The 144,179-nt window shown below is 44.5% G+C and overlaps 1 protein-coding gene and 1 pseudogene across 6 annotated transcripts; both read left to right on the forward strand.

Moving 5' to 3' along the window:
- Window positions 1-1,921: 1,921 nt before the first annotated feature.
- Mfhas1 (multifunctional ROCO family signaling regulator 1) lies at window positions 1,922-89,628 on the forward strand. 6 transcript variants are annotated; one of them, XR_007974101.1, is made up of 4 exons: window positions 1,922-4,993; window positions 74,373-74,499; window positions 81,852-81,961; window positions 86,969-89,628. XR_007974101.1 is itself a non-coding variant. In XM_052162026.1 (3 exons), exons 1-3 carry the CDS (start codon window positions 2,008-2,010, stop codon window positions 87,000-87,002), a joined length of 3,147 nt encoding a protein of 1,048 aa, XP_052017986.1. In that variant the 5' UTR covers window positions 1,922-2,007; the 3' UTR covers window positions 87,003-89,628. The 6 variants fall into 6 exon arrangements, 3 of the variants coding, with proteins under 3 accessions (XP_052017986.1, XP_052017987.1, XP_052017988.1); XR_007974100.1 differs by lacking the exon at window positions 81,852-81,961 and having other exon boundaries at window positions 86,969-87,429; window positions 88,611-89,628; XR_007974102.1 differs by lacking the exons at window positions 81,852-81,961; window positions 86,969-89,628 and adding exons at window positions 67,167-67,377; window positions 67,549-67,772 and having other exon boundaries at window positions 74,373-74,448.
- A 6,610-nt stretch (window positions 89,629-96,238) lies between these two features.
- Window positions 96,239-97,547, forward strand: LOC127668623 (glutathione reductase, mitochondrial-like; annotated as a pseudogene).
- The last annotated feature ends 46,632 nt before the right edge of the window (window positions 97,548-144,179 follow it).

Raw genomic sequence — 144,179 nt, forward strand, 5'->3', positions numbered from 1 at the left:
GAATCCTTGGGTATTTAATTTCTCAGGAGATCCACAGACAAATGTGACAGTTAAATTACAGGTTTTATCTGAGGTGTGCAAGACTAACCCTGGGTACATTTTTTACCACAGGATGCATGCCCAGAGCTTGGTATCCATCACTGGGGTGGATTTTTCTGTTGGTTTCTCTCTTTGAAGAGACAAATAGACTAAACATGGATACATATTTGAAATTTAAAAAAATTAAATAGGAGGGATCTACAAAAGGTAATCAATTAGTTTTCTGCCTTGGGATTTGAATTGAATCAGTTAATTGCTTATCACACCTAGCTTTACTCTGAGTATGGCTATGTTTGAAGACCATGTTCACCCTTAACTCCCTCTATCTCGCCCCCACCCATTTCCCTCCTAACTCTGCTTCTCTCATCTCTCATTCCTTCTCTGCTTGCTTGCCTGCAAATTGAGTCTAATTTGTGTTGCCCTTATCATCATGGTATGGGGCCAACTACTGGGGCATTGGCAAGCGATCAGTGGCCACACCCTCAATGAAAGTGACTGTCCTTGTCAACCAGTCATTGCCTGTCAGTGTTCCCCAGATAAGCTGATTAAGCAACTGCAGCACTGTGGTGGTGGTAGAGGCGATCTCTATGGTCTTGACAGGCTTCAAGGCTTTGATGAATTTGGAGGTTACTTAAGTATAGATATGATCTCAAACCAGCTTCCTCTCAATGGAAACAAACCCACACTGAACTCTGCACAGTGAAAATGTGTCTGATACTACCGTCATGTCTTTGAATCTACTGAGTACCAGGAATATCGGATTCAAGGTGAAGCATGTTGCATGCGGCTGTGACGCTAAATGGGATAGCCCTGATAAGACATCTTGCATGGCCTCCAATCCTCAAACGAGGGGAGCTGAAAACTAGGCTTCCGTTGACCTAGTACAAATAGTCCCCAGTAACTACTTATCATATGATTTAAAAGGTTGTCTACTCCCGTCCCCACCCCCCACCCCTCAGCATCTGCTTTATATTTAACCACTCTCTTGTTTTAAGCATCTTTGACACCCGGGTCCCTACATTCTGCCCGTTCCACAGAGGTGTGGATGTAGGGCTCATGGAAAGGATGAACAAGGAAGCCAGCTAAATCCTATGCTTAGGGATGAATAAGAAATCCTTAGAGACCAGGGTCAACAAAGAGCCTGAAGCGGGAGAACCCAATCCAGAGACGCCGGAGTCCCACAGCAGCCTTGAGGATCGCTTCTGATGTGCCTAGCGCGGGGCGAGGTCCATGTCGCCGGCCCCACCGCGGCTGGAGCCCCCAAACCCCGAAGCCTGCGCTCGCTTGCAACTCCCGCCCCCGGGGCGGTGCCGGGGACAAGCGGCGCCTCCGCCGGTCACGTGGGGCCGCTCCACCGGGCGGCGCTGTAGCTTGCGGATCGCGCTCTCCCAGAGCCGGGGACGCGGCGCTCGCGCTCCCGCCCGAGCCGCGGGGAAACGGAGACAAGGAGACGCCGCCACCTCCGGCGCCCCGGCCCTGCGCCCGCAGCATGCCCGCCGCGGAGCCGAGAGCCGCCCTCCTCCTGCAGCTCGCGGAGGCGACGCCGCCGGCCTCCGGGCCACCGCTGCGAGGGTAGCGGGGCCGGAGTCGGCTCTCGAGGCTCGGCGAGGCGGGCGGAGCTGGAGGAGGAGCAGGCATCCTCCGCGGCGCGGCGGGCGGCGGCCCTGCTGCCCGGCGCGCCCATGGCCCGGGAGCACGGAGAATGCGAGCCGCGTTGCGCGGCCGCAGCCCAGCTCCGAGCCGCTTGCCCGGAGCCCCCCAAAGCTGCCTGCGTCGCTGCCGGCCCCCAGTTGCGAGCTCCCGGCCACTGGCTGCGCTAGGACCCACGGCCGCCGGCCGCGAAGGGGTGGTGGCCCGGGAGCAGCGGGAGCTAGAGGGCCCGGGAGCTGGGCGCCGGCCGGAGTCCAGCGCGGCATGCAGCTGCGGGCTCCGGTCCCGGCGTGAGGGTTGTCCGCGCGGGGCCCCACCATGGCTGGCAAGGACAGTGGCAACCTGAAGACGGTGAGGCTGTGGCGGGACGCCGCCCTGCGCGCCAGGAAGCTGCGGAGCAACCTGCGCCAGCTCACGCTCAGCTGCCCGGGGGCCGGAGGCGACCCACTGGAGTCCCCCGACGCCCCCCAGCTGGTGCTGCCCGCCAACATCGGGGACATCGAGGTGCTGAACCTGGGGAACAACGGCCTCGAGGATGTGCCTGAAGGTCTGGGGTCAGCTCTGGGCAGCCTTCGCGTCTTGGTCCTGCGCAGGAACCGCTTTGCCCGGCTGCCCCCTGCGGTGGCGGAGCTAGGCCACCACCTTACCGAACTGGACGTAAGCCACAACCGGCTGACCATCCTGGGAGCTGAGGTGGTGAGCGCCCTAAGGGAGCTGCGTAAGCTCAACCTGAGCCACAACCAGCTGCCGGCCCTGCCTGCCCAGCTGGGTGCCCTCGCCCACCTGGAGGAACTGGATGTCAGCTTCAACCGGCTAGCGCATCTGCCAGATTCCTTCTCCTGCCTCAACCGCCTGCGTACCCTTGATGTGGACCACAACCAACTCACCGCCTTTCCCCAGCAGCTGCTGCAGCTGGCTGCCCTGGAGGAGCTGGACGTATCCAGCAACCGGCTGCGAGGCCTACCTGAGGATATCAGTGCCCTGCGTGCCCTCAAGATTCTCTGGCTTAGCGGGGCCGAGCTTGGCACGCTGCCCAGCGGCTTCTGTGAGCTGGCCAGTTTGGAGAGCCTCATGTTAGACAACAACGGGCTACAGGCTCTGCCCGACGAGTTCAGCCGTCTGCAAAGGCTCAAAATGCTCAACCTCTCTTCCAACCTCTTCGAGGAGTTCCCTGCCGCGCTGCTGCCCCTGGCTGGTCTGGAGGAGCTCTATCTCAGTCGCAATCAGCTCACCTCAGTGCCCTCTCTTATCGCTGGGCTGGGCCGGCTTCTCACCTTGTGGCTGGATAATAACCGCATCCGGTACCTGCCAGACTCCATTGTGGAACTGACTGGCCTTGAGGAGCTGGTGCTTCAGGGCAACCAGATCGCTGTTCTGCCTGACAACTTCGGCCAGCTCTCCCGGGTAGGTTTGTGGAAAATCAAGGACAACCCACTGATTCAGCCCCCTTATGAAGTCTGCATGAAAGGCATCCCTTACATCGCTGCCTATCAGAAGGAATTGGCTCATTCTCAGCCAGCGGTGCAGCCCCGTCTCAAGCTGCTCCTGATGGGCCACAAGGCTGCAGGCAAGACCCTGCTTCGACACTGCCTCACTGAGGACAAAGTGGAAGGAGGGCAAGGAGCAGGGGACAAGGAGAAGAGCTACCTGCCTTTCCCTCCCCTTGGGAGTAAGGGCATCGAGGTGACCAGCTGGACCGCGGATGCGTCCCGGGGCCTTCGGTTCATCGTGTATGACTTAGCCGGTGATGAAAGCTACGAGGTGATACAGCCCTTCTTCCTCTCCCCAGGGGCCCTGTATGTGCTCGTGGTCAACTTGGCCACCTATGAACCTCGCTGCTTTCCTACGACCGTGGGCTCTTTCTTGCATCGCGTGGGGGCCCGCGTGCCTCACGCGGTGGTGTGTATTGTGGGTACACATGCGGACCTGTGTGGGGAGCGGGAGCTCGAGGAGAAGTGTCTGGACATTCACAGACAGATTGCCCTGCAGGAGAAGCATGATGCAGAGGGTCTAAGCCATCTAGCTAAGGTGGTTGATGAGGCCCTGGCTCGGGACTTCGAGCTGCGCTCTGCCAGCCCCCATGCGGCCTACTATGGTGTTTCAGACAAGAACCTTCGGAGGCGCAAGGCCCATTTTCAATACCTGCTTAACCACCGGCTGCAGATCCTCTCGCCCGTGTTGCCTGTTAGCTGCAGGGACCCCCTCCAACTGCAGCGCCTTCGAGACAAGCTGTTCTCTGTCGCCGAGCACCGAGAAATCTTTCCCAACTTACACAGAGTCCTGCCTCGATCCTGGCAGGTCCTGGAGGAACTGCACTTCCAGCCACCTCAGGCACAACGACTGTGGCTAAGCTGGTGGGACTCTGCCCGCCTGGGCCTGCAGGCAGGTCTGACTGAGGACCGGCTCCAGAGTGCCCTTTCCTACCTGCATGAGAGCGGCAAACTGCTCTACTTTGAGGACAGCCCGGCCCTCAAGGAGCATGTCTTCCACAACCTCACCCGCCTCATTGACATCCTCAATGTCTTTTTCCAGAGAGATGCGTCTCTGCTGCTGCATAAACTGCTCCTAGGGACCAATGGGGAGGGGGAGGGGGAGGGGGAAAGTTTCCCCACTATAGCGGTGCCCGTGCCGGGTCAGGACCCACTCCGGGCCACCCAGCTGCATCATTATGTGGAAGGCTTTCTGCTGCACGGGCTTCTGCCAGCCCACATTATTCGATTGCTGCTCAAGCCTCATATCCAGGCCCAGCAGGACTTGCAGCTCCTGCTGGAGCTCTTGGAGAAGATGGGACTCTGTTACTGCCTGAATAAACCCAAAGGCAAGCCTTTGAACGGCTCCACAGCCTGGTACAAGTTCCCGTGCTACGTGCAGAATGAGGTACCCCACGCGGAGGCCTGGATTAATGGCACCAACCTAGCCGGGCAGTCTTTTGTCGCTGAACAGTTGCAGATCGAATACAGTTTTCCCTTTACGTTTCCGCCGGGATTGTTTGCCCGTTACAGTGTCCAGATCAACAGCCACGTGGTGCACAGGTCGGATGGGAAGTTTCAGATCTTTGCCTACAGAGGGAAAGTTCCTGTGGTGGTGAGTTACAGACCTGCCAAGGGGGTCCTGCAGCCGGACACCCTGTCCATCGCCAGCCATGCGTCCTTACCAAATATATGGACCGCATGGCAAGCCATCACCCCTTTGGTAGAGGAACTGAATGTCCTACTTCAGGAATGGCCCGGACTGCACTACACTGTGCACATCCTCTGTTCTAAGTGCCTTAAGAGAGGGTCACCAAATCCACACGCTTTCCCAGGTAGGCGGACAGGGGGTTTGTGATTCTCTGATGGGCTTGTCTTATGTTGTGTTTTGGAGACTTTTGCTTCTCAGTTGGCACGAATATTTCTGTAGCCTCATAGACTTTCCAGGAAAGCCTTTCAAGGTAAGTCAAGGGCGAATGGCCAGGTAAAACACTGTGGCGAGCGTCACTCTCTTCTAATAGGGAGTCTCCAACTGCCAGACTTACACATTCCCAACTCGCCGTTGTTATTCTATGCAATCAGCCGCATTTGCAGAAGGCAATCTCAGGTGATTGCACAGAGGCCGGGATGAGTGTTACGTTAGACCTGTCTGAGCCTCCGTTCTCATAGGCCTTAGACACACGTCCATCAGAGGGAGGAGGAGCCGGAGTCTGTGTTGGTGGTCATATTCTTTTGTTTAAAGTCCTTGTGCAACGGGCAAGTCAGAGTTAGGACTGGCTTTTCCTGAGAAATCCGAGGAATGTTCTGTAATCGGGGTGAGTGATGGTCGCGTAGTCTGTAATTGTATGCCTGCCTCTTGAGAGTGCAGACTTGACCAGCTCCAGAGAGAGAGAGGGGGGGGAGGGGGGGGGGAGGGAGAGAGGGGGAAGACTCACTTCTCTAAAGGGAGTTTCCTCTGACATTTCCTGGCAATTCTGAGCTCTGTGGACATTGTAAGATAGATTCTCAGTACATGGGGCTTTCTGAAGGCAGTTTTTAAGTGAACGAAGGGAAAGCAAGAAAAGAAAACCAAGAGCTTCCTAGGATGTGTCTTCCCGATAGTTTTTTTTTTTTTCTTTTTTCCTTTTGTAAAACAGTTACAGGTGAATGAGAGAATTCGAGAACTAATTTGTTTAAGCTTTAAAGCAAGCAAGCAAGCCTCATTTTAAAAGCAATTTTAGAGGTTCAGCATCACCGAGAACAGAAAGTCTGGGCTTCCCACCCGACCCCCGACCCCCCACAAGCGTAAGTCTTCCATCGTCAATCTTCATTCTCTGTACAGGACCAGACAATTCGCTCCATCCCACCGCCCTCTGGAGCAAATCCTCACCTGGAATCCCTAGCTTGCATTAGTGATCCCTCTGGGTGTTCATTCTTGTGGGTTTGGACAATTGTGTAATGAATGACTCCTGTCCATCCTTGTAATGTTATCTAGGGTAGTTTCACTACCCTAATTAAAAAAAAAAAAGTCCTTTGTGCTCCTTTATCTCTTCCTACCTGTCCTGGAAACTCCAGGCCTTTCTACTGCTCTGTCTGGGAGATTTCCCACCTGCCCCCAGTCCTGGTTAATTAGTCTCAAGCCTTTAGCTAGGAACTGTTTCCTTGTCATTTGAGGCTCTTTAACAGCTGATTTGTGTGCTGTCCCCTGGTCAATAGCATTACAAGCATCCTTAGCACAAATCCTGTAATAGGGCCACCGAGAGCCCTTCTCACTTAGGTCCCCCATCGCCCAGGGTAGGTTGAGGGGTGACAAATGGGAAGAGTGAATGCCACTCTGATTTCTGTCTTGGCCTGACGAGCACCTAGAATGCATCTTGTAACAGTCCCGGAAGAAAAAGGACACCAGCATTTCCGAAGGCAATGTCTTTCCGGTGCCCTAGATCTAGGCTTAATTCTTCAGTTTGAAAAAAGCCACCATATTGGCTTACCAGAGAGTGGAGCCAACCATTCTGTGCGATTATCCGGTGTCTTGTGGCTGGCGTGTTTGCCACTGGGTTTTATTCACGGAAGGTAAACACCTTCCCTACTGAGTTACCAAGTTGTACAAAGGGATGGGGAGCCCTGTCCTCGCAGGGTGGGTACTCAGCTGAAAGAGTTCTCTGAAACCAGTTCTCGCTTAATGCAGAGATAGAGTGGGAATTAAATTGGTACCACACACACCAAAGGGAAGGGCATAGGTTATTGAACAAGGACCAGCCGAGCCTGAGGGATTCTGCTAAGAAGACACTGAGGCTGGTATGACCTCTGCCCCCACCTCCACTCTTTACGTTTTCACTTCTGTTGCCTGTGGAGCTTGCAGGGAGATGGCTAGACAAAGGACAGGAGCCGGCTTGTTCCTTCATCCGCCTTTTTCCGTTGCCACCATCGGCTGGCAATCCAGGTTACAAAGGAAGACATTACCTCTCAACGTTGAGACAGGGAAAGAGAACAGTTGTAAGAACACACATCTCTATGGAGAAATATGCCAGCAGTTGTTTTTTTTATAACATACATGGAATGTTTCTATCTGTAACAAAAAGATTTCTTTCCCCTCTCCTATTTTTTCTGGGATTCCCATCCAATTTAGTAACTGTCACAATTCTGAAAGATCTGCTAAGAACTACAAGTAATAAAATCTAGACTATCACGTGGGAGAAATGATGACATTGGATGTTCAGTTATGAGAGGACATACCCTTAGGTGATTAAAACATGTTTCAGTTTGGCAGAAGCTTTAGTCTATCTGTAGCTCTCTGTCTTTCTATGGAGTAATTTGCTTTTTAGGGACAGAAAATTGGAGACTTCCTTTTACACTTGATTAAAGTATCAGGTTCTCTTTTAAACTCTTTGGGTTTGTTTTTGGTTTTTTGGTTTTCTTTTTGTTTTTTGTTTTTTGTTTTTGTCTCCCTGGGGATGTTAAGTGCGTTTCCCATGTTGCCTGGTACCATTCAGCAGAAACCTTCTCCCATTAAAACCTTTTAAAATGTTCTTATATGGAAAAGCCATTCTAGCCTTGCCCAACTGCCTTCTCTGGCAAGAGCTGCTTAGCTGGCTGAATGATGCGGAGCTGGCGTTCTCTTGCTTTGATTTTGGAGATCTGTAGCCAGCCACCATGGATTTAAAATTTCTCGTGGGCGAGGTCCAATCACACTGTCAATGAGATTACAGATTTTACTTAAGATTTATTTCCTATAGATTTTATACAAGACAATTGGACTGACCTATAAGAGTGAGTTAAGATTTATTTATTTATTTAGTCTGTGTGGATGTTTTATCTGCATGTCTGTCTGTCTGTCTGTCCAGTAGAGAATGTGGGATGCCTGGAAATGGAGTTACAGATAGTTGTGAGCAGCCTTGTGGGTGTTGGGAATTGAACCCTGGTACTTCAGAAGAGGAATCAGTGGCCTTAACTGCTTGGCCATGTCGCCAGCCCTCCGGAGTCCTTCCAGAAACCGAGACAGGTCTGTAGGATGCTTATGTGTTGCTGTAGCTCGGCAGGTAAAGACACTTGTCTTGCAGTCCTAGCACCTGAGTCACCTGAGTTCCACCCCCAGAACCCATGAAAAGGTAGAAGGTTGAATGGGGCCTCCACACATGTGCACAAAACAATCATTTTCCAGACTATCACTGAATATCTAATGCTTTCTCTAGGTGCAGATTCCGCCTATACCCACCACCCTCTTCCATTCCTACCCTGTAATTGGTCCTGGGCTCTCATTCCCACAGTGCACTGTTCTTCCTACGGAATGTTTATTCATGTTTTTATCTTCTCTTCTGTCAGTATCACTTAAACCAGAATGGTCAGCCTCCTGAGGTCGGCTGACCTGATGGACTAAGTGGCTACCACATTGGACCACAGCAAGATTGCCATACATTGATAACATTCCTGCAGTCGAATGATAGCTTTGTGGTTTTGAGTTGAAAGAATCTCTCTTAGTCTAGGTGACTTTGAATATAAGTTTTCATTCATATTCAAATATTTACCCTCCAAATTATGAGTGATAATTTTAAATAAGCAGGAAGCAATCCAGTAAGCTTAATTATCTGGTTTTCCTTAATCTTGGCCACGCCCATTCACACAGAGCCTTTCCATATCTCAAAAGTACCCTTTGCTTCTTCATTTTTTTTTTTTTTTGCACCTAGTGTGTGCCTGTCAGACTGTATGTAACCTGTCTTACCTTGTATGCCTGTCAGACAGTGTGTACCTGTCTAACTGTATGTACTAGTCTGAATGTGTGAACTTGTCCCATAGTGTGTGCCCATAGGACAATGTATGTCTACCTGATAGTGAGGGCCCATATGATGGTGTATGCTTGTCTGATAGTGTGTACCCATCTGACTGTGTGTCTGGCTACGTGTACCTGTCTGACAGTGTGTGCCTGTCTGTTGTACATATACAACTGTGTGCGCCAGTCTGACTGTGCGCCAGTCTGACTGTGTGCTAGTCAGACTATATGTCCTGGTCTGAGTGTGTTTGAGTATCTGATGGTGCATATCTGTCTGTCTGGTGCTTAGCATATTTCTCTGTTTCCAGGAGTGGTTGCCTATGTCTTACTGTTTTCTTGATTAGACTGTTCCCTTGCTTCCTCTAAGCAGAGACCTGCCTGAGGCTCTGTGGTCCCTGGAAGCCTCTCAGGTGCTCCCTGAGTGACTGGTGCTTTGTGTGAAGAATCTCTTTGTTGTACTGTCAAGTTCCCAGGTAGTACCGGATGGTGATCCTGCCCTGGCATGCTCCCTCCTCTCAGATGTCCTAGCTCTCCTGCTGGGCCCGGACCACAGCTCTTGAATGGGTCCTTCACTTTGACTGCTGAAGCGAAGCAAAGTTCTTGCCTTATTATATCTACATTTTACAATTACTGGAATCCGAGCATGACCTAGTTGCTTGGACTGAATTAGTCATTGTTTCTGAACTCCATAAAGCTTATTCAATATCTTTTTTAGCTTCACTGTATTAATATTGATACCCCTGGGTTTTTATTTTTATAAACAGGCCTCATTAAACGCTGTAGGACTTTTGCTCTGCTAAAAAAAAAGAAAAACCCGAATGTCGTAGGAAAAAGAAATGTTGTGCAGAATACAGTTTAAAGACTGGGAGGTCTACAGAGTGCTCACATTATGTTAAGGTATAGGAGTTTATGCTGCAGTTCTAGGCTGTTCTCTAAAAGGCAGTCCCTGCTCAGGTACTTGAGAACTTCCCAGAGTAAGACCTTTTGTTTGGTACTCACAGTTTATGTGGTGGCCTGCCTTCTGCTCCTCTCCCTGCCTGGTTAGCCTGCTTCTTTCTCATTCACTTCATCTTATATCTAACACGAGGATGGGTGCCCTCAGGGATCTAGATCCGGGCATGGATCTAGAATAATAAAGCTTTTCCCATGGCTGGGAGGAAGAGCCCGTTGCCCACTGCACAGGAAAGGGTGTGTGGGAAGGGCCAGTTCTGGAGTGGGTGTTTTTGGTAGTCCTCCCTGATTTGGTTCTTAATTCTTGCCTCCCCATTGGGAGCGCCGTGATGAAAGACTCGGCAGCCATCATTGATGGGCTTCTGTTTGAGTTGTTGAAAATCATGGCACGTGCTGGCCAAGTCTTGACCCCCTCTTGTCACCTGCAGCTCCGTGCCAGTCTCTGTGGTGGAAGTACACAGGAAAGTCTATTTGGGGCAGGCTCAGCCAGCCAGGCCTTAGGTCTCTCAGGCTCAGACTTTCTGACATGAAACCAATTGCTGGGAGTTAGGTGCGCCATTTTGTCTTTCTCTGGGGGTTGGTGGTCTTTCCCTCAGAGGAAGTAAAAGCACACTGGTATTTTCCAGTGCTGCTCTGGCCTTAGTGAAACTGACCTTCTTCTCCTCAGAAGGACTGACAGGAGTCTCATATACACCCACAGAATGCATGTGACCAACCCATGAAACTTAAAAGACTCCCCCCTTCCCCAGTCCTTCTCTGAGGAATGGTACTGTGTCTCAGGGACTCTTCTTCCGCCTTCTGTTGTTTCCTGGCAGCCGGCTGGGTAGCACCGGAAATGACTGAGCATATGGGAGGGACTCCACGGCCATTGTTTCTGTGGGGTGAAGACATTGTGTTATCTCTGATTTCTTGCAAGTGGATTTTGGGTTGTTTCTGGTGTGCTCTGTCTCCAAGTGTATATGTTGAAGTTTACCATGGGGTTTTGGGTTTTGTTTGTCTTCTTCCCTTTTGAATATAATCTCTAGCTCTCACAAAAATAAATGGAGAAGGGACAGATGAACAGGATACCTCACTGAGTATGTCAGAGTTGGCTGCCCAAAGCCTTCTGCTATCTGACCTTATGTTTAGCCCCTAGGGTACCGGTGGCTCTTCCTCCCAAAGCTGGGTTGTCTTAATTCATCCTCCCCTGATTGGCTCAGACCTTCCCCTTAACTTTGACTTCTATGGTGGGGGAGCAGGTTCAGTGATAGAGGAACACGAACCCATGATTAGTGGGAGTGGAATGGGTACAGGAAGGAAGATTTTGTTTTTCCATTGGCGTTACCTTCTTGCAGGTAATGTTGCTTCCCAGAATTCCACCCTGGATTCAGCCTATTGACTGGAGATCAAGGGAAGGCCCTGGTGGAGTGGCTGCCTGTGGTAGAGACAAGCCCATGTGCACTGCATACTTGGCAGCTGCCTCGGTAACAATTCCCAGATATCCTTGCCAGCAGGCTGACTTATTTGTAGAGAATGAGAAGGAAAATTTTGGAGTTATTTTTATTTTTGGCAGTAAGTGCTCAAAAAAACATTTATTTCTTCAGTGTAATGTCCTAGCTGGAAACACCAAGGCTTGCTTGTTTGTTTTGTTTGTTTGTTTTTAAAGAATAAATAAGGGAGGGGTGTCTGACACCAGCTTTCTCTAGAACAAGACACCCATGAAAGATAGAGAATGCAAACGTTGTGGGCCACAGTGGGGTGATGGGCAGGATGGTCATCCTGGGCTGCAGTGGGGTGTGGTGGGCAGGATAGTCATCCCGGGCCGCAGTGGGGTGTGGTGGGCAGGGTAGTCATCGCGGGCTGCAGTGGGGTCTGATGGATAGGGTGGTCATCGCGGGCCGCAGTGGGCTGTGGTGGGCAAGATGGTCATCCTGGGCCGCAGTGGAGTCTGATGGGCAGGATGGTCATCACGGGCCGCAGTGGGGTGTGGTGGGCAGGATAGTCATCCCGGGCCGCAGTGGGGTGTGATGGGCAGGGTGGTCATCGCGGGCCGCAGTGGGGTGTGGTGGGCAGGATGGTCATCGCGGGCCGCAGTGGGGTCTGATGGGCAGGGTGGTCATCGCGGGCTGCAGTGGGATGTGGTGGGCAGGATGGTCATCCCGGGCCGCAGTGGGGTGTGATGGGCAGGGTGGTCATCCGGGGCCGCAGTGGGGTGTGATGGGCAGGGTGGTCATCCGGGGCCGCAGTGGGATGTGGTGGGCAGGGTGGTCATCCCGGGCCGCAGTGGGGTGTGATGGGCAGGGTGGTCATCCGGGGCCGCAGTGGGGTGTGATGGGCAGGGTGGTCATCCGGGGCCGCAGTGGGATGTGGTGGGCAGGGTGGTCATCGCGGCCGCAGTGGGGTGTGGTGGGCAGGGTGGTCATCCGGGGCTGCAGTGGGGTGTGATGGGCAGGGTGGTCAGAGGATCCAAGCGGCTTTGTTGGATGCCAGATGCCTGGAGGCTCTCCCTGCTTGCTTCTGGAAAGTTCCAGCTGGTCCACACCTTAGCCTCGGGCATCCAGGCCATCCACACTTCTCACAGTCTGTGCAGAGGCACTTGCTAACAGAGCGTGTTTTGGGGTGGGGTGGCTTCATGAGTTAAGAACGTCGTTGCGTGGCAAGGCTTGCTGCTCTTTGTTTCTTGTGCCCCTCCTCCCTTCCCTTCTCCTCTCACCCTTCTCCTCCTCCCCTTCCCCCACCCCTTTTCTTCCCTCCCCCCTCCCCGTTCCCTTCTTTCCCTCTCCCTCTTCCCTCCCTTTCTCTTCCTCTCATCACCTTTTCCCTCTTCTTTCCTCTTCCTCTCCCTCCTCTAAAGGTGAAATTTATCAAATATAAGATCAACCGTTTTTAAGTGAACAATTCCCTGGTATTTCCGACCTTCACAGAACTGTGGAAGCATGACCTTCAAGCCAAGAGCTTGTGTGGGCAAGGAGCACCGAGGAGGAGGCAGGGCTGGGCCCCCTCCCTGGGCCATGGAATTCTTCCTGGGAATTCTTCCACCTTGCTCTGGGTGATGACTTTCTTTGCAGGGCATGGCTTAAGGGTTTGTTTGGGTGCTTTTCCATTAACTGGACATCTCTCTCACGGCCATATTGGGATCCTCTTGTCAGGGTTAGTGAGTTTGGCAGGTAGTTTACTCTGGTGTGTGTGTGTGTGTGTGTGTGTGTGTGTGTGTGTGCTCACCCACACTGACCCACATAAGATGACAAAGATCACTTGGGAGAGAGGCTGTGGAATTACTATTTTCAGCATAGAGTTTATGATCTTTTTTTTTGTACATTTTGAGTGATATGCCCAGAGTGCTTGGTCCTTAGGCCACAGATAAGGTAAGCTGGTAAGGGTTGGGAATATTTCATTATTGGGATATTACCACACAAGACAAGTTACCAGCTTGAGTCTGTCACCAGTCACTTTTGAATACGTCCTGTACACAGACATCTGAGCTGGACTGGGAATTTTAGGAGAATAAAATAAAATGCACTCCGTTGGCCATGAGATCTTAACATGATGATTGGCCCTTCATTTATGGAATCTGACTCTCTAGAGAGAATATTGTTTGTGTTTGTGAGATGTCTGGCTTCTCATTTTTCTAGGGGGGAAAATCCGCCCATTTAAAAAGAAACCGACTCCCCGTCTGAATTTACTTGATGAGGAAGGATAGGTAGAAAGGATGGATTCTCAGTTGACTCAGAGTCTGGATCCTTTGCTGCAGGAAATCCCAGGCAGAGCCTGAGAGACTGATGGAACCACCACCACCATCAGCAGCAGCATCCACACCAGCATCATCACCAAATCTTCCTGAACCCTTTCAAAGCTGATCATCTCTTTTGAGGGAAAGTTCCCTTTGTTCTAAGGATCACTGCATTCTTGGTTATTTATTTGCTCCTCCTTTGGAAGGATCAAGGCCATCAGTCATTTCCAGACTCCGAAGACAGCACCAATTAATGTGGGTGTTGTCAAGCATATGTGACTGCTACTTACAGGTTTCTTTGTTGAGGGAGGCTCTGTTGAGATGCTTTCCTATTATTAGCCTATTAAGTGTTGAGAGATGCAAAGAGTTAAACATCTCAGATCCTCCCCACTCCCAGGATGCATCATCTCAGATACCCACTGTTCCCAGGATGAGTCATGCGCCCTTGACATGGTGTTAGAACTATATGCTAGCAGTGGTGAATTAGGGGTGGTAAGTAGCACAGCCTTTCCTTCATTGAAAGGAGAGAGCTTAAGAATGGTTGTGGAAGTGATGGAGAGGTGGCTCAGTGGGTAGCGTGAGGACCTGGCTTAGGATCCCAGTAACCATGTAAAAAGCTACTTGTCTTAGCCATGCAGCTGCAATCCCAGCTGTGAGGCGGTACAGAAAGGAAGATCCCTGGGATTTGTTGGCCAGCTAGTCTTGCACACACACCCACACATACTCACATACCCCACACACTCACACACACATACACACACATTCACACGTGTACTCGCCACCCCACACCCACACCCACTCACACACACACATACACACACATTCACACGTGCATCCCCCACACCCACACCCACTCACATATACATTCACATGCACATACACTCACACACCTCCATACACACTGACACCCTGCCCACTCACATGCACACACACTCACACGCACTCACACACATACACACACGCACTCACACACACATACCCCCCACATACACTCACACACACTCACACACACACACTCATACACACATTCACATGTACACGAACTCACACACATTCACACCCCCACACCCTCACACACTCACATACACACACACACACACACATCATTGTGTCTGTCATTGAAAGGAATGTGGTTGGAGGACACCAGGAGACGGAGCTTGTGCTGAATTTTCAGCACACTCAAGAGTCCTCAAGTGGGGGATCTCATTTAGATCCCTGGTAACCCTATGAGGTAAAGATCACTGGGCCCTCGATTTTCCAGTGGAGATTAGCTTTGGCTGGTAAGTGACCTCTTTAGGAGCACTCTGGGTGTGGGCTAGCCTTTCATCTCTCAGGTTAGCTCCTTAGCAGGCAGCTTGCAGAGAATGTCTTCCATATCACTAATAGCTGGGCCTGCAGTATGGAGTCGCAGAGGTCATGGCCAGGGGTGTGAACCACAAGGAAGATATGCTGTGGTAGTGGCCGCAAGGTCACTCTGCAGCTGAGTGTTAGAGATAGTTTCCAGGTGACCGCAGGAAGAAGGAAGTGGGAAGTAGCTCTCAGTAGGTGAAGGGGGCTGAAGGCCTAGGTGGTTCTGATGTAGATTGTGTGCTCAAAATATTTAGCATTTAGGAGTTATGATAAGGAAGAGGGTTCTTTATTTAAGTGTCATTTGGGGACCAGACATCTTTGGGCCCCAAAGACTCTTGATGGCCCTTGAATTAGACCACCTAAGCACTGCTTCCAGCATAGCCTCGGCAACTGGGCAGCGCTCTGCTGAGCCCTGGAAGATATCTGCAGCTGTGTCAGTGGAAAGGTAGCCTCAGATGATCTGTAGGGGACTCGGTGTCCAAGTGTGACCACTCCCTCCAGGTCAGAGTACAGGGAAGAAAGGGCCATTGGTTATCCCCACAGCACGAAGGCCGGATGCCTCAGCAATCCACAGGGACTGTGTGTGAGCACATTGATTTTCCTCACTGTAAATCTTACCGTGACAGACCCTGAGAAAAGCAATTTGAATTTAACACAAGTATTTAGCTGTGAGCCCTTACGTCTCTGCTCTCTTTATGTATTGCTTGTAACTCTAGAGTAAATGAAAGTGCAACTGACTTTAATTAAGTTTGCTTCTCAGTACCCTGTTCTATGCATAGCATTCATTTGGGCGTAACTGACTTCAGGAAGTCAGGGTTTCTTGCACTGATCACTCGGTTACTGCTTGAATCTTCCCGGTTATTGCTTGACTCTTCCCGTCTTTCTTTGCCTGTCATTTTACTAAATATACTGTTGCCCTTCGACTGAAACACTTAGATGTTCAGGATATTATATATATATATGGTTTGTATTCTTTCTGCTTTGATTTGAAACATAGGATTTATGTTGCTTTTTAAAGTTGAAACATTCTGGGCTGATAAGATGGCTCAGTGGTAGAGGTGATTGGCGTGCAAGCCTGAAGACCTGAGTTCAATCCCTGGAACCGAAGTAAAAGTGGAAGGAGAAAATGAAGTCCACAAGGACATCCTCTGATGTCTATATGTTGGAGCATGTGCTCATTCTACTACTGCTACTACTACTATAACACACACACACACACACACACACACACACACACACACACACACACCCCATAATAATAAAATTAAATTAAAAACGAAAAGCAAGGAGGTTTTTTTTTTTTTTAATAACTGTAAAATCGAAGCATTCTAATACACTGGTCAGTTGGCTGTGGATAGCTAGGCTCTGCTGTTTTAGCACCTGTCAGCTGTGTGCCTTTGGGAGTCACAATAGTGTTTGTCCTGTGGGGTGGTCCCAAGGGCTGAGTTAATGCACATGGATTGCCTCGAAGGATGCTTCATACATGATTAGAACTCCGAAGAGTTCAACTGCTGCTGGACCTACCATTTTCCAGAAGATACAAACTTTCACATGTGTATTTGGAAATCTGATAAGCCTGTAGGTAAAATCCTCTTCTTCCTCCTCCTCTTCCTCCTCTTCTTCCTCCTCTTCTTCCTCTTCCTCCTTTTTCTCCTCCTCTTCCTTCTTCTGCTCTTCCTCCTCCTTTTTATATATAGTGGGGGCATGACAGAATCCAATCTTGTAGAAATGAATTTCGTCCATATTATAACAGAAATTTGGAGGGGAGAGGGGAAGAGGACCACTCACAGCTGGCATGGTCCATAACCATCCCACTGTTTCTCTCAGCTCCTCCTTTAAGCTTAGTTTCTTAAAATATGGATTTAGTTCAATGTATAAATAATTTAAATATTGATTTTTTCTAAAAAACTAAGCTATTTTCCACTACATTTCAGGTTTTTTTTTTTTTTTTTTAACTGCACAACAAGGGTGAGTGCTTGCATAATAGTTAGAAAGGCCATTTTCTCTGTTTGTTAACCGTGCTCCCTTGGCTTAGCCATGGGAACACTCACCTTTTATTGTAATTCTGGGATGAACTTTTCTCTATTTCACTGGTATTCCCCCATCCCCCTGTAGTTTTGAAACTTTTACCAGGAGGTCCTCAAGTTTGCAGCAAATCTCCTGTTTTGGCCTTCTGAGTTTAGGATTATAGGCCTGAGGTACCACACCTGGCTTGGTTGTATTTCTTTGTGAAAGGTTTTTGCTTGTTTTCTTTTCTGTTTGGGGGGGGGGGTGTCATGAACTTTTATCATCCTTCACAGACTTTATAGACAAAAGAACATATTAGAGTTGTGTGAAAACTCAATTCAGGGTTGTACGCGTCATTGTATGTACACACATGGGAGCTGGGAGCCGCTCTGTCCTCACAGCAGGGGCAGCGGGAGCTCCTCAGATGTTTGTCTGCAGACAGCCCTGGGCACATTGGAGCAAACCACCGGGCAAGGCTATAGCATTCCTTCAGGAGGATACCTGACCTTTGTAGCTGCAGCAGCTGGGCAGGTGTAGGAGCTGCAGTATGTGTGTGTGTGTGTGTGTGTGTGTGTGGTCTGTGTCCAACATCTGTGAGTCCATGTCCAAAGGAACCAGCAAAACTCCACCCTGCTCTTTTGGAAGGCATGTTACAAGAGTTTGTCATTTGGGCAGTTGTTCCCAAGGTGGGGTTGGGGAGTGACAGGCAAGAATGTCGTGGTCTCAGAGCGTGTTTGCAGTTTTCTGCTACCTGTCGGATCTCTTCCCCAGGCTTCCTGTCTACAGGCTGTCATCCTAACAGTGTGCTGATATTTAATGGGAAACAGCACCTTGCCGGTGATTCAGAGGTCTAATTAGTGAGGATGTTCATTCGCATGCATGCTGCCTAATGATGTTGCCATTTTTCTGAGTTTTCAGATAATATCTTTTTGGCATCATCTTACTGGCTCTCAGCTTAAAAAAATATCGCAGTGCTTTATCAGTTTGGATTAACTCTTCATATGTCTTCGTTGCATTTACAACCCTTTTCCAGCTTGTTTGACTTTTTGATTCTCTAAAAATTCTTGATTTGGGTTTTAAAAATTTCACTATAATTGACTTCTTAGAGGACTGAAAATCTGTAGCGTCATTGCAGAGAAATCACACAATGATTCTTTGCTCCCGGGACTTTAGCAATTAGAAATCTGCATAGTAAATTCGATAGCAGAAGCCACGCCCACCATCATCCACCTCACTTCTTTTGATTTGTACAGTGTTTCTTGTGGTATCTTTCAGGTATGATAAAACACGTGTCTGCATGTATTTAACCTGAAAGGGGGTCAGATATGCTTGTTTTGCACCTTGCATTTGAGTACTTAACAAATATTTGGGGGGGGGGGGGCTGGGGAATTTGAAGGACAGCTCAAAGGGGAAGAACATGTATGACTCTGCCAGAGTTCAATTCCTAGCACCCACATGAGACAGCTTTCAACCACCTGTAACTCCAACTCTGGGTAAATCCAGCATCTCTGGCCTCCCCAGACACATGAACTCAAGTGCACATACCTGTGCCTACGTGCTATGAAAAAAATCTGTGCTTTGGTAATGTTGTCATAATTGCAGTTTGAAAATAAGCACACGCATATGCAAACTGCCTCTATGTCTGTGGTCTATCTCATACTATTCTGGCCCTTTCTCTACTGTTTAGTTCAGCCCCTGCTGACAGACTTTGGCCTCTTCCATGCTCTTCTCAAGATTTTAAGCTAAGGAAGTTTTCTCCCTTTCAGAGGTTTCTCAGTGAGTGTCTTTTAAAAACGCTTGGAGTTTGTCAGGCTTTCTTTGTGTTCAGAACACTCTGGAGGTGCAATTAGTCAGAATGGTGGGACCAGAGAGAGGCTTGGGAATTCGGAAAGCTCGGCTTTGTGATTTAAAAGGAGGTAATGTTTCTAACTGGCTTCCGTGATGCGTGTTGGAACGCTGTTGCTTTGAGTGTAATTATTCTTTTCACAGCTTAATTCATCTCTTATTGTGCGATGTGGTATTTAGACATAGCCATAATTACAAATCTTGCATGTTTATAAATACGAAGATTACTGATCAAAATAAGACTGTGGCAGCGAGAATAACGCTTGGTCCATGTAAGAAATCAATGGAAAGTAATTGGTGGCAAGCCGTGCCCCACAGACTCAGAACACTGCCTCCGCCTCTCCACTGGGGGCAGGGTGGTGAGTCTGTCCCTCACGTTGCCTTTGGAGTTCCACTCCATCACATTTTTAGACCCAAACTTGGTACGGTATGTACAGAGCCAGTACCAGATGTCTGGCTTGGAATGGGTCTAACCTAGTGCACTCAAGTGTGTTTGCCATGGAATTAAATTCTGTTTTGGTTGCTCCCGGGTTTCAGAGATCACGGGAAGCCAACAACGTCAGACTTGGTTTCTTCAAAAATGTTTTTCACCATATGTTCTTCTTGCCCTGAACAGTACAAAAATCACTGCAGGCCAGGGTGGCTCACATATTCTCTGAACATGCCACAAATAAATATATATATATATATATATATATATATATATATATATATATATATATATAATTATATATGTGTGTGTGTGTGTGTGTGTTCAGTGAGACACTCTGCATGCATGGCATGGCAGAGGTGACTTTGATTCAAGTATGGCTCATGAATTGCATGGGAAGTACTAAAAAAAGAAATGTGAATTTTCCAAAATATGTCGCTGCCAAAACTGCCTCCCCTGTCTGCTGAGAGCTTGGCTGTTTTGTGCCCTGGGATACAGGGGATTAAAAAAAAAAAGGAGGGGGGAACTTTAGAGCCCTTAGTAGCATACATGCATACATCTGTCCCCTTCCCTGATGTGACCGGTACCCAGATGGTTCCTGAGTGGCACAGCTCTGGCCGCCTCTCTCACTATCCCTTTCTTGGGTGAGGCAGGTGTTCTTTTCAGTTTATTTCATGTCTTAAAGCCTCTGCATCTCCTCAAATACAAGCAGGCAGGGCTCAGTTTCACCCTAGCTACTATGTTGCTTCTGTCCTCTGTTCTTGCTGTAAGGGAAGGCAGGCAGGGGTACTGTTTTTTTCTGTTTGGTCCTTTCAGGAATGTGGCTTCTGGCTGTGGCTCTGTTTCAGTTGTAGCCAGCCAGCTTTTGTAGCGACAGTCTGTTCACCTCTGCCGCCTCTTCTCGCGAGTGCTCTGTGGATACTGCTGAGCTTCTCTGGAACGTGCTGCAGTCATGCTTAGCCAAACAGGAGGGCTGGTAAAAATTCCCTTGCCTAGCCAAAACAAACAAACCAAACCAAAAAACCTATATCAACAACAACAGCAACAACAACAATAACAACAAGCCAAAACGGAACAGGTGACTGTTTCTAGGACTAGAGAAATTGCTGTGTCTCCAGCCTCAGGTGTTCTGCAGGGAGCCGCAGGGTCCGGACACTCAAACCACCCATCTTTTACAGTCCATAAACCTTCTGATTTACAGTGCCATTTGTGATGCCAGACACGCTTATTCATGGGGGAATCTCCGTTGAGATCATAGCTCACTAAGAACCAGAGAGGAAGAATGAGGAGGTAGAATGGTGTCCATTGTCCTTTGTTAGAAAAAGAACCCCATTCTTTGGCGGTGGACAAATATTTGCTTTTGAAGAATCTGGTGGTGTGCTGGTGGCTTTGTTCATAGCTGTGCGCAAAACACATGCTCTCTCGATTCTGAGGACTCGGAAGCTCGTGCTCCATGGATCATTTTATGCTTGGAGCCTGGCTGTGTGTGATCCGTGCTTTGAATAGCTTTCTGCTTCATCCCCGCCCCCCACCCTCTGGCCATCACCCGTCCTCTGACCCAGATCATTTCTGTAAAGGATCTGATCTTTGTCTCCAGTCCACATGGTTTCCTATGGAAGTTGACACAGAACAAGTGTCTCTCTCACTGCAGCCAGAGCTGAGGATTGCTCTTGCTTTGTGCTAGTGCAGCACCAGGGAACAGAGCCTTTCCTCGCTTCTTTTCCATTCACATGAAGTCCAGAGTCATGGGGCTGGGCCCTCTAGGAAACTACTTGGCATTCGAAAGTCTCAACTTCAACTGAAACATGAGAGGAAAATTCTCTCAGTTCCTAAGCCTTCATACCCGTGTCGTTATGTCCTTAGAGGTCGTGAGGATTAAATAAACGAATAGGCATCCAGGCCCTTGTATAGTTTCTATTACATGGTAAACACTCAATAAATGTAGGCTAAGAATACTGTGATCTTTGTTCACAGATAAGTAACACTGATACTTGAGAGAGCTAAACACCTTGGCCTACAGCAGTAGCAGAAGCCAGGCTAGGCTGTCCCCCAGAGCCTACAATCTCTATTATTTGTCATAGGGAAAACAGTAGCTTCCACCTGTCAAAAGTGGGGATTCATTGAACAAAGAACAAAACGACAGTGAGAAATGCATGCGGTTGTTTTCGGTGTGGAGACTGGGCTGTGGCATGAGCTAGGGCTCTGTAATGAGGCACAGGGCAGGTCAGGCAGCATCTGAGGAGAATAAAGTGGCAGTCTGGGAAGAAGAGTAGTCAGTAATCAGCCACGGTGCTCTGCAGTCAATTCCAAGGCCCTAGGAGACATGAGAGGCCAAGAAAAGCACCCCTCTGGAGTCAGGTGGGTGGGGCAGGAAAAGGCCCCCAGAAAATGCATGTCGGCAGATTTTCCCAGAGCTCCATGGAGAGGATGAGGGTTGTAGATATGCTAGGTGCTTACGGATCCTGTCACCAACACCTCTCGATGTAAATGTGGTATGGATGTGAGTATTTGATTTACTCCGTTAGAAGAGAACTCTAGGCAGCTCCATGCAATGTTAAAATAAGACCTGGTGCTTTTTTCCCCTGTGAGTGGAAGTCGGTATTGAACAGTCAGCTGGAACCGCTGGCTTTGCCTTTTGTAGACGCTCCGTGTGGAAGATGGATTAGAATGGAGTGAGAGTAAAGTCCATTGGCCACTCGTGCTCATTCAGATGGAATGAATGGAAAAGGCCCAGAGCATCCCTGGGGACCAAGGAAACGGAGGCCAGGATGCTCAGAGGACAGGCAGGAGTTCCTCTGAGTCTTCTGACCCTGGGCACAGCCAGGACCCTCTCTCCAGGCTTCTCTTTAAGTGTCCTTAACTGTCATGGCAAAAGCCAGACCCTTTGATTTGACCATACAGCTGAGGATCAATGCCAACCGCTGTGGGATGAAAACTGGGCCATTTATTAAAAAAAAAAAAAAAAAACAAAAAACAGAAAAGCAGAAGTGATCTGATAACGTTGGTCTCAACAGGACTGCTGACCTAATTGGTTTATTTAGGGTTATTAGCCTCCCCCTCTGATGGATGGCACATAAACTCCAGAAGATTTATGGTCTTAGGTTTGTAAGTGGCCCTACTTCTTAAAATTGGCAGGTTCCTATGGAAATAAGAGACTTTATAAATAGTATCTGGTAACTTTTGCCCGATTTAAAATATGGAAAGGATAAATGATGTCGATAGCTGCTCTCTGAGCATCATGAATTATGTATGTAGCGGGGCCTGTGTTCTTTACGGCTGCTCAGAGCCCGTCTTTTGTTCTAGTGTATTTTCAGCCATGGTGCTTGAAAAGAAGACATCACATCAAGAGCATTGAAGGCGTCTGTTTAGGGTCGGATCATCAGGCTGCTGTCTAACTCACCGTGTTGTTTTTGGTTTTGTTTATGATTTTTTTCATCATCAGATTTGGGGCGGCTGGGAAGAGGGGCTGTGGGCTGTTGACAGCTGTGGGTTGGGCTCATGATGGACTCCAGAGCTGGTATGCACAGTGGCTCCTGGTCCCTTAGGAACTTCTAACTCTTCCCTTGTGCCCTCCTGACTAAAGTACGCAAAACCAGGGCGGATTGTAACTATTTTCTCACCTAGGAAGTGAAACAAATGGTTAGGAATGTATCCATGGTCTTTTCTTGCAGCCATTTTCCTCTACGTGCTGGGTGAGGTCAGAAAGGATTTTAAGATAGTGAAGTACAGAGCCAGTCTGCTTCTCTCTGCTTTATTCTTGCTCTCAAAGCGATCTGAGTCACCAAAGGCTTAAAACATCTCCCACGCAAAAGTGGCTGTAAATTGAATCCACGTGTGAGGTGCTTCCTTTAGACATCCCCTCTCTCTATAGAGGAAGCTACTACCCAGCTGGCTGATGCAGGTGTCCTCTGTAATTAATCGGAAAGAGCCCCGCCCATGCATCTCATCCTGAGTGTGTCGCCCCATCTTCCATAAAATGGTCTAAATCAAAGATCCAAGTTGTTGAAAGTGACCTCCAATTGAGGGGAACCCACAACCTGAGGGCTACATCTGTTTTCGAAGTATCGGTCTGTCATCTACCAGGGACTGGTTCCGAGGCATTTGTCAAAGCAATAGTGTAATCATTCAGCATCAGTGTAAAACGTTCTGGGGCTTCTTTGAAAAGTTCATTTTGAGTGTTTGGTCCATACTAGATTTAAGAAAAAAAAAAAAAACCTCAGCAAGAATAATTAAGTTAATTTATTGATGAAGTGATGTAACATTCTGCTCCTATAATATAGGAAATGGGATCAGACAGAGTTTAAGTGGGCAGGTTGTAGCCGTCGGGATATTGATTCTCTCAGGCCTGTGCTCACTCAGCTAGAGTTTGCTGTGGCCTTCCAGCCACCGGCCATTAGCAGGTCCATCTTTGGAACCTGCCTTCAAGGACTTGGGTTCAGACTGATCAAGGCTGATCACAGTGCCAAGAGGAGGTCAGTAGACCAAGTGCCAAGAGAGTTCAGAGGAACAAGAATCCTTCCGATTGAGAGGACCTGAGAAACCAATGCTCTGTTGATTACTGGAGAGAGCATGCGGGAATAAATGCTCTTTTTTTTTTCCTTCTACAGAAACTACCCAGTTCCTGGGTTTTTAACCTGTTGTTAACACTGTACGGTCATTACTATTTGTTGAGTCATCGTTGCTCACTTAACTTTTGTATTTCATTTAAAATCCTAGGGTTGTTAATAATAAAGGAGTAGAAATATGGATGAATGAAACTGATTTCCTAAGGGAAGCCCGGTGAGTGCGTAGGTCCTTTAATTTTGACATCATATCAGTAATGCTTATTGTCACTATCCTAGAAATATTAAAAAAGCACAGTTTCAGGTGTGTGGGATTATATCCTGAACATGTGTTATTGAAATATAACAGAAGGTTGAGGTGGAAAAGAATTTACCAGGTCTCTGTGCACTAATCATGTGATTTTAATGGCCATGGGTTTTGTCCACTTGTGTTCTCTTTGAGACCAGTCGTGAATTCTCAACCCATTGCTTTGTCATCTTTGTCATCTTTGTTTTCTTCAGCCCAAAGACATAGCTTGTCTTCCCTTCTGTGGACAAACCTGAACTCTACCCTCAAACCAGACCATACCAGATCATTTCTCTGTTTTCCCATGTCACCTTTTATGTTTATATTATTTACAAGCGATGAGTTTATGCCTTACAAACCATCTTGTATATCTGTCTCTGTAGAGGTATATCTCATCCTTTGTAGAAATGGCCTGTGTGTTCTGTAATTCTGGTGTGTTCTGTGGATGTAATATCTCCATCCTCCAAAGATGGGGAAGACCTCAGTTCCTTGATTCCTGAATTCATATGATGACTATTCACAAACTGTCCCAGGTCATTGCTTGTTAGGGGAGCTTATAAGAAGAGAGAGAGATCCAAGGAGTGATAGGATTTTACACCCCTCCCCTGCAGTTCTGGGGAGTGAGGCAGTCCCTGCTGGGTGACCACTGGGTACAGCTCAGTGGTCATTTGGTACCATGGATCGTCTTGCCAGGTGTAAGACTACTTCTTGCTAGGTAGCCGTCAATCATTAGCTCCCATTTCAGTATCCATGCCTTATCTCTGAAACAGCAGTCACTATTAGAGAGGGTCAGACACAGTACTTGTGGCAGGACTGACACCCAGGTGACTGTGACCATGGGCCAGTGTTATGTAAACGGCATTGAGCCTCTTAGATTTCCTGGACTCTTTCAGTATTCATATGTCTTGGAGAAAGAAGAATAACATAGATCACTTTAGCAACAACTAAACCTTCCCCCTAACTGCCTAGCTAGACCCTGGGGAATAAGAGTTTAGCTTTCTTTATCATTACCATCTTTTTCAGGTTGATGTGGCTGGGTGATTTTTCCCAGGACTCTTCTGTCTGGAGAGCCAAGTGGCAGACAGGACAAGGTGGGTGGGGGACCTCCCTTCTGGGGTAGGAATAATCCCTGCCCTAGTTTTTCTCTCTTCCTGAGTGAAATAATAGAACTCCAATTGTTTTATATAAGCAGCCTTCTGACTTTTTGGCCTGTGAAAATTAGAATTTCCCAAGATACTAAATTAACAGATTTGGGAACATGAAGTAGGTGGACTAAGTGGCCAGGCAGTCTACCAAAAGCAGCTAGTTTTCCTAATAATTGCTGTAAATTTCAGGGACACTTCAGGCAGCTCCCTTTGAATAACTGAATTCTATTTTTTAAATATTACTTAATTTTATTTATGTGAGTAAATTTTAGCTGTCTTTAGACACACACCAGAAGAAAGCATCAGACCCATTGCAGATGGTTGTGAGCCACCATGTGATTGCTGGGAATTGAATTCAGCACCTCTGGAAGAACAGTTAGTGCTTTTAACCGCTGAGCCATCTCTCCAGCTCAACTAGTTCTATTATCAGGAAGATACTATAATAATGTACCTGGTAGTCATTCTCTAAAACTAAGAGTTTCCAGATAGAACTAAATTAACACCGTGTGTCATGTGTCATAGGTGTGACTCTGCTTAGGGCTTTTCTGGGTGGTGTTTCGAGTGGGATCCTTGTGAGTTAGGGCTAGCCTAGCCTTCATTCTCTTTGCCTCCTGCACCTGTAGATACCTGTATTTTTTGTCATATCTCATCATTTTAACCTTGGTGTCTTAAACTAAGTGAATCTATAGTTTGTCAACCTCTCTCATTTTGAGAACAAAACTCTCATTTATGGTTTTAGATTATTTTAACTGAGATGGAATGCTAATTAATTTGTTCAGAAACTGGATATCCTTTTTGAATACCTAGCATGTGATCCCTGCATAAGCTAGCAAGAGTCTCAAGTAATCTTTTAGATGAGAAAATGTCAGTGCTGTTATGTAACTACGTATGACAATACCTCTTCTCAGTCTGTCCATCTGTCCGTATGTCTACCTTTTTGTCCCTCTTTTTTTCCTCTAGATTCTCCTATTAGTTAATTTTCTAGTTGCTGAGACAAACTATGTGACAGGCAACAACTTAAGGGGAGAAATGCATGGACCTGCCAGGCAAGTTGCATTAGCTCATAGAGTGACGGAGAAAGAAGGTGTACTCCTAGTGACCTACTTCTTCTAGCTGGGTACCCACTTCCTTTCCCCCAACCCGCAGTCAAGGATCATGTATTTAAGCACAGAGCCTATGGGAGACAGTTTATATTCAAACTGTAGCCAGCCTATAGGTGAGTTTACACTAGCGACTGTCAAGTGACCCAAGCCCAAGGACCTCAGTCTTGAGATGCAGCTGATACGTATGCTTCAAAACTATCCTTTAGCTTTCTAGAAGCTGACATAAACACATTTGAGTATTTCAGGACAAAGAAATTTTAAAAATGACTGGTAGTTTGAATGAGAATTGCTCCCATAGGCTCATATATTTGAATACTTGGTGGCCAGGGAGTGGAACTATTTGAAAGGATTAGAAGGATTTGGAGGTAAGGCCTTGTTGGAGAAAGTATGTTACTGGGGTTTGGGCTTTGTGGTTTTAAAAGACCACATTGGAGTCTCTCCTCTCCTCTCCTCTCCTCTCCTCTCCTCTCCTCTCCTCTCCTCTCCTCTCCTCTTCTCTTCTCTTTTCTTCTCCTCCCCTCCCTCCCTCTCTCTCTGCCTATGGATCAGTATGTAGAACTCTTAGTACTTCCCTACCACCATGTCTGCCTAAGTGCTGCCATGCTCCACACCATGATAACTGACTACGCCTCTGAGATTGTAAGCCAGCTCCCAGTTAAATGCTTTCTTTTATGATGTTGTCTGGGTCACGACAATAGGACAGTGACTAAGACAGGGAAGCGTCAGAGTCAGGGACAAGGCAATCTTACTACTTCACGAGCTGGGAAGTAGGCTGCTGTCTAGGCCACAGGCTGTTTTAGTTGGGTTTGAGTTGGAAAGGTCTTTGATCATTCATTTCTTTGCCTGTGGGCAGAGTGGCTTGGGTGAGGCCTAGCTCCAAGTTACAAGCAAGCTTAAGGACCAGCATGCTGGGATGGTAGGTTAGAAATATAAGCTTCTTATGGTCAAAACACAGGGTAGAACCCTTTCAGTGATATCATATAATAAAAATCCAAAGACCAGAGATCACGTATTGGTGGGGTATGGCTGGAGCAAGGAGAGAAAAGTTATAGTAAGAATGTAGATCATAGCTAGTGGGATAAGAAAAAGAACTTGCTAAAAATATATGTGATGTCAACTAGACTGTAATTTTTTATGCCACTGGTAAGCAAGAGATAGGTGGAGGCCCTTGAATGCCCACCGGTGTGTGCAACATAAAAGGAATAATTGCCAATGGAGCCATCACATCAGTTGGAAGCCATATTGAAACACCCCCACTGAGAGAGAATGAACCCCCTGGAAATCAGTTGTAGTCAGTAAGTGCTTTAAAAACAAGAGGTCCAAGTTGAAGACCTCACTCCTGGCTTTTACTACTTAGTTTGAAGCTATAGTAGCCAAGACAGTATGCTACTGCATCAACAGATAGGCCTGAAATATGTAGCCCATTGGATTTGGACAATGGCCTAAGTATTCTGTGAGATGGGGCATTTTCAGCCAAACAGATAGAGCTAAAACAGATAAGTGTAAATAGAGCTAAAACAGATAAGTGTACTCAGAAAATTAAACCTGCCCCATAGTGAACACTCAGATGAACTTGACATGGATTGCAAATCTAAGTAAAGCATCCAAGATAATAAGTCTTCCTAAGAATACATAGGAGGAACTTTCTATCATCTTTGTATAGGCAAAACTTATTGTTTTGATCTTTTTTTTAATAAAAAAAGACCATAGTTTTTAGAATTATTTGAGATTCATAGCAAAATGGAGTGGAAGGCATGGTAATTTCTTATGTGCTCAAATGCCCCTCAACGTGCAGCCTCTGGGGTGGAACATTACTCTTAGGAACCAGTACTCAAAGTCATTGTCACCTTGATTTCATAAGTCACGTTAGGCATCAATCCAAATGTACTTCCTATTTAACAATGGAAAAGTGCACAATAGGCACCCACTGTTTACAGAGTAGTTTTCCTGCTCCGAAAACCCATGTACTCAGCCTGTTCTTCCTGCCTAACAGCAATTATTGGTTTTTAGATGTAGAAACAAAGAAAAAATATAGTTATTCAAATTAAAAGCTTTTGGCCCTCAAAGGAACTGTTAAGAAAATGAACAGGCAGCCTCCGCTAGAGGGAACGTGCTTGAAAACACCTGATTTAAAAAAAATGGAAATAGACCAAGGCTCTCTTTGAAATAGCTGAAAAGATCTGAAGAGTCTTGTCCCCGAGTCTGAATTAGCAGTGGAAACTCAGTGAGCAAAAGACATTGTCGTTGTGAGTCACTGGAGAATTGTGGATTTAGGAGATACCGCTGCATAGCATTCTGTGACTGAGATGCAGATGAAGTGTCAGGAAGATATGCACTGCCTGGGACGGCCCCACCGTGATGCTGGAAATGGAAAACAGTGTATCCGCTTTGATGGGATTTGTCAGTGTCCCACAGAGTTAAAACTACATCCACCACATAGCCCAGGAATTCGTTCCTAGGTATTTTCCCAAGGGGAGAGGATCTGTGTTCAAAGAGGACTTATATAAGCATTCCTGATTTGTTCATTTTGCTGTTGCTGTTCTTTGATAATCATACACCAGGAATGGCTTGCTTGTTGAGTGGTAAGATACTGTGGCTATACAGCCACGAAAAGACAGGCAGAGTTGATGAACAGCCCGGACGTGTCTCAGAATCATGCTCCTCCCAGGCTGAAGCACACCCAGAAAAAGCACATTCTGTGGAATTCTAGCAGACGAAAGCCTATAGCACCTCAGGGGCTGATGATGGAGGGAGAGAATTGTCAGCTAGAGGTACAGGAAACTTTGGGGGTCCATGGACATACCATATGTCACGATTATGTTAGAAATGGCAAGACTAGATAGTTTGTCCAAGCTCTTCAGATTTTACACTTAAAAACTTTTAATTTTCATCACACATAAGTTATAGTCTGATTACAATACTTTCCTTAGGTATCCTGACGTGTGTCCCTTATTTTTCCCACATCCACTTGGTTTTCTGTCTCTGGCTAAATAACCTTCCTATGTAAGGATTTTGCCAATGGAACACTGTTATTAGAGACAAAGCCAGGCTACCCATCTGAGATTGTGTGACTGTTCTCTTAGGTTTAAGCAAATGGAACCATTGATGTCCAGTTGCTCCTCAAAAAAAAAAGTTATACTTTTGTTTGTTATTATTGTGTGCTATTGATATGCACTTTGGAGTGTGTGGGAAGGTCAGACAGCGGCTTCATGGAGTCATTTCTCTCCTTCACTTCATATGAGGACTCTCAGATGGGCAGTCACCAGGGCCAACCCTCACTACCTGCTGAGCCACCTTGCTCTCCCAAACTTGCTGACCCAATATTGCATCCAGTTTGACCCACAAAAGCAGTACGTTCAGGACTTTAACCAATAGCAGGGCCTTTGTTTGCTTTTTAATGCATTGCCATGACTTGGCAAATCATTACACCTTGTGACTGTAGTAATTGTTACATGTTAGAATTATATATATATATATATATATATATATATATATATATATATATATATATATGCATACATATACATATATACACACATATATACATATACATATATATATTCATATATATATGCATATGTATGTATGTATGTATGTAGTATATGTATGTATGTTTATATACACATAACTGTGTACAGGTGCTGAAGAGGGTGTTAAATTCCCTGGAGCTAGAGCTAGCCATATCCTTCCCAATGTAGGTCCTGGGAACCAAACTCAGGTTCTTTGCAAGAAGCTAGAAAGAACCCAGATGTCCCTCAATGGAGGAATGGATAAAGAAAATGTGGTATATTTACACAATGGAATACTACTCAGCAATTAAAAATAATGAATTCATGAAATTTTTAGGCAAATGGTTGGAACTGGAAAATATCATCCTAAGTGAGGTAACCCAATCACAAAAGAATACACATGGAATGCAACCTCTTATAAGTGGATATTAATTAGCTCAGATGCTCTGAATACCCAAGGCACAATTAGCATAACAAAGGACTCCCATGTAGCAGTAAGGAGAGGGCCCTGATCCTGGAAAGGCTTGATCCAGCATTGTATGGGAGTACCAGGACAGAGAAAAAGGAGGGAGGTGATTGGAGAATGGGTGGAGAGAAGAGGGCTTATGGGACATATGGGGAGGGGGGAACTGGCAAAGGGAAAATCATTTGGAATGTAAACAAAGAATATAGAAAATAAACTTTAAAACAAAGAACTCTTAGCTGTTGAGCCATCTCTTTAGCCCAATTTTGGGGGATTTCAAAAACATTTTTAAAGGCATCAGTGTTGTGTTTGTTTTGTTCCAATTTATATATTTTATTTTATTATATCTAATAGACTTTAATCCATTTTAAACATGCACACACATTTAACTTCAAAGATAAGTCTACGTGTCCAGTAGATGAATTTGATGTTGCTTCACCCCTAAATTTAGATGATTAAAAGACTTGTATAGATTTTGTCATTATTAATAAGCCATGGTGAAATATAGCTTTCAGTCATTGTGTGTTTGCTATGCTTGGGAGGATTGTTTGGCCTTCAGACTGAAGCAATTACCAGGTCTGGATCTGCACACATGCATCTGCATAAACACATGTGCACATGAGCCCGAAGAAATGGAAAGAAGATTGATGATTCAGTTTGCATGAAAATTAAAACAGTCTGCCGAGTGTGAGCCTTGCTCTAAGCTTTCCAGAAAAGTCTGTGTGGTCTGTCATCGTTGGAGGGTGACCTCACCCCACTCCTCCTCTAGTTACTGGTTGAACACACTGAGTATGATTCCTGAGAAATGATTGAGATGACGTCATGCTATCTCATTTGGAGGGAAAGCGATCCTGGGAAATTGGCTGTCACTTCATTCTAAACCTTGTTTGCCCTGGTGATGGCAGAGGCTGGGCTTAACCGGAAACGACTGGGAGCATACTCTGGAGAGTTTGGTGTGTCCACACTGGTCAGCTTGGTGTGATGTTTGCTTAGATCTCTAATAGAGCTAGCTCCATCTAGCCGAATGGAAATGGGCTGCATGCTCTCACCTCCCCGACTGTGGCATATGGTCTTCTCTTTGTTCTAGTAACTACATATAGGGCTGAGGACACACACAGGGAGCACTTATGATCTGTATGTGTCACAGTCTAGCTGAGGAATCAGGTAACACTGTCCACACATAGCATACCTGTTGTGTTTGGACACAAGCCACAGAAGAGTATCCAAGAGACAATGTTACATCGACGAGAGTGGTTTCCATGCTTTCTTCGGGATGCTTTAGACTGTCTGCCCTCTCCCTCTGATAAGACCTTGTTCTTGATTGTGCTTTGCTCTCTGCATGGGAGTGGCTGTACCTTGGTTAGTTATTTCCAGAGGCATTTTATTTTAGGATGGGGCACTCCAAGGCAGACTAGTTAAACGTGTCTTCAAATCCTATATCTGCTACCTAAGGCATATAATCCTTGGCAAATTATTTAATCTCTGGGTTGTGCCTTTTTTATTTGAAGCTAAGAATAGGCTTATTAGAATGTACAAAGCTGTGGTTTTCACCCTTGGCACCACAAAATGAAGCAAAATTCACCATGGTCTAGTGGCACAGCTGAGAGGCTATGTAAGTCCCTGGGTGTGATTCTAACACTGCCCAAACCAAACCAAACCAAATGTCACCTATAACTAGACTACTATTTAAATATTATCATGCTGTCAGTTGACCTTTTTTGATATATACTTCTGAATTTCAACTCATGGTTAGATTCGTGTAACTCTTACCACATTTGGAGTACAGAATGATCTTTTATCTCAGAGAAATTCTGGCCTGCTGTCCTTCTGAAGTCATATGAGCCCTCTCTGTCTTCTATCTACTCAACACTAGTCTTGGGGTACAAATTATTCTTAATTTATAGTTCATATCACCCAAAGTCTTTCTTAGTAAAATAAACATATATATGTGAAATATATATATATATATATATGTATATATATATATCATTTCTGTGTGTGACAGGAGGATGGAGGCAGAATATACTCTTTGTCTTTCCCCTTCCATGTCTTTTTTATTTTTATTTTATTTATTTATTTATTTATTTTTTGATTTTCAATACAGGGTTTCTCTGTGTAGCCCTGGCTGTCGTGGAACTCACTCTGTAGACCAGGCTGGCCTCAAACTCAGAAATTCCCTTCCTTGTCTCTTGCTCAGGAAAACTCCCTCCCTCCTGTACCTCCTTGGAGAAGTTGAAACTGCAGAAAGTTCGATTTAAATGTCCCTCCTTCACACAGTTCTTTCTAATGATATCACACACAGTCATGAAATTCAGCAAAACTCTTTTGGGGTGCCTCTCTGTCACAGAATGCTTATCTGTCACTGATAAGAAGGGTTCCAGGGTTCAGTGTCCAGAACTATAGGAAACACAATGACCATAACAATAAGAACACTAAAGGTCTTCAGGGCCACAGCTAACTTCAGCTCCAAGCAGTGTGGTAAAACACACAAAAGATTATAAAATAGATAATTTGTGAAGTAAATTTTTTTATCTTTTGAGGCAAAAATATTTTGAGTGTAGTTTTATTCTTTTCAGTTGGGTAGGACCCAGTTTATGACCATAGATTCCAGGAAAATGAATCTGTCACTGTTGTCCCTTATAGCTGGGATGTGCTCTGAAATTAATTACATTTTCTTAGTATTTAATAGAGTTTTAAACATTAGTTTTAAATGTTCTTTTCATTTAATAGAATTATCTAGTAGAAGTACAAAAATAATAATTTTATATATTTAGATTTTAATAATACAAGGAGAGCCAAGTCTACTTTTTTGGTTTTAAAAAGCCAAAATGTATTTCCTAGCGCTATTATGAGGAGTAAATAAAACAATTTGTGTAAATGTGCACTACACAACGTTTGCCATGTAGTGTGTATTTAATGTAGGGCCTCCCCTGGATTCTTCACCCTTCCTTTCTTAGTTTTGTTTTATGTGTTCTGGTGTTTGGCCTGCTCCTATGTCTGTCCGCCACTTCTATGTCTGGTTCCCACAGGGACAAGAGGAAGGCATCCGATTCCCTGGGATGTTATGGATGGTTGCGAGCTGCTATGTGAGTTCTGGGAATCGAACTCTGGACCTCTGGCAGAGGAGCAGCCAGTGCTCCTAACCGCTGAGCCATCTCTCCAGCCCACCTTCCTGGTTTCTTGACTGCCTGTTTCCCTTCCCATCCTACCGCACCTCCCTTGTATTCAAACACTGAATGGCTGTTGCTCTAGTTCGACCAAGGGCTTTAGACTGCAGACTCCTCACACCCATAGCTCTACCCCGGAGCATTTTGTTTTGTGTTTCTTGGGTTGCCCTGTCACCCAGGTCTTTGTCATAATGAGTTCTGGGAAATGGGTGTTGGTGAATGTGTCTGTGTGTGTGTGTGTGTGTGTGTGCCTGTGTGTCTATGTGTGTGTGTGTGTGTGCGCGCGCATGTGCGCCTGTGTGTCTATGTGTGTCTGTGTGTGTGTGTGTGTGTCAGTGAGTGGAGACAGGTCAGCAGGTAGAGCTTGTACATGCAGTAAAACTTGTTTTAAATTTTAGCTGCTTAAAACACTAAAAAAAAATTAAAAAAATAAAAAAATTAAGAACTATAAAAAAAAATCTGAGATCTCAAACAAACAAACCAAACAGCAATTTGTAAAAGCTACTTTCTGTTAAACAGGCAGTTAAAAGGCAGTTATATACTGAGTGAATTTAGACAAAACTATTTTGGGGCTTAATTAAAAAGTTCAAGTTCCTCTCAGTGAGCAGTTGTCCATACTCGTGTAACAAAAATTTATACACCTACTACTTATGTTATATATACTCTGTGTACTATGCTCTCTCTCTACATACCCACATGCATATATACATTCATACATACAGATTAAGGTGGTTGAAGGAACCATATGACTTGTGGCTAAGTAAGAGAAAGACCCTAAGTCCAGGAAATAGGCTTTGCTTCAAAGTAGAAAAAGCTGGCCTATTATTATTACCTGGAAGATGTCTCATTTTGGAGTCAGATATTTAGAATTACTTTCAAACTAACCTGTGTTGGGCAGCCAAGGCAACACTGTTTTGACTTTAATCACAGTAAGACAAGAAGGCCACAGCTGAAATTTACTTGTTGCTCCCTTATGAGATCTCTATTTAAACTTCATTCTCTGCTTTGTTTAAAACGGGCTGAATTTGTTTGGCGGCTTTTTCAGGTGCTCCTTAGGATTCGTTATTGCGTTCTAAAGATGTTTTCCTTCATATTGCTTTCAAGTAAAATTATAAAAAGGTTCTCATACTTACGCATGCATAGGGTGTTTGTGTTTTAAAAATAAAATATCTGGTTTGGAGTGAATTGTAGTGCTGGGTCTCTGAGAGAAGAGAAGTGAAGATGATAACTTCTCTTTATCCATTAAAGAACCCGACCAGCTGGAGGGACCGGGAATAAACAGAAGCACGCGGGTGCAAAGTGTCCTGTGTGTAATAATAAACTACTCTCTGCTGATGGGGGGCTCTGGCTCCCAGGGTCGGAACTTTGTGCACGCCATCCATTGGCATTAGTGGGATGTCTGTGGTGCAATTAGTGCCATTGTGAGGCCATATATGGGGAACAAATGAAGTTAGTATTCATATGCTCCCAAGCGAGATCTTGTAAGTAAAATAGTATCAAGGTAGATACACCATTCATAGTGTTCAGACTCGAAGCTATGGTGTATATTTTGTATTTCGAGTCTTGCCTGAGGATGCTCGTAGCTATCCTGCCATTTTCCATGCTCCCTGGAACCAGCAGGAGGCAGGTACACACCACCTCTCACTCCAGCGTCTATTCTTCCCTGAGGTCTGATGAGAAAAACCGGCATTTCAGAGAATGCTGTCCAAACTGCGGTGGTGTGATGCGGCTCTTCGAGAGGGGCCCAGGGCCTTCCTGGTCAGCTGTTTCTGTGTCAGGGGTCTGTCACTCCTGCCCTGACACCCTGACAGAGACTAACGTGGCCATGGTAGCATCATTTCTGCCTGACCTTGCCTGACCACTACCCTCTGGTGCCTGACTCAGCTCTGGTGGCCACTGGTGTGAAAAATAGCTAGAGAGTTCCTGTCTGTGGGGCCCAAATCTTCCATTGGAGCCGTGCACCCGAGAAATCCCTTTCTCCAGCAGAAATGGTGAAGACTGGCTTCTAGAATGTATCTGCATCACGTACCATCCAGGCCGGACATACCGGCTCTTGCGGCAGGCAAGTGGTTTACTTTGTACCATTTTTGTCTGGCTGGTTTTTAGAATTTTTGAAAACTTTTAGTTATTTGTATGTATGTGTGCCTGTGTGAACATCATGCAGTTGCCATGGAGGCCAGAAGAGGCATCAGATCTCCCCACTGACCTGCCCTGCCCAACCACGCCCAGCCATGCCCCCCCCCCCCCCAGAGCTAGCATTATAGGCAGTTGTGAGCTAGCTACTGAGCAAGGCTGGGAGGAACTGAACTCAGGTCCTCTGCAGGAGGAGTTGGAAGCACTCTAACCACTGAGCCATCTGACCAGCCCTATCCTTATCTTTTCTTGGTCCGTATAATGGCCAGTGTTCTCCGATTCCCTTCACATGATTTTTGACAGTGACTCTCTTCTGATTAGGATACTGGTGGCAAAAGGTCAGTTATTTAGGTTTGGGGACTTGTATAGGAAGTAGGCATAGCATCAGCAAATACCTGTTTTTCTGACCTAGATCACTTGTAGACCAACCACAGCAGGCAGACCACGGCTCTGTCTTGTTTTTTTTTATGTGAGTCTGTGGGAAGTTCTCTCCTGGTAGTTTTAGAAGCTTCAGCTGTGCTACGGGGCTTGGGTCTCATGCTGTGGGGTTTACCCCTGAAAGATGGCTGGGGTGCAACTGCGGAGGACCGTCTGGAACATTTAGAAATGTTACAAATTCGAATCAAGTTAAGGTCAATTCTGTGATGCTTATTTCACTGTGAGGGATTTCATCGCTGGGCGCTCCGTTTAGAACTTAATTTCTCCTTTCCTTCATTCCGTCCCTCCGTGGATTGGTGACAGCCTCGAACCCGCCACTGGCGCGCACTCACCGTACCTTCATTATTCTCAGGTCTGGTTCTCAAGCCTGTGTGGGGATTCTGGGGGCCAGGTGCAGTGTTGATTTGCCTTTGATTCCCAGCTTCTAGGGCCGTGTGAGCATTTCCAGTACAAACACGCAATGCACAGAGAAATACACAGAAATACTAATTGTAGGTGTGTCCCTAGTTTGCATGTACTGTTAAGTTTGAATTTCAAATAAAAGACAATTTTTTTAGTTATTAGTATGTTTCATGAAGTCTTCAGATTTAATTGGTCATTTGCTATACTAGGCAATGCTATATAGTGTTCATTACTTAGAAACTGTATTTTTACATCCAAAGTAGATATAAACTTACAATGTATGCCAAATAAGACGTGTCAACGTCTTCCCAGACCTGGGCTGTCCTATGGGTGGCAGAGTGGGGATTGCAGATGGCATAATAGCCATTGTTCACAGGCATTAAAGAAAGATGGCCTTTGACCCATAGCAACTACGTGACCTTGACACGGGATGGGTAGTACGGACCCGAGTTAATGGGGTTGTCTGTGCTTCTTGTCTCCTTTCAGGCACTGGCAGTACAAGGGTTTGCAGTTTACAGTGAACAGGCACGGCTAGCTGTGCTGATTAATTAACAAAACAGGTGTCTGGGATTCTGGAGCTCTGCTTAGACTCAGGACCTGCTCCTCTTTTGCCTTTGTCCCTGAGGCTGGGGTTCTCAAGTCAGTGTCCGCTATTTTATTTATTTATCTGTCTGTCTGTCTGTCTGTCTGATCTATCTATCTATCTATCTATCTATCTATCTATCTATCTATCTATCTATCATCTATCTATCTATCTATCATCTATCTACCTATCATGTATTTATCTATCTATATTCTACCTACCTATTTATTATCTATCTACTTAGCTACCCATCATATATTTATCTATCTTCTTTCTTTCTTTCTTTCTTTCTTTCTTTCTTTCTTTCTTTCTTTCTTTCTTTCTTTCTTTCTTTCTTTCTTTCTTTCTTCCTTCCTTCCTTCCTTCCTTCTTTTCTTTTCTTTTCTTTTCTTTTCTTTTCTTTCTTTCTTTCTTTCTTTCTTTCTTTCTTTCTTTCTTTCTTTCTTTCTTTCTTTCTTTCTTTCTTTCTTTCTTTCTTTCCTTCCTTCTTCCTTCCTTCCTTCCTTCCTTCCTTCCTTCCTTTCTTTCTTTCTTTCTTTCTTTCTTTCTTTCTTTCTTTCTTTCTTTCTTTCTTTCTTTCTTTCTTTCTTTCTTTCTTTGTATGGCTTTGATTTTTTTGAAAAAGGGTTTCTCTATAGCCCTGACTGTCCTGGAACTTGCTCTATAGACCAGGCCAACCTCAAATACAGAGATCCGCCTGCCTTTGCCGGGATTAGAGGCGTGTTTTTCCATGCTTGGCTGACAATATCCACTCTTACTCCTCCATTCCTGATGGGGGACAGGCCAGGTGGCGCAAGGGTATATCATCTATTGTGCTAGAGGGATAGAGCCTTGGCACTCACTGTGGCAGTACTGGGTGTTTTGAGCCTCCTGCTCTCTCTGTCTCTGTTGCACATGCACGTGACGGGGGTATGCTTGGGGGGGATGTGTGCATGTGTGTGCTGGTACACATAAACTCTGTGGCTCGGCTATCATGAGTGGCTGATGGTAACCTCGTTCTTTATACTAGGAAATGGAACAGGAGGGGACATAAGAGACAGGGCTGACTGAGGCAGTAGCTGCTGCTGAGAAGAGTCCGGACCTCGATCTCCTGTGTATTCTGCTCCCCAGCCCCCGCTCCACTAGCAGGCCATCTCTCTCTCTCACTGAGGAAGATTCTGAAATGTGCTGGATATAAATGTTTTTGTGGCACTGGAAACATTTCTGAACTTCATATGTTGGAGGGTCAGAACATTCTCCTAGCCCGTAAAATTGTTTCATTAGGGCTAAAACCAATGATAGACTTGCATTAGAAAGCATATCAGGACAGCTCTGTCCTTACCCACAGGGGAGAGCTTCAAATGGTAGGTGTGCCCTGTTGCCCATTCTCTAGTAAGGAAAATAAAAGCAAAACATTTGTTTTCTAGGTTTCAGAACTCCCCCCCCCCCAGCCCCCCAACCCCCCACCCCCACTCATGATTGTTAAAAGTTATCAGTGATGAGGATCCTTAGAAGTTGAAATCTTGGCTTTGGTGGGTGGGGTGGCGGCTAGAAAACCCATTATTTGCACAAAAATAAATATTTTAATTGGCTTTGAAGTGCTGCTGATTCCTTGGCTCCCTGGAGGATGGGCTGTCTGGCTGTCTGGCTGTCTGTCTGTGGCTGTTATTGAACTGGAAGTCATCTTGCCTAGTAGAAGCTGACCTGCCACCCCCTACACTTCCCAAACTGGGCCATGTGTTGCTGTGCAAGGAACCACTTAGTCCTTATTGATAATCTACTTAGGGATATAGAATTCATATTGAAGCCTCACTTTGCCCGGAGAAGATGCTTTATTATTAATTATGGGAAGGGAGGACACCATGGCTCTTACAAGCCAGGAACCTTTGACTTATGGAAGGCCTTGAAGCTTCTCATATTCCCATTTATTTTAGTGGAATGTCACCACGAATGTTGTGGTGTGATTAACTTCCAGTGTTTGTTTAAGTACATTCTCTGGTTAAAGCTTTGGTGAATGGAAGAAGAAAAGTAAGGCAAGAGGAACGGGGTGCTGTTAGAGAATGGAATATTGCCTTTAGCTGTTTTTCAATGGACCATGTGAACCTTTAACTTCCGGATCCTGTTTACCAACTCCTGAAAATGCAGCTTAATAGTACAATGTTGTTCGATACATTTGCTTTACAGTGCAATAGGGTTTGCTACATTTTCTTACAGTACAATAGGGTTTGATACATTTAGTATTTGATACATTTGTTTTTACAGTGAAATAGGGTTTGATACATTAGGACTTGATACGTTTGCTTTACAGTGCAATAGGGTTTGATACATTTGCTTTACAGTACAAGAGGGTTTGATACATTTGCTTTAATAGTACAATAGGGTTTGATACATTTAGGGTTTGATACATTTGCAGTACAATAGGGTTTGATACATTTGGTTAAACAGCCAAATTGGTTTTCATGTTTAGGTAGTGACTCTATCTAGGCTTTGAAGAGCTGTTTCTTTGCATCCTTATCTCATGCTTTGCTTGTTTGTTTGTTTGAGTTTTCAAGATAGGAGGCTTACTCTATAGTCCAGACTGACCTAGATCTCAACTGATAGCTCAAGCTTACCTTAACCTCCTGCAATCCTCCTGCCTCAGCCTCTTGAGTATTGGAGCTTACAGGAATAAATCACCATAGTCTCTTTTTCTTTAGTATTATTGTTATATATATGCATGTAAATATATATATATATATATATATATATATATATATATACTCAATTTATTTATATTATATATGTATTATATATATAATTATATAGTTATATTATGTATAAATACAACCTGCTGAGTCTGTTTAGTGCTCTTGAATGCATGTTTTCAAGGCTGACTACTTGATACTGGGTAACCAATTAGGAGCTGATTCTTGAGGAAGGTTAATTATTTTTGTCCCAGGTTGTTAGTTGTCCATAACTCTTTGTCCAGGGGTGGGACCCCATGAGATTTCCTTCTTCCAAGTTAATAACCATATTGGCATCCTCATTATTCAAGTCTTCTTTAGGCAGTCATATTATTGAGGTTTCATGGTTGTCCATTTCTAGCAGACATAATCCCAAAGCAGACTTTCTGGTCTTTAGCATTTTTTCCCCCTTGAGACAAGTTTCACTATATAGCCCTGGCTGTCCTGGAACCCACTATATAGATCTGGCTAGCCTAGAACCTACAGAGAACTGGGGATTAAAGACATAGACTACCATGCCTGCCTTTAAGTAGTTACTAAGTTAATCTTTACCAACTATTGTAGCTAATAGTTTAGCTAACCACTTTCCTATCCTTGTAGTTCTCACAAGAGCTAGACATTTATAATCTGACTTTTATCTTTGGTAGCTTTAAACCTAATCAAGACAAAATAGTTTAAATAAAATAAAAATGTCTTCCCTGGGAAAGATGTAGTAGCTGTCTGTGTTGTTAGTCATGAAGATTTCAGAGTGTGGGAGACTTAAGTCACTCATTTCCTTTATCTTCCTGAAAGGTTTCAATCATCCCAAGAAAAGTTCCATAGTAGTCTCTGTGAAGATCTGGTCACTCTCTGAGTATTTCAAGTAGTTTTCTCAAAATGGATTTTTTTTCCCAGGGTCCCACCAGGCAATGAAGGCTTTGAGCCATGAGGTCTCCTAAGACTTTAGTTGCCCTTGCTAGAAAGTAAAGCTATCTCCCCTTACCTGTCTGCGGTTTCACCAAAAGATATCATCATTAGACACAAAAGCACAATGAAGCCACAACCTAGGCTGCTGGTTACTGGAGTGCGGTGTCAGCATCAGACCTGGGCTGAACAGCAAAAAAATGCTACAGAGAAGTAAATGGGGTCAGAGAAAGAGCATTATGATAAACCTGCCTTCTTATGGGCATAAAACGCATGCACGTACACGCACACCTACGTGTCTGGGCTGGTGAAAGAGAGTCAGTAAACTGTGGGCTCTCAGGGTTAATTACTGTAGAGAACTGTTCTTTCAGCTCTGTCCCTTGCCATGATGCTGGGAGGAAGGGTAAATCTAGCCACTTAGTGATTAAGAGGAAATAAGTATAACAATGGTGGTTGGAGTTTAGAGTACATCTCTCTCCTACCTTCAGTGGGGGCGATGGGGACCCCAGCCATCTGATTTAGGCCCGCCTTCTTCTAAGCCAGTATTACAGGAAGCCTGTTTGGCCCTGTCTATTGAGAGCTGCCTTGTGGGCAGTTGTCCCTTTGTCCTAAGCCTCCTGCCTGCTGGTGCCTTCCTAATGGGCACACTTGGCTTTTGTTTGCTTTGAAAAGAGGAGTGCTCATGTGAAGACCGAAAGTTTTGTCCTTTCTCTGTTAAATAACCTCCTTATTGTTTAAATACAGCCTACTCTTTGACATGTCCGTAAGCTAACCTTCCCCTTGTGTAAGCATTTTAACATTCTCACTGAGGCTAATCAGTGATGCAGTGTGGATGTCCCCATGAGTCCTTTCCATACACTAATACACTTGTCTCTGTATTAATGTTTTTTTGCGTTTCTTCTTTTGCTTGGAATGGAGAAGGCAATGGATTGGGGGGGGGGCTTCTGTTTAGGGGACTCCTAATTGACTCGCTCATTGTGAAACAGAAAGGAGGCACCACTTCAAAATGGCTAGCACGGTTCAGCTGTGTGTGAATTAAGGTCATGCTCCTTTCTTTGAAGACCAGCGGGAGCGCTATTATGGTGAATGTGGTAAGCATGATTAAAGATGAGACTTCTGCAGGGCACACGCAGCAGTTCAGGTCCTTGGGTGCCAGGTGGGATACGCTGTGAATGGCAGTTTGAAGAAACCGAGACTGGGGATTAACCAGTTCATTCCAGGCCTGCAGTGTTCGACACAGTGCCTTTCACAGTGATCTAGAATAGGATGCTATTTGTATATACATACATTAAACATTATGTGTTCTGTCATATCAGGTTCACTGTGCTTACTGATGTCCTTCTTCTTTGACATAAATATGGCGGGCCATTGAGGTCACTCAGCTCTGTGGGCTTCTGCAAATATCTGCTCTTCTACACAGACTACTCCACTGATCAGTAGTGTGGTTGGGCATACTAATGGTTAAAGCAGTAGGAAGTGGAAATCTACCTTTCAGCATTGACAGTAATGTGGACTTTTAGTTAGTAGTGTTTTTTGAAGGTGTGGAATGTGCAAGGAATTCACTGCAAACCACCCCATGCGTATGTAAGGAGACTTCAAGAAAATGGTACTGGACAAGTCTCAGCACAAACACTTTATATTTCTCAGTATATACCCACCTGCTGGCTCAGGAAATGTAGCTCATATGCCTTTTCTACAGTCTGAAAGCAAATGCTTCCTACTTCAGAATCTTTGTCTCTCCAGATAATTTTAACTCCTTTATTGGAAGCAAAACCCCAAAGTCTTGAGGGAGGGGTGGTTCCCCTTCCAGGGAGGCCTTGTGTATTTATTATTTTTCTGTTGCTATGATTAAAAACTCCATGACCACGGCACTGTAGAAGAAAGAGCTGGCCGAGGTTTATGCTTCCAGAGGGTAGGAATCGTTCATGACTGAGAGGAGGCGTGGAGACAGGAGTGGGACACTAGGGGCTCACATATTGAAGAGCGAGTGCAAAGCAAAGAGTGAACTGGAAATCACGCCAAGTGTTTAACTCTCAAAGCCCGCTGCTGGTGCCACACTTCCTCCAACAAGGTCCCCCCTCCTACACCTCCTCCAACTGGGGATCAAGTATTCAAATACCCAAGACTATGGGGACCTCACGTTCAACTCACCATGCCTGGTGGCCAGCGTGCTTATGCCTGGGTCATGGTGCATTCATTCTACAGGGATTTGGGGGTGAATTGCTTCTGAGCTCATGTGGTTGTTCCAGCCACGGTTCCTAGACCTTCTTGGGATGTCTTCATAACAGAATTTAAATTATAAAAAGTATGGAAATGAAATTACTTTGGGTTTGTGTTTTATGAATATTTTGCCCACATACCATGTGGGCTCAGTACTTGCAAAGGGCCGAAGAGAGTGTTAGGGCCCGTGGAACTGGAGTCACAGATGGTTTGAGCCACCATGTGGGTGCTGGGAACTGAACCTTGGTCCTCTGAAAGAGCACTAAGTGTTTTTTACCTCAGAGCCATCTCTACCGCTCCCAAAGCAAAGTATATTTCTTTCCATTGCATAGATCTGGAAATAATACAAATCCTTTGTCTTCTCATCCACCATAGATCACTAGTTACTATGTGTTGCAGTCTGTAAACCTCATCTCTACTCTTCTTTTATAAACCCTTATTGCTGCTACCTGTTGTCACTGCTGCACTGTGCTTTAACCTGTCCCAAATTATTGGCTACTGATGTCCCTTCTTTAATTTGCTACTAACCATCACACTGAAATCTTTTTGTACACCCAAGACTATTTTTTTTTTTAGAGCAAAACTGTTAAATGGGAATTCTAAACTTAATGGGAATGATAAGATCTGGAAAAGCGTACCACTGCTTAGTGATTTAACTGTAAATAATTACTACTCGAAAGAGTTAGTGTGGGGCACACTCTTTTCACTCTTTAGAGTGAGGTTGAATATAAGTTGCTGTGTTTACGAGTTTTTTGTCAGCCTGCTGCAAGCTAGAGTCATCTGAGATAGGGAACTTTAGTTAAGAAAGTTGGGCTGTAGTCAAAACTATGTGGGGCATGTTTTTAATTAGTGGTCTATGTGGGAGGGCCCAGCCCAGTGTGGACCCTAGGATGGTTGTTCTGCTTCTTTAAGAATCCAGGGTGAGGAGCAAGCCAGTAAGCAGCACCCCTCCATGGCTCCCACGTCATTTCCTGTCATGACTTCCTTCAACGATAGACTATAATGTGGAAGTATAAGTCAAATAAGCCTTGTCCTCTCCAAGTTGCTTTTGATGGGGGCTTCATCTCAGCAATAAAAACCATATCTAATCTCAGTGTGTAAGGTGTTCACTGCAGATGCACTTAAGCATATGTAACAAGGGAGTCTTCGTTCAGACTGTGGTACTGTGCGGTTCAGCACTGTGATGAGTCTGAGGTTTAGTCTTACTTTCATCTTGATAAGTTAGTACACCTCAGTGTCATGGCTGTTTGCAGAGACTGGGTCTTCTAGACATGTGACAAGAAACTCTATACAATGGCTCCCTCACTGTATGAAGCCACTGTATGGTGTTTATACTGGTTCCTCTTGACCCCACCACACCCCAACCCCCGTGACTCCAATGGACTCTGTGTATGCCTTAAGTTGTCCTGTACTGAAGAAACCCGAATTTAAGAATGTTTTTTAATAAAAAAAATTAAAAAAGAATGTTTTTTAATAATGGGTGGGGGTGGATGGGGGATGGGAGGCAGATGGTAGGTCCAACTTGATGATCTGGAGGAAGATACATTTTTCTAAAAATACACCACATCTGGCATCCATTCCAGAGGAAGATAATTATCTCCATTGTCTAAGGTTGTTCACTATCCAAACTTTGATTAAAATATAATTCCAAATGAAAGCTGTTACTGACTTCTTTTACCAGATGACCTGGTTAGCTTCACTTGTCAACTTGACATATCTGGGAAAGGGGGATCCTTAACAGAGGGATTTCCTCTATTGAATTGGCTTTAGCACAGGTCTGTGGGGGGATTTTCTTAATTCTCTAGTTGACATGGGGCGGGTGGGGGCGGAGCTCAGTATGGGCAATGCCTTTATAGGTGTGTGACATCCCAGCTAGCCTGAGAACATTTTAAGCGGAATATTTTAAAGGTCCCTGGGTTGTGTAGGGGGAATAGGCAGGGAGAAAGCAGGGAGGTTGGGTAGGAGGCCTGCGGGACCCAGCAAGAAGCCATGGTGCTTCTGGGCTGATTGACAGCAGCAGAGTCAGTGAGAAGCCAGTCATCTTCTAGGCTGGTTTGGAAGATGGAGCTAATGAGCGTGTTGCTCTATTGGTTCTGGGTCAGGCAAGAAAACAAACAAACAAACAAACAAACAAACAAACAAGAAAAGCTAAAGATAGGTAGGTCTAGGGCCTGAGCTACAGAATGAGGCAGTTGCCTTTATTAGCTGGTGTTCTGGGGAGGAGCAGGCTGGTGTTCTGGGGAGGAGCAGGCTGGTGTTCTGGGGAGGAGCAGGCTGGTGTTCTGGGGAGGAGCAGGCTGGTGTTCTGGGGAGGAGCAGGCTGGTGTTCTGGGGAGGAGCAGGCTGGTGTTCTGGGGAGGAGCAGGCTGGTGTTCTGGGGAGGAGCAGGCTGGTGTTCTGGGGAGGAGCAGGCTGGTGTTCTGGGGAGGAGCAGGCTGGTGTTCTGGGGAGGAGCAGCAGGCTGAGAGTGGCACATCTGAAGTTTAAGTATGAGGCCTGTTTGCTTTTTGTTGTGGTATCTATGGAAAGCTAGTTTTCTCTTAGTCATCTTACTGTGTTTCCATGGAGATAAGGTGTACCCACCGTTAATGTGGTCCTAGGGTCAAGGCCAGAAAAGGGAACTTGGGGAGAGCATTCCTGCAGCCTGCCACCAGTCCACTGGAAGGCACCTTTGCACCATGGGTGTCCTCTAAGCCCATTCCTAAGCAGACTCACAGATGCCATTCGTTCTCTTTCCTTCCTGATTTGGGTGGGAACTTCACATCTACCCTAGTGTAGACAGAGCTACCTGGAGCACTGTGTACTGGTGTTGATGTTACTAAACAGGAATCTGGATTATTGTTCTGCTTTATAGAGGGATCAATTGTTATTTTATCAACATTGATTAGTCGCTGTGAAAGCTCTTTAAAAAGCTTTTCTTATTTTGTTTTGGGTACTGGGAATTAAATCCAGGGTCTCATGCATGGTTAAGTGCACAAATCTGTAATGCTAGCTCCAAAGTTTTAATTTTTTTTGTGTGTGTGACTATTTCTATGTATTTATGTGAGGGTATGTTAAGTGTGGTCTATTTATGGGAAACATGCCCCTGCGGGTGTAGGTGTGTCCATATGTGTGTGTGTGTGCAAGTTCATCTCTGTGTGTCCCAGTGTGCAAATGTTTCTGCATGTGTGTGCCTGCATGTGTGCATGCATGAGTACATGTATGTGAGTGTGCATCTGTATGTGTGATTGTGTGTGCAAGTGCATCTCTGTGTGTCTGTGCATGCGTGTGTGTCTGCATGCATGTGTGTATACGTGCACATGCGCAAGTGCATCTGTGGGTGTCCTCATTGTGATTGTGTGCGTGGGTGTACATGTATGTGTGTGTGTGCATGTGTGTGTATGTGTGTTGGGCTTACAAGTGAGAAATCAAAGGACAATGTTGGGTATCCTACTCTGTCACTACCTGTTTTATGCTCAGATGTCGCTCTCTCTCACTGAACCTGGAGCTGGGCAGCCAGCCAGCCAGCCTCAGCAGGGCTCTTATCTTTGACCCTCAGGTACTGGATGGCAGGAGGTGTGTAGCCATGCCAAGCCAGTCATGTGGCTGTTGGGAATGCAAGCTCAGAGCCTATGTCTTGTATCGCAAACACCCTTAACCACTACTCTATCTCCCCAGCCCATTTCATTGTTATTTCTTTGCTTGCTTTTGTGTTAGCGAGCTGGAAAATTCTGCTGTTGGTCTGCTCCTTCAGTCTGATAAAGAATGTCAGTTAAAAGTATTTTTAAGAACTCTATGTGGTTTTCTCTTTGCAGGTGACAGCAGACCAGTTACATCTATGTCCACCTTTAAGGGAATGAGCATCTTAGTATTCAAATACTGAGGGAAGCACACCTTAGTCTGTTTTATCTGATCTTGTAGTTTTCTTCTTGGTGTAATTAAAATGAGTACTTTTCTTCTTGGTTTTACTTTTCTTGTCCTCATTCATGTTTTCACTCCAAATTTGCTTTGTTGTGTGGATCATATTTAGACCTCCCCTTAAAGTGTACCAGTAACCCAGCCTGGCACAGTGACACACATTTTTAAACCCAGCACACAGGAGGCAGAGGCAGAGGCAGGTGAATCTCTCTGATTTGTGAATCAGCCTGGTCTACAGAGTGAGTTCAGGATAGCCAGGGCTCTGTTATACGTAAAAACCATGTCTCAAAACAACAACAACAACAACAAACAACAACAACAACAACAACAAAAAAACAGCCAGCAAACCAACAAAGCAAACCAATAACAACAACCAGTGACCTAAATGCCCAGCATTAGCACTTAAACTTGCTTCCCAGCCAGTGGCCAAGCAGCCTCAGTGCCAGGCACAGTGACAGGGTTGAGGCTGCCTCTGAGTCAAATATAGAGGGATGGTTCTGTGCTTTAGAAGCTGAGAATCCAGGGTTTCAAGGAGGGAAGGCTGGCGATCCAGTATCAGACATAGGGTGAGGATATGCAAGGGAGAGTTAGAGAATAGAGGTGGTGGGCCCTGTAGGAAAAGTCCAGGGAAGGAGGCACCCAAAACACACGGCTGTGTTTACACAGATACAGACACAGACACCCCAGGTTGCTATGTGAAGGGTGGCCGGAAGCCAGCCCTGCCTCCTCCAAGGTACACATATGTAGTTCCAGATCTCAGATAAGATGTGAAATACAAGGCTAATTTTAAACAATGATAGCAGCTATGCCAAGGCATATTTATTTTCATCTTTGTAACAAAACCTGCTTAAGTGCGAAGAGAATCGTATTTTAACGAAGACCGTGCTATGATGAACACGTGACATGCTCAAAGCCATCTGCTTTCATCAACTATGAGCTTGTGGTTTTTGGCTCCTTCAGTTTCAAACTTGCACTCCTCCTGCCTCAGCTGGATTACTGGGACTTTTCTTCTGGTTTTAAGCGAAATGGTAATAATGAAACAGTGACATTTATTTGACTTAGAGTTGGACAGATTTTAGGGCCGGTAGGGAAGATTCTGGGGGTTATCCTGGCTGATCTCCCACCTCTTTGGAAGCCAAGTCTGAGAGCCCTGGTCAGTGTCCCAGGAAGGACTGTGAAAGCACAGCTACTGTGGTACTGGGACTCTCTGTGTCCCAGTCATTCAGCACGAGTGTCACCCACGCTGTTAGAACCAGAGAGAGTACACATTTGCTTCTATGAAATAAGCCCTACCTCTGACTAGGAAATAGCTTTCTAGTCTTTGGCTTTTATCTGTTTGGGCCAGCAGTTCTGCTTCAGAGTTTGTGAGAACAGATAGTTCTTGAGTTCCTGCCCTTCTGTTTTGATTTATCCTCCCTGATATTAGTGCGATAGTTAGATTAGTAGATATTCCTATCTCATGTAAGACAAGGAATGTATGTATGAGGGAGCTGATGTTGGGGGGGCGTGGCACTAGGGGAGGGAGGTGAGTGGGTGAGCCTTGGCCACCTCCCTCCCCTGCCTCTGTCTTGTTCTCACCTTCCACCCTCGAGGCACGCACACTGTATGTAGCTCCCTCTTTGGAATAGAACCTTCCCCCTCCCCCCTGCTTTCTTCTGTTTTTCTTTGGTGCACATCAGACACCTGGGGTTGTTTGTTTGCTTGTTTGTTTTAGCTTGTTGCTTCCCTCCCCCATTATTAGTCAAACCTAGTAATTTCTCAGTGAGACGTACAAGGGGAGGACATGGAGAGATGACATCCAGCATCTGCATGCCCCAGCACCCTGGGTGAGAAAGCTTGGCAGCCACTATCCTGGGCTTGCTTAGGGACCGGTTAAGGGCTTACCAGGGTTGGTGAGTACTTACTTCTCAAGCTTCTCTGTGCTAGGAGGAAGAGGAGCTAGGGAGATGGTTCAGTGAATAGGAACACTTGCTGCACACACAGGAGGACCAGAGTTCAGGGCCTGTCAAAGCCAATGAAGAAAACCAGCCAGGTGTAGTTGCAGGTACCTGTGACCTTCAGCGTGCAGAGGATGGAGCTGGCAAGGTGTTGGCCTGCTTCATAGTCAGTGAGAGAGAGAGAGAGAGAGAGAGAGAGAGAGAGCAGGACACTGGGCCTCTCCTCTGGCCGTTCTCTGTACTCACAGACATCATGCATACCTGTACTGTGTATGTGTGCTACCCATATATGCTACAAATACACACACACACACACACACACACTGAGTGAAAGTATCATGCCGGACATGCAAACATTTAGTAGGATTTACGTCTGCCTCCTGGCCACTTTGAAGCTATGATTCACTGTTCGAAGAGGAAGTGATAGCATCTAAAATTAGATTCTTCGATTGTAGACACTCCAGAAGAGAGGGTGGGGCGCACTTCCCCTTTTGGGGCTTCCCTTGAAGACTGACACTGGGCAGTCCAGTGGCTCAGGTCAGGTCATTACAGGGGAAGAGCATCTGTGCACTCTGCCACACATTTTTGTTCTAGAGGCAAACCCTAGTTATTTTTAGCCTCATGCCTTGCTGAGACTGGGGTGAGGTTAATTTCTAGTAGCGGTGCAGAACACACATCCGTCTTTTAAAAAAAATGCATAAAACCTCATATGGAGTTGTCAAAATAGGATGGCATATTTCATAAAAATATGAAGCAGTAGAAGGAGTGGTTCATACCTGGTAAGTGTGGTGAGATTGTCTTTTGTCTTGTTCTGCACATAGGGAGTCCTGGGTACTGTGGTATAAGTGAGGTTTTACTGAAGGCTGTAAAGTGAGGCCTGCTTCCTCTGCAACTCTGGGGAGCTCTCTAATGCCCTTTGCGCCTTGGCATTAGCATTTCTGAATGAGCAGCTCCATTTGACTATCTGACAAGGTGCTGTCAGTTTGACAGGGCCCTTAATGTTCAGCAAGTACTTGCTTCAGAATTGTTTTTGACCACAGAAATAATATGATCACAGTTTGTGTTAAAGAAAGGTTACCAAAAAACCAGAACAAACTACAACAACAACAAGCAAAGTCAACAAAATTGACAACTTGTGGTTTGTCTGAGCTGAATTCTTTCCTCCATAAAAGGAAACCCACCAGAGTGCAGTGCCCACCCCCACCCCCCACCCCACCTCCCCACCCCACCCTTGAGCTGTTTTGTCCTCTTGTCTGTGTGATGTGGGGGGCTGGAAGCCCAGATACGCATGTTAAGCATGTGCTGTGCCTCTGAGCTGTACCGCTGGCCTGCTTCGGTGTTTTTAACACATACATGTTAGGAGGCTTTGCTGGTCTTTATTAGGGAGTTTTGCTTTGTAATTGTCACTCATCTAGTCGCTTTCTAGTTATCCAGGCTTAAAGAAGACATTTAAAATGGCATGTGCAATGCAGCTCCTTAATATCCGAGTTGACATATAAAATTACAGGTTCACTTGTTTGTTTTTGTTTGTTTGTTTTTCAAAGATGTGTCTGTCTACCTTGCCAGCCCAAGGCGTCATAAATCTTAGTGTTGTAGTTTGTCAATATTCTTCTCATTTCTTGATAGCAGTTTCTTGGGAAGGACTGGGGACATGACTCAGTGGCAGACCAATGGTCTGGTGTGCTCAAGACTTTAGGTTTGAAAAGGCCAGCAACGACAACTGATTCATCTGGATTTTAATTAATTAGTCGATGAATTAATGGACAGGGTCTCATTCTGTAGCCTAGGCTTGTCTGGAGCATACCATGTAGCTCAGGCTGACTTATTAACTTGTAGCCATCCTCCTGCATCAGCTTACCAAGGGCTGAGATTACAGGCTTGAGCTACCCACTACACTGTACTGGCACTTGTCTTCATAAATAGCAACTTGCTTGTTTGCCTGTTTGTTTGTTTGAGACAAGCTCTCACCACATCTTAAGTAACAATTTGTAATTGACCTAAAGTCTGCCCTAAGCATCCAGCATGGCCTGTGTGTATGTATGGGAAGTGCCCCATTCTTTAGCTCGGTTCACATTTTTATTGCACCAGAGAACAAGGAAGACGTCTAATGTACGGAAATGACTGCTACTCAGGAAGGAAAAAAGAGAAAATGGATGATGTATGGAATTTTGTGTTAGGTTTTTTTTTTCTTTTAACACAAGATGATTTCTAGTTTTGATTTCAAAGCTGAGAAGAGTAACAGAAATTGTCACTGCTATATAATTGATACTAAATGATAGCATATTAATATAATGTAAGATAAAGATCAAAATAATCTCCAACTATATAGAGAGTTTGATGCTCTCATGAGAAAGAGAGAGAGGTAATATATGTTAGGATATGTACAACAGCTCATATTTCAAATTCCAAGTAAATATTTCTATTGTGAATATGGCTGGCTTAGCTATTCTGAATAATAGCAGGAAGCTGTGGGGCGTTTCATCTCCACGCATGGTTCGTGAGCTCTGCATCTTCCAAGTGGTTCTTCTACATCATATTATTGGGCTTCAGATATTCTTAGAGGACTAAGGGACCTCTTAAGTTCTTTATGTGAAATCTTACCTGGTGGATTCTCTCCTGAGGGAGTATAGGAGAGGAGCTTCATTAATAGTTAAAAATGCTTAAAATTAAATCGCCAATGTAAAAACAGTTTCCATAAAATGGTTAGTGGATGGCGAGTTTAGAATTCAGTTTAAGTTCTCACTTCCTTCTTCATGTTCACTACGAGGAACATTAGAGAACTGACCAGCAGATGTTTCTCTGGCATGACTCACAGACTGATTGGTGTGAGCTGATCGGTGTGAGCTGATCGATCTGTGTGAGCTGATTGGTGTGAACTGATCGGTGTGAGCGCAGCTACTTGTTGGGGTGACATCACCATTCCTGCTTCTAGGATGTTCCCAGCCTGGAACAATTCCGGAGGCCTATGGAGAGGGTTTCTTGGGAGTTATTTTAGTTTACAAATAACCTCATTGGTTTTATGTGCATATTGTTAAGTCCCCCCTACTTTGAACTCTCTTTTGAAGAACAAGAGTTTAAATTTTTAAACTGCATTTATCATTTTTCCCTGCCGAATGTTCTCTTGGTTCTATTTCCAGGCTAAGCTTTTGATCTGAGTCTTCTAGAAGTTTTGTATTTAGGTTTAAGATATACTTCAAGGTTGTTTCATTTTATTTTGTGCCTATGACACGTTTTGAGGTTTGGTTTTATTCCATATATTTCAGCCATGTTTTGAAGAAAACAAAACAAACAACCCCCCCAAAAAAGGCTTTAACTTTTGAATTACCCAAATCCTATTATCAAAAATCAACCAACCAACCATTCTCATGTTTGTATATTTCTTAATTCTGTTCTTTTTGATTTGAGCATGACTAGTCACCTTCATTTCTGTAGCATTACAATAAAGTTTGAAGTCAGGCAGTATTCTAGAGAGAGCATATTTTAATTTCGATCCTTTAGTCAAATGGCCTTTTCAAAAGCACTTCTGCTTCTCAGGTCAGAATCATACTCTGTCATAGTGTGGACCATTGTGTGCCCTCTCGGAGCCCTAGCCTCCAATATGACTGTGTGTGCAGGTCCTGTCATGAGGTAAATAAAGCTAAGTAAGGTCCTAAGAGTTCACGCTGCTCTGTACCTGACGTACCCAAAGGAGCCAAGGAGCCCTCCTCAGACACTGTGGGGTAGAACCACTATGGCCTTGCTGCTGGACCCACATGGGCCTTCCTCAGGAAATTCAGGAGACAGTGTTGGCCCCCAGATTCTTCTTCATGTTTGTTCAACTCTAGTGTCTTAGCAACCAGTGATTTCTCCTGCTCTGGGTGGGGTGCAAATGGAGAAGACATGAGCTTTGTCTAGGTTTCGAGTTCAGCGGAGCACTGCGAGTCTTGGACTGACTGCTCTTCTATGATGACATTGCAATGCATTTGTGGTTTGCTTTTTTCCTTGGGGAAATCTCTTTAAATAAGCCTCCTGAATGGCAGTGTCTAGAGCAGAGTGAATGGTCCAGGCAGTGGTCTCAGACCTGTCGAGTAGGGCCCGGGCTGGTCCCTTCTTTCATTTGAGATGCTTCAGAAGGCTGGGCATAGTGGTTTCATACCTGGGATACCAGTACTCAAGAGGGTGAGGTAAGGATCTACCTCAGATCAGCCCTGTGCTAATTCTAGCCAATGAGACGTAAGAACAAGGCAGTTGGGAACTTCTCAATACTTTCTTGCTTCTTGATATAAGACATACCCATCTGACCACCACCACCACCACCACCACCCCACCCCGTACCTTTCTCCTGCTTGGAAGGACAGATGTGTGATCTGGTAGAATATAAACATCTGCTTGCCATGAGGACCGAGGCCTATACAATTTGTACTGTAGAACAGAAGCACAGCAGGTAAATCAGGGACAGCACAGAGGAGACTGTACCAACCTGCCCGGCAGTGACGGGAACTTCTTATTCACAAGGAAAATACACTCCCTTCAGGTTTGCTGTCTTTTTTGTTTTTGTTTTTTATTGCTCTGCTTCATTTTTTTCCATTGTATATAATGCTCAGTTACACAGGGACATACATTTTCATACGACTATAACTTTGACAGGTTTGTTTTCTTTTTGATAGCTATTATTTTCTACATGGATGTACCATCATCTAAAATTCTTTTTTAACACGCATGCTGTTAAGCCCGAGTCAGCCTTTTTACTCAACACTGTGAATCTTTCCTAAGTAGTATGACAGAATGAGAGAATGGGGCTATTTTTGAACACTCCAGAGCTCTGTGCTGTGTGCACACAAGTACTTCCATTCTTTGCTAAGAGTCTAACATGCATTTGGGGCTTTTGTTACTGCTATAACAACCACCGGAGCAGATACTTTGTATACCACTAGACTTGGCAAGGAGGGCTACTATGTTTCTTTACTCTTACTTCTAGAAAGCACCTCAGCCTACCTGGCTTATCACTCTTGTTGATTCCTAGCATTTATTTCAATGCAAAAGCAATTGGCTCTCTGACATACATGCGAACAGTCTTTCTGGCCCCCAAATATTATTTGTTATTTGATTTCATTTGAAGAATTTTTCTCCAAAGGAAACCCTTAAACTTTGATGTGACCTCTTTTTTTTTCTTTATAAGGTCTGTGAGTTTGTTAGACTGGGGGCAGGAAGGTATCCTCTACCTCCGTTCCAAGCTGTATCTAAGGTTTACTCCTCTTATGAGTCAGTAAGTCTAAACCTTTCAGGCAGATTAATTTTATTGCTATCTAAGGAGAGAACACTTTCTTTTTTCCCAGTAGCTGCTCAACTACCTCAGTCACCATTTACTTCAGATTTATTTCCTCACCCTCTGAGGGCAGGCAATGTGAATGGCGGACCTCTGAGAGGGCCTGACTTGGGTCCCTTCTCTGTAGACTTTCCAGGTCACGACTGATGAAAATACACACCGGAGCTTCCGTGTTGTTTGTCTGTCTGCTAACCAAGAGAATGAATCAACACAGTAAAAACAAACACTGACAACAAAGACCTCAAAAGACTAGAGAAACAGGAAAGGTCTCTCAAGCTGCTGTGTAGAAGTCACTTAAACCTCACAAACTGGAGCATCCGATCAAAGGCATTGGGCGTATCATGGGGAAAAAATCTGCCCCAGGGATTTTACCAGTACCTTTTACCAATACTTGTCTTTAAAAGATATGGGTAGGCATGAGGATGGGGTGTGGCCTGGCAAGGGATGCTCAGTGGGCTGAACCATGGAGGTCACTCACCAGGAGGTATTCTGTGTTTTACTGGCTCTCCAGGGTAGCACTAACCCTGGCTGCCACCTCTGTCCCGTCCCCTGATGTTCACAGGGAGTCTTGCCTATGGAATACTGGCTGTGGTCTAGGAGCAGTAAAGCGATCAAGCTCTGTTAGTGGGAGGTAAGCATGGCCTTTCTTCAGGGCCTGGAGGCTGAGTACCTGATTCCCTGGTTCCTCTTGCCTACCTACCTGTACTCTGACCCATCAGCTTTGTCTAGCTTCAGAATGCATGCGTATGCTCCTGAGTTCTGGGGTCCTTGCCTGGTTCTCACTGTTAAATCTGTCCTGACCAGAGATGCATTATCTTTTGGAGATGGTCCATATTTCTGCAGTGAGTGAGAGAGGAGAGCCGCATCCTCCATTGTATGAGTTACCCTGGAGTTGAACCGGGGTCTTGTGTGTGTTAGGCAGGTCCTTGGCCACTGAGCCATAGTCCCTGTCCCCCAGAGTCACCTCATAACACAGTGCCAGGAAGCATCTTCTCTCCCCTACCTGCTTTCCTTCCCTTGAACCCAAAGGTTTTACAAATGCTATATAAATGCTCTACTTGGACTCAATATGTAGCCCAGGATGGTCTCAGACTTTCAATTCTCCCACCTTAACTCCTAAGTAGATGGAATTCTACTTGTATTTAAAAGGTGCTTATGTATGAAGGATGGAGGGTACACTGTGTGTGTGTGTGTGTGTGTGTGTGTGTGTTACAAAGCACTGTAGCACTTCAAACCCTCATTCCCACAGTCTGGTTTGAGCTGGGCCCTAGCCAAGGACAGAGGACCCTGCCACAGTCAGCCACATTCTAAATTAAAGGAGACTGGTATCTTCTCTGGAGCTAATGAGGGCTTTTCAGGGCCATCTTATGCATTGAGGGGAGCCAGCCAGGATTGCATGCCCAGCAAGGATAACTAAAGATGAACAGAGCGTGGAATTGGGACAGTCAGCTTCCTCCAGGAGGTAGCCTTCCTCTTCAGCCTGCCTACTGTTCACTTCCCCAGGAAGTGGGGCTGGGGCAAGGAGGGGGCATCCTGGCTGGTCAGGAGTCAGACTCAAGCAACGGCACTGATGTAAATATAGCAGCGGCACTGATTTAAATAAATATGGCAGCAGCGCTGATGTAAATATTTAGGTCTGACTCAAAGGTATGGAGCGGTGAGCTCTGAGAGGGCCCTGCTTTGATAAATGGGGAGTGAAAGTGCTTACATAGAAAAGCTCATATCTATAATCCCAATACTAGGTCAAGGCAAGACGATTGCTGAGCTTGGTCTACAAACAGACAGACAGACGGACAAACAGTGCTTTTATTCACATGAAAACTTAAATTTCACCTTTTCCGGGAGGGGATGGGTGTGGCTTCCCACTCTTTGCTTCCCTCTGGGGATATTTGCTGTGATGGAGGAGGAGGAGGAGGCATGCCTTCCATGTGAGCACTCAGTCTCTCTGGTAAGGAGAGCAAGCACCACCTGGTTGGGCTACTGTAGTAAGGCGATAAACATCCCTGGTGTTCTGCTTTTCTTTTTCTTGCTTTCTCTTCTTTTTCTTTTTCTTTCTCACCTGGCCACAGCCACTGTGGGGTCTGCTGAAATGTCACAGGTTGGCCTTCTTGGGATGATGAACAGGCAAAGGATGCTGATGGAGACTTAGGGAAGAGGCAGATCAGCGGCTCAGGATATGTTTGTGTGCTCCAGTTTGGAGGTTGCTCTCTGTCATACTGCATGTGCACGGATTTGAACTTGAGACACCTAGACAATTAGGTAGCAAATCTCCCTGCGTGGTACTTTAAGCCGCCACTGATGATTTAAAGCTGAGTGACTCTCGAGGTAAACCAGTTAGGTCTCTTCCTTTTAGAGCTGACTGCTGAGGCCCCAGGATGCACGGTTTGCCAGAGAGGAGTTAGCAAGCCAGCTCCAGAGCCCAGCTTCTGCCCCTCCCTCCCACACTTCCACAACAGGATTCTCAAGGTAGAAAAACAAACAAACAAACAAACAAACAAGTTCAGCATAAAGCCAAGTGTTCAAGAATCTTCTTGTCATAATTTATTAGAGCCACACAGTTACTTGCAAGTAATAACAGCTATCAAGAAAGGTGCCCTTCTGTGAAAGTTGCATTTAACTACCAAGGTCTACTCAGAGAGTATGGTCTAATCTGAGATGGGAAACCAGGGTTCTGGTGAGGAGAGAGCAGCCCCCAGAATCAAAGAACAGGAAGCAAATCCCAGCTGTCCCTGAGGGCTGGCCAGTCTCCAGGCTTAGGCTTCTTCCCTGACTCCCCTCCCTTGTGTGCTTGGTCCCAGATCCAGCGTCTGTCTCCACTGCCCTTCAGTTGTGGGTACATTCTCTTGTTTTACTTGTCAGTCTCCCCTTCCCAGTCTCAGGCCCCTGACTCCATCTGCCATCCCCTCCCCATCTAACTCTCTGGCTTCATCTTGGACACTCAACTGTTCCCATCTTGGTCCTCTATCTCTGTCTTGATCCACTTCACTCCACTGTGACCATCTGAATCCAACGTGTCATTATCTCAGTCTCCCAACACCATCCCAGCACCCTGTCCACGGCTTAGCCCTCTGACTTACCTCGGCTCCCTGACTCATTTTGGTCCTTCTGTCCTTGGCTTATCCCTCTGTCCCCATTATACTGACTCTTCTCCATGTCCATCTTCCGCTCCCTGCTCACAGCTGACCCAGTCTCCATCTAAGTGGCTAAGCCTGACCTGTCCTCTGCCCTCCATTGTGTTCCCTCTGGCTCTTGCCTCAGGCGTGGCCGCCTTGCTGGTATCATCTCTGTCTCTCCCTGAGAACATACTCTCTTTCCTTCTCCCCAGGCGGCTCTCTGCAGCCATACAGGATCGGAGCACCTCCTCCTGACTCTTGACTCTAGTTGCCCTCCCTGAAACCCGTAGATGAATCCTGTCTGTCATTTCAGTTTCTTATTCCTCTGGGAGCAGTGTGACTGGCCTGCTTTTCTCCCATCCTGCTTGTTGCTGCCACAGTGGTCTGCTGTAGCTCTGCAGCAGGGTCACTGGGAACACCTGCTAATACTTGTCTGTGTTCATCCCATCCAGTTGTTGCAACAACCCCAGGAGCTTTGCAGTAGAGAAACTCAGGTGAGAGCTATCAAACCCATTGCCAGGGACCCACTGACAGGATGTAGTGGAGCACAGACTCACCTTTGGCTGGTGTTACTGCACTGTCCTGTTGATGCAAGGATTACCTGATGATCATCAGATCCTATTCCAGCACTTACCCTTATCTGTAGGGTGCTTGTCCTGTTTCAGCTGTCCTTCCAAGATCTGCAGTGCCACTAGTACTCTTCTGATGATGCAGGGCTCCCCCAGATATGATTTCCCCTTTCCTGTATGCCTTGCAGTGTGGCTGTACGAAGCTGGAGTTTATCTGCCCTGTTTGTAATTGGGTGCCTGCTTTGCATCCACATTCTTGTGCCTTGGGACCCCTGTAGGGTCAACACAGGTTCCTTGAACACAAGCACGGTGACCTGTCAATATGATAACAGGGTTTGCTGCTAACATTACTAATGGTCCGGTAACACACATCATGGGGATGCCCTGATGAGGGGTAATTTCTATCCCTGCAAGGACAGATCAGACAGTGAGGGGGTGTTTCTCACAATACTCAATACATGATATAAAACGTAGCAACTGCTTATTCAGGGAATTTCCCATTTAGCATTTTTGGATTGAAAATAAAGGAAGAGAAACTGCAACTGCCCAAAGACAAGTGGGGAAGTGCTTTGAGATATGACGGTCCTTGGCACCGAGGTGATTCTAAGAAATCTGGACTGGGGACCTCACCAATGGATTTCTCCTGTTTGGGTACAGAGGAGGGCCTTTCTACTATAGTTTAAGGTCCCAGAGACACACCTAAGGAAGTTTTAATTATTGCTACTGTCTAGTGAGATTTTTTAAAAAGCTACACCCATTATAAAAAAATAAATAAATGTGGGGCTCTGGCTTAATTGATCAGTGATGACTGATTTGTAGTCTCCCAACCTCAGGCACCCAGAGGGGCATCACACTGCCCTGAAGACCACAAGTCTGTCTGGGAGGTGACCATTTCTACACCAGTCTTCTTGTCTAGATAGTACTTGCATTCTGCAAATCTGCCCTGTTGAAATCCACGAACCAAGAAATGCAGGGTGGAAATAGGTTTCCTGTGAGTGCCCTTCCATTTCCCCCAGTCCTCCTTATTAAGATTCTCGGATCTGCTGCCAGACAGCCTCAGAGGCATCTGTAAGCTTCCACAGAAGCCACTAATCCCCCCACCCCCACCCCCACCCTGCCATCATTCTGTCTCCATCTGGCGCCTGGCCCTGCACACCCAAGGGATGGGCAGGGAGTGGCTTCTGGGCCTGCAGACCCCAGCAGGTGGAGAGTGTGTCCCTGTTACTGTGGCCAGCTACTGGCACCGCTCTGACTCACTCACTCTCTCGCTTTGAGAGGCAGGAGGGAAGGACAGTGAAACTGGAAGCATCTACATGCTTGTGAGGTTTTCTCTACTACCAGCGGAGTTTTGTCTTAATCAAATGGACTGTTTGGTTTGGTAAAGTCCTCCAGAGTCTTCCTTTGGGTCGTTTGAGTCCATGATGCAAACAGTACTGTAGATTTTGCCTGGAATCATAGACCATCCTTGGACAGTGTTTAAAGGAATGGTCAGAGGTTAGAGGTTGGCCACGGGAGCCACTGATGCAGTCCCGTCCTCAGAGAAGAGGGAGGACTGTTGTGAGTAGCCTTTCACTACCCTGCCTGAGCTCTGGGATCTGGCTGTGCTACCAGCCCCAAAACAGCTTCCCTTGAATCCACAGATAAAAGACACACACAGTTGTTCGATTTCAACTTGCCTTCTTGGCACAATTGCTGGGGTGCTACTACCTCCAGTCTGGAAAAGCATGCCTTTATCAATACTCTTAGCTCTGCCCCCCATCTGCCTTAACTTTAGTCACTCAGTTAAATCTAGTCCCTTATAAACATCCCTGACCACCCACCCGCCTATAGGAGTGGCCTGTGTGGCTGGCTGCTCCTCCCAAGATCTCACATGGCTGCTTAGTTCTTCTTTCTCCAAAGCATAGCAAACTCTCTTCACCTCCCTTGCATCTCCTTTTTCCTCCAGGGAAGTCCTGCCTGTATCTTCCACCCAACAATGGGCCCATGGCTTTCTTTACTGACAGATCAAGAACCAATTGGGGAACAGGACCTTAGCATCAGAACTGCCTTTACACAAGACCCAAGAAGAGAGAACCATAGGGGTTGTCCTGGGAATGTGAGGATTGGGCTCCATGGAGATGGAAGGCTGTTGTTTAGGACGTTGGGAGAGGGGTGGTGTAGGCGTACTGGACAGCCTCAGGTATGTACAATTGTTTGTGTGAATGGCTAGAGGAATACACTGAGATTAGGTGATAGAGGCCCGGAATAATAAATATAGTTTGTTAATAGCAGTGCATCAGATAAAGAAACAGGTTGTGGTTATGCCTACAGTAGGGGCATATGAGGACAAGAGAAAATGAAAGAAATACCTTTGTGGGAATAAAGCGAAGACAAGGAAGGACACACATCAGGCAAGTTTACAAAGAGGGTGAAAGGAGAACTGAATACATCCTTCAAAAAAACCCACCCTGGTTATATTAACTTATGTATTAAAGCTAGCACACATGAATAGACCTTTATGATAAAATATTTAGAAGCTAAGCAATGGGGCTGGAGAAAAGGCTCAGCATCTAAGAGCACTGGCAGCTATTCCAGGAGTCCTGGGTTCAATTCCCAGCATCCTCATGGTAGCTTATAACTCACTGTAACTCCGGAATCCAGTGCCCTCTTCTGGCCTTTGTGGACCAGGAATGGACTACACAGATATTCATGTACTCAAACGCCCATATACATGAAATAGAAATAAATAATAAAATGTAAGCCAAGTTGTTTATATTACCTTCACGTGTTCATAACCATAATAACTAACAGAGACAGGCTAAAGGGGGAAAGGTATATGTTCGCTCCAGTCTTAGGGGATTTCAGCCTATTATCTCAGCGAGGAATCCTATTATCTCGGGGAGGGCTTATTGGAACAGTGCAGTTTCAGATGGTGGAACACAAGAGAAAGCTAGGTGTCTCACAGTCAACCAGGAAGCACATAAGCAAGGCAGGAACCAGGGTGAGGGATAAGTTTCAAAGGCTCACCCTTGATGATCTACTTCTGTGGTCAAGCTCAGCTCCTACAAGTTCTACTTCTGTGGTCAAGCTCAGCTCCTACAAGTTCCCTAAGCTCCCTGTCAGCCACTTCCTAGACAACAAACATTCAAAATGAGAGCCAGGGGAGGGACCCATTCATTCCAACCACAGCGCCATTCTAGGGAAGATACGGAAAACAAATTCATATGGTCTTTGATCACTTTGAAGGTCAGGGTGGCCTCGAACTCACAAAAATCTGCCTGGCTGGCTCTGCCTGGAGTGCTGGGATGAAAGGTGTGTGCCACCACACCCACTGGGGTTATTTCAAGCTTTATTTTTAGTAGTACAGACTGTAAAAGGTACAGCAAGTCTGATGAGGAAATGAACACCATCATTTCTCCTTTCCATGAATCCCCCATCCTGTAGTAGTCACAGTGGCTTGTCTCTGGTCACAAGGTGCACAGGGGCACAGTGTGCATGTATGTGTGATCTCTCTCTCATACATATACACACAAACACACACACACACAGAGAGAGAGAGAGAGAGAGAGAGAGAGAGAGAGACAGACAGACAGACAGACAGACAGACACAGACACAGAGAAAATGAAGTGGTAGCATATTATAAACACTGTTTTGTTCACTGCCTTGCTGGGTAGAGGGCTTAGGAGTCCTTCCTCGCTGGCTGGCTGATGTCACCACACTGGTGAGAAGTGGTTTCATCCAACCAACATTCTGCATGGGATCCCGTCACCCACCTGTTCTCATTTGTTTGCTCAGAGCTCAGTCCTGCAGTGAATCCTCTAAACTGTGCCTGCAACCTGTGTGGCTATACCCCCACAGCATATTTGAAGCAGAATTGTCAAAGTCCTGCCTGTAGGAAACATGGAAGAGAGAGCTCTCCTTGGAACACGTGCTACTTTGGAGGCAGAACAGGATACAGATTTTAGAGAAGTACACAGGAATGTTGAAGTACTTGCAGGGGCTACTGTCTTTCCAGAAGTTACTTTTGCTAAAAGTTGGATTTTTATATTTTGGTTGTGCTAGAATCTAAGGAAGGATTTATCACGCTGCTGTACCAGATCTAGGATTAGGTCAGTGCCAACATCATCGTTTAACTTCCTTTCCCATACCTATGAGATATACATTAGGCACTTTCTGCTCACAGTTTGCAGTTGGGAAAACCAAGGTTTAGAGGAACTTCCCTGAGTTCCACAGTGGGTAGGAATATAAGCTATCTTCTTAACAGACAGACAGACAGATGACTAGACAGACACAACACATACACATATACACATACCTCGCCCTAATTAGACATTCCTGTACATTTTCCACTGTGAAAATATCTGAGGATTCATTGAATAAAGAAGTAGTATAAAAAAATCAAGTTTTACCTAAAGTTGTCATGTGACTCTGTGATGTAGTATCTTAGATTTTTAATAGGTTCGTGCATTATTCGGAAATGACTTGATGTGGGATTATATGAAATACCTTTAACCATAAAGGGGCCGCATTCTTAAAATTCTTTGTCCACTGACTCTAAAACACAAGATGCAGCCCCGAGACAACCTTGGTCCTGGGTTGAGCTCTAGACTGGTCCAAAAAGCCCACAGTGTTCTGAAAGACATTGACGGCCATAATTCCTTCAAACCCTCAGTCCCTAGCAGTAGACAGGATAGAGCTACAGCAAGGATAAACAGGACAGGTGCGCTCTTCCATGTGTGCCCAGGAGCTAAGCTTATGGCCTCTTACGCTGCCAAGACATTGGGCTGGGACATTGGGCTGTGATATCAGGCCACAGATGCCCCACTTAGGTGGCAGTGTTAGAGGCTCCAGAGACAGACTTGCTGAGAAGAACACGATTACCCAATGTTTGAAAATCAAGCATCTGATGGTGATGGCCTGTACGTTTTCACTTCAGATAGCTTCATTAGATTGACCATCTCTGAGACAGACAGGCTCTCCTTAAAGAGCTTAGGTGTAATTTGGTACAATTTCTCAGCTCAAGAAACAAAGTGCTTTTTATTTTATTATTAGTCTTGCTTCCATAAAAGCCAGGGAAGTCCCCCCCTTAGATAATAGAGATCATTATGGTAGTTTTTCATTTTTCAGTTCAATTTCTCAAAAGTGGTATAATTTTTAGAGCAGACGGAGAGAAAATAGTGCCCATTTGAACTAATTTTGTTAGTCTAATGCTAACTCCTCGTGTGCTCTGATATGAACGGACACAGTGTCCTCACCTCAAGCCACCTCTCTGCTCTCCTGGAAGGTTGGAGGAATATGGTTGCCATTTAAGTTACAGTACTCTTAAACTTGTAAAAGGCAGGATGTCAAAGAGAGAAGGGAGGAAGAAGAAGTCAGGCCTCCCAGGGCTGATTTGAGGCAGGTGAACTGTTTACCCTAAATACCACTTCTTCCACATTTGCCCTTAGCAGTAGTCATTAGACACATGTCTATATTACTGCCCTCCCTCTCCCCCAGAACTTAGAACCATCAATCATCCTTAACTCTTTGGACCCACAGCCATTGGTAAATGATGGTGTCTCTCCATTATTAGATACTATATTGTTGATATTAGAATCACTTACGTGACTACAGCTCTGACATGGTTTGGCTCGGAATTCTTTTGTCACCATCACAGTGAGTCCTAAATGCAGTAGCCATAAATAGATGCTAGCAGAAGAAGGTGGGGGAGGGGGATATGTTCTTGTGTGGCATTCCTGCCTTCCCACAAATGTGATCTAGGAGGTGCCCCAGTTCCGTAGTGTAGAACTTCTGAGAAAGCAGATACAATGTGCTCCTCCTGTAATCTGTCAAGCATTTGATGTTCTAGGGTCTGTAGGTTTGGATCTAAGACATACTGCTCTGATGCTGAAAAGACAGTTATTCAGAAATGGTTAAGCTGTAGGGCTCTACCCTCATGGTTGGAACAAGTACTCTCATTACAAAGCTTGAGCAAGCTACCCACCCGTCTTCAGCCAGGGGAGGATACAGCAATGTAGAACAGAGAGTTCTGACCTGACTGGAGTCCCTGCCATCAGGTAGCCTCTCATCCTCGATGAAGTCAGTCCCTTTGGTGACCTCTATACTGCTTTCCAGACCCGAGTGCTTTCATGATTGTTGTTTACCTTTATATGTGTCTTAGTCAGGGTTTCTATTCCTGCACAAACATCATGACCAAGAAGCAAACTGGGGAGGAAAGGGTTTATTCAGCTTACACTTCCACATTGCTGTTCATCACAAAAGGAAGTCAGGACAGGAACTCAAGCAGGACAGGAAGCAGGAGCTGATACAGAGGCCATGGAGAGATGTTCCTTACTGGATTGCTTCCCCTGGCTTGCTCAGCCTGCTTTCTTACAGAACCCAAGACTACCAGCCCAGGGATGGCACTGCCCACAATAGGCCCTCCACCCTTGATCACTAATTAAGAAAATGTCTTACAGCTGTTATCTCATGGAGGCATTTCCTCAACTGAAGCTCCTTTCTCTGTGACAACTCCAGCTGTATCAAGTTGACACCTAAAACCAGCCAGTACAATATGTATGGCTTTGGGGTTCAGTTTGGAAGCCTTCAGCCCCTATTCTGCTTGGTATATGCCCAAGAAATAAGGAGCCATGCATGGTCATACACATCTACAACCCCAGTACTGAGGAGAGAGAAGCAGGAGGATCACTAGTTCCAGGGCCAGCCTTGGCTACATAGTGAATCAAACTGAAAGAACTCACTCTTGCTCACAGTTGCAGCCATCATCTGTCAAAGCTGAGTCTCAGCAGAGTTGGGATATGTCCTTTCTCAGCCTGTTTATACATGTATTGAAGTGGATCTGATCTGGGTGAAGGTTCCTTTTGGCCTTGAAGCCCTGTGTCTATGTGGTTTTTCTATGTCTTCCAAACCCTTAAGAACCTCCCCACCCCCACCCCAGCTCCAATTTTCATTTCTCTCCCTTCCTCTCTTCTGGGGAAGGAGGGATGATGTTAAGAAGTCCCTCTGATTCCTTGTTAGGAGACAAGAAGAGAATACACATCTCTGACATCCTGAGAGGTCCCAGCCCCCTCTTCCTATTGCAAAACCAGAATGTGGCTGATAAGACCTACAGACCAGCTGCTCAGATTGCAGGACATAAAACTTCCTTTTACTTTCTACTGAATGCGAATGTGGGAGAGTGAATCGTTGAGTCCAAACTCTTGTGTGCACGCTGCATGTGTCAAAGTCTCTCTTGGAGCCTGGAGCCTTTTTCCAGGAGCCGGTGACAGGCTGTGTAAATGAAGAGTCACCTTAGAAAGTACTTTAGCCTGGCCGGCAGAGCAGGCTTTTTTATGATCTTGCTTGAGTGTGAGCCTGCAAGGCTGAGGGGTGGGTGGAAGGCTCTGCTCTCCCCCCACTCCCCTCCCCCCAGCACACTTTGATCTGAGCTGCCTGTCTAATCCTCAGCCAAGTGTACTGGAACTTTAGCCAGAGCAGGAAAAGGAGAAATAGTTTTCCTTTCTTGGGTGGATTTGTATTTATATAAACCCTTAGCCCTGAAAATGAGCCAAGTGACAGGCACACGCTTGGAAGGAAGGTGCGTGGGATTGAGCGAATGGTGGGAAGAGGCAAGGGCCTCTCCTCCTTTGCACCCAGATGGATGAACTGGGGTCAAAGGGTATCTGGGGCTTTCAAGGGCCAAGGAGATCAGGGTATGCCCTCTGCATATTTGAAGGCCACAGTTGGGCCAGGGAAGAGTGGGGCTCTTGGTTCTGGGACATTGCCCCTGTGTGTGCACACTTGCTGCTGTGGACAGTGGGCTGCCTGTATGAAGGAGCTCCCTGCATACTGTGAGAGCAATGCTGTGGAAGTCTTAGGGGTCCTCAGATGTCAGTCGCCATGTTGATTTGTTTATGTGAACTTGTTGTTGTTGTTATACCAGTCCTTCCTCTTCCTTGGACAGAGTGAATTTGTCCTTATATTTGCTATTGGTTGTTCAAGATTTCTTCTCCTGTTTTCCCTGGCTCTGCTTTCTCCAGGCTATAAGGTGACTTACTTGTAGACTCTAGAGAATTCTCTTGTGGAATCTGAAGAGGGCCTTCGTTCCTCACTAAGACATCTCATTTGTACAGAGTCTGGGCTAGTCTGGGACTGGGGAGGGGCTGGGGATAGCTAGTTGAAAGCGTTTGCACTTGCTTGGTGTTTCCTACTTTTGAACCCAAAATGAAGACCTTCCTCATGGGTGGCTCGGTGTCTAACAACCTCCCTCGAACCCTTTTTTCCTCCTGTTCGTTCATAAGCTCAGAATGAGCCCTGTCCATCTGTCCATCTGCCCTCCTGAGGTGTTTATTCTGGCCCCAGCACTGTTATTTTGTATGTGTTAGAGCCTCGCACTTCAAAGTGGAATATTCTTGAAGTCTCAACCTGGGTCTCATCCCTAGGAATTCTGGGATGCTCAGACTTGAACCTTTGTTGTGTGTGAAGGAAAGGGAAGTTCATATCACCAAGCACAGGGAAACACTGGGACTTGGAAGCAAAAGTAGGAAAGGGGGCATTATGAAAGGGGTAGGTTTGATGTGAAGGAGGGGGCTAACCTCAGCTAGAGTTTGGAAAGAAACTCTGTTAGTACCTTTGCCCCTTAGTTCTCCTGGGTGAAGTTTTTGCCACATGTTTTAGGAATGACTCTGATCCAAGGGTACAGTGTGCGCTTCTCTCTCTCTCTCTCTCTCTCTCTCTCTCTCTCTCTCTCTCTCTCTCTCTCTCTCCCCCTCTCCCTCCCCCCTCTCAGAATATTTATATAAAACATTTACATTTAAACATACTAATCTGAAATACTCATTGTTACATGTATACTATTGTAAGCTCTTCCCTAAAGGGTTATTATGTTAATGCTGTCAGAATTCACAGTGGTTTTATTTTATATTTTCAACTTCATCTATTTTTTTTATTATCCTTGAAAGTAGAAAACAGACTTTTAGGCAGGCAGGTACGATGGCTCACACTATAATCCTAGCATTTAAAGGATTAAAATGAGGTAGAAGGACCATTGTGAGTCTAAGCCAGGTTGAGCTACATCTTCATTTTCTCTCAGCCTGGGTGATGGAGTAAGGCCCTGTCTCAAAAAGAAAAAAAAAGTTTTCTCATTTATTTTTGAGAGAAAGGTTTTGTTTTTGTTTCTTTTCTTTTCTTGTTTTCTAATAGAATCATTTCTGTAGTCCAATTATCATTTGGAGAACACCTAGCACAAAACCATCAATAGTTGATCATCCTGCCCCTGAGCTAGAGAGGGACCTTGGCTTGTGATGTGCTGACACTGGATAGTGATTCAGAAAATGTCACATAGACAGTAACACAGTTACTGGCAAGCCCATCTGACCATGAAATTAGCACCACTGTTCCCATTCATTCAGAAACAGGGAATTGGGCACATGTGCCCTTGGCATGAGGCGAGATGCAGTCTCTCATACCCAGATGGAGTGTTCCTTTAGCATAGGCTAGCTCAGCCTTTAGATCCCCATCCTATCTCCCACCAGCTCCTCTCTGTGGTCTCCACATGACATTTTCCTATTTGTCACAGGTTCCTTCACATCGTTCCCACAGATGGAAGTCTGTGAAGGGAAACATTGATGCTTGGCTTGAGCCTTTCTGAGGTCACCACTTGTTAATCTAGAAGAATCCCGGGCAGTTACCTTCAGGAATGCCAGTGACCAAATGGAGTTCTTCTTTGATCAGTGCACCCAAGATGTTTAGCATCCCTTTCTCCTTTGTGAGGAAGAGAACCTTGAGTAGTAAGTGAGCGAGTGTGGGGAGAGCTGAACTCAGGGGCCCAGAAGGGGCACGTGCTACAGAAGGCCAGCAAGCGGTGGCAGCCACTTGTACCCAAGGCATTGCTCAGTGGGGTCCTGTGTGAGTCACCCAGGGGACATGACTCTGAGCTTTGCTTCCCCTTCTACCTCTAGCCGCCACCTGTCAGCACTTTGGAACGTGTTTTGATGTAGTTGAGAAGTTACTGCCTGATGGATGACCAGATCATAAGCGTTCCCTGGAGATGGAACCATTCAGAATCAAAACTGACATGTGAATTTAAAAAAGAAAAAAAAAATAGAAGTGAACAATGTCTTCACCCTTGTACGTTGACTAGTGTCCAGTTTCCTGATGAAATAAAGTCACTGGTTTAGAAGAGGTAATGATTTTGTTTTGTTGGTCCCGGGGTGGCTTTTTTTGTTTTCTTTGATTTATTTATTTGAAATTAGGATCTCACTGAGTAGACCAGGCTGGCCTCAAACTCAGAATCCTCCTGCCTCCTCCTTCTGAATGCTAGGATCACAGTGCTCCCATGCCTAGCTAGAGGCTAACCATTATTTTTGATACTGTAAAGTTTTGCAGCTGCCTTTCAAATTCATGTTGTGGAATGTGTCCAGCCATTAAGTGGCCCTGTCTTACTTGAGTAATTTCAAAAGTAGCCAACTGAGCCAAACCCTGTGACCAGGAACAAAAGAACCCCTTGCAGGTTTAGGGACTACTCTCTGAGTCCCAGAATTCTTTAAAAGAATGGGTGGCTTAGATGACTTAACTAAGAGCTAGCAGATCTCTGTTGATTCTATATATGCTCTAGCCAGTTAACCAGTGAGCCCAGAGGCAGCGCTCTCCAGAGCGTGGAGTAGCTTTCCAAGGACCCTGTTTAGCACCCCATTGAGATTCCCTATAGGTCCACAGCATGTTCATTCTTTGTATGGATTATTTTTATGTCACTGTGGCACAAGACTTGCCAGAAGCAAGCGCTGGTCTTATGGTGTAGACAGGGTTTACCCATCAAGGTGGGGATCGTGTGATGGCAAGACCACCTCCTGACCAATGCAGAGTTAGAGTAATGCCGCAAGTCACTCTGCGGTACCACATGGGACATAGATAGAGAATTTGGCTCCAAACAGGGCTAGACTGAACCCCCAGAGGCTGGCTCCTAATGGCCCAAGTCTGCCCTACTTCTCAAAAAATAGGCCACATCCCACAGCCTGTCAAAATAGTGCCACCTACTGGGGACCACATGTTCAAACCTAGGAGCCTGTGAGGCGTGTCTTACCTTTAATGGGTAACACCACTCAACCTGTTACCACACCCACAAAGACGGCTTTTAAGATTTTGTCGGCATCAGAGGACAGTTCCAGCTTAGTAGTTGATCAGCTGACCACGGGTTGTTCTGATCAGGTAAACGCAGGAGCCAAAGTCCAAGGGCCTGTAGCACACACTGTCTCATGAGGCCAGTATCCCAGCCTCCTGGAGCACCACCCCTGGTGCCATATTCCTTCCTCTGAATATTTCTCCTCAGCCTGTAATGTTCTCTTGTGTTCTCCTCAACTGTTAGATCCTGCATGTAGATAACATTTATTTCTACTAATCAGGACTCTGTGCAGTCTGTCTCATGACTATACTTTAAAAAAAAAAAAAGATTTCTTGTATGTGTCTGAATATACTGTCACTGTCTTCAGACACATTGGAAGAGGCCATCGTATCCCATCAGAGATGGTTGTGAGCCACCATGTGGTCTATGGGAATTGACCTCAGCACAATCAGGTGTTTGTACTAAACAATATTTTTACTCTCAACACAATGGCTTACATTGCTGTTATGATGAGTGTTTGGCATAATATGCCCAATGGTGGAGAGATCTGATGAGAAAGGGGAAAAAAGAGGCTCATTTCAATGATCTGCTGTTGATGTCTTAAAATGTCCTAGCAGGACTTGGTGTTCTGTTCTTCAACTGAGGGAAAAGCAGTTGTTAGGACTTGGCTGTCATTCTCCTGGAACAAGTCTTGAGCCTGAGTAATGAGGCAATCCTTCACAGGGTTGAGGCCCACAGGAGGAGGGACAGTGGCCTCAGTAGACAGCATGCTTCCTTCAGGAGGCCGCTGACATGCGTGTCCTCCCTGATGACCACCAGTGCACACTTTCTCAGAGAAAGAAGAAAGATTATTCTTGAAAGCCAAATTCGAAGTGAGTAAATGATTAAGACCAGGCAGTCCCCAGGGACCCAGTCACTCTGAATTCACATGGAAATGCCAGCCTCCTAGCCTTCAGGCTCACAAGGCATCTCTCGCCGTAGCGTGCTGGAGCGGCGGCATCTCCCCATAGTGTGGCACTTGAGGAGTGCCCTAGTCAGGGTTTCTACTCCTGCACAAACGTCATGACCAAGAAGCAAGTTGGGGAGGAAAGGGTTTATTCCGCTTACACTTCCACACAGCTGTTCGTCACCAACAGAAGTCAGGACTGGAACTCAAACAGGTCAGGAAGCAGGAGCTGATGAAGAGGCCATGGAGAGATGGTCCTTACTGGCTTTCTTCCCCTGGCTTGCTCAGCCTGCTTTCTTGTAGAACCCAAGACTACCAGCCCAGGGGTGGCACCACCCACAAGGGGCCCTCCCCCCTTGATCACTAATTGAGAAAATGCCCCACAGCTGGATCTCATGGAGGCACTTCCCCAACTGAAGCTCCTTTCTCTGTGATAACTCCAGCCTGTGTCAAGTTGACACAGAAAACAAGCCAGTACATCCTGTAAATACCTCACTGTGTATATGTGAATGTGTGTGTATATGTGTGTATGTATACATATGTATACAGACACATATATATAGAGAGAGTCTGAGTATATGTACACACGTGTGTATGTACATATGTGTATGTGTTCATCTCTCTATGTCTGGGTGTGTGTGTGGGTGTATAACTGTGTCTGTGTATGTCTGTGTGTGTGTGTGTGTGTGTGTGTGTATGTGTGTAGGGTTTGAACTCAGGTCATCAGGGTTGGTGAGCATCTTTACCCTCCGAGCCATCTTGCCAGCCCAATTCCCTCTTCTGTGTATTGGGAATAACTGTCCCTGTCTTACGTGCATAAGTATTGAGAGAGTGCATATATGTATCATCAAGTACATAGCACACGCTCATTTAATATCTATTGATACATTGGACATCAGGTGTTTTTTCTTTCTTCCCTGGGTTAATTTAAGTTTGTTTTCCATTAAGTTATTTTATTACAGCATAGGGGTAAGAAACCATACACACACACACACACACACACACACACACCATGAACTATGCAACAGTTATCTTTGTTCAAGGTCTCATAATTTGTTACTATTGGAATTTCCTTCTTTATTTTTTTCTCTCTCCTCCCTCCCTCCCTCCATCCCTGCTTCCCACCCCCTCTCTCTCTTTCTCTCTCTTCCCCCCCCCCCCACCTGAGACACAGTAGAAGCGGCCAGGAAGGAGACATGCGTCTCTTGGGCAGTATGTCCCAGGCGTTTTCTTTAGCTTCCTCCTTCTCATGGAGAAAGTGCCGCACAGCTGTGCAGTGTCCTTTTCCTTCTCCTCTGTGCACTGTTTCTCAGGAGCAGCACGTTGTTGCCGCCTGTACCTCCGAACATGTGGAGGGGAGAGGGGCTGAGTCCTGGGGACTCTGGCTTCTGCCCCCTTGTTTGAGAGCTTTCTGACACGACTGGCCAATATTTCCTTCTTTAGAGAGATTGAAAAACTTTTGGATTCTGCTAGTTCTTCTGTGCATCAACTGCCAAAGGGCAATAGTACCTGCTGGTCCAGGAAAATACACACACACACACACATACACACACACACACACACATACACACACACACACACACACACACACACACACACACACACACGGGGACCACATTCTGACCTCTGAGGGGCACCAGCTCTGAACAAAACCATCTAGCTGGCTTTATCAGGAAGACAGTAAAACTGCTCTTTTTATGGAAGTTGGTAACCAAGGCTTAAAAATATTCGAATTCTTTCCAGTTCCGTCTTGCAGAAACTGGCCTTGTGCTCACCAAAGGCTGCAGTATCACCAATAAAACAGCTGTAGGGTTGGTGCCAGGGACCCGTGCACCAGCAGAATAATAGGGCTTGGCACCCGCAGTCCTTATCTGGGTACTCAGGCAGCCCGGAGCTCATGATGCTGAGGCCTGCACAGCACGTCAGTCACCCAGAAGAGAATTTCCAGTGAGGGAAGAAGGGATTCCCAGGCTGGGCTCAGGCTTTGGGGTCGATCTTAGGATTTTAAATAAAAAAACAAATACACCCCCCACCCACCCATATACACAGCGAATGTGTACCTTGGCCTTCATGTGGGTCCTCCAACAACTGGAGTAGGGGCTGTCCTTTTTATTTGTTGCCTGCCTCTAGATCCTGTTTCCCCTAACTGGGCCACTTCAGCCTCAGCGAGAGAGAATGCACCTAGTCCTGTAGTGACTGACATGCCCGCCTGAGGGGATCATACCTGATTCTGTGCGGGGCTCTCCTTCTCAGAGGAGACCAGGAGAAGGGGATGGGAGGAGGAGCTGGGAGAGGGAGGACTGGGAAGAGAGGAGTCCTGATAATGGGATGTAAAGTGAATAAATAAATAACTTAATTTTAAAAAGAAAAAAATGCCAAAGTGGAGCCAGGACCAGCTGAAAGCACTCTGTCCTCCAGGCCCTGGCAGTGCTGTGAGTCACTGGAGGCTGCTTGGATTTCCCAGACTCGCAACTCTTAGCAATTCTGTTAAAACACAGACATCTGGCTTCACCAGTGATGCTAGACTGGATGGCTTCCAGGTGTCAGCCAGATCCCACTTGCTCTTACTTCGTTCGGTCCGTTATGTTCCTTTGACACCATTTAATGTGTCATTTCATTTCTGTTTGTGGCTGGCATCTTCCTGCTTCTGATCATTTCCTAGCTGGTGTTGGAGGACACACCGTTCCGACACACATAGGTATCCACAAGACCCGCTAATGGTGGCCAATTAACGTTTGCAATAGTTTGATATTTGCAGTAATTTGGTGAGTGGACTAAAATTAGATTCGGTTCTTATTGTGCAAAGATGGAGAAAAATGTTCTGCTCGGGCAATCAATGTGCCTCTAAAACTATAAATATGTCAGTGCCTAAATTCCTTTTAAAATAGTGATGTTAGGCAGTCCCTCCAGGAAAGATGCATCCTGGTTAGAGAGAAGCAGTCCCTACCTTGGGGAGGTACTGAGGTCTAGTAGCAGAGGGTTTCCCCTTGTCTGCCACTAGACAACCCCTGTAGCTGGGTACATCTCATAACTTCCCTGAGCCGGCTTGTTTTATGTCTGTTTGACCCAAGGCATAGTCGTTTTGGAAGAAAGAACCTCAACTGGAGTAAAAATATCCTCACCAGATTAATATCTGGGCAAGCCTGGGGTACATTTTATTGATTGATGATTGATATAGAAGACCTAGATCACCGTGGGACCCAGCACTGTGGTCAGTACTAGTTATGGCCTGGTGGTCCTGAGGGCTGTAAAAAGTAGGCTGAGCAAGTCAGTAAGCAGCACTCCTCCATGGCCTCTGCCGCAGCTCCTCCCTCCAGGTCCTTTCCCCGTTTGAATTCCTGCCCTGATGTTACTTAGCAGTGGTGTGTAACCTGAGAGTTGTGAGCTGGAATCAATCCTTTTCTCTCTGACTTGTTTATGGTCATGGTGTTTATCACAGTAATAGAAACCCTAAGTGAGGATGTTCTGCCCGCTCAGTGGGCCATGGTAAACACTGATGTGGTGCACACACCAGGAGTCTGACTCAGTGTCGGCACATGATCCGTCATTGTGAGTTCAGCTGAGGGAGAGGTGTTCAGAAATACAGAATTTTAAATGTGTGTGTGTGTGTGTGTGTGTGTGTGTGTGTTGCACATGCCATGGTAGGTATATGAAAACAGAGGACAGCCTTGTGGAGGGGGTTCTAGGGATTGAATTGAAGTCATCAGGCTTTTGCTGAATATATATAAAACACAGAGGAACCACCTTGCTGGTCCACACTCTAGGATTTTAAGCAAAAAGACTTTCTGTCATTATAGGTCCACATAGACTCTGGAGTCTCTAGAGCTTCAAATGACCATCAAAACTGGTGCATTTGGCATGCTTTCTGTATCCTTGGTTTGAGTGATTTATTTCTAGGTCTCAGCAGGGCTGTCAGGCAGAAGCAAGGACTATCAGGAGCCAGACCCTGTCGACTGAGTACTCTAAGTAGCAAAGTCTGAGAGGCTGGGCTTGAAGAGAGAAGGAGGAAGGACAGGTTCCCAGGTGAGGGGTCGACAAGGAGGAAGCTAAGCAGTGAAGTCGCTGCTCCTCCCAAGGAGGCAATGATCTCATTGCATAAAGATGACGTGCAGGTGTCCCTAGTGTCTGATTTCCTTCAGGTATTGAGTTCATTTATTAAGTTAGTCACCTGTTTCTACTGGGCCTGCCTTAGTCATGAGATAATCCTGTGTGCTTTAGAATCAGCACTTGGGAAATTCTCCTGCTCCAGGATGCTGGACTGTGGTCCTGCTGTTTACCATGCAAATACCTTCCGCCTGCCACATGTCCAGAGGATTGTTTGCACAGAGCTCTGTTTTGAGCCTGCTAGCTCTGCTGAAACCCCATATGCCTAAATTTTAATTATGAGCCTTCGTTGGCTGGTCTCAGGAATCAGTCTGAAAAGAAAGGTGAGCAGGTGAGCAGGCTCACAGTAAGTGCTTCCTTCTTCTGGAGGGTTCACCTTTCCACGACCACCATCAAGGCATAAGAACCCTCTCTGTGGCGATGCACTGGGCATCCCAGCAACTGAAGCCAGAGCCCATAGTCCAGCCATGCTGGCTACCTTTTGGTTCTCTGTATCTTCTGAAGACTTCCTCACGGCCTACCTCTCTCCTTAGAAGGTGCTGTATTTCTCTGTGTAAATTAGTTCCCTCTCTTCAGAATCTCTTTTTTAATGGGTTTTTCTCTCTTCTTTGCAGGGGAGTTGCTGAGCCAGCCCAGGCCAGAAGGGGTGGCGGAGATCATCTGCCCCAAGAATGGCAGCGAGCGAGTGAATGTGGCTTTGGTTTACCCACCTACACCAACTGTGATCAGCCCTTGTTCCAAGTGAGTTCCCATGACCCACTGACCCTTGCTCCTTGCTGCAGATGCTGCCTCTGTAGTGGTGACACCCAAAGCCCCACTTCAACAGTGTGTGCATAAACCTTGAGAAGTCAGTTATCTCAAGCAGCAAAATAGAAACTTATTTTCCCCTTTCTGTGCGTGATATTTTACTTTGCTGAAAAAAGAAATTAAAGCTTTTTATATGTATAATTCATAAACCACACAGTTTACTCATTTAAAAATATAATATATAGATTTTTGGGTTTTATTCTATTTTTAGGTATTTATAACTTAAAGGATGTGCCCCTCTCCCAATAGCATTAATGCAGAGCTTTGATGAAAAGGTATTAGGGTCCAACTGAACCCCGTTCTTGTCCCAAGAGTTCTTAACTGTCATTGTAGAATTAAGTGGGCTTTTCTTCAAAGAATAGTGAGGGGCCATTAAATCAGAAAAGCCTGCAGAAAATCTGTAATGATCTGATTTTTCAAGGAGCTCGGATTCTCTAATCCAAGCAAAGACTGTGAGCTGGCTCCAACCTACTCCCCAGGTGGACTGACAGGAGATGCATGTGTGCAAAGCTATATTCACACAGGATGTGTGCTACGTATGCTAGACAAGGCACATCCTGTTGGCTTGAGGGGTTTGGTTTATGTTTGTATCATACTAGAATGCAAAGAGGCTGCTTCTGAAATGAGATGAAGTGACTCTGGGCTGACAGACTTTATCAATGGCTTTCTGGCTTGAAGCACATTGTCTTGACGATAGCTCCAGTCACATATCCGGGTGCCATATAATGCAACAGGCTTTAGTTTTTCTTCCTGGCTTGTTGCTCATATAGTGTCTGTTCCTTCTCTACACATACTCTACACACACACACACACACACACACACACACACACACAGGCACACATACCAAGTTATTATAGGGCTTTAGATAGTTTACACTCAAAAACTGTGACCTCTCTCTCATCCATCCAGTCAATGTAGGTAGGAGGACAAAACTGCACTTTCTTCACCAGGAACTTGCTATCTGGTCACATGCCAGAGATCTGTGGTAAGAATGTCACCCAGACAGGGACAGCTCTCGTCCTTGGTGTGTGTTTCCTATACAGATGAATCTCTGTGATGTTATAACACGTCAGCAGTAGAAGGGAAAGCCCCCGTTTCCTACAAACTGGGCATTCAGCAAAGGCTATTCAACATGCCTGTGCTGGAGGCTAGCCCAGTGCCCTGAGAGAAATGCCTCTCTAACACTAGATTCTGGATACTCTTTTATCTAGCATGCACCTAGCATGATCCATCCATCACTGAGGTCACCTTAAGAAATTGAAGTTATGAAATGCTTCTCAGGTTTCACGATAGAACCATACAAGCTTTCGTTGTCCTGCTGCGTCTCTGCCGCCCTGAACCTGTCAAAACGCACACATTGTCCTGCCTTGCAATGTCAAAACCCAGGTATTATCCTGCCTTGCAGTTTCTTTGAATAGTTTCTACTGCTTCTTGCCTTTCAGATACATCAGGGCAGGGATAAAGAGGTGTTATAGAAGCAGGGTTCAGAACATAGTACATACTTTATATTGATGCAAATGTCCCTGAGCCACTAGAGACACTAATCAATTGTTTTCATACGGATCCATGCTGTTTAAAAGACAAGATAGATACAAGAGTTAAATATCTGCTTGAGCCAGATGCCCTGGTGGCACAGAGCCAGTTATTCCCAGGAGTGGCTTCTTGTTCTACCACTGTAAGACCCTGTTTACCAGCCTGGAAAAAAACATGTTATCAGCCTCTCCCTGACAGTTTATTGAATCTAAATGAACAACCAGTTTTGAATTTGGGTATCATCAGAATTGGCTTAGACCTCTCTAGTTGTGGGAGGGAGACACCACTGGACTGGGGCCTGGACCCGGTTGTCATAGCAATGATAGCATCTTGGCTGTCTAATTCTTAGCTCTAGACAAAGGACTGCTCCCTAAATATGAAAGTTTTGTATCCTTGGCAAGACTAATGTTTTAGTACAGAACAAGGAGAAATGATCTCTCTCATGACCATCAGGGTAAAGGCCAGTGTCTGTAGTCCAATTAGAAACTTATTTCCTGAAGCATCTACAACTTGTAGTCAAGAGCACTAAACAAAAGCAAACATTAAGGCTAGGCCAGGCCCATGAATGTCCAAGCCACAGATAGCAAAGTGGTTAGCCATTGAGTCACATGGTTTTGGCCCAAGGCTGAGGCTTGGTGTCCAGGCAGGACCAGCAATCCAAAACACTGCCTTTAAGCCCCAGTAACCTAACTTGAGTTTCTCTCTATGAAGTGATATCTACCTCTATTCAAGCTCGTACAATGTAGGCAGATGAGCAAAACCAGACTTTCCTCAAAGGGCACACGCATCAGAATATACGAAGAAAAAGTAGCTATGTGTGCATCTTTGAAGAGACACAGAAGCCACTTGGTTGAATCTAAAGTACGTGCATTGGACTTTAGCCCCCTGAACCCTGCCCTTCTAATAGTGGCCTCTCGGCCAGGACTTTTGCTCTTTCTCTGTTGGACCAGTATAAAGCAGTTGCAAAGCAGAACCTGGGACATGTAGCAGCATGGTCAGATGCCCCGTCTCTTTCCCACATGACCAGGATGGTATTCTGTTTACTGTTCAGATCAAAAAAGTGTGAGGAGTCCCAAGAATCCTGTTCCTCATTTTGTTGGGACAGCAGGTGCTAACCACAACAGTCCCAGGCAGAATAAACACCCTACTCTATGTCATCGACATTGATCTTTTAATGCTTTGGGGGGGAAGGGTCTTTCCAAGACTTCATTTGTCTGGTTTCCTCTGCCCTCAGGTATCAGAGACTTGACATTTAATGGGCTGCCTATAGCCATGTGCAAAATAGTGATGCAGTAGATAGAGTTTATAAACAAAAGAAGAATCAATGGTTGTTATTCGGTACTTCCTTATGAATGCCAAACTTTTCTATTTCTCATTTGAAAACATAATTTCAGGCATAAAATTTTAAAAACAAGAAAAGAGTGTGTATTGGGGGGTGGGGGGTGGCGGGGGCAGAGATAACTCTGTAGTTAAGAATGCCAACTGCTCTTGGAGAGGATCTGAGTTTGGTCCCCAGCACCTATATGGGACAGTTTACAACAGTTTGCAACTCCAGCGTAAGAGACTTCTCTGACCTTTGAACCTGAACACACACACACACACACACACACACAGTTTGCAACTCTAGCTTAAGAGACTTCTCTGACCTTTGAACCTGAACACACACACACACATACACACAGTTTGCAACTCTAGCTAAAGAGACTTCTCTGACCTTTGAACCTGAACACACACACACACACACACACACACACACACACAGTTTGCAACTCTAGCTTAAGAGACTTCTCTGGCCTTTGCACCTGAGCGTACCCACACACACACACACACACACACACACTTAAAAGGTAAAAGTAAAGTACAAAAATTTCCATTTGTTTCTTCCCTGTGAAAAGAGTTGCAAAGTAAAGAGTAGGTGGCAGGTTTTCAGGTTGAGGCTCATAATAGGTCCTCTAGGAAGGCTCCCTCTCTCTGTGACTTATAGCTGTTACTTGTCCTGGTGGTGGGTGGTAGAGCTCTCTCCCAGAATTCCATTGAGAAGAGGTTTCAGGAATGGATGAACTGCTGTTCTTCTGCCTGCCCTTCCTGCACCAAGGGAGAAGCAGTTGCCTAGAGGCCTCGTGTGCACTTTGCTAATCTAGTCGAATGAGGGTTATTTCTGCACTTTGTATTTCTGACTGCAAAGGATTTGGCATGGGATGACCATGCATTTGACAGCAGAGGTGCTTACAAAACTAAGAGACAAAAACTTCCTTGATGTGTACTATGTCACACATTGTCCTAAAGCTCTGTGGATGTCTAGTTTACACAGTTCTTGATGACTCTCGGTGTATTTTGAATAGTGTGGCTGCTCTGTTCCCTGTCTTATGTTAAGTATTTTCATCACCCCAAGAAGAAATAGGATTCCAATTGCCATTACTTGCTTTTAGTCTAATGTGGTACCTAGTTTGTGTCGCCAATGTGTTTAGTGTCTTCTTCCAGAATGGTTTTGGTGGCTGGTGTGTTGATGTTAAGAAGACTCTTAAGTTTGAAATAAGTTCTCACAAATCCTTTTGGCAGTCCAAATGGAATGACATAACTTGGTACCATGTACCACTCATATAGCCCCTTGTTTCTTGGGTGACAGAGGAGAGATAGGGTATCAGGGAGGGAGGTGAGGAGCTTCCTTTAGAACTTTCTAGTTGTAGTCTTTTGATAGCCCAATAGCCAAACATTCTAATTTCTGGATGTGAGGAATTGGTAACTACTTGGGGATCCTAACAGAACCCCATCCTCTCTTGGACACCAGAAGCAGAAAGCACTCAAGTGATGTATAAAATGGTATGAGATGGGCCTGCAGTACTTGCCTGTAATCCTGATACTCAGGAGGATGTTGAGTTCTAAGTCAGCCTGAGCTACATAGTAAGACCCTGCGGGGAGGGGGGGGGCAGGGAGAGGGGCAAATGAATGTGTTAATTAAATGAAATGACAGAACTTTACAGGTTCCTGTATGCTTTAAATCACCTGGAGATTGCTTTGACATTTAGAAGCACTCCAGTTGCTATATTGTATCATTTGGAGAATAATGACAAGAGAAAGTGAATGGTCCCACAGACACACTAGCTCCATGCAACAGTGTTTCCAGCCTGTAGTTGGTTGAATCTGAGGATACAGAATCTAAAGAAGGAGGTACAGGTAGTGGCCGACTAGAAGCTCTCTAGGAACAGTAGAGAGAAAATAGAAGGATAATTTCTTTTTCACACTTTAAGAAATATCTAGTAACATTTAATAATTTTATAGGCATATTTTGATCATCTCCCACTCCTCTCCCTAGTTATTGTTTTCTCAGAACCTTCCTTCCAACTCCTCCCAACTTCGGGCCCTCTCTTTTGTTTGTTTGTTTTAAATAGTTCTCTAAGTCCATTTTGGGTTGCTCCACAGGTGTAGAGACCATCTGCTGGGACCACCCCCTTCAGAAAAATCAACTCTCCCCCAGAAGCTATCAGCTTTCAGTAGGTCCTCAGATAGTGGGAGGGGACTGTGAATTTAATGGAAATTTCCCTTCACAAGGAATAATGTTCTTCTCAGAAGCCATAAGATGCCAAAGAAAAAGCCCAGTACCAGATGAAGGATATCTCCCCCTTGAGTTGTTGGGGGACTTCAGTGTTTTGATGATACCCCCAAAACAATACAGGCTATTTTGCCATTTGCCCTTGGTTATTTATCTGAACCTGATATTATAACCCTATTGCTGAAACCACAATATACTTTGATCATAGGATGTGGAAAGATCAAGTTTGTACCAGTTAGGAAAAGGTGCTGTGTGGGCCCCTGGAGAAGGAAAGTTGCCAACAGTCTCACCCACTGATGAACTCTGTGTGCTGCAATTAACAATCAGCCTGGGCAGAATAGGTTCATGGAAGCAATAGTGGCACAACTGTTATGGGTGTAAACAACTCCTTTCTGATTAGAGTTAAGGCCCACTTCACAGGAGGAAGCATATTCCTGGCACTATATAAACCTGGATAAGAACTCACGGTTGGGGATCATGGCTCATTGATCCTAGGGGTGAGCCAACTACTATTGTTTAGTAAGTAGACATCAGAGTAATCTACACTCTAAATTCATGTTTCTGTACCTGAAGATTGCTATAGTTCTCAGACTTCAGAAAAGTATCTCAATGCGGAAGATGACCATTAATGCAGAGTGTCACAGCTGGTTAAAATGCAGAGAATACATGCTGTTGAGTGCTCTGTGACAAATAGGATGTGTGTATCACGCTCCTGCCCACAATGCTTAGAGGCCATTGTGGTAAAGGGTCAGAATGATTTTAAGAGCCAGAGACTGGAGAGAACCAATACCTTCTGGATGAGAGAGGGCCACTGCACTCATGAACTCACAGCTGGTGTGGCTGCACTCATGAACTCACAACTGGTGTGATTACCTGCACAGTATCAAGCTAGGCAACATGATAGAATCTTTTACATGTCTGTCTGTGAATCCCTGGCTCTGTGATATCTCTCTTCAGGTTGAGACACTTAGTGTTTTAGTCCACAGAGTGTGTGAGCTTCTGATCAAATGACAGATGACCAGCTGCACTTCAATTTTAGGTGACCTGTACCTGAAAGTTGTTTTTTTGTTTTGTTTTGTTTGTTTGTTTGTTTGTTTGTTTTTATTTCCAAAGAAAATCTGACCAGTGTCCTCCTTCCCTAACTAAACTGTGTATGCTCTCTTAAAAATTGACTGCTAACCCCAACTTAGCTACTGAGTCTTCTGTAAGGACCTCAAAGAACTCAAGAGACTAGCACAAACAAACAAACAAAACAAATATCAAAAACAAACAAACAAAACACATTACCTCCCAACATACTAGCACACCACCCATGTCCATTTGTGTGGTTTTTATGGGCTGACCCAGAAACATGCAGGGCAGAGGATTGTCTAATTTTTATTTCCTAATAGTTGAACTTTCTCTTAGGTGGTCCCTGGTCTGTGTGCTCCGTCCTGTAGGATTAGGAGGGAGTTCATAGAGAATAAAGAAGTTAATTCTAATTTTGGCACATGGTGCGCTAATAGAATCAACAAAAGTATTCTAAACAAAAGCCAGCATTTTCTGGCTTGGAAATGTCGAGCTAAGCATTTTCACACTAACAATAAAGGGCAGAGCTGAGATTTGCATTCAAAACTTTTTTTTTTCAAAAGCCTTGAGGATTGCCTGTACATGGTAGAATTCACATTCAAGCAAGAACTTCACTAGATACCTCTCTTTCTATTGTAAGTATTCTTAAAAAGTATGGTAATAATTTCACATAAGTTCTACAGTGACATTGTCATGACATAAGGATATTTAAGACCCACTGGAATATCCTTTTATATATAAAAGTAGGGTGAAGATCGTGGCCTTTAGCTCACCAAATAATTAGGCCAAAATTTCAAAGCCACCCTGGATTAGCTAGTATGAGTTTGAAAACATATTTTAAGGAGAAATGGAATGACCCAAAGTTGGCTTTATCACAATGAACCATATTCATTGACTATAGAATTTTAAAACAGAAGGAGTGTGTGCACTGGGGCAGATATAGCCGGTATTTATAGCTAAGTGTGAAGTGGCCTGTTTGGAAGCTCCCATCTATTTGATTTGTTTATTTTGTCCTTGGCAAGGACAAACTCTCCCATTGCTTGGTTACCTGTCCCAGCTGGAGGAATTGTGTGTCTTGAATCTGCAGTCTCCCGTCAGCTACATTGATACTGGACTTCTCCCCTCTCTGCTCAGGTATCTCCATCCTTTCTTGGAAAATTAAGTGGAAAGGATAGTGCTTCTTCCCCTCTGCCACCATTTTTACTGTACCCACTCTGTGACTTTAGGAGCACCAAGTTTTAAGGGTAAGTCTCTGGGAATCAGAGAGTCTCTTGAATAGGTGTGGTGCTAAGACCCTGGAGAACTGAGGGATGACACGGGGTGGATTGGGAATGAAGGGGGCCCATTGGGCAGAGAGCCCAAGCACTCTCTTTTCCACTTGTCTGGAGTCACTCAGGAATGGGATAGATGCTCGGGATAGAGGGAAACAGCAAAACGTTCCATTCTTCACGTAACTTAGGGTAGTATGACAAGTCAAGCAATCTTAGATCTGTGTTGGGGAAAACATGGGTGTGTGTGAGTGTGTGTGTGTGTGTGTGTGTGTGTGCACATGCATGCCCTTACTAATTTACATTATTGTGCAGCCTGTAGCACCAGGATTAATCTCATGAAACTTCCTGAAAACAGTTTTTTTAGGTTCACTTTCTCAAGGTTGTTTGAGCTCTGGGGTATCTCTACACTAGCTTGAATCTCCATATTTCAATCTCTATCCCTCCTCCCCTCCCCTGCCCACCCCTCCGACCCCCGTGTTATTTTTTAGATGGTTTTACTATTTAGTCAAGATGAGTCTCTACTTTGCTGTCCTCCTGCCTCTGTCTCCTGAGTGCTTGGATTATCAGCATGGGCCACCCTGCTTGACTCCTGAGCAAACTTCACTGTTAGTGCTGTGGCGTTAGACATCGGTAAAGTAGAGGTTTGTGGAGGTGCTTATTTCATGAGGTTGTCTCATGGACCAGTGTGTCAGGGGCTTGTACTCTGAGGGACTCTTGTCTAGGTGTGATAGGTATTACTGACTACAACATGAAAAAGCATGGTATACCAACACCTTTTTATTAGAACAGGGGTAGGAAAAATATCTAAAAACAGCGTGCACACGCACACACACACACACACACACACACAGAGAGAGAGAGAGAGAGAGAGAGAGAGAGAGAGAGATGGGAGGAGAGAAGTAGAGGGAGGAGGGAGAGGCAGTTTCAAACATAGCATTTAACATAATTACATAGAGCAAATAAATGCTCAATAAACATACTTACTGTTGTTTCTACTAGGAATATATGCAGTGTACACTGAAGGGCCTAGAGAGTAAAAACTATGAACAAAATATTTCTACAATGTGGGTACTGTGGTAAAACCCTGCCTGCTGGTTTATCTAGATACTTATTAATTAAGAGGTCTGCCTATAGAAGGTAAATGTGTATACAGGATACGTAAGAGTAGTGGTTTCTTTTTATCTCCAAGGAAGAAGAAATAAAAATCTGTATACTTAATGCCTACCCCTGTTCTCATAAAAAAAGGAGATGTTGGCTTATCATGCTATCTTTCATGTTGTAGTCAGTAATACCTATCACACCTAGACAAGAATCCTTCCGAGTAAAGGCCCCAGACCCACTGGTCCAGGTCTGATCCTGCAAGTCATATAAAGCAGAGAATAGCGTATCTCACACTCCAGCTAATAATTGCCTCAAGGCCCAAGGCTTCAGTGCTGTTCTCGCAGTAATGGATGCTCTCATTCCTGGGTCTATTTTAAAACAAAGTAGGTTCCCACTTTAAAGGATAATAAGGCTGAAAGACCAATAGACAGCCGGCACTGACTGCAGAGAGTGGGGTAAGCTATACCCGGGAAGCATGGACCTGCTCTTGCGACCAGTCAGGAGGGGCTGCGGCAACAGCCTTGCTTGTGGGTTATAAGGCAAGGCAGGCATGCAAGTTTCAGATTGGCTGGTGGTTGTCTATTACCAGGTCCTGGAGGGATGGGGGGCAGGAACGGGGTGGATGGGATCGTCATCGTGACCTGGCATATTTGGGTGCAGAAGACAGCACTGGCAGGCAAGCCTGTTAAGCTCACCAGGAACTGGATTCTTCCAGGATGACCAGTCCCTCCGTGATCGTTACCTTCTACACACATCTCAAAATATAGAAAATGAAAAATACCATTAATATATACTTTAGTTTTCCTTTCAGCCCAGATAGCCAAATATTTTGAGCCATCATTTCTTTTCACACCCGGAGTTGGGGCAGGTGCTCTAACCTGGGAAGATTCTAGGATTAAGCATCAGATAGAACCGTGTCAACCCCTTACCTCATGTAGCAGTATCCCATCTACTGGCCCCCTTGGATGTCCTGTGGGCTTCGTGGTAGAGAACTGCGTTCACTTCTTCTTCCCCCAAAGGTCTTGAGTGCTCCATGCTTCCACCTATACAGTCTGTCACCAGAGAGTTTGCCCATTCTCTCAGTGTGCCTTGACGTGACTAAGCTGTCTCTTTAGCTCCGTGATTTCCTCTGACTCAATCCACCAAGATTCCAAGATTCCTGTAATTGAAGCTCCTTGACTGATCTAATCATCTTATCCTGCTAACAGATAAAAAGTTTTTAAGATGTATTTATTTTCTTTTATGTGTACATGTGCTTTGCCTGCATGTATCTCTGTGTACCACATGTCCCTGGTGCCATTGAAGGCCAGTAGAGGGTATTGGATTTCCTGGAAACTAAAGTACAGAGAGCTGTGAGTCATCATATAGGTGACAGGAATCAAACCGGGGTCTTCTGAAAAAGCCACGGCTGTTCTTTACCACTGAGGCATCTCTTTCTATGCTCCCCTCCAGTGTTTATGTTGTGATGTCCCTGCCTGACACATGGATCCCTTTTTTAAAGCCTTGAGTAACTTTCTGGTGATTGTAGGCTTACGTTCAAAACCCTAGGTGTGACTCAAAAGGTCCTTCACAGTCACGTTTTCTGCTAACCTGAGATAGCCCTTCAACTGAGGGGCAGTTGAGCACAGCGGCCCCTGGCTAGCTCTCAGTCCTCAGCTGACTGGCACCTGGCTCCCTTACCAATGCAAGTCCATTGCCCCGGAAGCCAAGGATGTGTGCCTTATTTTCAGGGAAGCCAAGATTGCTAACTCTAATCAATTACTCTGTCCTGCACACTTCCTCCATGTTTTTATACTGTTTAATACCATTCTATTATAGGAAGGAGCTCACAGTATCGTAGCCACTTTCTATCTGTGGCTTTTCTTCCAATCTTATGGCTTATTTGTGTAGCTGTGTTGAGCATTCACAATCTGGTTGGCATTGTGGCAGGTACTGAGGATACAGAAATAACCTGCCCACAAGAGTCATAGAGTGGGAACCAAAAGTAGCCAGACAAGAAAGGCGTGCCAGGTTGAAATAGAAGTTTGATGACAGATTATGAATAGCACTGAGAACAGTAGTAGGAAATACCAGGTAAAGGCTCAGGAAGTGGTATTTGGGGTGGACCTCGAAGGGCTGGGGTAGCTTCCTAAGATGGAAAAGCAGTAGGGTAGAGAAGGTTGGAGATGTGATGGGTAAAGAGAGGGATTGGTGTGTTCTAATATCTCTTCCTGTTGTTGTAATACAATTCCGTTATCAAAAGCAGCTTATGGGAGAAAGGGTTTATTGTGTCTCATGGTTCAAGACAGTTCCTCATGGAGGGGTTCCTCATGGATGGCGGCAGTAAGACCTGAAAGCTTCTGGCCAATCAAACCTTCAGTGTCAGCTGTTGCTCAGTTCTCTACTTACATTGGCCAGAATCTCAGCCAGTCAAACCGTCCCACCCACAGGGGGCGGGTCTTCCTCCCGCTGTTAACATAATCAAGATCATCTCCTCCAGGCCCTCCTCTCCGGTGATTCTAGAATCTGCTGAGTGGACAGGTAACAAGAGCCGTCACAAGGTGGGCAATGCTGCAAGTGGTGACGCTGGAATGTCCCCCGCAGCAGCCTCCGTTAGGCGATCTTGTGTTTCTCAGAGCCATCTGTGACTCAGGGGAGCAGACAGCAGACACAATCGAAAGTTCATTATATTCGCTGAAGAAAAGCAGTTACTGCCACCTGAACCGAGAGCTGGCTGCCACACCGCGCCGTTAACTGCCTGAATGAGATGTGTGTGTCCATATGCCAGTCTCTTAATCGTATTTCAAAACCTTTGTTACCAGGAGTTTATTATACTGCTAGGTTTTTATACATTTTCATATGACTCAGTGGCAAAGAAATGCAAAACTCTTCAAAGGCCCAAAAAAGCAGACCTCTATTCTACCCATCAAACGTACGTTGGAGTCTTGCTTGTCCTATAACAAGGCCCAGCTATGTCATAACCCGTGGGCATCTTCCTCCCAGGACCTGATGGGATTGGTAACACATTGAAAAAATAACAAGGAACACTGTACTACAAGGAAAAGTGTCATTCCTGGTACGTGAGCAGTAACCAGAAGGCTCCGGGTTTGGGTGAACTATAGTGATAGAGCACTGGGTAAGCATCTTGTATGGGCTGAAAGGTGTTATCAGGTAGATAGTGAGTTACCAGCCTCTGCAATAAAACGGCATTGAGAGAGACGGAGTGGGGGCGGGGCAAACCAGAGCCCCTTTCCTTGCCCTGCCTTTGTATGCCATTAAGTGTTATTAAAACACTCAGAAAAATCCCCCTGCTGCCTAGCATTGTAGAACGCCGAAATAAAAGCCAGAGACATCTGATCTTCTCCGCTCTGTTTCGTTTCAAGCAAATGCCATTGTTTAGTTGGTCGAGAATGCCACAGTATATTCAGACCACGCTCAGACACCCTGGATTTGGCTGACACCCTTGCTTGGAACACTAAATAAAAGCATGCTTAGTGGTGGTAGGCAGATAAGCTCAGGTTAAGGCGTGTTCTTTCTGAGCCTGGGGTGGGGGACGGTTATCCACGTGTCCATGTGTGTTTACTGAGGAAGCGAGTCTGTGTTTAGAGGCTGGGCTTGTTCATTACCAGGCTAATTCAACTGTAAGGTTCCAGTCTGGTAAGTGGTCATAGTAATTAGTGTTGGTCCCCACTTACGGCTGACCTAAGCTTAGCATCACAGACAGACATTTGACTAATCTAACTGCTAAAAAGACTGCTTACTCGGTGGGTAATCAGGACCCTGACGTCCATGTTCATAGAGAAATTTAGAAGTAGGCATGGAAATCTGTGCAGACGACTCGTTTATATCTTTGTCCTTATGATTGAGACTACTGTCATTTTGTCTTCTCATCCTATCCAGGAAGAACGTTGGTGAGAAGCACAGAAACCAGTGACATCCGTGGCTGTGGAATTTCCATGGAGTTAACAGAGCACGGGACCGCCTGGGACATCTTCTGCCCCTGGCAAGTCCGCCAGGCTCCTAAGCGCCTTCTGGGGCCCAGAGCAAAACTGCACGTGCACCAGGGTGCTTGCAGAGGACTCTTGGAGTGGTTGGAGGGAGCTGGGACGATGGGAGCAAACATGGGGCAAATGTTTTACAACCTGAACCTCAGAACTGTGATCCTCCAAGGAGAAAGCTACTTGAAGAAAAGAAAGAAGAAGAAGAGAAATAAAGTTAACAGGCTTCTCAGGGATTGTGTTTTCTGTGTCTACATGAGCCATAGCTCCAGGCCAGGCGGCAGTATTTAGAGCACCCGGATTTCAGTTCTGTCCAATGTGAAGGAGGGATCAACTGACGTTCATTGCCGTTCCGTAACTAGTGTAAGATATGTATATGTTAATCTTTATTTTTATAATATGCAAATACATTTAAATTTATACAGTCGGACACTTCTAGCATTAGTTAACACTGGGTGCAATATTCTGCGTGAGAGCTGTGCCAAGATGGGGCTGATGTCTTTTAGTGTCAGACCTTGGATTCTTTCCATTGTCCTTTAGCCCACCTGCTCAACTGCGAAGGACAGGGAAAGCTAGCCTCTCTCCCTGTTAGCCCGTGGCTAGACTTAAGGTTGGTTCCTAGAACTCTAATAACCACCAGGAGCATTCAGCCCATTGAGACAGAGCCCCCTCCTACCTTTCCATCGCACCTTCCTGCTTGTTAGTCACTGGCCATGGTGGTAGAATGATAAATATTCTGTCCCCACACATCAGCACTGCTGAGGCAGGGGCATATTCCCAGAGGCTAAGTGAGGCGAAGGAAGAATCTCTGAAAATGTGGATCTTCGAACAACTTGAGATACTCTGAATTCAGTTCTAAATCTTGCAGCCATTCCTCGCTATGCACCCCCTCTCCCTCGCCCCCACAACGGTGTGCATGACTTAGCAGAGCGGTCTGAGAACCTCTCCATCTGACTGTCCGCCTTCCTGTAGGAACAGCCTTTAAGGAGGAGCTCCACCCCTCATTGGCTGTTTATTCATGCAGAGCCACTTGGAGGAAGTCTGCTGCCAGGAGTCCTAGCAGAACCCTTGTTTTGAAATCTCTAGGTGGTAAACACTTAAAATTAAACTCCACAAATTGCTCTCTAGGTAGGGCCAGACAGCTTACACTGTAGTAGAAACACACTCTCCAAAGAACGTTAAGGACTCTGTTTACATCTGCCATCTCCGTGTGTTGACAGGGAGCATGTAAAACTGACTGTTTCCCAACAAGAAGCGGAGTGTCAGCTGGTCTTCCTCTGTCGCCTGTATTGACTCTTAGAATGCCACAGCACACGCAGCCCCCACAAATCTTTAAGAGAAATGCAAGCAGGTGGCTGCACTGTTGAGAAATTACAAATTGATTCGTATTCAGTCTGTTCAGTTGACTTCACCGCACCCCCCTCCCCCAGGAGCCCGTTCTGTGGAGGCAATTTCTCAGAAATCAGAATCGAGTAGGGATTGTCTCTATGTTTTGAATACTCAAACATGACAAGTCCAGTTTAAAATTTCTTTTTTCCTTTTAGAACACAGTTGCAGGATGGGCGAGGCTCGAGTTGATCTCTTCTGTCGAATGTCTCATGTGTATGTGTGCAAGTGTAAACCAAAGGGTTAACGTTCCCCTGGCTTTACAGACCACTGAATTATTGGACAATAGTTTGCTTATTTTTTTAAATTGGCACCAGACCGTTCTGAAACTGTCAAGTCAGCAAAGCTCAATGTCCTATTTGATTTGGGGCTTATTCCCCAGAGAGCCACATCAAATAAAAAATAAGGCTCCTTGGGTGAGCATGCCCTGCAAATGGTTGCTATTTTCATAAACACAGATGCCCATGTTCTGAATATCTGCTGCTTTCTGACAAGTGATGTCGTGTGTTGTCATCTGAACCCTAGAGAAGCATCGTGGACGAGGAACCCTTGGTGGTCACATGTGTTGTGGCTAGGGTCGGGCACTGTCAAAGGGTCACGTGCCTGAAAAAGCTCCAGCAAAGCGTGAGAACTTGCCTCAGTGTGGGGGGAGGGCTGAGATACAGAAGCCACTCTGCCCAAGATGAATTTCAGCGGCTGGCCGGCCTTATAGGAGAGTTTTGTTTCCTTATTTCACACCTGGGAAGACTCAGCGGCCCGCAGCTGCGGGACCATCCACTAAGCACAAGAGGAATTCGTTCTATCCAAGGAGCCCCCATGCCTCTCAAATGCCCTCCGAGTTTGTTATGGTTTCTATTCTTACAACTAGTGGTATCAAAACCACTTCCTGGGATTGTAGAAGTGCTGCCAGAATCAATGTTTTCCCCCTTGTAAGGAAAAACAAAAAAAAAAACAAAAACAAAACAAAACACTCGACAGTGCTCATATTTGACATGTACACTAGACTCTTGAATGAATAGAGGAGGGGCTTGGTGGGATTCCAGTGGAGTGTGTGTTTTTCATGCTGCAGTCTGTGAATTGTAATTGTGGTTTCCCAGTTCCTTGTCCTAATGGGGCAGAAATTTAAAAAACAAACAAACAAACAAAAAAACAATAAAAACACGATGAAATGGTTAAGCCATGGTAGCTCCAGAGTTTATTATTTCTGGTTTGGTTATTTCAGTTTTATCAGTTAAAAGGAATAGCAATTTTGTGTTTTTAGCTCAATTTTGGGGGGGGGAAGGAGAAAGAGTCAGCTGCTTCCATGTGTTTGCAGCTTGAGTCCCCTCCCCCCAAAGGGGAAAAAACACTACGAGCCGTTGTTTTCATATTTTTTCATTCCACTTATGTGTATATGTGTGCATGGGGTGGGGGTGCCACAGTACACATGCGGAAGTCAGAGGTCAACTTTGGAGAGTTGGTTCACTGAATCTAGCATCTAGGTCCTAGGGATGAAACTTAGGAGGGCAAGCTTGGTGCTGGATGCCTTCACCTATTGAGTCATCCCCCTGCCCCAAGTCTCTCCCAAAACTCTGCTTCTGAAACATTGGCTCTGTCTTTTGGGACTGGGGACTGAACCCAGGACCTTCCACATGCCAGGCAAGTGCCCTGCTACTCAACCACAGTCCCAGCCTAATACCACCTGTCCGTGAAATCAGATTCCTTTCCCAGTGAGCCATTGTGCTTCTAAGTTAGAGCTTAGTGATGTGTGAGACTTTAGAAGTGCCCATTCCCTGGGCTTCCTTCTTAAGGCCCAGCTCAGGAGTTCTGCCACAGCTTGTAAATACTGTCTAGGAACACTCCGGAAGGCTGAACTTACAGGTCCCTGGGGGACTGCTCAGAAGCTCTGTTCCTCTGTCTGCTTGCTTGTTTGTTTTAAAGAAAGATTAAAACATGGAAAGAAAAATGTGTGAAAGCCAGATAAATCCAAGCCCTGCACAGAGGACCTGGGACACAGGGACAGAACCAGCCCAGACCAGAATGTTCTCCTTTAAAATGTTCTGAAAAGGAACTTTTTCTTTTAGTATTGGATACCCTGGTTCAAATGTACCCCTATGGTGTATTTACCTTATACCTCTATGGAGAAATATCTAAAACCACCTGCCGTGAAAAAGGAGTTATGCTTCGGGCAGGGTTCACTCTCACAGTAGAACCCAGGCAAGTTCTGACACCCATCCTCACAGCTGCCTGCTTTTGCCCCACGAGAACAGAGTTTGAACATATGTCAACAATTCACACCTGGATTTTTATCAAGATACTTGAGAGTTCTTTAAACTTGCTCAGCAGATCACACAGGAAAGTAGGTATCAGTGGTGACAATTAGATGCCTGTCAGTTCTCACGGGATTGGATCCCTCCCAGGGCTGTTTACCTCCCACCTCAGTGAGAGCTTTCTGAAGTAGGGACCAAGTTTACAGAACTTCGAAGCCCTCCTACCTCCCACATGCAAAGAGAGAGTCTGGTGAATCCCAGTGACAAGGGGACCTTTGCCCATGAGGGCTTATGTTACTTACCCAGTGATGTCACCCAGGGTGGTGGCCAATGAGAGAACGTGCTACTGTGCTGTGTAGGAGGAGTGTGTGTGTGTGTGTGTGTGTGTGTTTTCATGTAACCCCTTTCAGGAAATAAATATCTTTTATTTTCATATACAAGTAATTGTTTTTAGAGAAATGAATGTCATTCTAAACACGGAACCTAAATGAGTTTTTCCCAAGGTGGTACTTAGAATGACTAACTTCCTCCTTACCAATACATACCCGGTAATGGGTTCCAAGATTCAGACACTTTAAGAAATAAAGTGTTAAATAAAGCATACCAGCCTTTATTGCAGGCCTCTGAGAACCTTCTAGACACTGTTATAAAGTATCAGTCTTTATAGACCAGATGTGTGCATGTGTTTGAGTGTGGAAAGAAGCCTTCTACAATGGTGTGTGGGCATGGCCTGTATCCATCAATGGTCTCTAGAATGAAACTAATAGAATTGAATATGAGTTAGGAAGAGGTTATTAGATTGACTTACACTATAGGGGCTAGGTAGACCAGATGTCTGTCTGTACTCTGGAGAGACTAAAAACCTGGTAGCTTGCTAGCCCATGAAGTTGGATGGGTTTGCAATCCAGCTCTGGTGCAGAAAGGCAGTGGCATTCCTGGAGAATTGCTGGTCTCCAGTTCACATCAAAAGGCAGAAGAATAGGAATTCTGATGTCGGTTAAGGATAAATACACCAGGAAGAAGCCAAAGCTTGCCAATAAGTGGCATGCCTTTTTGTTTGACTCTCATGGTATATCTGAATGAATACAAGTTAGTACCCAAATACAAGGAAAATGGGAACATTTTTCTAAAGTTGCAAAACTGCTATGTGCTCATTTGGATAACACAAGAGCACAGTAGGGGACTGGCGGTCTTAGATATGTGTCCTGGGTTAACACAGCTCACAGAAAGTCCAACCAGTTTGTCGTCTTATGTTTAAGGAACTCTGAAATTTCTTTAAGAAATAGCTCTACCAGCCTAAAATTTTCAACAGAGACATTCATTACATGAATGTTCTAGAAGCATATTGTAAAATTACCCCCTAAATTTAAATTTTAGGGTGTGCTAAGCATCTTTTAATCCTGTTTAAGCATAAAGATACTTCATCTAATTCTGAAAATGGGAGGCATCCATTTGATTTGTGACAAACGACAATGGTTAAAAGTATTGCCATGTCAGAATGTTTGGTTGCATTGAGACTGAAAAAGTGAACTCACACGACAGACTCATTAATCATGAAAACAAAATCTTATAAGCTGATTTGGTGTGATGGAAAAGAACAAATGGCTTGGATTTATCTTTATTTATGCTCAGTGGTTGAGGAATCACAGGGTGAAATCAAGCCGCATGCATACTGCCTCTGTGCATCCATGGGTACAGGCAGCTGCACCTGTGTATGTCCTGGGACTGTATGATGCTCTAGGAGTCGACAGTGCATTGGCTTGTACCTCTCCCACCCACAGCCATCATGGACTTCATGGATGGCAGAGGAAATTCTCACCAGCACATGAGACTGACAAGAAAAAGTTTGTTTTCAAAGAAAAAGCAAAAACAGTGACTTCGATCCTTCAGAAATTGTCTTAATTCCATAGGGAATATGGAGAAGCTGTCACCGAGGAAAGCGTCAGTAAGGTCCTCCCTACGCCTGTGGCTCGCATCCACGGATTCAACAGCAAAGCCTCTAAGAAAACGGAGTTGCACGAACATGCATAGACTCACTTTTCATCATTAGCCTCTAAACGAAGCTGTTTACATAGCAGGTTCATAGCATCAGGTATGAGTAATCTAGAGGTGGTTTAAGCACTTGGGAGGATGCGGGCAGGTTCTACGCAAGTATTAAGCTGTCTTACATGAGGACTGTACAAGCTGGCATTCTTAAGCAGTTACGTATTTGACGTGCAAAGAGAACTCTGGAACTCCTCCCCAGCATACTGAAGGGCCGTTGTAGTAAATGCTGGTAAAAATGACAAGTATTGATAGCATTGGAGAAGGCTGTGACCTCCTTCACCTCACCTGTCCCCTAGCTTCAAGCTCCCTGAGCCCACACCTCACCTCTATTTGTAACTGGATTCTGGAAGGTTGAGAAACTGACTTGAGACTTTCTCTCTCATTTCTTCTACTGCGGGCCAAGAATAAAAGTCTTATAAATCATCATTCCATTGGTGCTGATTTTATTAACTCCATCACTCTGGAAGGAGAAAAAAAAAAACACTTGGGGAGAAGAACTGGAAACACATTATTTAAGATTATGTTAATGATTTTCAACTTTTCTACAAAGAAAAAGACCTGGACAGGAGGCTTCAATGATGATTTCTATCAAGTATTAAGAGAACTGCATGCTGATTACTTTATGCCAATTTGATAAAAACTAGAGTTATCTGAAAGGGAGGAAAATCTGTTTCAGAAAATGACTCCATTGGATTCCATTGCGGATGGTGGCATCCCTGGCCTGGTGGTTTTGGGTTCTATAAGAAAGTAGACTGATCAAGCCAGGGAGAGCAAGCCAGTATGGAGCACCCCTCCACGCCTCTGCATCTGGTCCCTCCTCCAGGTTCCTGACGTGTTTGTGTTCCTTTCTTCTATGATGAACAGTGCTGTGAAGTACAACCCACCAAACCCTTTCCTCTCCTAGTTGCTTTAGTCATGGTGTTTTGTCACACCCATAGAAACCTAAAGTAAGATAAACTATTACAAGCCTCAATTTCTTTCAAACTGCCGTGTCAGAAAAACATACAAGTAATCAAGCAAGCAACACCACCACCACCAGACCATATTTCTCCTTTGTTCTTATTCCCCAAAGATCAACACAGATTTCCATGACCTCAACATGTCAGGAATCATTCTTCCCATTAAGAGGCAGGCAGTCGTTCTTGTAGCATGTCTACTGGTTATCACCCCGTTCAACTCACTTTCACCACTTCCTACCTGGACAGCACCAGACCCCACAGATTGACTCAGTTTCCAACACTGCAGCACCTCACACCCCATCACAAGTCCCAGGTAGATTTTTTTCATGCTTCTAGCCACAAACTAAAAGTCAGGTTCCCAGGCCTAGAAGCTCAGCAAGACAAATGCCTTCAAGGACAAACTCCTACATCAATGGTGTGTCCAATTGTCCAACCCTTTATCTTCAGCTAAAAATTTACAACATGACCCAAGCATACCCACTGGCTCCTGTCCACTATTTTAACCTTTCAATTATTTTTATACAACGTATTTTAATCATATTCTTTCCTTTCTTCCAGCTTCTCCCAGATCATTCCTACATTCCCTAGCCACTCCATCTTCTTTCTCTTGCCTAAAAAACAAAAAATGAAAATGAAAACAAAACACAAGAAGCATACACACGCACACACACACACACACACACACACACCCCACACATATATACACACACCCTAGAGAACCTGCTTTGTCTTGGCTAACTCCTCCTGAGATTTCCTTGGAGTGTGGTTTATATACCCAGTATCACTGTATTGAAGAAAACGGATTTCCCCACTCCCAGAAGTCACCATTTAATGTTTATTTGGTTAAGAGTGGGACTCTGGGCCTACTTCCTCTTCTCCATACATATCTGGAAGATGCTGTTTCCTTGGAGTCTTCCATCACCTCTGGTCCCTACAATCTTTCCACCCTGTCTTCTGCCTAATTCCCTGAGCTTTGAGAGGAGGGCTGTGATAGACATCTCATTAAGAGCCAAATGCTTCAAAGTTTCTCCCTTCCTGCCCATTGGCGGTTGTCGGCCTCTGTGTTAATTACCATCTACTACAAGAAGTTGCTCTGATGAGAGTTCAGCCCACTGATCTATGGGCAGAGCAATATGTTATTAGGAAGTGTTTTATTGCCATGTTCACTTAGCAGAATAATGGGTTTTCCCCCTGGTGCTCATGACCTATCTAGTCTCAGATCCTTGGCCTCATCAACACTGTCAGGTTCCATCTCATGGGGCCAGCCTTAAATCTGATCAAAAAGTGATTGGTTGCTCATAATGCTTATGCATTGGATGTAAGTCATCAGTAATAGGGTCTTGCCATCAGGTTGTCAACGGTAACCAGTAGCACTGGCAGTATCTTGTGATGTTTGGGGGCTTCCATGGGATCCCTTTGGCCTATGTCTCAAAAAGATGTAACCCATTTCTGGTACTGGTGGTTTCATTTGTTACCATATGATGTCTAGTTAGACATTGTCTCTCCTAGTACAGGGTACCTCTATTTAAATTTCTTTTTATATATGTATATATTCTTTGGAGGCTTCTAGACTAATGGAAACATGCATTCTATGACATTGAGATAAGTATGCCCATAAATATGTCTATCTTTCATTCTTAAATTAGACCTTAAACTGAGCATACTCACAAGTTTACCCCCTAGTGAAAAACTCCTCTCCGTGGATATGTTTAGGCTACCTGAGTAATCCCTCCATACATCCTTAGTTCAAGGAAGGCTATTGCTTTAGAAATGACTTCCACAGACTCCTTATTGCTGCAAGCAAAACAGCCTTCTCTACCTTTTATGTCTTAGCCATACCTGCTTTGGTGTTACACTTACTGAGAATGTATAATGGTCAGTTTCACTATCACACTCTTAGTTAAATTAATTTATTGATGCCTCCCTTGCTTAGGAAAACACAGGCATACTGTTTTCTTTTTACAAATATTATTATTTACTATCATTATTTTAGTGTGTGTGTGTGTGTGTGTGTGTGTGTGTGTTTATGTGCACATGTGTTAGTGCCCATGGCCAGAGGTCTCTCTTTTCTTAATTAGGATTTACTGTTGCTGTGATGAACACTATGACCAACTCAACTTGTGGAAGAAAGCATTTATTTATCTGATGCTTCAACATCATAATCACTAAAGGAAACCAGGGCAGGAACTCATCCAGGGCAGAAACCTGGAGGCAAAAGCTGATGCAGAGGCCATGGAGGGATACAGCTTACTGGCTTGCTTTCTTATAAAACCCAGGACCATCAGCCCAAGGATGGCACCAACCACAGTGGGCTAGACTCTGTCCCATCAATCACTAATTAAGAAAACACTGCCACAGCCCTCCACAGCCCCCCCAGCCCTCCCCACCCCCCACCCCCCGACATCTCCTCCACTTCCTTAGACTACCTGGTGATCGGTGGCTGAGGAGGGCTGGCCATCATGCTCACATCAGGTGGCAGAGTTCGGTGCCAGGGCTGTGATGGTGGAAAGTCACAAGCTGGGTGGCACTTGCATGAATGTTGGGTGTGTACCCAAAAAGGTAATGTGGGACACAGCTGTGCACTGAATTCATGCATGCTCCGATTACAGCTTTCAAGGCTGTGAGGGTAAATTCAATTGGCATGTCATCAAGGAGAAGCAGGATGCGTATGTGAGCCATTCAAACACCATCTATCAAAACAATTTAACCAAGTCCCACATAAAAATCATCCACGGCTATGCAACATTTGCAGATGGTCCTCAGCCTATGTTGAATGTCAATGGGAAAAAGTTTACTGCTCCACACATCCTGATTGCCACAGGTGATGTGCCCACAGTTCCTCATGAGAGCTAGATCCCAGGTGCCAGTCTTGGAATAACCAGTGATGACTTTCAGCTGGAAGACTTGCCCAGCTGCAGCGTCATTGTAGGTGCTGGTTACGTTGCTGTGGAGATTGCGGGTATCCTCTCTGCCCTGGGCTCCAGGACGTCTCTTATGATCAGGCATGATAAGGTACCCAGAAGCTTTGATTCACTCATCAGCTCCGACTGCACTGAGGAGCTGGAGAATGCTGGTGTGGAGATGTTGAAGTTCTCACAGGTTAAGGACGTAAAAAAGACATCATCGGGCTTGGAACTCCAAGTGGTTACTGTGGTTCCTGGTAGGAAACCCATCACAACCATGATTCCAGATGTTGACTGTCTGCTCTGGGTCACTGGGCCCGATCCAAAATCTGAGGGCCTGAATCTAAATAAACTGGGCATTCAGACTGATGGAAAAGACCACATCCTAGTCGACGAATTCCAGAATATTAATGTGGAAGATATCTGTAGGAAAGCACTCCTCAGCCCAGTTGAAATCGCTGCTGGCCAGAAATTTGCCCATAGACTTTTTGAATGCATACAAGATTCCAAATTAGACTATGACAGCATCACTACATTGGTCTTCAGCCGCCTCCCCCATTGGGACTCACTGAAGACTCACATGGGGCTCACTGAAGACGATGCTGTTCATAAGTATTGGAAAGACCATCTGAAAATCTACTCGACTGCCTTTACCCTGATGTATCACGCCGTGACTTCGAGGAAGACAAGATGCGTCATGAAGATGATTTGTGCCAACAAAGAAAAAAAGCTGGTTGGCATCCACATGCAGGGGATCGGGTGTGACGAGATGCTGCAGGGCTTCGCTGTCGCAGTGAAGATGGGGGCCACCAAGGCCGACTTCGACAACACCGTCGCCATTCATCCAACCTCTTCAGAAGAGCTGGTCACCCTGCGCTGAGACCCCGGGAACCCGTGTGGCTAGCGGTCCGACCAGCGGGCCTCTGGGAGGAACCAATCAAGTTCCTGGAGAAGCCACTGCGCATGCGGAGGGGAGGCTGAGGCTCCCAGAGCCACTGCGCATGCGTGAGGGGAGCCTGAGGCTCCGGGAGCCCGTTCTTCTGAGTATTCCTAGTTCAGTTGGTCATTTCAGTATCTCTGTGTTTTTGTTACTTTTTAATGAAAACGATCCCAAAAATTTGAAATTGACTGCATTTGTCTTATAAAATGTATTATGAACTGTAAAAAAAAAAAAAAAAAAAAAAAAAAAAGAAAAGAAAAGAAAACACCTTACAGCTGGGTCTTATGGAAGCATTTTCTCAATCGAGATTCTCTTCTTTCTGATGACTCTAGCTTGTGTCAAGGTCAGCCCTAAAGCTGGAGTTATAAGCAATTGTTAGCCAAACAATGCAGGTACCAGGAACTACACTTAGGTTCTCTGCTAAAGCACTATGTGCTCTTAACTACTGAGCTATCTTTCTGCCCCAATATATTGAGTTTTTAAAAGAATATTACAAAGGATGCAGGTGTCATCTTTGATGGTAAAATACTGACAGCTTTCAAGTTTGGGCATAATGCAAGGGCATTTGTTCTCACAAACTGCCACTGTGTAACAAAGACTCTAATATTTTAATGATTTCAGCAAAGTTGTAGCAGACAAGATCATGTAAAAATTAGCAGTGACTATTTCAAAAATTAAATTATGAAAATTACCTTTTCTATAGCATTTCCGCTACATATCAAGTAGGAAATGTCCTCACAGGTTCAGAACAAAAATATTTTGGGAAATGATAGAAACAGATGATGAGTGCTTTTTGGAGGGCCCAGATCACTCATATGTGTCTTTGAAGGAACCTCAACCCTTGTCCCTCATACTCTGTTTTCTGTCCAACATGAGGTAAAATAGCAATTCCATCACAAACTGCTCTCCTGTGATGATTTGGTTAACTGCCCTGGGCTGAGCTGAAACATCTGAACCCATGAAGTCAAAATAATCCTTTCTTCTCCTTAAGTCACTTGTGTAGAATGTTGTGTTACAGTACTGAAGAACTAGCAGAAGAAGTCTGTTCTCCTTCTGGGCTATCAGTGTAGCTATCCCTGATAGTGTAGTTGAGGAGCCCCTGGAATCACTTTGTAGAATGGATCTGAACACATCTGGAGATATACAGGCTGAAGAGGTCCTAACAAGCTAGAGGCAAAGCTTCATGACTGTTGGGCTGGGAGCCCAGAAGCTCTGAATAGCAGTAAGAATGTGAGGACGGTTATCAGGCGTGGTACAGGCACAAGGATTCCATCGAGAATTAGACTAAGCTTCATTTGTCATGCTGTGGTGAAGAAGACATTGTCTAGGCCCCAAAGGCTTTGTGGGATGCAAGGCTTAAAGGTGTCCCACTAATTATCCTGCATGTGGTCATTTCAAGGGAACTGAGCATTTGGGTTTTGGCATGGGTAGAGTTGATGGGATTTAGCAAAGTTTATGATAGAATTAGTGGTTAAAGGTGGAGGATAAAAACTGTTAAAACTTATAGTTTGGCTTCTTTGGTCTGTGGAGTATAGCATGGGTATCCTATATTTTACGGCTAATATCCCCTTATAAGTCCTTTTCATTCATGTCCTTTTGGGTCTGGATTACCTCACCCAGGATGATATTCTCAAGTTCCATCCATTTGCTTGCAAACTTCATGATGTCTTTGTCCCACAATTTCTTTATCCATTCTTCAGTTGAGGGGCATCTAGGTTTCTGGCTATTATAAATACAGTGGCTATGAATGAGAAGGAAGGCCCAAGAGAGGATGCTTGAATCTTACTTAGAGGGGGGAATAAAGTAGTCATAAGAGGAGTTGGATGAAGGGAACTAGGTTGGAGAGGGGATGGGAGGGGAATGGAGAGGGATTCAGGATCAGGTGTGGGGAGGGACAGGGGGAGGGACATGAGAATGGATGGGAATCTGCAGCTCAAGGGTGGGCACCCTCAGGATGTGACAGAGGCTTGGGGCAATGGAGGAGCCAAAGCATCAGGGAGGGTAATCTTGGCTGTGATTCACAGCACTGGGGGGTATGGGACCTGAAGAAGCCACCTCCTGCAGTCAGGTAGGATCCCCAGAGGAATGATAAGGACGCCAACCCACCCACAAAACTTTAGACCCCAAATTTATTCTGTCTACAAGAAATGCATGGACAGGGAATGGAGCAGAGACTGAGGGAATGGCCAACCAATAACTGGGCCCAACTTGAGACCCATCCTATGGGCAAGCACCAAACCCTGACACTATTGATACTCTGCTATGATTACAGACAGGAGTCTAGCATGGCTGTCCTCCGAGAGTCTCCATGCAGCAGCATGCAGACACCCACAGCGAAACAGTGGATGGAGCTTGGGGACTTTTATGGAAGAGTTGGGGAGGGGGAGGATTGCAGGCCCTGGAGAGGATAGGCACTCCACAGGAAAACCAACAGCATCAACTAACCTGGACCTTTGGGGCTCTCATAGACAGAACTATCAACCAAAGAACATACACAGGCTGGACCTAGGCCTCCCCGTACATACATAGCACATGTCCAGCTGGATCTTCATGTAGGTCCTCAACAACTAGAGCAGGAGCTATCCCAAAAGCTTTCATCTATATTTAGGATATTTTCTTCTAGCTGGGCTGCCGTGTCTGGCCTCGGTGGGAGAGGATATGTCTAACCTCATAGAGACTTGAAGTGCAGAGTGAGGGATACCCAGCCACACCCCCTACCTGCTCAGAGGAGAAGGGGAGGAGAGGGAAAGAATTGTGGGAGGGGTGACCTGGATGGGGCATTGAGGAGATGTAAAGTGAATACATTTAAAGAAAGAAAACAAAACAGAAAAAGAACTTAACAGTTTGGTCAAGAAAATTTCTATCAACAAAGGCTAAGAATGACATGATTTCTGGTGGTATGAGTACAATTAAAATGAAACCAAGATGGACTGTGATACCTGACCCCAAGGGGCAGGGGCAGGGGCAGGGGCAGGGGCAGGGGCAGGGGCAGGGTCAGGAGTAGGAGCAGAGGTAGGAAACTTTAGAAATTTTGAAGCCAGAGAAACTTCTAAATCAGCTAGAACTACATAGTAAGCCTCTACATCCAAAAATAAAAATAAAAAGGTGAAATTCCCTGTTCCCCTCCTAAAAAAACTGTACAAACTATCTAAACCAATGAATCAAACAAAAAAGGCAGGAAGCCTAGGACTACATCATTACAATGGCTAAGTTGCTCTAAGGACTTGCCAGACTCCACCCCACTGATTGTAGGCTCAAAGCCATGCAAAGATAAACTAATCTGAGAGGTTTGCTCAGGCGGAGAGCCCTTCTGGGGCACTCTGCTGTACAAGACTGTCTAGGAAGTGTTTTCCCCAGACTATTTCATCATGCTCTCTGTTCAGGCGTTCAGAGGACAATGTGGTCATGGTGCAAATGGCTTCACCTGCCAGTTAAATTGTTGATAGATCAAGGTGTCCCCCACACCGTGCTGGTTTAGCATTGTGAGACCCTATGTAAGAAAGCTGTGAGCTAACTGTGAATTGTGGATTCCGCAAAGTGCAGAATGTTCTTCCCGCAAGGTGGTCTTCTAGAAAGAACTGCATAAACCATGAGGAGTAAACGGAGCCAGTCAGCCATAGACAGAGACCTTGGAAACAGTATAACATGATCTGTTCTCCTTTAAATTGTTTTCTATAGTTATTTGTCACAGTGAGAAAAGCTAACTAGCACACTTTCATAGATCTACCTCGTACAAAGTTTAACTCAAATTGCTTTATGGAATTACATGAAAAACACAGTTTACTATAGAAAATACAGTAGTCATCTTCCATTACCCAATGGTTAGCCAAGGAGTGTCTGCTTAAGATGCAAACGCCAAGGCACAAGAAGAATCAATGGATAGATGAAACTGCATCAAAATGTGCTATAAACAGTGCTGTCAGGAAATGGAAAAGCAGCTCAAAGAATCAGAGGTGATGTTTGCAAATCACTTGTCTGATGAGAGAGTCGTATCCAGAATGCATGTACAACTCATAACTTAATGATAAAAAGACAATGAAATAAATAAGCAAAGACTTTGAATAGACATTTATCCAAGAAGACATAGAAATGACCAACAATGACAGGAGAAGGTATTCAAAGTTATCCATCAGGGTAATAGAAACCAATACCACACTGAGATACAACTTTGTTCCCAAGGTAATCATGAAAGCATTACTAGAATAAAAAATAAGATAACAGAACCAATAGATTGTAATACTTAGTGACACACAGTGTCATAAATACTGGGGAAAGAGTAGCAATTTTAAAATTTTCATCTTGGGATGGCCACATGACTATGCAATCCTATTTTTCCACTCCAATGAAAACGTATGTCCACCTAAAAACTTGTCTGCAAACATTCGCAGCAGCAGCATTTATACCATGCTCAAAGTCAAAACAAGTTAAATATAACCCCAAGGATTAATGGACAAATAAAACGTGGCAGGTCTTAGTAATTGGATATCACTTGGCATTAAAGAAAATGAAGCCTTGGTGCATGCTGTCACCTGGATGACGCAGACTGTGTCACGTGGAAAGCCATCACAGAAGAGCCAGTGTTGTAGGACTGCTTTTGTAAAACACCCAGGACAGGCAAATGGAGGTATTTAAATGCTAGGTGCCTGGGGATGAAAAGGGATGGGATAGAGAGTGGAGGCTCATGGATTCCTTTAGAGAGAACAAGGGTTCCAACCTTAGGTGGTAGTGGTGGTTGGGCAACTCTGTTCTCTTTTAAGCTGATGGATTATATGGAAAATTCCATAAAGATGGTCTAACAATGGTGGGAGAGTTTGAAGATCACTGTATAACCGTCTAAAAAGGCACACTGCGCACAGTGTCTAGCTTTTAAGCTATTAGTGGCAGTGTACTGTGTTATAAACACTGTCTTAAGAGTTCCTGTTCTGCACAGTCATGAGAAGAAATAGTAAATTCTGCTTTGGATAATCAATTGAGTCTAAGAGTGTGCATTTACTCTCTGTCCGGCAAGCTCTTTTGAACTTAGTTCTGAAGTTGCTTCCGGGGTGCACATTACTGGAAGAAGGAAGGTAAACACAGAGCTTCATTTCCTTGTTATGAGCAGTGAGGAGGTTGAAACACAGCTTGGTGCCAGGTTACTGCTGAAGCAGTAACCACACGTGTGGATGCGTAAGCTAGGGAAGTATGGGTAACCACATATGCCGACGTTAAGGAAGAGTTGGCTGAGGGCTGAGTGCTGGGGCTCTTACGTGCTAATTCCCATGTACTGCTCAGAGTGTATCGTGACCCTTCACAGGTTTCACCTCCCAATAACTACAGGCATGCTGTCTTACTCTGCTCAGGCTGTCATAACAAAGGCCAACAGTCTGTTTGACTTCAGCAACTGAAATCCATTTCCTCCGAGTCTGGAGGCTCCGAGCCTGCCCTGGAAGTGTAGGTGGGGTAGGTCCCTTCTAAGGGCTAGAGGGAATGATCTTTTTGGGCTCTCCTAATATCAGCACTCAGGACATGTGTGCAATCTAAATTTCTTCCTTTTTGGTAATAATGATGATTGGAACAGGGACCATCTTAATGAGTTTATTGAACCGTGACTACCCCTTAAAAGACCATGTTTCCATTTAAAGCCACATTCTGAAGGATTGGGGATGGAGACCTCATCGCAGGTTTTGCAGGGCTTGGGGGCACAGGCATTCTCCTCGCTGATCACAGCAAGTGAAGAAGCACAGAGTTGATGTGACGTAGTAGTTGTGTTTCACACCGTCTCATGTTTCGAGCACACGAGTCCCATCTTGTCGCTCTGGAAAGTGGTGGGACTTTGGAGGACAAGGTGCTCGGCTGCTAGACTTAGGCCACATCACTGAGGAGCAGAGTTGGAACATAACTCTTAAAAGGCTCCTCAGCTTACTCTATGCTTCCTAATCTCACAAAATGTCCAAGGCCTCTGCCACACACACTCCCCCGCCATGATCTCCTGTCCCTTAACAAAAGACTGAACTCCTTAAGAGGTTCCCTTCCTTAAGCTGCTTCTGTCAAAGGATTTGTCACTAGAGTGAAGAAACTAGCGTGTGGGGGTCACACTGTTAATTAATGGCAGGGTTGATAATTGTGTCCAGGCAGTCCACCACCGGGGGATTTGTCATCTTGTGCTCAAAGTCATACATTCTGCCTCTCCACAGGTTGGAAAGGGGAGACCTCCATTTCCATGAGAAATTGCCAAAGAATACAGGTAGTGGATCCAAATTAGAATGGAGTGATACATTTTTTGCTTCCAGGATAGTCCATTATAGGCCCATTTGCCAGTGGCATAACCCAATATGGAGTCAGTATCACATACTCATAAAAGGCTTCCAGAGCACTGTGCCTATCGTACAGAGTGAGGTCCTTGGTCAGTTGTCATAAACCAGCCCTAATTTCCTTTATAAATGCACTTGAGACTATGAATCAACCACACCATTTCTGCTTCTGAGGAAGACATCTGTACCCAAATCCCAAGCTAGCTGCTATCAGCATTGCTGGCTAGACTAAGCATGCTGGGTAAAAGCAGAGCAAGCAAGCACGTCCTGCATGAGGGTTCACAGCAGTAAACCCTAACTGAGACAGACACTGGGATTGTGTGGATTTCTCTGTTTGCACTAGGCATAATTTCTGGGCATTGGTCCTGTTATAATCTAGGGGAGTTTGTTGGCCCTCTTCTACCTTATCACACATCAAACTTGCTGTTGCTTTGATCTTAGGCTCCCCAGCCGTAGAACTATAAGAAGAGAGACGTTCCTATGGTTTGTCGTTGGTCTACCCTATGTTGTTTGTTACAGCAGCCCAAATAGACAATGACACGCAACCACTATGTACTGGGTGCTGTGTAGGGGACATGGAGATTTTGCAGTGTGCAAGACCACTGTGTGGAGCTGATTTTCTTGTGGCCAGAGACAGTGATATTACATTCACTAGATCCTGCAACTGAACCCCATACCCTGAACATTGCAATCTCTGGGTATGAACTTTTGGCTTATGCTCTTCATAGTTGGTGTGTTTATAAAAAGATAAAGAGAGGGGAGATATGTTCTATGGAGGTGTAGTCAGGTAGGGGGAAAGGGGTGTCTCTGTGGACCATGCTGAGGCATCCCTTCCCCTTGGGGGACCAGCCACACAAAGGTATAGTATAGACTAGAGTACCTTCAGGGCATGGGGAGGGGTGTTAAGAGGGTAGTAGAGGCAGAGAGGGGGGGGGGGGAGAGAGAGAGGCCACCCTTGAGCACATGGAGAGATTGGGGTGGGGATGAGAGGACAGAGCAAGAGCCAAAAGAGAGCAAGAGAGAAGCAAGAGGCTGAGGAGGGGCAAGCAGCCCCTTTTATAGTGAGTCTGGCATACCTGGTTGTTGCCAGGTAATTGTGGGGCGGAACATACCTGGCTGTTGCTGGGTAACTGTGGGGCGGAGCTTAGACAGAATGCTAACAATAGTCAGTAAATTCTTTTCATTAGTTGAAATACTACCCCTCTGCCTGGCCCCATTGAAATGTTCCTTCTTCATAGACTTTGAGTCTCTTAGGCAAAATTTCCCAAGCAACTCAGCATACCTATGGCCTTCATGAGACTGATGCTGCCTGCCTCCGTGAGCGCATAGGATATAGACTTGATGGTCCTTCTCTAGAGCCCATCCTGGAGCCTTCTACCTAGGACCCGCTGAACTGCCTATCATTAAACCCATCCTAAGAGAATTGTGGAAGGCAGAACGTGAGAACACTGATCTTCATCTACTATTCCTACTCAAGAATATGTCTGTGAGTCCTTTGCCACACACACACACACACACACACACACACATTATATATTAAAGCTTGATCTTCCATGTACTATAACACTTGGGGATGGGTACCTAAGAGGAGATTAGATCACTAGAGCAGTAAATAACAGACTAAGCCATTAATGGAGCAATGACTGAGTGGGATGCTAAGAGATGGGACCTACTTAGAAGAAGAAAAGGCAACGGGGTAGGTGGGTGGGGTAGTACCTGTCTTTAGAGTATACTTCCTCCCCCTCCTGTTCAACACCACCCCACCTCCCCCACCCTCTTTTTCTTCTTTTTCTGCCTGTTCCTCACCCTGGCTGCCGAGCATATGGCCAGAGGCTCTCTTCATCATCTGCAGCCTCAGAACAATGGACCTGAGTGAGTAAGGAAGCAGCAATGTAGAGCTTTCTTCTTTCAAGCTGACTTCATCAGATATTTTACCGTCATCGTGATGGAACACTGGCACACCAGACATCCTCAAGTACAGTGAGACAGTAACTTGTAATTCCGACCTGCCGAGCTTCCCCCTTACTCTCCAAATTACCACCAGCACGTGGGCAAAGTAGTCATTTGGGGGCTTTGGCACATGGTCAGCCAGTATTCAACAGAGAGGAAGAAAGGGTAATAAAGGCCTCCAGGTGCGAAACTGTTGTTACAGCTCTGTGGAAATGAGCTACTGCGATGCCCTTGCCAAGGGACCAGGGTGTTGGAGGTCAGGAAATGACAGTTCTCTACACACATAGTTTGCTGAGGGCTGTTTTAAATCTCGCTGGAAAAGAATCTTGTTTTAGAGTCATCGAGTCATCCCTTCATTCATAAGGAGCCAGGGAAAGGAACTGAACAAATCTTCGGCAAATTTTATAACCTCCTGAGAGAGGATTATGAAAAGAAGCAGACTTGACATTTAGAATGCACTGGAAAAGTCCACGAACTCCGTGCAGGTGGCGACAGCATTAACAATGTAGGAAGGGTTTCTACATGTCTGAGGGCATCTTTCAAGCCTGTGCTAAGTCTCTCGAAAGCCCCTTGGACATGAGGCAGATGATATAAAGCTAGAGAGAACCCTGAACTTGGTAATCACAAGTCCCGACTAAAGATCCAGAAGCCTCTCAGGAGCCTGGGCTCTTGGGCACATCTCTGGACTTCCTCAGGCCTTCGGTTGCTAGTACATACGCCACAGTTGCCCTTTCATAATTTGGAGTTGAATCCACGCCAGTTCATTAGGCTGTTGTCCCAAATCTGCGAGATTGCTGGAACTGACCCATCAACATTAGGGTCGCTCTCTAATTATGCTGATTCACACCCGTATCCTGGCCTGATTTCTCTGCATGACTCACTCTGCATCTGTCACATGCTGGCCTGGGGTCATGGGCCTAGCTTGAGCCCATGACATTGTTCCCTCTCATCCGTGCAGTATCAAGGGATGACTTCGAAGATGGCAGCCTCCCGCACCTCATACTCTACCGGGTAGCCAATGAACCAGTCCCTATATTCTGCAAGCATTTTAAGTGGAGAGGTTGGATGGATGATAAATTTTCTGTGAAGACACAATGACTTGTGAAAATGAAGACATTCTACTTGGCTAAAGGAAAACCATAAATTCCACCTCACCCAAAATGCTTGTGTTCCGGGAACCAACTCCAGTGCTGTTCTCACAACCCATAGTGTTGAAAACCAAAAATGGCAAGGGCTGTTCTGTGAGGAGATTCTGAACCCAACCTTCCTGAGTGGATTCCCAAACAGATTTGAATTCCACGATCAGAACTGTAAAATGAGGAAACTGCACAGGGTCAGTAAATCACTGTGTTCCTGATAGCCACTGCAATCATGACACCCTATGCAATCATGTCCACTCAGAGCCTTTGAAGTCTTTTCATTCTTTGTCACTCTCAGACTGAGGCCAGGACAGTACAAGCTGTAGCACTCTGGGATGCACATAGAAGGAACAGCTATCAAACATTGACCCTGCATCCTCTCAAGTCCCTCCACAAATAAAACCTATCCCAATAGTACAGGGAAACAAACATGCCTGAGAATGGTCCCAGCAAACACAAGGTATGATGGGGGAATGATTTCACACCATTCAGTACACGATGGGAAACGTCAGTAAATTGATGCTTTTCAGGACCACACAAACGGCTCTCCTGTGATTGTAAGAGAGATGTGGGGCTACAAACTTCCTATGTGGTATTCTTAACCATGTGAAGACCATGCCCAGACAAAGTGAAGCAAGACAGAGCATTACCAGAGATAAGTGGAGATCAGGGAGCATGGATTTTATCTTCTTTAGGCGTCTCTCCGTTTCCTGGGTTACTCACTGAAAGCTTTCTCTGAGAAAACAAAAAAACAAAAACAAACAAAAAGTAAAAATCCCACCAGGGCCTGTCCCTTGGATGACCCTCTCGCTGCCAGCCTTATCTGAGTGGCCTGTCTTCTGTTCTTCACCACACCTCCTACTCCTTGGAGATCTAGTGAGAGGGGGGAGCCACAGCCACAGGACTGTCCTCTGCTGCTGCTGCTGACTGTGAATGGTACAGCCTGTGTAGACAGGTTTCACGGAAAGCCCCAAGGCGAGTGTGCAGGAGCCTACAGTGTCTATTTTCAAATGACAATTTGGAGGACACAGTAAGAGACACAGCAAGATGGATGACTATGTGTGAGTAGGGTGCAGCCTGAGGCACTGCTTAAGGTCGGGGGTGGGGAGCAGATGGACTGGACTACTTGTGACTGTGTGTTGGGAAAGGCCAGATGATGTTACACTTTTTCTTGGCACAGAGGTTTTTAATGCTGTGAGAACTCCAAACTCTCAGAAGATTACACTGCTCCCCCCACCCTCAATTTATTCATCTTAAATCAGAGGACAGATTTTAAGTCTTGAATTTTAGAGTCAAAATTTTAGAGTCTCAGTGTATGAAATTTTCTGAACGTTCGGTTTGTGAATTAACACTGAGTATACTCTGTAAGTTTCAAAGTAGAAAAATAATTATATACAAAGAAGGTTGACTGCCCAGGGAAAATCAGGAAACTAGAGGGAACAGAGATTAGAGGGAATCCTGAAGGATATTTATATTTTCTGAACAATGAAATTACTGGTACTGCTATTTCCTCATAATGTCTTTGTATTTTCCAAAGACTTTGCATTGCTTTTTATCAGAAAACTATCAGTTTTAGTTTTTATATCATAATTGAGATATATTCAAAGCTGCTTGTATAAGAGTCTCTGATGGTGATGGTAAGATAAGACATAGGGTTTTTGTATTGCCTTTTCTAATTGCTTCCCAATAAAACAAATTCTGATTTCCACCAGAAAAAAAAACCCATACATTTTTCTATAGACACACTTGAATCCCACAAAGATTCTAACATGAAGTCCATGCCTCTGCTGGCTATCCTTTCATTTCTGGAAGAGGAGGGAATTTTTGTCAGTGCTTCTTTGGGGCTGGCTCACAAGAGACTTTCATACTTCAAGTCTGATGATTATTTACAGAACATGTGTTTAATACTTAGAAGTGTGCATGCCTTTATTCGAGCCTCTTATCCATTCAATTATCAGGTATCGAGTGCTAAGCTGTGAGTGTATTGATGAATGCATTTGTCTTTGTCCCGAACCTAACTTTCTTGCTGTGATTTTAGAACAATCCCAGTTACAGTAATTCTTAGCGTTGAGCACATTTCGGGCTGCCTCGGGGCTTCCTAAGACAGCTTTCTGGGCTCTGCTATAATTGTTCAAAAGACAGGTGTGCAAAGTGCATCGTGGGCATGCAGTCATGTGTCTACACCAGATAGTGTGTCAGTGCTGAATGCTTCAGGAGTAGAGATGAGGTCAGGAAGGTGGATGTGTCTTTAGGCAGGACTTCAAACCCGGCCGTTCAGTCTTAGATGCCTTAGTAGTAGCTCGGGGCCAACACACCACCTCTTTTTAAATGTAGCAACAGTGAAGTTTCCTGAAATAGAACTTTCCCTATTCTGTTTTCTTCTTCCTCTTCCCCAAACTCAACAGGCTTCAAAGCAATCAGGAGGGTCACACCTTCCAAAACGGTCAGGTCCCACCTCATCAGTAGGTAAAGGGCTCAAATGCAGATAGATCCCGGGTTAGTTAACGTCCTGCTTCTGTAACGAAACTGGATCTACTAGACGTCCAGGAGAGCACAGGTTTGTTTTGGATCACAGTCTGGAGCTTTCAGACTGTGATTTTTAGGCTCTGCCGCTTTGGGTGGGAGGTGTATTCCCCTCCCCCCCACCCCCCCGCAATAGCAGAAGGGGGAACAACGCCATTCAGCAAGTGGCCGGAAGTGAAATCCAAGAAGGCCCTTGGCCCTGTCATTCCCTCCAAGAGCCTTCACCAGTCGCCAGAAAATATCCCAGTAGGTACCACCTCTTAAAAGTTCCAGCCCTTTGCCCAGACCAACAGCATCATCGCTCTGGGGAAATAACACATGGGCCTTTGGAGACTTTCCCAATCCAAACGTTAGCTTAACTCAGAGCAGCTTTAATGCCATTAGACTCATAGAATACGACCTAAGCACAGTTGAGTCAGATCTCTGGAATGCAAGGCTTTTAAGAAAGGAGGCTTCACTAAAAATATCAGCATAGCTAGTTCCTACAGAGACTCTTCAAGTGCTGCGTGCATGGGAGGGGTTGGCAGAAGAAGACGAATGCCTACGGAAATCTACTGACCTTTGCCAAGCTATAGTGCCCATTAGTGACTCGGTAGAAAGTGCATTATGTTACCAGGGGTTCATTCCGGGCTCAAGGAGTTAAGTTTTAGAGTGCCTGTTTCTTAAAATAGTAAGGCACTTTTGAGAAGATTTTTATTTTTATTATTTTTTGATTATTTATGTATTTATGGGATGAGATGCTTTTATAGGAGGGCCACTGAAGTGATGGTAGAATTCCCAGGGGCGAGTCCAGCTGGATGTAGCCAGACAGAAACTGCCTGAATGTCGTGGTCTGCATCCGTAGACTTTCTCTTCTGTCATAGAAGGATAAAAGAACAGACAGTGCCTAAAACCACACAGAACAGATTATTGTGTGGCAGTACATGCATTCACTCTGCAATTTAATTTTTGCATCTGTGTAGCTTTATTTTGTTTTTGGTAGTTCTGGGGATTCAAACCTGGGACCGAGCATATGGCAGATGGATGTTCTACCACGAGGCTCCATGATAGCTGACTGAGCTTATTTTCCTTACTGTGAGGGGTTTTATGTATTTAAGTAAGTCCATGATGGTAAGGGTCTGTTTGTTATGTTTTCAGAATTTCCTCTTGAAAATGTGGGTAATAAATTAATATGATGATAAAAATACCATACAGAGCCAATAAAAGAAAAACAATTAGCATAGAGAATAAATCTTGGCTTAATTTTATACAGGTAAAACTATAAGGTTTCTCTCTCTTTTAAAAAGAATTATTTATTTTATGTGTATGAGTACATTGCAGCTGTCTTCAGACACATCAGAAGAGGGCATCAGATCTCATTACAGATGGTTATGAGGTACCATGTGGTTGTTGGGAATTGAACTCAAAACCTCTGGAAGAGCAGTCAGTGAGCCATCTCTCCAGCCCAAAGTTTTTCTTTTAATTAGCTCTTATTTTATTATTTACTTATTTATTTATTAACTCAAACATGGTGATCATGATTTTCAAGAATAGTGATTTTTCCAGGTATATAGCTAAATGATTTCATTTTATTACTGAATAATATTCCCTTTCATTTTTGTGCAAGAATCTATTTGCCCATTCACACATTAATTGACTGTATTTTTCTGGGTACCTATATATGAAAATACCAATTTTTGTTGAGATAGCTATAAAGGTATTTTGTTACAGTTCTATTTATTTATTAAAAAGTAGAAGCTAAACTTATGTTCACACAAAAAATATAGTATTTAAAGACAATGTTTTCTTTAAAAAAGTATTACACAAGAAAAATTTAATATATATCATTAACTTAATTTTTAAATTTATTTTAAATTATTTATTTAACTTGCAATTGATATAATTTATAATTTAATTTAAAATTTATTTAATTTGATTTTATCGTTCATTTGTTTTGAGGAGCTAGGAATTGAACTTTGGGCATTGGGACACTCTACCAACAAGCCTCATCTATGAAACTATAATCTTAACTTTTTAAAAAGTTATACAGGTCAGTGGTTAAGAATACTGTTCTTCCTACGTGTGTGTGCACCTTGTACATGCCTGGTACCTACACGGGCCAGAAGAGAATGTCTGGTCCCCTGGAACTGCAGTTGTGAGTCACCGTGTGGGTGCTGGGAATCTACCATGAGTCCTCTAGAAGCCTAGAAATAAAACAGTTCTCAGAGGAAACAGAGAAAAGTTGGATACAGTGGTGCACACCTGCAGTCTAGTTCTAAGGAGGAGGAGACAGGAACTCTCTGACGAGGTAGATCCCTAGAACTCTCTGACCATATAAAAAGAGTCTAGTTCAGTGGTTCTCAACCTTCCTAATGCTGTGACCCTTCGTGTTGTGGCGACCGCCCCATTCCCAACCATAAAGCTGTTTTTGTTACTACTTCATAACTATAATTTTGCAACGATTATGAATTGTAATGTAAATATTTTTGGAGACAGATGTATGCCAATGGGGTCACGCCCCACAGGTGGAGAACCTCTGTCTACTCATATAGACAAGTTCTAGGTGAGGCTTCTTAAGAGTTAAGGCAGAGACAGATAGGACTTGATGGTTGACTTCTGGCTTCTGTACACAGACATATAAATGTATGTGCACACACACACACACACACACACACACACACAGAGAGAGAGAGAGAGAGAGAGAGAGAGAACAGATTAAAAGGGCTGCCATTGACCAACTCTGGAAATAGGACCTTAGAATCCATAAGTGGCAATATTGATAAAGACACATAATGAAACATTGTTACATTGTTGAAGAGAACAGTGGTTTGCCAGCTAGTAACTGAGGGATCACCAGGGATTAGCACTTTTCTTCTAGGGTAGCCATTTTTTATTACTCCTCCAGGTAGCCATTGTTAGAACCAGGCAAGCAGGCCAGGGGATGGCAAAGGAAAAGACATTGTGTCTAGTTCATCCCTGCCGTAGAGTTTAACTGCCAAGGGTGAAGTTGCAGTTTTGGCAGGAGAACAGTTGTCCAGATACCACCTTAACAGATTAAATTTATGTCACAGATGCAGCACATGCCCTTCAACAGGAGGCCTTGAAGAAATGCATGACATCATCCCTGTGTTATTCCTCACACAGGAGCACAGGAGGAATCCAATCAGGAGGGAAACTGAGAACACGCAACTCTGACACCGAGTGCTTCATCTTAAGTCTTTAAACTGTCAAGCCCAGAATGAAACGGCCTACACAACTATCTGGCAGGACCAGAATGTGTGTGTGTGGATATGTGAGCATGTGTGTAGATGGGTATGTCATGTGTGTGACACAGCTTACATTAACTATGTCCTGTGGGTCAAATGCTACCCTAGTCATAGCACTGAGTTTCTATGAAAAATTGAATATAGCTGTGGGTAAGTAGGGTCTGTCTTGTTTTCAGGAAGGAGGAAGGATCAATATGCAATTTATAGGCAATTGGGTTAGATGATGATGATGATGATGTGTGTGTGTGTGTCTATTTGTGTGTGTCTGTGTATGTACATATGTATGTGCCTGTGTGTGTGTCTGTGCATGTGTGTCTGTGCATGTGTGTCTGTGCGTGTGTCTGTGCGTGTGTGTGCGTGTGTGTGTGTGTGTGTGTGTGTGTGTGTGTATGTGTATAAGAGGGAGAGAGGATAATATAAATGATACACAATGTTGCTATTTAGAGGCTCTGGGTAAGTAGCGTAATTTATTTTCAAAACAATTTTGCAACTTTTCTGTCCCTGAAATCATTTCAAAATAAATGGTAGCAATACTTAGAAGAAAGACAAAAACAAAAACAGAAAAGACACACAGAGAAGCATGATTGCCTGTTGGCAAAGATGTTCATCATGTTTACATCTCAACTGCAGCCTGCATGCGACTCAAAAACCTCACTTAAAATTAACCCTCCTCCTGCTCCTACGCGTTATACCTATCCAGGCATAAACACGGATTTAGCTTTTTAATGCCCATTTGCTTGCATTTCCCAGGTGCCCCGAGGGACTGTGGCTCTAGCTCCGACTGTGCCGCTCACTGTCCCCTGCTCTTCTGTCATCAATACTGCTGGGCTCCACCAGCAGCTGCATAGGAGCGAAAATAGTTCCCGATGAGATAGTGACTGTAAGACAGCTGTAGCCTCAAGTGACTTGGAATGTCACATGCTTGTCCCCAAGCGCTGAGTGTGCCATGTGACAGAAGAATTCTAAAAATGGCTGTGTGTGATCTCTGGTATAGAAGCCCTGAGAATTCCAGGGCCAGAGTGTGGACTTGTCTGTGTACAATAAGATGACATTAGGTTTAAAACACGTAATATTTATTACAGATTGATAAAACACCTCTCCATGCTTGGGTGCTTTGGGAAGTCACTCCTTTCCATTTAGTTTGGTTTGCACATGATCAGATGTGTGTGTGTGTGTGTGTGTGTGTGTGTGTGTGCATGCACATGTTTGTGTATCTGCGTGTGCACACTGGTGTTTGCAAACATATGTATATACACATGCACATACATGTGTGTGTGTGCCTGTGCAATGCATATATGTATGTGCATGTGATTTGTGCTTCAACTTTATTTGCTTTTTGTTTGTTTGTTTGTGAGAAAGAAACAGAGTTGGAAAATGAGGCCCAAGCTGGCCTTGAACTTGTGACCCTGCCTCAGTCTTCTAGAACACTGAGCCTGCATGTGTGTGTAACTACATTAGAAGGACACTTCTGCAGCTTTGGACTGAGATAACAGAAACCAGTCAATGTGGCACTGGCCTTTTAGGGTGATTGGGACCAATGAGTCAGTGGGAGTGAGACTACTACTGGATTCTAAGCTTGCAGAGTGGGGTGCTGAGGTGAGTCTCTGACAAAAGACTCTGACAAAACATCTCTGACAAAATTAGTGCACAGCTTTCCAATGCCTGCTGCCACTTGGAAATGGGGTTAGAGGGGGACTAATTTTATTTTTTTTTTGGTCTCAAGACAGAATAGTACTTAACACAGGATCCTGTCTGTCACCAGTTTCTTATGTAGCTCAGGCTGGCCTCTAACACACTAGTAGCCAAGGACGTCCTTGAACTCCTGACCCTCTTGACTCTACCTCTTGAGATCTGAGATCACAGATCATAGCAACACGTCTACTTTATGTGGCTCTGGGGTGCAAATTCAGCGTTTATGCTTACCCGTGCCCTAACCACTGAGCCCCAATCTGAGCCTTGACTTTCTCCAAATATTCCAGAAAGTGCCTTTCTGATACACCAGCAGGCATTTTGGATTTTGCATCAATCAAAATCCACACCTAATTTGCCGGTCTTTGTGTCTCAAAGGCATTTTTAGTTGTATCTTGTTTGATAAGTCCCATGAGTGACTCTCTGCCCTCGTCCTTTCTTCCTGCCTCTGTGAGGGACCATTTCTTGAATTTATTTTCAGAGGCTGGCCCATTCTATTCTGAGACATATTCCTGATCCCTCGTTAGACAAGCGAGACTGTGACGTGACTGGAACCCATTTTCTGAGCAACCGCCTTGCCTCAGGCACTTTAAGACCTGACTCTGTGTTAACTGTGTGCATTTGGACAAAGCCTGACAGAATTTCTGATATTTACAAAACATTTTAGGAAGCAAGATAAAAGCCTCGACCCTTGGGAGTTTTAGATCCACTCTCGAAATATTGAAAAGGCAATGCATGATAGTAAAAATTTATTATTCTGTCAGCAGCAAATAATGAATCTGATATTGTTTCATCTTTATTTATTCCCAGAGAATGAAGGTAAACTATGATGTAAAATTAAATGTAAAAAACCTAATAAGATTGTAAATGGATTTACAGTCTTCGTATCGACTCAAATTTGCTCTGTCGTACGTATAGTTGTGACTTCAGTGTTATGCACTGTCTTCTTTAGTAGTAAGACTAGCTGGCTTGCTGGATGGACATGGTAGTGAGCATCTTTAATCCCAGCACTTGGGAGACAGAGGCAGGTAGATCTGAGTCTGAGACCAGCCTGGTCTATAGAGTGAGTTCTAAGGACAGGCAGGGCTACACAGAAAAACCCTGACTCATAAGACCAAGCCAAAAAGATTAGCCAGCAGATATAGCCAGTTAAGGCATCTTCAGTGCATTGATTCTCTTAATCTTTGAAGTAGCCATATAAATCAGGTTCCACTACATCCTTTTGGCAGAAGAAGGAGTAGGCACAAAGAACTAGTGACCTGCAGTGTGTGACTCATGAACAGCAGGACGGACTCCGATCCATCTGCCAGCTACAGAGTCCGGCTCTCTAGCGGTGTGTTTGCCCTGTCTGCGTTATTATTGAAACAAATTTAAAGGCATAACCCTCTTGTCTGTCCCCCACTGAAACTTATCTGGCAATCGCCCTCATATCTCCTGCATGAATGGTCAGTGGATGGTTAAGAGCCAGCCTCTAAGGAGTTGGTTTGTAGCACAATGTCGCATTTCTTCCCATGGCCAAATTCAGGTTCCCAACCTGAGGAGAGACATGCGTGGACCCCATTGCATAGTATTTTTCCCACACAGGCCCCATAAACGGCCCAGACTCAAGAACACAGGAAGTAACAAAGTAAAAGAGGAAATGGCAAGTTCTTATTTAAATATTAAGTTGATTAATTATGTGCTATGGAAATGTAGTCGCTATAATCTAATCCTAATTAAAAGGTTACATTTCTGGAAATTCAACAATTAGATCTTAAGGTCCTATCCTACAAAAGTAGTTCATCTTCTGGAAGTTTGTTTGTTTGTTTGTTTGTTAATGTAAATTAAGTCACCAAGTCGCTGGTGAAGCGGAGGTCTTGAATCACCATCTCGATGGAGTCAACACCGAGTCTTCCATAAGCAAACTTCTAGGGTCCCAAAACTGCTCACCTAAGGGCAAATGAGGGCTGACCTCTTCTGCGGAGAGGTTTGCGTTCTGTTCCGCCACCTGGTGGCTGTCATTGGAAACTGTCCCTGCTCGCAGCTGCTCTCCTGCGCTCCCTTATAGAACGTGTCACGTGACTCTTCCTTGCGTACTCTTGGTTGCAGCTATAATTAGGCTTGCAGTAGATAATCGGACTGTTTTCATTCTATCGTCCCACATATGTACTAAGATCTTTAAAAGGAATCCCCACACGTGGGGCCAGAGGACACTTGAATGACACCCGAGCAGTTTTTTTTTCTTTGCCCCCTACCGAGAGCAGCACCTCAGCTTCTCAGGGTGGGGAAACAGCTATGTCCAGGTTTGGCTTGGGAATGTCACCCAGGGTCTCCCTTGTCCTAGTGAAGCTCATCTTGCTGTTGTTTAATTGCTTTACAGGCTCTTGGGGGTCGGGATTTTGAACAGTCCTTCCTGAGATTTCCTAGTTCCCTGGGGTTGAATATAGCCACACTGCCAGTTTTAATCGTCAATCCTGCACTTCCATCCATCAATCCTGCGCTGTCATCATGGGCCTATTTTTAAGACAATGAGAACATACATCTGTACTGTTGGATGGAAATGATTAGGTCATTGTTGCTGTGCTAACCCATATGACAGATCCCATCTTTAAAGCATTTAAGTGTAATCCTCTACTAGAAAGTGGCTCCCAACCATTCTCCCATCCTCTTCATTTTTGTGTCTGCTTGGAATCCATTCGCACCACAGACATCTGCTGAGCTCAGTGGCAGGCTGGTATCTTGGCTGGGTGGAGTAGACAGAAGAGGAAGTCCAGGGGAACACTTGAAAGGCTTGGTGCGGTTCTGGCAGAGGATCAGGACCTCTTCTGACCCCTTAGCGACTGAGCTCTCCTGGCTCAGAAGGGAACACGTTTGGAAGCATCAGATGAAGCAGGATTCTGGGGGTGCTGCTGCTGAGGGTGACTTGTTCTAAACAGAAGAGTTGCCAAGGCTTTGTGAAGCGCATTGGCTGACCTCAAAACATATGCAGAAACTGGTCAGAAGCAAAGGATAGGAAAGCTGAGGAGAGGAATAAGATCACAGAACTGCAGAACCTGGAGTGTGTGCGTGTGGCTGGAGGGTCCTGAAGCAGCTGCAAAGAGAAATGACAGCAGAAACAGGCATGGGGGCAGACCTTAGGTGCCATTATCATGACAGGAAGTATGACTCCATCTATTGAGAAATAAAAGAAGAGCCCTTTAGGCAAAGGCAGCAGAGGACCAGGTCCACGTGAAGTTGTCTATCCAGCTTTGTAAGGCATCTGTGCCAAACTTGGGCAGTTTTCTGCTATGGATGCCAAAACTCTGGGTTTCTAACACAATAGTGATGAGGACACGGGCATTTTAAATATGAGATACAACTACAGAAGCCAGGTCTGTAGAGCTGTGTTTCCTGAGATCAATACTTGTGGTTCATTTTAAAAGGAGAAAAAGTAACCCAAGATAAGGAAATAAAACATTAGAGGAAAGAGTCAGCCCTAAAAACCTAATTAGGAAGAGCAAGGGGGCAAAGGGAAGGAGGAGGAAGAGGGGGAGGAGGGAGAGGAGGAGAGAGAGGAGGAAGAGGAAGAGGAAGAGGAAGAGGAAGTGGAAGACGGGGTAGAGAGTAGAGAAAAAGGAAGAGGAGGAAGAAGTAGAAGAGGAAGAGGAGGAAGAAGAAGAGGAAGAGGAAGTATGGAAAGGAAGGGAAATGGTAGCTTTGAGAGCCCTGACTTGGGCCTGTGGAGTGAGCAGGTTCTAAGGACAGCCAGGTGAGACAGGACTTTCCTTGAAGGAGGTCAGAAGAAAAAGAAACAAGATCTGATGAAAGATAATTAGTTTGGGAGGGTAGAGAATTAAAAACGTCTCAGAGGTCATTTCTTGATCTCAGCGAAAAGGCCAAGAAGCTAACAAAGAATAGTTCTCCAAAGTAATTCAGGAAACCATCGCCAAAGACTCGTTTGTTCTTCTCATTGGTCCAGAGCATTTCCTGGACATGCTTGAGAGGGAGATTCCAAAGAAGCATGAACTTTGTCTATAGAGCATGTACTACAGTACTGTACGGTAGAAAATGAACTAGAAACCAATAAAACCTGAAAGAATTAATAAATAAAATATTGTGCTTGCCAAGAATATTTAAAGACAAAGCTAACTGCTTTTATAGCTATAATTATGTTAAATTAAAAACAAAGATGCCATGATTCATAGTGTACCATTCCAGTTTTATTAAAAAGGAAAAACCTCCACGTGCATAGAAATGGAGACAATAAATATAAATTACTGATTATAGTTTTTTCAAGTGGTTTATTTATTTATTATCCCTTAGACTTTATCAAGCATTCTAATAATTTCATACAATTAATCTATATTTTTCTAACAATAAATAAATAAATGCAATAAAATATTAAAAAGGAAATGACAGCAGATTGGATGGGTTATGTTATAAAAAGTCTTGCTAACGTTTAAATTTAAATACAGTTTATTATAAAGATGTAAACAATAACATTTTAACATGACGTTAAAAGTCAGGATTAATAAAAATGAGAATATACCTCTTTTAATTTCAAGGTCTAACATACTAGCCGTGATTCAATTAGCTATTCTATTAAATTTCTGGCAGGAAGAGAATGATGGAATGGTAGGATCAGCTCAATTTGAGTAGTTTTTAATAACACTGTGTAATGGAGTCTCAGGGCAGACCTACAAAGAAATTCAGTGTTTCAGAGTATTGCTTTCTGAACCAAATTACTTGTCTGGGTTTATGATAGTGGAAGTCTTATCAATATGCACTACGGCATTTTAATAAAGCTGTATAATTATGCCGAGGATGTCTCTCTTTGTTATAGTACTGCTTCCAGAATCTTGGAGCATTAAGTGAAAACAGTGAAAACGACTCAGGCCAGAAGATACAACTCAGTGTGCTTCACTTGGTAAGATGCTTCCCATTAGATCCAGAAATAGAAGCACTATTTACAAGAAGCGCACTTATTTCTTTTACACACACACACACACACACCTGTAACTGTGTAGCAGCTAGACAACAATATTAAGTACCAACTTTGGCTTGTTGATACTCAATATTTTACACATTAAGTAGTTAATTTTCTTATATTGTAAATAGAGGATATAAGATATATATGATATATATTCATATATATACATTTACAATATATTATATATAAATATATGTGTATATATGAATATATATATTTTATATCTTGTTATAAGAACAGTTTCCTAGGACTTTTTCTCCATATGGATTCTAGGTCAGCTGGTGTGGGACAGGCTCTAATACCCTGTATATTAATGTAGAATAAGCAACTGTGTCCTACTAAGTGCACAAGATTCAGGAGAGATTGACTTGGAAAGATAGGCTGTTGCCTCTGCCTTCAACATCTTGCTAGATATTATCAAGAGTGCTTCCTCATCAACCTGTCCTCTTGGGAACAACCAGACATCCTGGGGCTAGCTACAAATGGGTAGTTAGGCCAAGCAGAGAGTTCGCAAGGGCTCCTTGTCACCTGTTTTTCAAGAACCGAGTTGATTGAGCCTTGACTTCCTAGTGTCTTGATTCTATCTCTCTCTTCTCCGCCTCACCTTTGCCCCTTTTCTATCCCTCTCCATCCTAGCTTCCCTGTTGTCTTGCACTCTAAAACCTTCTGGCCAACATGAAAAGTCGATACTTATTGTTGTTGTCCAGCTGTTACACTGTTACAGATAAAGAGTTTGTGGCTGGCTTGGCACTTACATTTCTCTTTAGATAATGTGTCTTTAGATACATTCCTGTTCCGAAGACTCTAGAACATATGGGTGAAGGCTCTATGCAGGGATCAGCTCAACAGCGCCATACTGGATGGGTTGTGTAGATGTTGTCTCCAGCAATGGGGGCTTTGCTGTCAGTTTGTGGAGAATAGCCTATAATGGCATAGCCTGTGTTATTTGGGGGATTCCTGTGGGGCCCCTTTAGCCAACAACTCAATTAGATGTAACCCAAATTTGGCACTGGAAGCTTCATTTGGTGACAAGAGCTGTCCAGTTGGGACTTTATCCCCCCTCCCCATTGTTTAGAGATTTCATGTAGATCACCTTTATAAATGTAGATTCTTTAGAAAATTTCTACTGTATAAGAACAATGTGTATATTTTATTTCAAGTATATGTGTGTTTTACCTGCATGTATGTATGTATACCACCTATGTGCCTGGTACCCACAGAGAGCATTGGATCTCTTGAAACTGGATTTACAGACAGCTGTGAACAGCCATATAAGTGCTAGGAATTGAACTTAGGTCCTTTCCAAGAGTCACAAGTTCTCTTAACTACTGAACCAACTCTCCAGTCTCTGGGAATAACTCTTAATGATCAATTCTCTTAGTCCGTCTTTGCTGCTATGACAAACTACATCAGGTTGGAGGAGTTATAAATAACAGAAACTGGTTACTCGCAGCCACGGAGCTGGGAAGCCCAAGGTTAGGCTACGTGTAGGTTAATGTCTAGTGAGGAGCTGGTGCAGTGAACGTGGCAGAAGACTGGAACTTAGGTCCTCAGACCCTGTTTGAGTAGGCTCTGAGCTCTGGGTTTGGGACATCACTCAGTGACCAAGCTCTTTCCCAGCTTGTGCAAACCCATGGTTTCCAAGCCTTGCATAGAAAGAAAAAGCAAACAGGTATGGCCTAAAACCAGGAGGACCCACTGTCTTAATTTAGGCAGCTGGTGGTCTAACCTTGTCACAGGAGTGATTCCATTAAAGTTCATGAATACAAGGGCCTATCTTTAGTTTATGGCAATCCAGGGTTTGGTCTACCCTTCCAAACTCATTCAAAGATTTGGGTATTCTCTCATTTATATAAATAAAATTATGTCTTTAACAAGGGGAACTTGAAAGGGAAGGACGGTGGAAACACACTTAATTCTCATTTTAATCATAAATGCATGACCTTAGTATCGTGTCCCCATTCTGTCAGATGCTACACTTCCAGTATCATTTACCTGTAATGTGTAAGATGCTTTGACTAGAACTATCTGCAACTAATGCAAAAACATCCAACATTAAGGGTCTTGTAATCTTAGGAGATAAAACATTAAAATCTCTATTCATATGTGTATATGAATTTTGTGGCTAAGAAATACGAAGCATATCTGAAAAAAAGATGGTGAAGTTTAAAGAAGTATGTCATATTAAAGGATAACATTTTGGTAGAAGTGACATAAAGAGGAGAATAGAGTAGAATATGTTAGAAATTACTCCTGGTTGGTTTAAAAAAACAACCACAAAATTAATGTAAACTTCATTAGGAGAGATTCTCTTTACCCTGGGTAGCCACAGTTCTTGAAGAAAAAGGAGCCTCTAAATTTTCATGCCCCTTTGGGCCCAGAGAATAAAGTGGGTGTCTGACTTGTATAGGTTTGAGGGGAGGGGGCAAGCTCCAACTATGTGACCTAGCCTGGACTGATCTTCTAATCAGGAGTTAAGGCGGTGGGGGCAGTGGAGGCGGCGGCTGTAGCGGAGGCAGAGGCAGCGGGGCCACTGACTGAGTCAAGTCATTATTTTTATTCAGGATTGTTTTGAGTTTGCTCTCAGTACAACGGGGAGAGAACTCTGTCTATGGAGAGAGAAGCTGCAGGGGCCTGATTTCTGGGGAGAAAGGCGGCTGAGGACCTATCTTCTAACAAGCTGTCTGTGCTGGTTTGTATATGCTCTGCCCAGGGAATGGCTCAATTAGAAGGTGTGGCCCTATCTGAGTAGGCATTGCCTTGTTGGTGGAGTAGATGTGACACTGTGGGTGTGGGCTTTAAGACCCTCATCCTAGCTGCCTGGAAATCAGTATTCTGCTAGCAGCCTTCAGGTGAAGATGTAGAACTCTCAGCTCCTCCTGCACTGTGCCTGCCTGGATGCTGCTGTATTCCTGCCTTAATGATAATGGACTGAACCTCTGAACCTGTAAACCAGCCCCAATTAAATGTTGTCCTTTACGAGAGTTGCCTAGGTCATGGTGTCTGTTCACAGCAGGAAAACCCTAACTCAGACACTGTCTTACAAGGGAAAAAGCTGATGCTTGTTTCTTTAAAATAAATTATGGTCACTACTAAATGTTTATAATATTTACATTCCATTCAGTATTTAAATAGATTCCTGTGGCTAGAGAAATGTCTCAGGGCATTTAAGCACTTGTTGCTCTTACAGAGAAATCAGCTTTGTTAGTTGCCAGCATGAGCATGTCAGCTCCAACCGGCTGGTATTCTAGCCCCAGGGTCTTCAACTCCCTTTTCTGGTCTTCCTGGGTGCCAACCACATACATGGTGCAACATTCACACACATAGAATCAAAACAAATTCTTTTGTTGTTGTTTTGTTTTGTTTTGTTTTTCGAGACAGGGTTTCTCTGTGTAGCCCTGGCTGTCCTGGAACTCACTCTGTAGACCAGGCTGGCCTCGAACTCAGAAATCTGCCTGCCTCTGCCTCTCAAGTGCTGGGATTAAAGCCACTACCGCCCGGCTTAACAAATTCTCATAAAGCAGAAAATAAAGCAGATTTTCAGTTACGGTGTTTAGAGGTACCACTGGCCAACACAACTGAAGAAGAGGTCATGAAAGGCCTGGGGCTACTCTCCATCTTCTTGCAGACAGGAATCATTTTGGTGGCACGTAGTAAACAGTTGTTGTATTTGAGAGAGAAAGGTGTGGGTGGACATTGCAAGCATGCCATTTGAACGCTTTTTCTGCTTTTAAAATTTAACGCCTGGGGTGGTGGGCTGGGCTCAGAAGTGGGGTCAGGAGCTTCCAACTGCTCCCCCAGGTGACAGTGCTCATGCCCAGCTCATTTTGTCACCAGGGTGTGCGTCTCTTGCTAACTCTGTTTAACTGAGGGCTCTCCTCTCTGACCTGCTCTGCCCTCTTCCCACCCACCTTCCCATTTTCGACTCCACTCTTTCTAAGTCACCATTTTAAGACACCAGTGCAGGACCCAGACAAGCTATGTTCCATATGTATATTTGGTAGATTAAATGACATCATCATGCAATATTTACATATGTGTTTGTATGTGTGTAAGTATGTATGCATTGACAGTATTACCCATGCTCCCTAACATACAATGGTGTTATGCCCACATACAACTATCATGAATACAATGAACAGCAAGGGCATAACTTGGAAATACACTTGCACACTCTTTGCTCATCAGCACAGTTGAATCTTCTCTGCTTTCGCCTCATGTCCAGTGGCTGGTGGGGGCTGTGACTCAGCCCTGCCCAGCACCACAAGCTGTCCTGGTTTGTTTTCCTGTTGCTGTGATAAAACATCCTGTCTAACAGCAATCTGGGGAGGAAAGGGTTCATATGGCTTATAGCTTACAGTCTACCACTGAGGGAAGCCAGGATCTAGAGTCAGGAACTGAAGAAGACATTATGGAAGAATGTTGCTTACTGTCTTGATCCCAGGCTCATGTTAAGACACCTTTCTTATATAGCTCCAGCCCACCTACCTTCCTACCTTCCTACTTTCCTACCTTCCTACTTTCCTTTCTTTCTTTCTTTCTTTCTTTCTTTCTTTCTTTTTTTTCTTTCTTTCTTTCTTTCTTTCTTTCTCTCTCTCTCTCTCTCTCTCATTGAAAAGGGAAGTAAAAACACTTTATGATAAAATTAAAGGTTTACATGGAAAATATTTCAGATAAACATGTTAAAATTGTCAATTATCATGAAAAATTAAAGAGTAAAGGTGTAAACCATTGCTAAGTTAATTGAAATATGGAATAGAAACATTTTATGATAGAATTGAAGATTTCTGATTTCTGATAAAATTATAGAAAAATATAGAAAAACATGTTAGAATTGAAGATTATCATGGAAAATTCTACATACATATAATAATGGTAGGCTTAAAAGTATTCCAAACTTGATTGAAAGTGGAATTATAAACACTTTCTGATAAACTTGAATATTTACATGTAAAATATTTCTGATAAAATTGAAGAAAGATATTGAAAAACATGTTAAAATTAAAGATTATCATGGAAATTATACAGATAAAAGGATAGGCATAAAGATAATTCTAAGTTGATTGAAGGTGGAATTATAAACATTTTCAGATAAAATTGAAGATTTACATGGAAAATATTTCTGATAAAATTCAAGAAATATATAGACAAACACATTAAAATTGTCTATTTCGTGGAAAATTTTACACATAAAATGGTAGATATAAAAACTCTTTCTAAATTAATTGAAGGCAGAATTAGAAACATTTATGAGAAAATCAAAGATTTACATTGAAAACATTTCTGATAAAATAGAGAAAATATATAGAAAGACATATTAAGATTGAAGATTATCATGAAAAATAATGCAGATTAAATGGTATACATAAAAACATTACTAAATTAATTAAAAGGGAAATTACAAACATTTTCTGATAAAATTGAAGATTTACACGAGAAATATTTTGTTAGTCTATGTCTTTTTATTAGGGAGTTGAGTCCATTGTTGTTAAGAGATATTAAGGAATAATGATGTTGCTTCCTGCTATTTTTGCTGTTATTTTTATGTTTGTGTGGGTATCTTCTTTTGGGTTTGTTGGAAGAAAATTACTTTCTTGCTTTTTCTAGGGGGCAGTTTCCCTCCCTGTGTTGGCATTTTCCATCAATTATCCCTTGTAGGGCTCGATTTGTGGACAGATATTGTGCAAATTTGTTTTTATCATGGAATATCTTGGTTTCTCCATCTATGATGATTGAGAGTTTGTTGGGTATAATCGCCCGGGCTGGCATTTGTGTTCTCTTAGGGTCTGTATGAGGTCTGCACAGGGTCTTCTAGCTTTCATCGTCTCTGGTGAGAAGTCTGGTGTGATTCTGATAGGTCTGCCTTTATAAGTAACTTGCCCTTTTTTCCTTACTGTTTTTAATATTCTTTCTTTGTTTAGTGAATTTGGTGTTTTGATTATTATGCGCCTGGAGGACTTTCTATTCTGGTCCAATCTGTTTGGAGTTCTAAAGGCTTCTTGTATGTTCATGGGCATCTCTTTCTCTAGGTTAGGGAAGCTTTCTTCTACAATTTTGTTGAAGATATTTACTGGGCCTTTAAGATGTAAATCCTCGCTCTCTTCTATACCTATAATCCTTAGGTTTGGTCTTCCTTCTCATTGTGTCCTGGAGTTCCTGGATGTTTTGGGTCACAAGATTTATGCAGTTGCATTTTCTTTGACTGTCGAGTCAATGTTTTCTATGGTATCTTCAGCACTTGAGGTTTTATATTCTGTTGTTGATGCTTTCATCATGACTCCTGAATTCTTTCCAAGGTTTTCTATCTCCAGATATATTCCACTTTGTGATTTCTTTATTGTTTCTACTTCCCCTTTTAGATCCTGGATGGTTTTGTTCAGTTCCTTCACTTGATTGTTTGTGTTTTTCTGTAATTCTTTAAGGGATTTTTGTGTTTCTTCTTTAAGGGCTTCTGCCTGTTGACCCATGATCTTCTGCATTTCTTTAAGGGATTTTTGTGTTTCCTCTTTAAGGGCTTTTACCTGTTGACTGATGTTCTCCTGTATTTCGTTAAGTGAGTTATTTAAGTCTTCCTTGAAGCTCTCTATCAGCATCATGAGATTTTAAATCCAACTCTTGCTTTTCTGGTGTGTTGGGGTATCTGGGACTTGCTGTGGTGGGAGAACTGGGTTCTGATGTTGCCATGTGGCCTTGATTTCTGTTGGTAGGGTTCCTGTGCTTGCCTTTTGCCATCTGGTTATCTCTGGTGCTAGTTGGTATTGTTGTCTCTGGCTGGAGTTTGTTCCTCCTGTGGGCCTGTAAGCCTGTGTCCTTACTCCTCTGAGCTCAAAAGTGAAAGCACTGCTGGGAGATCTCTCTCTCCTTGTGGGCTATGCACAGAAGGCTGTGGAATTTCCAGGCTCCCTGGTGCAAATGGCGGCAGGAAGACTTCTGTCCCAGCTGCTCCACCGATCTTAGGCCCTGTGTGTTCCTAGCTGGTCCCCTCCAGAGAGAAGGTGGAGATCTCATCTCTGTGCTCAGAAGTGAAAGTGCTGCTGGGAAATATCTCTCTCCTGGCAACCTATCCTTTCTTTTTCTAAAAGTAAATTTATTTAGAAAAGTAGATTCAACACCCCAAATGCAGAAACAGGTTGGACTGAGCTTGGATTTCCCGATAGCCTACTCCTAACCCTAAGAAAGAAGTAATAAACCATCCATTCAGATGCCCAGGTATCTGATCCAGGATGGAGAAACAAACTTAGAATAGTCCCAAGTCAATATGGGAAGCCATGGTAGAGAAACCTGAGATTTCTCAGAAATAGTTTTAAGTGAGAAGCCTCTAATCCTACCTGGTTAGTGCTTTCCTGTGAGTTTCTCTGTATGAGTCCAAACCTCTTACAAAACACCTTCAAACACAAGTTATGGCCGTGAGTCTGGAAAGCTCTATACAAGAACTATGTAAATAATGGTGAAAGAAAATTGAGCCTATCTTTCTAGGGACCAATGATACTCATTGCACACAGGACTCTCCCACACAAAGTAACAGGCGAGAAAATACCCCGCAGATGTCCCATAGGGCAATCTGATAGAGGCCAGTTTTCAGTGGAGGGTCTCTCTTCTTAGATATGCCGAGATGACAGACAGGATTAGCCATCACACACATATCTTACCATTTATAGACAACCTGGGAAAGCATCAAAATTAACAGTATAGCATTTCATGTTTGTACCACTCTGAAAATTAGGAACCCTCTGCAGTTCTAAGCATCCATATTTACAAAGACACAACAAATTGTGCCGTTTGAAGTTTCTTAATGGGATGATACTGCTTTGATGTTATGTATGAGATGGTGTGAATTTGAAAAGTTTGAGGGTCACCTCTCTGATGAGTACAGATTGGGATATCTTGAGTAGAGCAAATGTTTTGACTGAAAACTTCATTTATGCCTTAGGAACCTTACTGGTTTTGCAATGACAGCTCAGCCAGAGAGAACCCCAGCACCACGGGAGCCATGATGCACACACACACAGTGAGCACCCACAGTAAATAAATGAAATATAAAGAATGACATGCTTCCTAATAGTTATACTCTTAGTTTACATTTTAAGGAACAGTAAAAGCATAAAACATGTAAGAAAATCAATAATAAATGTTATCAAATATACAAGAAAATCATTCATTTTACAGGGACTAGAAGGCGATTCCAGATTTTAGGAACAGCTGTGTGTGTGTGTGTCTGTCTGTCTGTCTGTCTGTCTCTGCGTGTGCTTGCCACAGGATTCATGAGGAAATCAGAGGACATCCTGCTGGTGGTGGATCTCTTTTCTCTTCTCCACCATGTAGGGATTGAACTCGAGTCATCAGGCTTGGAGGCAAGCATCTTTACTGCCTGAGCTATCTCACTAGCCCAGATGATTCAGGCTTTGGAGGAAGTATACTATGAGGACCTCCTACATGAGACATTTGCCCATTTACTCTGACAAGGGAACACTTGAGAGTTGGGCTCTCTCACTGTAGTGAGGTTTTCTGTGGGTGCATTTCTCAAGCAAGTACAGCCTGCCACACTTTATAACAGTCCTAAATCAGCTTATCCATAACAGCAGGTTTCCCTCCTACCCCAAGAAGGAATCACCTACAAAACGCATCCTCAATAACAGAACAAATTAATGACCCATGCAGTCACGAGGCAAACACCGACTGACTTCTGCGAGCTCTTTGGGGGCATTAGAAATGTGCCTGAAATTTGAAGGGGGAGTGGTTGTTCTGTTAAAGGTGATAGCGGGCTCCATGTGACATTTTGTCTCCTCCATATTAGACACATGGCCTTCAGATATCTTCAGTAGAAAATGAAAATACATTTTAAGTTTCGCTTTTACATAGTTTGTCAGAATTTTTATTCTTTACACCTTTTTCTGAATTTTAAAACTACTTATTTCTTTAGCTACTGATTTTCTTTTTAACTTTTATGTCTTTTCCTCTAATGTCTGGCAAGTTTGCCTTGTCCAAAAGGTGAGGTTCTGGGGTGGTGATGGTTTTGTTCCTTGTGAGTTGTATGTCTGAGTTTTATTATGATGGAGAGGTAACATCACAGCTGTACTGGGTGATTACGAAAAGCTGGTATCTCCAAAGAGGGAGGCATGTCCTCATTTCTGGTCAGGATAATGTGAACCTGGCTCCAGGTCTTGTGCAGAAGGGGCTGAGTTTATGTCCCTGTTTGACTTTGACTTGCTCTTTGTAATTTTAAATCTGATATCTTACCCCACCTCTAGGCAGAATCTCAATAATCATCCCCAAAGACACTTGTAGATATTGATGGGGCTTCTTGAGATTCCAATCTAGAATATGTCTGTATCAACGAGATGTCTTAAATCTGTGGCTGTGTATTAGGAAGGTGTGCATGATTGCTTGCTGAGGACTAGAATCAATTGAATATCTATAATTATAAGAAGGGATTTATTATATGGGCTTACAGCTAAGAAGCTAGGTGGTCTCGCGATGACTGTCTGCAGGATGGAGAGCTGAGGAGGATAGCAAGATTGCTTAGTTCAAGAAGCCAAAGCCTCAGAACAAGAACCAATGAGGTAGCCAGTCTGAGGCCAAGAGCCTGGTCTTTCCTCTGGAAGCTACTGATTGGAGGCCACACCCAAGAGCCCTAGAATGGAGTCTGATGTCCAAGGGCAATAGCAGCATCAAAAAGTACATCTGCTTTAAAAATCAGTGAGCGTGTCTTTGCATGAGCTTCTTTTTCTTTTGGACGCACCCCCAGATTGCTTCGTGGGACCACCCACATTCCCAGTGAGTCTTCCCCACACAGTTCACGAACCCACATGCCAATCACTGTAAGCGCCTACCCACCCACACAGGCTCAGAAGCACGCTCTGGTAATTTCCCAGGCATCTGTCAATCCAGTCAAGATTAATTATCACACTGGCCAATTAGTATTTATATTTTTAATTACTTAATCTAAGTCACGATCTATAACAAACCCATCGATAAAATGAATATATTACCGACAACTGCTCAAACACTTGTCAGAATAAATTGCCAGCAGCCATTATTTATAACTGATGAAGTTGAAAGTTTCATATAGGAAGAGAGATAGATTTGTTTAGAAATTATCTCCAGGGACACGGTATTAAGCATTTATAATTGAGATTATTCCAGCCCTTACTAAGATGAGAGTTGGAAGTGATGGGGACACTTGGGGCCCAATATCTCTTAAGCCCTTGGTCATGAGATGTGCCATGTACCTCAGTCTGTCTGGTCTCATTTCCTACTCTTCTAAAAGAAGAAAACTGGGGTTCAGAGGATAAAGGAAATGGGCTGTGTGCCTTGCAATGGCATCTTATGTAGCCTTTTATCAACAGAGTCAAGAGAATCAACTTTGGAGGTAGGAAAATTGTCTACAGCATTTCCCTAAGTGTATTACTTATGCTGCTCTTAGCTCTTTCTGGGTGATTTGCATTTATCATATAAATGCTTAGGACAAGAAGTCTATGGTGTACATGGGGCCCAGAGAAATCAATCACCTGACCCCAGCCCTGGTGCAGAGCTCGAGTTTAAGTGCTCATTCAGTATGTGGAGTCCAGAGTCCTAGGATTTAACTACATAAATACTTCTAGAGTCAACAGTCACTTTCCTGAGGTTGTATTTCTTCAGAACATAAGGATTTTTAAAATATAAAACCCAGTCAATATTTGCTGTATGAAAATGGGTTTAACGGAAGCCGCAAATGACATTTAGAAACAAGGAAGTGCCTTGGAAAACAAGGCAAAGGTGATCTTCACCTGCCTGGAGCCGTCACTAAATTGCTGACCAGGTACATCTTTAAGAAGATAAAACTCTGACTTAGTCTTTCTTAATCACTTACCAAATGAGACAGAATTGGAAGCAAAATGTGGGAAGAGGGACCAGGCAGTGGTGGGAAAGAGAAGTCAGAGATGCCTGAGTTTCAGACTCCTGAGACCAGCACCGGAGTGCAGATCTAATTTTATTGTTTATTGTACAAGCTTATATATAGTTATTTAGCCAATTAGAGCATATTTATGTATTCAAAGGTAAATCAGGGTGCAACCTGTGTTGTTTAGTCAAATCTGACTCACCTGTCCATGAGGCAGTAGGGGAGGATCCAATCCCCCCCTCCCATGGAGATTTCCAGGAACACAGAGGAGTCACCCCCTTGGCCTCAGGTCCTTCGCATTGTCTCCCCACTATGCCGGGAGCCAAGTCAAATCGTACACTGTGCTGCAGATCGGGCTCTGCAAGGAGTCCTGGGAACCTGTGGCACTTTGCTCTCCACCCCACTTCTTCCTCCACTGGATTTATCTCCAAACCTCTCCCCCTCCCCCGCAGCAAGAGCTCTGGGCTCTTCTAGATGACTCTATAGGTCCTGAGTGGCCAGGAGATGAGAACCAAACAATGGCTTTGACAATTGCCTAGGAGTGAGCACAAACAAAGAAAGAAGTCTTCTGCGATTTTCCTTCAAAAATAGGCATGTTTGCACGTGTCTGCACAAAGCCTCATAGACAACATAGAGTACAACATGTAATGAGATATGTCTATATGCATATATACATATATGTATATATATATATATATATATATATATATATATATATATATATATATCCCTGATAAAAGGGAGTTATTGTGACGAGTGTGGGAGAAGAAAGGAGAGGGTGAAGCAGAAAATGAAAACAGACCTGCAAACCCCTACAGGGATTTATGATTTGATCAAAATTAAAACATTTTACTTTGGGTGATTTAAATTAAATGGAAAAAGGAAAAAAGGAAAAGGAAAGGGCCCTTGAATGGAGGGGAGGCCTTACTTCAAGGTGAGTATACCTTAAGGCTCCTGCAGAGGCGCTGCCTCCATAGCCCCAAGGCCTGAATGAGTGGCCTTTTTCTTGGGCTGGCTCCAAGAGAGGTGCTCAAAGAGAGAGGTGCTCAGAGCTCAGTGATTAGCTAAAACTGTTGTGATAGTTTCCTGCCGAAGGACTACATTTTCCAGCTTCCTTTGCGAACTATGGAAGTCGTTTCCACCATCATAAGGTGCCACATCCCATCCTCTGTAAGCATTTTGGCCCCTAGCCTAAGGTCAGACCAAGCTTCTCTTTCTTTCTGCCTCCCATCTCTTTCTAGCAGCTGCCCTAAATAATGCAACAGGATATGAGGCTGTAATTAAGTGAAAGGTTAGCGAGAAAGACAGACAGACAAGGGACTGTGTGACTTAAGGCAGCGTGGGCCTTTATTTTGGGGGAAAAGCCTGCAGAGGGACCTCTGTAAGATCAGAGCTTAGCTGAGGTAAGAGAGGGCAGAGAGCAGGCTGGAGGAAGGTGAAGTCTCCTGCATTGCTGGCCCCGCTGCTGTTGGCTAGAGAGTAACCAGTGAGTTAGTAAAAGAATGTCAGCTAATTGATAAGCATCTCTGTAGCCTGGCCATTACTTGGGGTTCCTAGGGCAGGACAGCCAAGAATGTAGAGAAACGTGTTACTTTAGGATGCAAATGACCATAGTTACAAAAAGTGCCACAGTTCAACCAAAATGGAGAGTTTTAAATGGTGTAGCCTTGGTAATGGGTTCCTGTTCAGGGGCACGTGGGTCAGTCCCTGTACAGTGACAGCGTCTGGGATCTGACACTACGAAACTGGAGCCTAAATTGCAATGGTCACCCCACGTGGTAGAGAGATAGGGAATACAGACTGCATCCTAAGTAAAGCTGAAATCAGTGGCGACAGCCCAAGGAAAAGTCCACGCGCGCCTCAGGTCACGGAGTTACTGGTGGTGCACTATCTAGATGCCACTTCCATGAGCCCCGCAGGTAGGACTCACAGTAGAGGGACTGGTATTTGACCTGTAGCTTTTCTTTGAGTAATATTGCCTTTCTACCCATCCTCTTGGTCTCCCTATTTGAAATGGGTATGCTTACACGGTGCCATCAGCTATGGGAAGCACGTGACTAGAGCTTTACTTTCATAGTGGCTCGGAGCTAAGACATAGCTCTGAGTTTCAGAAGAGACTCTCGATTTGGAATTTTGAATGACATTGGGACTGGTAAGACTGTTAAGACTTCTTTAAGTCGAGCTGAAGACAGTTCCTCTTATGGGGTAGCGGTGAGTCTCCGGCAGCTAGGGACAGTCGTTAAGGTTTGCATATGCAATGCCCGTGATGGGTTCTCACGTTTGAACATTTGGTCTGGAGCTGGTGGCGATGATTTGGGAGGCTCTGGAACCTCTGGACATGAGGCCTAGCTGGTGTGCGTAGTGTTCTAGGGGTGGAGCCTGAGAGTTACTGGCTCCCTGCTTCCAGGGGTCAGTCCCATGTTCTAAGCAGCTGCTTCAGGCTTCTGCCAACAAAGACAGGCGTGGTCCCATTACTATGCCTTTCCCACCATGAACAAACTGTGAATGTAAATGAAAACTAAACCTATCCTTTCTTAACGAGTCTCTTAGGCATTTCACCACCATGAAAGTTACCTTTCTTTTATTGACTTAGCCTAATAAAGCCCAGCTGCGGAGATTTTTCTTTTAAACATATAAGAACACAAATGTATGCTTCTTTGAAGTTATTGCGAATTATCTTAGATATTGTCAGTCGATCGGAGAACTATCTGATGGTACTAAACTGTACTCGTGGAGAGGGGACGTAAGATTGCTTTGGTTCATCTGCAACACAGAGCATGTAATGAACTGGACCAGTAATCCTTAACGTCAACGTGCAATGCTGAGATTTAGTCTCTAGGTGGCAGCACAAACTCGGTTATGGGAAGTAATGTCCCGAGGATTAGTTTTAGTGGCCTCAAGACTTGGATGCTGTGAAAGACAATGTTTTCCTAGATTCACTTCACCATTAGAAGTCTTCTGAGATCATAAATAGTAACTTGAAAACATATTTGTGTTTCTATATTATTCTTTCTTAAAGATTCAGACATCATCACTACTTGCAAAACCACAGCTTGCCTAGAGAGGACATCAAAGCTATTGGGTTTGCATTTCACTTTATTTAATATTAACTGGAGTGTGTATTCTTAGTTTATCTTTACCTGTCCCTGAAATTTCAGATTTCCTGTGAAAATGTGTATGTGTATCTCTTATAAATAGCACTGAGTTTTATATCTTCTTAATTCAGTCTGGAATCTTTCTCCCCCCCTACCCTCCGCCCCCGCCCCCACTTGAAAAAATTCTTCTGGTAACTGGGGACAGGGCAGCAGTGCATACCTTTAATCTCAGCATTTGGGAGGCAGAGGCAGGTGGATCTCTGAGTTCAAAGCCAGCCTGGTCTACAGGGCTACACAGAAAAACCGTGTCTTGGAAAAACAAATAAACAAACAAACACAAAACCCATCCCACCCACCCACCAACCAACCAACCAACCAACCAACCAACCAACCAACCAGCCAGCCAACCAGCCAGCCAGCCAGCCAGCCAGCCAACCCTCTTCTCTTGCCCTCCCCGCCTCTCAAGCAATACAAATGTCATAGCATGAATCCTTTATTTTACCTTACATTTGAATGTACTTACTAAAGCTCATTAATCCTTCTGCCTCTGCCCCACAGGACACAGCATTACTCCAGGACTCCTCCCACAGTGTTGGGGACATTCTGGATGCTTTTCCTGCTTTTTTGTTTATTCTCCCACCCCTAACAAGGACTGTTTTAAAACATTTTTTGGAAGTGATGTTATGATTAAGAAAAGAAAAATTACATGAATATTTAGCAATCATAAACATTTTATTAATTGTACATTTTGTTCTTTGAAAATTTTGGTTCCGGATCCAGATCAGCCTGGGCGGCAACACCACATCTCCAGGTCTTGCAAGAGGCTAGAGGGGCTTCCAGACAGCCTGCAGGGAGAAGTCGGTGTGCTCCGGTGAGTCCAGCGGGCCCCAGCGGGAGCCTTCGGGTGCCTGCTTCGGGATCTGAACAGCCTGGGCAGCAGCACCCTGTCTACAGGCAGTGCAGGAGGTAAGCTGTGCACCAGAAGCCAACTGGGAAGGGGCAGCTTGCACTGGTGAGTCCAGCATTGACAACACCAACTAACACCAGTGAGAACTAGATGGCAAAAGGCAGACGCGGGAACGTCACTAACAGAAATCAAGGCAATATGGCAACATCTGAACCCAATTCTCCTTTACCAGCATGTCCTGGATACCCCATCACACCAGTAAAACAAGATTTGGATTTAAAATCACTGGTCATGATGCTGGTACAGGAACACATGAAGGACATACCTAAAGAAATTCAGGAGAAAATGGATCAAAAGTTAGAAGCCCTTGCAAGGGAAACACAAAAATCATTGAAAGAAATCCAGGAGAATACAAAAGCCAATAATGAGGAAACACAAAAAACACTTAAAGAAATACAGGAGAACTTTGGTCAACAGGCTGAGGTAATGAAAGACGAAACACAAAAATCTCTTAAAGAATTACAGGAAAGCACAAACAAGCAAGTGAAGGAGCTAAGCAAAACCATCCAGGATCTAAAATCAGAAGTAAAAACAACTAAGAAAACTCAAAGGGAGACAACTTTGGAGATAGAAAGCCTTGGGAAGAAATCAGGGGACAGAGATGCAAATATCAACAACAGAATACAAGAGATAGAAGAAAGAATCTCAGATGCTGAAGATTCCATAGAAACCATGGACTCAACAGTTAAAGAAAATGCAAAATGCAAAAAGCTTGTAACCCAAAATATCCAGGAAATCCAGGACACAATGAGAAGACCAAACCAAAGGATTATAGGCATAGATGAGAGTGAAGATTTACGACTTAAAGGGCCAGCAAATATCTTCAATAAAATTATGGAAGAAAACTTCCCTAACCTAAAGAGAGAGATGCCCATGAATATACAAGAAGCCTACAGAACTCCAAACAGACTGGACCAGAACAGAAATACTTCCTGTCACATAATAATCAAAACACCAAATGTTCTAAACAAAGAAAGAATATTAAAGGCAGTAAGAGAAAAAGGCCAAGTAACATATAAAGGAAGACCTATCAGAATCACAGCAGACTTTTCACCTGAGACTATGAAGGCTAGAAGGTCCTGGGCAGATCTCATGCAGACTCTAAGAGAACACAAATGCCAACCAAAACTACTATATCCAGCAAAACTCTCAATCACCGTAGATGGAGAAACTAAGATATTTCATGACAAAACCAAGTTTACCCAATATCTATCCACAAACCCAGCCCTACAAAGAATAATAGGAGGAAAACACCAATACAAGGAGGGAAACTTCACCCTGGAAAAAGCAAGATAGTAACCTTTCATCAAACCCAAAAGAAGTTAAGCAATCAAATTTAAAAAATAACGTCAAAAATGATAGGAAGTAACAATCACTATTCCTTAATATCTCTTAACACCAATGGACTTAATGCCCCAATAAAAAGACACAGACTAACTGACTGGATACGTAAACAGGACCCTACATTTTGCTGCTTACAGGAAACACACCTCAGGGTCAAAGACAAACACTACCTTAGAGTAAAAGGCTGGAAGACAATTTTACAAGCAAATGGTCTCAGGAAACAAGCTGGAGTAGCCATTTTAATATCAGATAAAATTGACTTTCAACCCAAAGTCATCAAAAGAGACTCTGAGGGACACTTCCTGCTGGTCAAAGGAAAAATACAAAAAGAAGAACTGTCAATCCTGAACATCTATGCTCCAAATGCAAGGGCACCCTCTTTTGTAAAAGAAACTTTATTAAAACTCAAAGCACACATTGCACCTAACACAATAATTGTGGGTGACTTCAACACTGCACTTTCCTCAATGGACTGATCAGGAAAACAGAAACTAAACAGGGACACAATGAAACTAATTGAAGCTTTGGACCAATTACATTTAACAGATATATATAGAACATTCTATCCTAAAACAAAAGAATATACCTTTTTCTCAGCACCTCATGGTACCTTCTCCAAAATCGACCATATAATTGGTCACAAGACAGACCTCAACAAATATAAGAAGATTGAAATAATCCCATGCCTCCTATCAGATCACTATGGAGTAAAAGTGGTCTTCAATAGCAACAAAAACAACAGAAAACCCACATACACGTGGAAACTGAACAATATTCTACTCAATGATACCTTGGTCAAGGAAGAAATAAAGAAAGAAATTAAAGACTTTTTAGAACACAATGAAAATGAAGACACAACATACCCAAATCTATGGGACACAATGAAAGCAGTGCTAAGAGGAAAACTCATAGCCCTGAGTGCCTCCAAAAAGAAAATGGAGAGAGCATACACTACCAGCTTAATGACGCACCTGAAAGCCCTGGAACAAAAAGAAGCTATTTCACCCAGGAGGAGTAGAAGGCAGGAAATCATCAAACTCAGGGCCGAAATCAATCAAGTAGAAACAAAGAGAACCATACAAAAAATCAACAAAACCAGGAGCTGGTTCTTTGAGAAAATCAACAAGATAGATAAACCCTTAGCCAGACTGACCAAAGGGCACAGAGAAAGTATCCAAATTAACAACCTTAGAAATGAAAAGGGAGATATAACAACGGAAACTGAGGAAATCCAAAAAATCGTCAGATCCTACTACAAGAGCCTGTACTCAACACAACTGGAGAATCTGGAGGAAATGGACAATTTCCTTGACAGATACCAAATACCAAAATTAAATCAGGACCAACTAGACCATCTAAACAGTCCCATAATGCCTAAAGAAATAGAAGGAGTCATAGAAAGTCTTCCAACCAAAAAAAGCACAGGACCAGATGGTTTCAGTGCAGAATTCTATCAGACCTTCAAAGAAGAGTTAACACCAATACTCTTCAAACTATTCCATAAAATAGAAACAGAAGGAACACTACCCAATTCCTTCTACAAAGCCACAATTACGCTGATACCAAAGCCACACAAAGATCCAACAAAGAAAGAGAACTTCAGACCAATTTCCCTTATGAACATCGATGCAAAAATACTCAATAAAATTCTTGCCAACCGAATCCAAGAACACATCAAAACGATCATCCACCATGATCAAGTAGGCTTTATCCCAGGAATGCAGGGTTGGTTCAATATACGGAAATCCATCAATGCAATCCACTACATAAACAAACTCAAAGAAAAAAACCACATGGTCATTTCATTGGATGCTGAAAAAGCATTTGACAAAATTCAGCATCCTTTCATGCTTAAAGTCTTGGAGAGAACAGGAATTCAAGGCCCATACCTAAACATAGTAACATAGCAAACCAGTAGCCAGCATCAAACTAAATGGAGAGAAACTTGAAGCAATCCCGCTGAAATCAGGGACCAGACAAGGCTGCCCCCTTTCTCCTTATCTTTTCAATATTGTACTTGAGGTACTAGCTTGGGCAATTCGACAACATAAGGAGGTCAAAGGGATACAAATTGGAAAGGAAGAAGTCAAACTATCATTATTTGCAGATGACATGATAGTCTACCTAAGTGACCCAAAAAACTCCACTAGAGAGCTCCTACAGCTGATAAACAACTTCAGCAATGTGGCAGTTTATAAAATCAACTCAAGCAAATCAGTGGCCTTCCTATACTCAAAGGATAAGCAGGCTGAGAAAGAAATTAGGGAAATGACCCTCTTCACAATAGCCACAAACAGTATAAAGTATCTTGGGGTGACTCTTACCAAACATGTGAAAGATCTGTATGACAAGAACTTCAAGACTCTGAAGAAGGAAATGGAAGAAGACCTCAAAAAATGGGAAAACCTCCCATGCTCATGGATCGGTAGAATCAATATAGTTAAAATGGCCATTTTGCCAAAAGCAATATACAGATTCAATGCAATACCCATCAAAATTCCAACTCAATTCTTCACAGAGTTAGAAAGAGCAATTATCAAATTCATCTGGAACAACAAAAAACCCAGGATAGCTAAAACTATTCTCAGCAACAAAAGAAAGTCTGGAGGAATCAGTATTCCTGACCTCAAGCAATACTACAGAGCAATAGTGTTAAAAACTGCATGGTATTGGTACAGTGACAGGCAGGAGGATCAATGGAACAGGATTGAAGATCCAGAAATGAACCCACACACCTACGGCTCGACAAAGAGGCTAAAAACATCCAATGGAAAAAAGATAGCCTTTTCAACAAATGGTGCTGGTTCAACTGGAGGTCAGCATGCAGAAGAATGTGAATTGATCCATCCTTGTCTCCTTGTACTAAGCTCAAATCCAAATGGATCAAGGACCTCCACATAAAGCCAGACACTCTGAAGCTAATAGAAAAGAAACTGGGGAAGACCCTTGAGGACATCGGTACAGGGAGAAAGTTTCTGAACAGAACACCAATAGCATATGCTCTAAGATCAAGAATTGACAAATGGGACCTCATAAAATTACAAAGTTTCTGTAAGGCAAAGGACACCATCAAGAGGGCAAATCGGCAACCAACAAATTGGGAAAAGATCTTCACCAATCCTACATCAGATAGAGGGCTAATATCCAATATATATAAAGAACTCAAGAAATTAGACTCCAGAAAACCAAACAACCCTATTAAAAAATGGGGTACAGAGTTAAACAAAGAATTCTCACCTGAAGAACTTCAGATGGCGGAGAAGCATCTTAAAAAATGCTCAACTTCATTAGTCATTAGGGAAATGCAAATCAAAACAACCCTGAGATTTCATCTTACACCAGTCAGAATGGCTAAGATTAAAAATTCAGGGGACAGCAGGTGTTGGAGAGGGTGTGGAGAAAAAGGAACACTCCTTCACTGCTGGTGGGGTTGCAAATTGGTACAACCACTCTGGAAATCAGTCTGGCGGTTCCTCCGAAAACTGGGCACCTCACTTCCAGAAGATCCTGCTATACCACTCCTGGGCATATACCCAGAGGATTCCCCACCATGTAATAAGGATACATGTTCTACTATGTTCATAGCAGCCCTACTTATAATTGCCAGATGCTGGAAAGAACCCAGGTATCCCTCAACAGAAGAGTGGATGCAAAAAATGTGGTATATCTACACAATGGAGTACTATTCAGCCATTAGAAACAATGAATTCATGAAATTCTTAGGCAAATGAATGGAGCTAGAGAATATCATACTAAGTGAGGTAACCCAGACTCAAAAGGTGAATCATGGTATGCACTCACTAATAAGTGGATATTAACCTAGAAAAACTGGAATACCCAAAACATAATCCACACATCAAATGAGGTACAAGAAGAAAGGAGGAGTGGCCCCTGGTTCTGGAAAGACTCAGTGAAACAGTATTCGGCAAAACCAGAACGGGGAAGTGGGAAGGGGTGGGTGGGAGGACAGGGGAAGAGAAGGGGGCTTATGGGACTTTCGGGGAGTGGGGGGCTAGAAAAGGGGAAATCATTTGAAATGTAAATAAAGTATATCGAATAAAAAAATTTAAAAAAAAGAAAAAAGAAAATTTTGTACATGTATGAATATATTCGGGTTACTCTCTCCCCTATTATTTATTTATTCTGGGTGCACACATGCTTCATCTGCATGCATATTGGTATGGGACGTACATGCCTCTGTTCCGTGTGCAGCTATAGGCCTCTGTATTCATTTCTATCAATTGGGAAGAAAAACTTCTCTGATGAAGGCTGAGAGTAGCCTTTGCCTGTGGGTATGAACTTAGATGATAATTAGTGTTCTTTTTATGCTCTGACAATGTAGCCCAGGCTGGCTTAGAACTTGCTTTGTAGAGGGGGCTGGCTTTCAAGTTCCAATTCTCCTGCTTCAGACTGTTTGACTCTGTCTCTCTTTCACACACACACACACACACACACACAAACACACAAACTCAAACACACACACACACACACACACACACACACACACACATGCACACATATACCTTACCCTTGAACAATTCAGTGTGTTCTTCCTAAGAAGATCGACACACACAGAACAATTGTCAATTTATGATGACGTCATTTCTCACCTGTAACCCATGCTCACCGTTTGGAAGCTGACACAGTAACATCCTCTTTGGCACTGGCCACCCCTTTACATCTCAGGGTCCAGTGTGGGGTGAAGAATTATTTGTCATGTCCCTTTAGGCTTCTTTAATCTGCAGTCTCCCTGGTGTGGATTTGTTGTACTGTGATTAAATAGAAGTATTCATTCTTAGGTTGTGTTTCTCTCAATGATACAATAGGTAGCAATGATCTGTTGTCTTGAGTGCTTTGTGTGGAGAGAATCTCTTATGTACTGTATGGAAGCGTCACCTGTCAATCAAAAGCTGATGGCCTATTAGCAAGAGGCAGGAAGTAGAAGGCGGGGGTTCCTGTAGAGAGAGGGGAACTCTGGGATAGGTTCAGGCCGGAGAGATTCTCCACGAGGACTTGAGGCGATGGATGTATGAAACTGAGGAGAGATAACCGGCCGTGCTGCACACACAGAACAGAATAAATGGGTTTTATAAGTTACAAGCTAGTCGGGGAATGAGCCAAAGCTTAAGGCCTAGGCAGTTATTCATAAGCAAATAAGTCTTAGAGCTGTTATTCTGTGAACAAAGAGGCCAGGTAGAAAAGCTGCTGGCCACAGCTATGTCTATCTTTAGGGGACGGTCAGGTCTTACGAGCGCTGCTTTGTGAGTGGATGGATTTGTGCTCTTACGATGATGTTCATGGGAGCTGCCTTGTTCCTTCAATGTGAGTTGGCCCTCAGCAGTAATGCGTCTGCTGCTAAGTTAGACAGAGGGGAGGGGGGAGAGATTGAGAAAGATGTTAAGAAGCATTCCTCCATGATTTCTGCTTTAGTTAATTACCCCCCTTCTTTTGAAGAAGAAGAGGAGGAAGAAGAGGAGGAGAAGAGATTGGTTTATGTATAAGGAACAGAGGGCGTGAGGAGACATGAGTGAGCACAGAACTTCTATACTTGTGCCTTCCCTGGAGGCCTTCCTTTGCAAGCCCCTTGCTGGACTACATTTTCTGACAAGAGAAGAACTCCAGAAGAGACAGGAAGGGGGCTCCAGTGCAAATGAGATGAAGGAAGCCCACCGTGCACCTTCATTTCCACAGATGACACCTAAAAGCTCTTTACCATTCTCTTGCCGTGAGGAAATGCGCTGACCAAAAGCAGCTCAGGGGAAGGAAGGAATTATTCGACTGCCAGTCATGGTCATTGTAAGGAAAGTCAGAGCAGCAACTCACACAGGAGCGTGAGGCAGAAACCAAGGCGGAGCGCTGCTTCCTGGTCGGCATATAGGATCATGCCATAGCTAGGTTTGCTATAGCCTGGACTCGCACGCCCAGAGATGCTGCTGTCCAAGATTCGCCTGGCTCTAATCAATTAGTAATTAAGACCACTCCCCATATACCCACGGGTCAATTTGTTCAGGACGATCCTTCAACTGAGGCTTCTCCTCTCAGATAACTCTCATCTGTGTCAAGTTGACAATTAAGGCTCTCCAAGACACACAGAAACTCTGTGGAGACTTTTTGAAACAAACTATTTATGGTGACTTTCTGTACCCACCAAATTCAAATAAGGGGTCACATGGCCGGGTGCAGGTTAGAGATCCTGATTCAGTCATCCGTCTTCACCGGAAGCCAACAATGACATAAGCCCGTGGCAGATGGTGAGAGCCAGGTTCCCCCACTGGAGTGGGAAGTTACAGATAAGCAAGGGCTCGATGCCCCATATGGTGGTGATGGATTAGAGTCTGAGATGTGACATCAGTGGGAACTAACTCCAGTTTCATTTAGATACATGGTTATAGGTGGGAATGTTAAGTGCTGTGCACATAGATAGGCTTAGCACATAATGCATATTCTTGGTTCAATTAGTGAGAGTCTGGAGACTGTAATTCTCCAGTAGCATCCTCCTAGTATCCAGTTCTTGATTTTTTTTTAAATGTTATCCTATTTTCTTGGTTATTTTATTTATTTACATTCCAAATGTTGTCTCCCTTTCTGATCTCCCCTTTGGAGCCCTACCCGTCCATTCTCCTCCCCCTTTGCCTCTAAGAGGGCTCTCACCCACCTACCTACCCACCCACCTTCTCTTGCCTCACCACTCTAGCATTCTCCCATGCTGGGGCATAGAGCCTTCACAGGACCAAGGGCCTCCCCTCCCATTGATGCCAGATAAGGTCATCCTCTGCTACATTATGTAGCTGGAGCCATGGGTCCCTCTATGTGTACTCTTTGGTTGGGAGTTTAGTCCCTGGGAGCTCTGCGGGGTAAACTCACAGTTCTTGATTTTGAATACCATTCTCCAGTACAGGAGACTGGGTAGGGCTCCTTGAGAAGGCTCCCTGCAGGACTGCAACTGGAAATAGATGAGAGGTGGATCCATCCCCTGGTGCCAACAAGTGGGGAAGTGCTTCAGTACAACAGGACAGCATTGATGGAAATCCATCAAAGGCACAGATATGAAACGAAAGCACTCCGGCAGTCAAGGTGGGATAATTACGGCTGCAAAACCAGCAAAGTAACACAGGAGTATAGCAAACAGTATAAATCAATATCCGTGAGTCACTATTGGGGCAAGTAAGTGCTTAACTGAATAATCAAATGGATTTGCAGGGGCGCATGTCCTCTGAGATGGGTAGATGCTTGGCCCTCAAGGAACAGAGCACAGCTGCTTTCCATTTTTCATGCCTGAATGGTTCCAGCTTTAAACCGTGCCTCTTCCTCTTCCCTTCTGATATGCTAGGAAGAAAGCCTGTGTGCCTGTGGTGGCCTATTTGATGGACGTAGAACATTCAGATTCTCAACGCAGACCTTAATCCCCATAAATAGTTTGTTTGGAAAGTCCACACAGAGTAGCTTTCTGTGTTGTTCTTCCTCCTCATGTGCTCAGCCAGTTTTTAGGTATAATATCTGTCTGTCTGTCTTTCCGTCCATCCGTCCACCCATCCATCCGTCCATCCATCCATCCATCCATCCATCCATCCACCCACCCACCCACCCATCCATCCATCCATCCATCCATCCATCCATCCATCCATCCATCCATCCATCCACTCACTCATCCATCCATCCATCCATCCATCCATCCATCCATCCATCCACCCATCCATCCATCCATCCATCCATCCATCCATCCATCCATCCACCCATCCATCCATCCATCCACCCACCCACCCACCCATCCATCCATCCATCCACCTACCTACCTACCTACCTATTATGCCAATACTGTGTCTAGGCACCCAAGGGAGCCACAGAAGAGGGCATTGACTCCTCTGGAGCTGTAGTTACAGGCACTTGTGATCTGCCCAACATAGGCTCTAGGGGCCAAACTGGGGTCCTCTGGAAGAGCAACCCACACTCTCTCCTCTTACCAAATCCTCTCTCCAATCCACAGATGTCATTTTCAGTACCATACAGCAGGCTCCCTTCTCATCTGCAGTGGAACGTCCTTCTTGCCCTTTGTGATTCTTGTTTACTGTTTAAACTTGTATACTGTGATTTCAAGAGACCCAAGAAAGAGGCACACATGGAGTGAGTACTGTGTCCTCTTGTCCCTGCCCTATGTCCCACCCTGCTTCCTTTTTGTAACCAGCTTCAAGGACAGCTGGTTTTCTCCCCATGTTTTTTTTTAATAAGTAGAAAGATGTGTGTTTCTTCATTTTATTTCTTGCATAGAGTTAGCATAAAGCAATACTGGTTTCTACTTTTGGCAGGACAGTACTGGGAACTGAGCCCAAGGCCTTGCTCTACCAGTGAGCTAGCTGCAGCCAAGCCATTTTTTTCTTTGTTTCAGTTAGTAGCATTGCCAATTTTAAATCACTTAATGAATTCATTGCAATTTGCTTTTTGTTGCAAGTGCATTTATTCACACTTAAGACTTTACAGATCCATCAGCTAAGATTCCAATAGGAGATACAGACTTTCCTTAAGGAGATGTCTTTCTGTTTCCAGCAAAGAGACTCTCAGCCCTT

This window comes from Apodemus sylvaticus, chromosome 18 (assembly GCF_947179515.1).
Source record: "Apodemus sylvaticus chromosome 18, mApoSyl1.1, whole genome shotgun sequence".
Classification (NCBI taxonomy): Eukaryota; Metazoa; Chordata; class Mammalia; order Rodentia; family Muridae; genus Apodemus; species Apodemus sylvaticus.

What these genes read in the sequence shown, in the direction of transcription:
- Mfhas1 (XM_052162026.1), top strand. Translation starts at nt 2,008, where the DNA reads ATGGCTGGCAAGGACAGTGGCAACCTGAAGACGGTGAGGCTGTGGCGG. An exon ending in AAATCCACACGCTTTCCCAG is followed by an intron (nt 4,994 to 74,372) that starts GTAGGCGGACAG and finishes TCTTCTTTGCAG; the next exon opens with GGGAGTTGCTGAGCCAGCCC. An exon ending in GTGATCAGCCCTTGTTCCAA is followed by an intron (nt 74,500 to 86,968) that starts GTGAGTTCCCAT and finishes CATCCTATCCAG; the next exon opens with GAAGAACGTTGGTGAGAAGC.